A 138,093-nucleotide genomic window follows, 5' to 3' on the forward strand; every position below is an offset into this window, starting at 1 on the left:
CCAGTGTCCTTCCTTTCACTGGCCAGCCCGGCCTCAGACCCCCAGCACAGCCTGCCCGCCGTCCCCCCGGCACATCCCGCTCCGTCCTCGCTCCAAACCACCTCCGGAGTCCCTCCGGGGAGAGGGAAACCACCTCGCTAGTCAACCAAGGTTAAAAAAAAAAAATCAGTCAATCAATAAAAACGCGCTTTTTTGGAAAGCACAACTGCGCGAGCCCACCCCAACCCCAGGTCCCTTTTTGCCACCGCCGCGTGTTTTGGCATCGTCCAAAAAGGCTTCAAGAAATGGGGCGCCGGTGCTCCGACATCCCGGCGCTGAATTTTGCACATTCTCAGCCCGGCAGCAGACGGCTGCGGAAGCTTTTGGAGCTTGTGGCTCTCGGGCGATCTGCTGAAGGTCCTTGACTGTCCTCAAGTGACCAAGAGCCAGTGGTACCACCTGCCTCGTCCCTCGGGGGCTGGACACCGCAGGTTAAATGACTTTTTTTCTCTTTCTTCTCAAGAATACAAGCCCACATCTTTATGGGATCGCATCCGGGCCATCACCGGAGACTAAATTAAGGTGCAGAAGTAACACCGGCTGACAGGAGGGGACAAGTGTCCTTGGAGCGGAGCGTTGTGCCTTAGGGCCAGTTGTCCCTTACTGGGGGGGGGGTGAGGGTGAAGGACAGTGATTTAATTCCCCATATTTTAAGCTGCGTGGTGGGACAATTGAAGGCCCCGCTGCCTTCTGCCACCCTCCATCCCTCTGCCACCCCTTCCCCTGTCAGGCGGAGGTGCTGGATGGAGTAGGAATAGCAGTGACGGGTGCTTGATGCCACGCGCGTAGCAAAAAATAGATGCGGTTGGACTGCGATGATGCAAAGGGAGAAGAATCCTTTCTCCTCCGATTTCTTCGTCTTCGCTTTCAGCGCGGCTCCCGCCGGGCTGCCGGTTGGCGGCGGGGCCGGGGGCTCTTCCATCCCCAGCACCTTTTCGAGGTGCTTTTAGGCTGAAACGTGTTGCTAATGTCCTTTCAGAAAAAAAAAAAGCTTACCATCCTTCAGATCAGTACTTCATCCTCAGTGACGAGCTATTGACGGTAACGGGGCAGGGAGCTGCCGTTCCATCCCGTGGGGTCATCGCCACTGGGAAGCGGCAGGAGAAACTCCAGGTTTCTGGAGTAATTAGTGCCCACTGGTTGCAATGCTCATTTATGACTCGTCACTTGGTCTTCTGCATGGGCTGGAGGTAACGTAGGAAGTCTCCTGTGATTACCTTCATGATCTCATCCCTCCGGCCCCTGGTTTTTCGCTCTGGAGAAGGAGCTCAACAACCTCCTTGAGATGTTTTCCCAATCCTACAGAGCTGGCACTCTCTTTCCCAGAGTTTTGGTGGACCGGTCTTGGTCTGGACGAGACAGTCACAGGAATTACATGCTTTGGGGAGGGAGATGTAAGAGCACTGATACAAAAGAAGGTCCTCTTCTAAGGGCAGCCCTGCAGGTGGGATGTGCGGCGAGATCATTCCTCTCTGAAAAGAGATGCCGATATGGAACGAGTCCGGGAGGCAGCAGCGAGACTGATAAAAAAGAGCAAAACAATGTGAGAGCAAGGGAAGGCTGAAGGAGGGTTTGTTTAGTCTGGAGGAGGAGAAGATAACGGACCCCTGTGTGTGAAGGGCTGCTTGGAAAAGCCAGGGGAAATTAGGAAAAAAAAAAAACCCTGAGCGTTTGGTGGATCAGACAGGGGAACAGGAGGAGGTGGGGCCATTCCTTGGCTGGGGGTTTTGGGAGGAGGCAGGACAGACACCTGGGGCCACCACATCCAGCCCGTGCCGGCCCAAGGCATTCCTGAATCCCCTCCAAGCTGGGGATAAGCGGTTTGGCCCACAACTCTGCTTTATCCCAAGCCTTTGGTAAGCCTGTCCCGCAGCAGGCAGGTCGGGATCAATCAGGTTTCATCACCCGTTTCTGATGGACTGGTCTTACTGGGACCTGCGCTCAGGGCACCGGTTGGGCTCCTGTTAACGGATGTTTTGGGGGATCCCTGTGGTGATCCCTCCTTGGATACCACAGCCAAAGTATCCATCCCCAGAGGGTGTTGGGGATGGGATAAAGGTGGGTCCTGCCTCAAACCAGCAGGAAGGAAACAGTGAAACCACCACATTTCCATCAGTAGAGGGGCTCCAGAAGTTGTGGTGTGCTTGGCAGGGCTAGCAGCAAGCTGGACTTGGGGATGATCCCAAGGTAGATGTCCTCCAGGAGCCATCTCCCACGGCCACCAGGCATCAGGGAAGCGCAGGCATCCCCCAGTGGCTGGAGGGGATGTGAAAGCATCGGTGGCGAAACGTAACATCTGCATGTGGTTCTGCCAGTGGCCAAGAAAACCCTGCGCCCGCTCTTGCAGCCCAACACGGCAGCGTTACAGCGTGCTCCCAGGGGTGGATAGAGGGACTCGATGATCTTAAAGGTCTTTTCCGACCAAAACCGATGCTATAAACGGGCTACGTGGTGGGAGGAAAATCGGCTGGACCACCTACTCGCCCAGCTCCCCAGGGACTGGCTGAGAAGATACGCTGAGAGAGTTGGGGGGCGTTCAGCCTGCAGAAGAGAAGGCTCCGGGGAGAACTTCAACCCCCTTCCAATATCTGAAGAGGGCCTACGAAAAAGCTGGAGAGGGACTTTTTACAAGGGCATGTAGTGATAGGACACAGGGGAACGGTTTTCCACTGGAAGAGGGGAGATTTAGATGAGATGTGAGGAAGCAATTCTTTGCTGTGAGGGTGGTGGGACGCTGGCCCAGGTTGCCCGGAGAAGCTGTGGCTGCCCCATCCCTGGAGGGGTTCAAGGCCAGGTTGGACGGGGCTGGGAGCAGCCTGGGCTGGTGGGAGGTGTCCCTGCCCAGGGCAGGGGGTGGCACTGGGTGGGCTTTAAGGTCCCTTCCAACTCTAACTGTTCTGTGTTTCTACGACTGTCCTAATCCAGTGGAAAAAGCGCAGCTATCCGGCTCAGGAGGAACCTGCCCCTCCACCCTGCCCCTTTTCCCTTAATCCCTAAGGCTATTTTTCATTCATTCATCACGCAGGAGAAATCTCAGCAGAGCTTCCTCCCATCCTTGCCCCGTGGGTTTCTGGGGCAAGGTGGGATGCAGCCACTCATCACTCTGTGTGGGGAGACATTACAGGAGGGGCAGTGGCAGAAAAAAAGCCCCAAATAAACCTTCCCCTACAAATTAACTCGTTTCCTTTACAAAAGGATGGATTTTTTTTCTTCAAAGCAAGTTGCAGAGGTGACTCTGCGTGCCACAATGGTCCGCAGGGAGGGACCAGCGTGTGCTGGTGGAGCAGCTCTCACCTGCCAGGGATGAGGCACCATGAGACTAGAGCAGCCGCAAAATTTAGCTCCGATAAAGCGTCGATGAACTTTCTTCAAATCATCTTTCGGTTTTTAGAAACCTCCCAGGCAAGGAAAGGGAGCAGCTGCTCTGGAGATGAGGAAAGAGCATCCCAGAACCGGCTGCAGCCAGCAGCACCGAGAGCTAAGGCAGCCCCCGGGGTAGGGCGAGATTATCCACCACCAACAGCGCAGTGGAGAAAACGAATTCAGAATTTGGTGGAAAGAACCACTTCTACACTTTTCAAGCCATGGGGGAATCGTTTTGCTCACCATTTGCTAGGACACGAGTGAAAAATCTACAAACCACGAACGGAATTGCAGAAGCTTTCAGGTCATCAACCCTTAAAACTTGGGAATGGGGAGATGCAAGGTAACAAGCATGGCTGGGCAGTTGAATTAATGACTGGGTCTCCATTAATTACACCTGTACGGGGCTGAGCATGACTGAAAAAATAACTCTTAAAAGTTCTTAACGATGGGAACGATGCACAGAGACTGTCAGTCCCGATGTCCCAACAGTGTCTTCCCAACTGGCTCAACGTTTTGCTGGCTCTCCTAAGGTGATCTTGCAGGTAGGGATGTCTGCGACCAAGGGACGGGCAGAGATGGCCACCCGAGTGAGCCCTACGGAGCCATACCCGTCATCTCTAAGCAGGGAAAGAAAAAAAAATAGAAGGATCAGCTTCTCTTGGCTCGGAAAGCAGCTCTGTTGGGGCGGGAGTCCCTGCCATTCGTGCGATTGATTCGCTGCAACTGAAACACAAACCACAAAACGAAGTTGCTTGAACCCAAATTAAGGGGTTGCTGGGGGGAGGGGGGGGGAGAAAAAAATAAAAAACATAATCGGATTTTTAGGAACTGGTGAGGTTCAGCTGAGAGCTGCTGCACTGCTTGTGCAAGGGGTGTCAGGAGAGTCAGTCCCGTGCCCTCCATTCCATCCCTCCCTCCCTCCCTGCCATCTTAGAGACATTCTTAAGAGCCAATTTCAAGTTAATTTCTGTTTGTAAGCCACCTTTCATGTTTTTGTGAATATATCAAAACCATGCCTACCCCCGACAGTACCAGCCCTTGCCCAGCAGCTCCCTCCAGCTATGCCACCCCTCAGGGACCCTCCTTGTGCCCAGCGTGGGGTGCTGGTGGGGGGGATGGGGGAGATGCTGCGGGATTATGCAGGGACCAGAGCATTTCTCATGCCAAGGGAGGCACAAACTGACCTGGAGGAAACTCCACCTGCACATGGTGGGGAGAGGGCACAAACATCACCCGGTTTCCTTTTCCCCTGCCACATGTTTTTAAAGATTTTTTTATATTTGTCCCACTCTTGCCGGGAAAGTGGGTCAGCAAAGGGCACGGCCTTTCACAGATGTTGCTCTGGCAGCCGCAGTGGCAGAGGATGCTCCCCTGGTGGGATTTCTGCCGACATCCAGGGTACCAAAACCCCTCCCCTGCGACGAATTTCTGCGTTCCACGCTGGCAGAGCGTCAGGACATCCAGCAGTGATTCAGATCATCACATACCACAGCAATCCGTCATCCCTGCGGAGCAGGGCAGAATGACACACGCTGGGGAGCATCTGACCAGGGGCTCTTTCTGGACCGACAAGCAGTTGGGAGTGATTCAGCAGCAGGAAACACCCAGACAAAAGGCTCTCCCCACTACAGCGCCAGAGCCAACGCTTTCCCAGACCCAAGATACAGCTTTAAAATGGAGTTTAGGGTGCAGCTTGACACACCATCTCCCACTGACACCGCAGCCCCCTTTCCTTTTGTGCCCTTCGGGGAGGAAAAGGTCATTTTCATCCGGAGCAGAGCACGGAGTACCGCAAGTACCAGGTACCACAGCGCGGGGCAGGGGTGGGAGGATGCTCTTCTGGCAGCAAGCAGCCATCAGATGAACTCAGCTGCCAGGAACTGCACCACCAGTTGCGAAATCCCAATTTTACTAAAACATAGAGACGCTTACCGAAGGACGCACGTTCTTGACTCCGCGTTTGTCAGCCCCTGCTGAGTGATTCAAAGGAAGCCCAAGACCGTGACTAAGAAAACACGGTCAAAAGAACGAAGAGACCGCCTGCTCTGCGATGGAGAAAGGTCAGCTCCACTGTCCTCGGGAACACCTCTGCAGATGTCCTCAAGGGAAACGGTGGCCCCATGGCCCCAGAACGCTGACACTGGGCAGGGACCTGGCGTGGGGATTGGGGATGCTCCCAGCACAGGGGACATGTAAATGGGACGGGACATTGCTGCTGCTAGTTAAAAATAACCACCTCTGAAGTCCTGTTGTCCATTCTGGACCATAAAAACAGCTACGGATGCAAAAATATATCCAGATATTTGTAAATACCTTCCTAAACTACCTGGAGTACTGCTGTCAGCCTCCTTCCCCTGCAGGGCTTACTCCTTCTGTCTCTTGCTTCGTGCAATCGCACAGAATTTGCCGAACTGCCTCCGAGAGCAAAAGGGAAAAGCATTTTCTTCCCTGCATCAGTAGAGAACAGAATTTTTTGAGTCCAGAAATGAGTGTACCACTATTTCTATACAAAAAAAAAAAATGTTCTCACTGTAAACCAACATGGAAAGCTCAACGCATCTTCTCCAACCGAAGATTAAAAAAATAATTAGATCATAGATCTAACTGCAGAGATTTACTAGGGGTATGACAGATACACCATGCAGTGTTTGCCCAAGAACTTTTAAACTGGGTACATAACTCAACAGCTAAAAACCAAAATGAGTGATTCAGTGACAGTTTTAAAAATGAGGAACGGGCTTCAGAAGCGCTTAATGAAGAACCTTAAGCGCCATTTTAGCCTCCACAGGCCAGCAAATGACCCGTTGTTCCTAGCAGAAATGGGATGTAGCTCAGAGTACACGAGCGCTCGCCCTGAGATTACCTCTGGTTTCATTAGGCTGACAGGACTATTACAGCAGTTCCCACTGAATTAAAATTTGGGGGTAGAACAGGCTTACCACTTAAATCCCAGCCTGTGGTGACACTTCTCTTTATAGCCAAGTGCCTGCACAGCAGCTCACACAGCCATGTTTTAAATTCTCTAACAAAAGGAAGGCTGTAGGAGATGGTTCCTCATCATTCATCCTCTGCTGCAAGCTCCTGGAAATTGCTGTAGGAAAACCTTCAGCTCAGTAGAACTTCAGAGAACCAAACCAGGAGAAGCGTGAGATGGTGCTCAGGAAGAAATCAGCATTACGGTACCACATAAACCCACGGCTCCCCAACCTGTGGAACGCTGCGTGCCATCCTGCTCCGTCCTTCCACCTCACTCCAAATAAACACACAGCAGAATCAGAAATCATTCAAGAGTAAAGTTACTGAGAACTTCCCTACAAAGATCTACCTGGACCTGAAAACCCCAGTAAGACAAGAGATAGTGGAGGCCGCTGATGAGAAATGGCACAGAAGTGCACGAGAGCAGCTGTCTGCCCCATTCCCATACAGGGTCACCGCTGGAGCTATGGCATAAGGCTGAGGGAAGATCTAGTCTGACAAAAATACTTTCAAATGCAGCATTTTCCTGTAAGTATATGAAGTTCACGGATCTTGAGTAGGTGAAACTATAACTGGTAGGAAAGCATCATCTGGAGTTATACTGCATTTTAGCCACATATGCAGATAAAGATACTGCTCTTTAAAAGAGTGACAATCATCAGTGAAGAAATAAGAACAATCAAAGGGATCTAAATGTTATTTCATTGCCCTCTCTAAGTGTATGTTTCCCTACATCCACTGAAGCCCTCTCCTTATTTAAAGGTTGATAACCTGCCAACAGCTCACCCATCTCCAAGTTCGACAGCATTACCAAGAGTTTATTGCAAGTCTTGCTCCACACGTAGGCTGCTGCTGAACAAGGTGCCTCACTCCTACAGTCCGCACACGAGGATCCTCCACGCCCTGGGTTTACACACCTGAAGGTATTACATTGAGAGAACAACCACCCAGCAACACAGAATTAGGGTAAACTTTACTTCTGGGCTTTAACCATTATTCCACAATACACAAGTGTTGTAGTCTCTTTTCAACCTGCAACTTGGCAAAAGTAAGTAGGAAAAGAAAAACCAAACTTCTTTTTATTTTATTTTTTTTTTTTTTTACTTTTTGAAAGCATTTTACACAGGTTTTGATCTTCAGAATACCTTGGAATCAGTAGAAAAAACTAACTGAACAGTTTGTCTTTACAATAGAAACCTTTCAGGAGTCAAAATTGAGACTAAAAAAATACATGCAAAACATACTCCCTTCAAAACACAACTTGAAACAAAGCACCAAACTACACAAATATGCAGAATGAAACAGCATTGAACATCACAGAAGTAGTCTTCATAAAAGGTGTAAAAGTCACCTATTCACTAGGCACTGTTCACTTGTTTAAACAGAAGAGACAATAAAAATATTGTCCACAAACTTGCAATTTCAACTCAAAGGCTGTAGCTAGGAATTCCTCTATGTGTCATGCTTTAATAGCGACCTGAAAGAAAAAAAAAAAATATATATGCTGTTAGGCTTCCAAGGATTGCCATATTTTAAAGAATTTTGTCTAAAATTTGCTGCCACCCCTCAACTCTGTATGGAATTCAAGAGCCATATGGCTTGTCCATGACCACGTCCAGCTGGTACATTCCTTTGGGTAGAAAAAAACCCCAATTCCCGTCATGCCCAGGGCTGACATTTCCATGCACAAGGAAAATCCAGACTGCAATTTTTCCCCACCTACCAGCAACAGGAGTTACGCTTGTTTTCATTTGGACACAACATGAGAACACAACCTATTCACTCACTCCGTATCCCTCACATTGGGGAATACGCTGAGAATGCTATTGTGTTTTATTAACCTTCTGCCATCAAAACGCAGCTTTATCTTCCATGCAAATAGGCAAGTCAGAAAAAAAAAAAAAAGAGAGCACTATTTGGACCTCAGATGAAGTTAACCTCCTCTTTAGCAAATTATGGTGGGAAATTTAGTTTCAGTGTTAGAAGGTGCGAGGCTTGGGAATTCAGCCCTGCTGTCCTAGAGGTAACCAAACTGTCGGCATACTACAAACTCCTGTTTTGACAGGGTTTCGGAGAAAGAAATGGTACCTCAAGCTGTATTACCTAGTTTATTTTTTTTGCAAGCTAAATATTTGCTCTGTCCTCAAGGTTACCAGTTGCTCAATGGTACATTAAAGGGCACTGTAGTTAAAAAAAAAAAATAACCACCACACTGAAGTCGAACAGTCTTTATGGACACAAAACCTCAGAAGAAGTTCAGGCAAAGCAGAAATTTGCTTTTGATACGCGAGCTCTATGGTTACTTACGAGGTGAATAGGATCGGGATCTGGATCGAGATCTGTAGCCCCCTCGGCTGTAGTATGGAGATGGTGATCTCCTCCTGTGGAAGAGGGCAACAGAAACAACCCCTTTGTTAAAGCCTGCGGCACTGGAGCGGCAGCAGTTTTATGCTGATACCTCTGAACCTATCCTGGTATCAAGAGTGTACTTAGGAAAGCTAACGAGCACACAACTAACTCATCGATATCTCTACTAGATAACAAAGCAAAAATTTGAATTTTCTTAATACTCTTTTTGTTACCGGGTCAGAGTAATGTTACTTTGGACTAATAAAAGAAATATAAGCTCTCTTGCATTCACGAGCTGACTACCTACGACCTTAGTGTTTCAAGCCGAGAGCATCCCAAACAAGCAGCGTAAGCCAAATCACACCTTAACGTCGAATCTAAGTTATTTTTTCCGAAGAGGAAGCGTTGATTTGCGTAGCAGTCACTGCTACCACCAACCCCACCCCAAGCCCCTCCAATCCAGGCACACACAAGTTTTGCATTTCCTTGCCTAATTCCACTGATCTCCTAATAAATAAAAAAATATATCCCCATACATTCAGGACATTAATTTCTTGGCATATATACAAGTATTTCCTATGCAAAGCTGCACTAACCCATCCCTATACTAACCTCACCCCTTTACATGGCATTGAGGGAGCCTTTGAAATGAACTGCGCTGCCCACTGAGGAGCTGCAGGTGCTCAGCGTCCACCCTGTTTCTGTCAGTGTGTTTAAAGATACCCTAGGCATGATTCATAGAATACTCAAAACAAGATCTTCTGTAAGAGTATTTCCACTGTTGACCGGCCACTGAAAGCTTTCCTGTCATACCTGTAAAACTGATCCCTGTCTTGAACAGCTCTCCATCCTCCTCCTCCGCCGCCGCCACCTCCTCTGCAAATACAAAAGCAGAACGGCTTTTGAAAATTTTAAAACTAAACAAAAAGTTAACTGTGTAAGTAAAATGCATCATCAAGTACAGGAAAATGACGTGAAAACAAAGACACATTGGTTCCTACACTGGATAATGCTCAATTACTTCATGACCATCATTTTTATGTATTCCTGGAATGAGCTGGCTAAACTTGGTGTTAAGGAGCAGTTAAAGAGGACTCACGTTCCAGCTGACTAATATTGTATTTTACAATGTCATACTCTCCAACAAGCAGCATTTTAAGATCGTTACATAGCCTCTGCTTCTGAGACCTTATCTGTTCTCAGATGCTTACCCACTTGAGGCAAGCAACTTTTTTTTTTTTTAAACATAGCAAGATCAATTCACTGTCCTGAAGAAAAAATTGATTCCGAGGTGGAGGCAGGGAGAAAACCCCACACACTCACATTTTAACACTTCACAATCACAATCATGTTTAAAGGACATTTAAGAACTGAGGTATTTCTCCTTATACAGACGCCGTGTAGACCAACAATATGTTATAATATTTAACAATATTAAGTGGTTGGGCTGGTACTTCTACAGATTTAGATACAGTAAAGCATTACCAGGAGGAGACTATATCAAGTTTGGATTATGGAACAGTCGCTGCCACAGATGCCTCACAGCAGCCCAAAAAGGCTGTAAATCGTATGAAGGACAAAGAACCCCCAAACACTACACCACACTTTGAATCAGCAGGCCTCCTCCTTTATTTATTTTTTTAAAAATAAAAGTCTCAATTTGGTAGATAGCCACTGTGCAAATGGAGTTTTTTTTAATGTTATTCTCCAGTTTACAGATACTTTTCCAGCCAAGAGTATGCATCCCACAGCAATGAAGAGAAATTAAAGTTTTAACATTACAATCCCATCAGAAATCGCATTTCTCTTATGGCTTCACTGCACAGAAGGCAAGGAAGGCAAAGTAATTGTTACCAATTGATTTGCTAGGGTGGAGTACTAGTATGCAATGCTCTACTGCATCTTTAACAATTCTAACTTTCCCTTCCTCAAGGAAGCACTCCCACCATACGCAACGCTATTCTCTCTCCCTCCAACGACCAATATACCACGATACTTTTAAAAGTAGCCACACACAAACCATTTGTGGCTTTACTTTCACGCTCTCAATATCTGCCATGAAGACATTATAAAGGTTCTGCAGTGAGCTTTAAAACATCGGGGTGTGGGGTTTTGGGAGTTGTGTCGTCCGTGTCCCCCCCCCCCCCTTTTTTTTTTTTTTAAGATAGCAAACGTAAATCAGCCATGCTGAGTGGTCAATATTCAAGTATTTCCACCCTAAAGCCATAGTTCACAACAGCCACAGGATGGGAGAGCACGCAGGAAGGTCAGAACATCTCCCAGCACATGACTGCCTCACAGAGCTGGCCCAAAGCATGGCCAGGAATTCCGATATATTACACTCAGACTAGTACACTGCCTAAAGCAGTCAGGCTCACACCTCCTACTAGTCACTATCCTACAACTATTCTCACTGACACACTCCTAGAACTGACGTAATTACAGCTTCTGATAACATTTTACAAACATCTGAGCCACTGTTCACTATCAGGTAAGAAAGAGGTAACATTTCAAGCAGTAAAGACTTAAGGTCATACCATAATCTAAACAAGGACTAAATTACATTTTAAGAACACACACGCAACAAACAACAGATTTCAAAGACCACCAGTACACCCTGACCGACCCTTTGCGAAAGAATAAGGGAACCTGTACTATGAAGAAGTGCAAGAAAGACCAATGGTGTAGAACCCTCACCAAACACTGCATTAGCCCCACATCTTTTGCTGGTACTTAGGTGCCTTTGCCATTTTGTTTACATCAGAACCCCGTACAAAGAAACAGAAATTGGGAGAAACAAGCCAGAAGCACCACTAACAGACTGCTTAGCAGGCTATGTTCAAAGTCTTTTCTGTTCCCCAACACTTCGGCAAGCTGCTTCAGATAATTTACCCACTAGACTTTGGTTAATTACTTTCAGTACATTAAGCAAGATGAAGCTATGTTAACTATCCCAAGCAGGGTTTTATACCTTGTACCTGAAACAAACTGGAAGTTTGGTCAAAGAGCCATCTACAAGTGCTGGCAAAGTGAAACCTGACACGTCCTGGTTCTTGTATGCCCAGTATCAACTTCAGATTTTAGCTGCTACAGTTCTCCAGAACATTCAAAGCCACTGATGTTTCAAGAAAATGGACCGCTGGAGGCAGAGAACTACCCTAATGACTGTTTCCCAGAAATGTGAGTGGAACGCTTCTAAACATGCGTTCACTGTGATGGCATGGAGCGCCTCGATCCTCTCTCTGTCCACAGCAGCATTTAAGCACTGTGGAAGCAAGGCACCCGATTTAAGTGACAACCACAAGGCAGGGAGGGGAGAAACAGACTGGAAGCAACCCCAACAGGCTGGGACAGAATAAAGAGTGGCTGAAAGTAGTAGGAGGGGACAGGAGGAGACAGCTGCCCTCAGTCACTGCCAATGACCATACAGTTACCAATGTCAGTGTAAAGATTGTATTTTCTTCTATACCTAGAAAGCAACAGAAGAGTACACTGAAAGCTAAGATCACAGAATTTATTTCCTTTGTCTTTGAGCTGTAATGTGATAATGCAATTTGAATTAATCTATTTCCATGAATACATGGTTGCCATCAGGGAACAATCATAAATCCACCCACTGCTGATGCATTTAAGCTTTGCAAACCACTTAGGAAGAACTACTATAGAATCCAGCAACTGCAGGAACTTTTTGCTAATTGCAGACAGAAAAAATGAACTCTTATCTTTGTGCGCAAGTTAAGTGTCCCCTGTGCAATCCTCACAATTTCTGGGACAAGTCTTGTTGTCAGTCTTAATGGAAAATGCCAAAGACAAACTTGCTCTATCTCCAAAACCAATTACATATCAACCATGTTTGACAGATTTTCTATCAACTTTACTAGCCCTCTGACAACGTATATTGACACCTGAATATTCACCTCTTTCAGCTAACTACTATGCTGGCGAACACACAAGTTTAGACTGAAGACAGTTGGAAATAGGAGGTGTGAGTCCTTCAAGTAAAACACACACATCCAACCTGACAAAGTATGTTAAAAAAAGCTTTTTTTACACAAATGTCCAATACAGAAAAGGTAACGTTCCAACCCCCGATTCCTTATTTTTTGCAACATTTGAGATGCCATAATTATTAGTAGGGGATACTGGCGACCACTGAAATTTCACACTTTTTGTCTACTACACTGCACTCAAAATCTAAGTTGGCACTGTAATACCAACTCATATATTAGATCTGCACCCGTACTCCCACCATTTCAATGCTAATAGATGAACCAACAAAAGACTCTTTTAAAATAAGAGTATGGAGAACAGACTTCGTTTTTCAAAACTTAATGCACATTTAAAAAAAAAAACCCACCAACATTATGGACTAACTCATGCCACAGGTTAAACACCACAAAGCGTTTCTCAGTCTGACCAATCTGATTTGTACCGAGCGGTCAGTTTGGTAATGATTTCACAGTAATTTTCCAGAATGACAGTGAGTGCAAAACTATTTTGGCATACCGATGTAGGATGAACTGCTTAACACTTATACAAGAAGTAAAAACGTAGATGAGAAAGCACAGTTTAAAAAGCAGTAGAGTTATTACAAATATTGCCTCACCTGTATGATCTGCTGTAATAGTCACGATCATCATACCCTCTGTCATACCCTCTGTCATAGTAATCTCGTCGTCGTGAGCTGCCACTACAAATAGTGAAAGAGAATTAAATTTAATAAAATATAAAGCATTCACATTGTTTGCAGTGCTTTTCAGTAGGCACACAATCAGTCAAGTATATACCATTTTAACTGGGTTATATTATTACCTCACATCCTCACAGTTGAAGTGATTGTGAGCACTCCTACTTTCCCATCAGTGCAGATGGGAACAGAACTACTTAAATAATTGCTTTTTAAAACGCTTGAACTTTAAGACAGCTACTTTTCTCCTTGGTCTGAAACCTCTTAACCTTTTGATATCACATGCACATGAGAAATTCCATTCTGTGACAACTTTTAACTCTCAGGAAGCTCCTTTTGGAAGAACTTTCCCATTAAAAAAAAATAACCTGCAGTCTCAACACAACATCAACTGCATAACCACCAGTACCTTAGCTCAAAGTCTCGGGAGAACAATTTACACTCTTGTCAACTTTAAGTGTACTCTGCGGATAGGGCAAACTGCGCCACACAGCTGCCCAAGCAGTATTTGTTAATTCACACTTGAAAACCCAAGCTTGCAAAAGACATTAATATTTGAATGTACATAGGACAACAACCTAAAATAATTTAGAAGCTGTCAAAAAAAATCTTACTGTAGGCTCATTTAAGTGTTTAGATAGCTCATGTCTGGGCTGTATAACTAAGGAACCCAGGTTTCTGCTCACTGTAATCCAGGCTGATCCTAGATCAGTCACTGACAAGTGCTGTATAAATTAACTCCTCCTATCCAAAGGGCTGGAAAGGCTAGGTATTATTACTGGTGGCTGTCCACATGTAGTCTTTTTTTTTTTTTTAAACTTCTTAAGAGCCTCCTTTATCAGTTGAGTTTTTTAGTTTTCAGAAGCCTTGCCAGATAAACACATCAGTGTTAGCACAGCTCTCAATAAAGAGAGGAAAAAAACCACAGAGAATCAGGTCTCTTAGAAGAGATATAGAACAGTTTTTAACGAAACATAATATAATTAATCCTATCCCATACTGGTTTGGAAAAAAAAACCCACACAGGTAACTTACTAAGTGGGTCTTCCCATATAGATTCCAGGGGTAGGTGTGTGAGGTCTTTTGGTTATGGAGAAGTCTACCCGGATCCTTCTTCCATCCAGCTCCATTCCGTTGGCACGTTCCTTTGCCTGAACAGAGTGATAAAAATACAGTTAGCTGTAAATGTGAAATTTATTACCGACACAAGTGTCTAACCACTGCTTCAAGTATTAAGAGAAGTCCTAAAATGGCTCAGTTAGGATGCACGTCTAAATTTCACTTATGCCTTATACATAACACCAAAAATAAACTGTAAGACATTCTAGACCAGCTGGATATGAGCTTCAGTAACCACTTAAAATGTGACTTACATTGCATAAAAAGCCTGAAAGGATCATAATTTAACAATTGCTTCGGTACCTCTATTACAAGCACTTTCAAAGGTTCGTCTTAATCATGTTAATGTAGGGACATGTAACTACTCCAGCATACAACACAAAGCAAAGTATTTAAACGTTAACAGAAGAACACTGTTGTTTTTCCTCCAATACATTCTCAAACCTACCATAACCTTGAATATAATAATATCCGAGTCATAACTAAATCTGAAGTAAAAACCCAAAACCATTGGGATTTTTCTGCCAAGTAGCAGGACCAACATCCAAAGCTCCAATCTACCCTGGAATCCTTCATGCCAAATTTGGGAAAGACGACACTGGAGACTTTAAGTAATGGAATGTATACAGAATATAAGCCTAATTACAGCCCACATGCACAAAGCTCTCCAAGGGCTGGCCTGAGTGTAGAATTCTATACAAGTATAGAATTCCCTTGTTCATTCTGTAGCACTTTGTAAGCAAAAGATCTCGTAATTTGTTATATGGTATTGACACCGCTTCAATTTACTGAGTCCCTGAGGGTTTCCCATAGACATGCGCAGGCACCAAGAAGCCACGTACAGCCTGGCTTTTTGTTTTCGGAAAAGATTCCCCTGGCCCCTTTCAGACTGAAGCACTAGAAGTCAGCAGAATGCATGTTAGCGCTCTTACAGAGAGCTCAGAAATGGCCATCTGTTTCACACTGAACAGGCCTGTTATTAAATACAAGATCGCATGTGCAGTTAGGAAGGAACGCTCACCTCTCAATTACAACAGAGCCCATGCTTCTATTTTCTTTTCCTTGCTGGTATAGTTTCCATTATGGCTAGCCCGAAGTTTGCTTTTGTGAAATTACAACAGCTCAGCCTGCACAGGGAGCAGTATTCATGGACCTCTAGTACACAGTAACTGTCGTCTGAACTAAGACACTGACATTTATTATAAGATGCCAAGCATTATCTTAGCCCCTGAGGAGGCAGGGAAGAGAAGATCCTGTGAACTAGTTTGCATTATGGTTATTTCATATAGTCACAAGGAATTAAATTTAAAGGTTCCTATAGCACTTTAAAGGTCAATCAGTGAGCTTTCTCAGGCTATATCCCGTTACAGCATATATATCCCAGCAACTGCAAACACACCATACATTCTGTAACCCAACCTACTTCCTTAGCATCCTCAACGTTCTCGAAGTACACAAATGCGAATCCTCTTGAACGCCGAGACTGCTGATCATATACAATGGAAACATCAGCAATTGGGCCATACTTGGAGAAAACTTCTCTCAGGTCTCTTTCTGTGGTATACAGACTCAATCCAAACACGCCAAGACAACAATTTGGGTCAGGATTTGCCTGCAGGATGGGACAAAGAGATAAGATATTAGAATAAAATTGCTTGTATTTGCAGTTATTTCACAAGCTGTGACTGTCAGAGCTTCAAGACAAAACAACAAAAATATACTACTGAGGTTCAGGCTGGGTTAACTTGCTAAGACTCTATTACAATCAACCCTACAGATACACGAGCCTCCTTTCACAAAAATTCTTTGCATTTCTCAGGGTACTGTACAAACTACAGTTACAGCACATAACAGGTACCATATACAGTTGAATGTGGAGTGATATACACACACACAGAGGCCTGGATCATGTCTTCATGTATGCTAGTTACCACTTTTCCCCCCCTACTTTAACACGAACCAAATTGCGCTCAGCCACCTAAGCCTGTAAAGCGGTTAAAAGCAAGCTGGTTTGCAGGCTCATTTAATAAAAAGACACCAGCAAAACAGCTTTTAATTAAATATTTTAGTTTTCCAGGCTTTCTAATAAAAAAAATAAAAGATGTTTCTCTCTCCTAATTCTACCCCCATCCTTCACTGCATACATTCGGTCATTTAATATAGCAGGTATGCTGACAACAGCCTGCACTGCCAGCACTTCTAAAGGCATCTGTTAAAAAAACAGACAAACAAACAAGACACCCCACCCCAAATCCTAAGCAAACTTATGGAGATCTACAGCTTATCAAAAGCCAAGTGACAATTAACCTCAACTATATCTTTTAAATAGACTTGAGCAGGAAGGAGAATGTTTTTCTGGAAAACCCCAATGAATCGATTCAGTGATTTTAGGATGTATTCAGGATTACGTATGAGTCATCCTCTTTTCTAACAGACATACCCTGTTTCCAATATGACGTCTCCGAGTAGACATGGGTGAATGGCTGTGACTATGTCGTCGCCGATAATCCCGACTGTAAGACCTACTTCTGGATCTCCTATGAGAGCGGGAACGAGAACGTGATCTTGTGTAGTGTCTACGGGAACTCCTCCTTGATCTAGATCTGAGGAAGAAAAAAAAAAAAAAAAAAGAAAAAGGTACAGTGTTTGCTTTGTTTTTTTTAACCCTTCAAAAATACATCAGAGATTCACAAACAAAAAGCCCAAATAACCATCTTCTTAAAACCTGCAGTACCATATGATTCAGCTATAATCAATTTAGTCACTATTCTCAAGGACTGTGTACTAAATCTTTACGTTCAGATTACTGCACTTGCTCCCAGAGCATTCCTACTGCAGAACAGGCACCTCAACTTCCCTTTCAGTTAGCTTTTAACTCATAGAATCACAGAACGTGTTGGGTTGGAAGGGACCTCTAAAGGCCATCTAGTCCAACCCCCCTGCAGTCAGCAGGGACATCTTCAACTAGATCAGGTTGCTCAGAGCCTCATCAAGCCTGGCCTTGAATGTCTCCAGGGATGGGGCCTCCACCACCTCTCTGGGCAACCTGGGCCAGTGTCTCACCACCCTCAGTGTAAAGAACTTGCTCCTAATTCCCCAATAGCTTTCAAGTTTCTCTAACAAGGCTATCTTGGTTTGACACAGTATATGCTTAGAATATTCAAAGCATTACAGTAAAAATAGCTGGGGTGGTAAGAGAACAGGAGTAAATTTGAATTAACATAAAGCATGCACGATTGCAGAGGTGCACGCTTCTGCTTATTCTAGCACTCAGAACAGCACTGCTTTCAGTGCTACCGAAAAGCAAATACGCTTTTTACACAGTGCATAATTACAAGCACAGAAGTCTGGCAAATGCCTCTGAAACAGAGCTGAACACAACTGAAGAAATCAAGTTGTTCGCCTTCCAGTATTTCAACAGTTATTTAACATTAGCTGTTCACAAATGTTTACACGTTCACACTTCAAGTGTATTTAGGCAAAGGTGTAACTGCTCACAAATTTCAGCCCAGTTCCAAAAATGTTTTCTGACAGCACTAAGTCTGTGAAGGTGAGGTCCTGAAACACTTCAATTCCTTCTACTAAACCCTCAGCCCTCCCAACACAGACAATCTTAGTTGTAAAGCTGGGCAGGCACTTAAACTGCAATATTACACCTGAGCCTGGCCTGTTGCTGGCAGTCACTGAGTAATCTGCATTCTGCACAACTACAAAGAAAATTGCTGCAAGGCTAAGAAGTGCCTTGAACAGTTTAATATTCAAAGGCTCTTAGTCATAAATTGTTAATCTTCAGGGTCTTGTTTGTGTCTTAAAAATCCTTCCTCTAGCCTGTGGAAGCCCAGTAGCGAGTACTGACCGAGACCATACGCTACCATCATTGCACAACCGTGTTTCACGTTGACACCACCACTACGCTGGTATGAATGAAGCTCTTAACCAGAACATGCTTTTACTCCTGAGCATTTAACAGCTTCTTCCACAGTTGGGATTTCTCACTAAGTGACACCAGACAGCCAAACTGCACAATATACACTCTGTACATTACAGGCCTCCTTAAAAAAATGCCTTCAACCTCATCAGAAGTGAGCCAGCTAAGTTCTGTCTTCCTCAACTTGAAGCACATATACATGTCCAGGAGAAATGACTTCAGCATGTCCCATTACACCACTTCTGACTATGTATTTATAAAGAATAAATTATTTTTGGCAACAGAAAGTAAAAAAAAAAAGAAAAGAGAAATTCCCTGAGGCAGGGAAGACAGTAAATAAATAAATAAAAATAATAATAATTAAAAAAAGAAGTTCAACACATGCATACAGCTACGTTTCAACCACTGACATAGGAAAAAAAAACAAACTTAAGGCAAACATAGAACTGATGTTCCAGGCTACAGAATGCACCCATTACACTGAACAAAAGATGGACACTTCTAAACCAGGCAATCTATTATGTGAAAGAACAAGGCTTATTTTAAATAGGCACTGCTTATATTGCTGCCTTAAATGTCATACTGCCATTATTCTTTTTTGCTGCAAAGCCATCACAGCTGAAAATCCTATTCCTTCGTTAAGAACTGTTTAGACTTCACAGAGTCAGCCAAAGATGGCTTGCTGTGCTGCTGCTGAAAACATCAATAAAAGGAGATTCAATCAAGTATATCCACACCCCAACTGATAAATACACCAGGCCACAGATTTGTTCCCAAATCAAAGTTTAATTTATAAAGCTGGTAATTCAAAAATACATTTGCAAGAGAAACTATCAAGAAATATGAAAGTTCTCACAAGGTTATTTCTCTGGTGAGAGACAGAGTTAGAAGACCTGCTTGTAATCACATCCAAACATGTGACGGCACTGAAAACAGACATAAGTAATGTTGCTTCTAAGTGCGCCTTGACACAATTCTGCCCAAATCTGCTAATGAACACACTCCAACTCTGCAATACACTTCCAGTATTTCCAGTCTCAGGCATTTTCAAGACAGCTGTTAAATGCTCAGGAAGCCATGGTAGTCATAATCTACTTTTGTTCCTCAAAAAGTAAAAGGTCAGTTGCCAGGGTATTATTTAAAGGGTGATTTCTTGTAAAAGTAAATGATTTGCCAGGTTTCTCGTAAATTCTAGATCTTGTATTTGCTGCTTTCAGCATCTTACACAATTTTTGATGGCATAACACTACGGTTTTCCAGCAAGTGAGAAACGTGTGCCTTAAAAGTATGAAACCCCTCGAGGTTATGGACAAGGTGCAGCAGGACATGCTGGGATGGGTCCTGACTCGCTGGTTATTTTAAAATTAAAAGGTTTCCCAAAAGTGTGTGCAGTCTCCATCCTCTAAGATTTTTAAAACACAACTGGATAAAGCCCTGAGAACATGGTCTGAGCCCAGAGCTGACTCTGCTTTAAGCAGGGTTTTGGACTGGACCCTTCCTGAGTTATCCTATGCATCCCTTACTGCTAGCAATTCTGGAGGTCACTCCAATCTCAGAACTCTGTAGGGCGATATTACTCTATGAAGAAATATTTATTCATTTAATTTGACATATTGTTCTTGCACTACAGGGACTGACAAGTCCATGATTTGAGACTTATGCCTGTAGTCCACAGAAAAAACAAGCGCAATCCTCTGCTGTCAAAATTTCCCAAGTATTTTCCTTCTCACAAAAAGCCTTTCAAACAGATCACCTTGATCTGGCAAGGAGACCTAAACACAGTATTTGATAGCTTTTTCCAACATGGGCAATTGCTAACAGCGCAATGTCTTCCAGAGTTGTCATCCCTCCCTCCAGCCTAATTCCTTGCTTATACACATAAAAAGTATACTGCGAACAGCTCAACTGGAAGCTCCACTGCTGAAAGCCACTTTTTTTTAACCCGAGTGTTTAAAAACGGGTAAAGGAACTATCAACATATTTATTTCTGTAGTCAGCACTCAATTATCTAAACTCTCAAGAAAATGACATAACTTACAGGTTTTGTTCCCTCTCTATTCATTCTTTATTAAAAATGTACCTCTTACATGACACACCTGGTAAAGCCAATGTAACGTGACCACCAGTGACGCTTATTGTCTTATTTTTAGACTAGCAGCATTATTTTATGCCTCAGCTTGTTTAGCAGATGGGCATAAGGATAGGCAATACAGTGGAAAGGGCATTTTCATAGTGTACACTTGCGTTGCCACGTAACAAATACAAAATAAGCAAGCTGCTTTCTCCACAGCTTTTTTTGAGAGCTTGGAAAGCTTTCTAATTTTCAAAGCCTTCCAGCCCGTTAATTTTCAAATCGAATTAATATATATTTAAAAAGTCAGACAGATGTCGTGAAATTCATATTTATCCCTATTGTTTCTTTTTCATTGAGTTTACCGTTAACTAATCCAGTAACATCACTGCTTCCATTAATGTGACCTAAAATGGAAAATCTGCTGATGCACATATTTCTTTGCACAGAAAAACTAAGATTTAGAATTCCTAATGCTTCACGCTCAGAAACTAGCCATTATTTTAAGACTTAAAAGGCAGGCCACTTCCAAGCTGTGTCAAGACACAAGCCTACATAGCCAAATACCTCTTAGAAAAAGCTGCAACAAGATTTGAGTTGATAGTTTAGCTTTTCAAATCCTGGAACCACGCATGCCCCTTTGTGTTCACGGTGCACAGATCACCAGTTACCTCTGGAAACAACTGGGATAAACTGGACTTTCCATTTCCCTCTGACATAACCATCTGACTTGCAAAGAGGAGGAAGAGGTAAAAGAAGTAAACTCACCTGGATTCAGACCTGGATCTAGATTTTGACCTGGAACGCCTGGAATCCTCCTTAGATCGAGATCTTGCAGGGGTGTGCCTCCCCGACTTGCCAGACCCATGAGCACTTCCGCTTCTGGAAGCAGAACGGGATTCCTGCACGCAGATATTGAAAGCCTAATTTGTACACAATTTCTTGTTTACCTAAGGTCTGTAAACAAGCTCCAGTGAAATAAATGGTAAAAATTCATATCTATGTGTCCGGGCAGTTGGCATTAGAACTGCCTAGATTTTTAAGAAGGTTTTTTTTTTTTTTTTCCCTGGTAGACACTTCTTTACCCTGCATATACTTTTGCTATTAAACAGATAATGCATGCATGTTTAGCAAAATATACAGGGACACATAAACAGACTAGTAATTACTTAGCGTAGTGCTTTCAGATTCCAGATTACTTCTTATCTTAACTTCATTTTTATTCCTTTTCTTCATTCTTCCGTTTCAAATTCTGACTTCTTTCATCTTCCCCACTTCACACAAATTGCTCAATATTCTACAAGTGGGACTTCTGGTCTGATAATTAGCATGCATTCACTTTCTTTTTTTTCAAATTTCAGCTTCACTTATTCCTGAGCTTCAAATAATTCTCATTTATAAAACTTGTCAAATGGCGACTTCCGCATTTTCCTTCTTCAACATTAACCTTAATAGAAAAAGAACAGGATGAAGAATATTTAAAAACTCCAGGATAAAATCTAGTGCCAAAACTGAAACTAGAAAAAAAAATGTTTTGTGGACTTTTACTATATATGCAGTTCAAGAATTGAATCTACCAAATGCCCTACTATTCTATAAACAGATTCAGTCCATTCAGTTTAACTTAGTACTAAGTAACTGAATTCGCTATTTATGCCTGTATTTAATAGCAAATGCACAGTGGATCAACTGAATATCTACTAATGAATTCTAGCATTAGGAAACTCAAAATACTTTGCACCATCAGCCACATACTTAGACAAAAATCAACAAAAAGTGACTTAAGCAAGGTCCCTACTGCGCCAGAGACAACTAACTGATGCGCCTTTTGAATGCAGAAAGCACAGCGTGGTTGGTCTTTCAACGACTTAAAATTATGTTACTTTGGGGGAAGTTTCTTTCCGTTTAGAAGGTCTAGTTTGAAGGTTTATGAGCACACTCCCACCTACTCTGCCTGCACAAGCGTCCTTACAAGTGCAGGCTTCACACTTCCAAACAAATCACCATTTTCCACCGACCGAAAATGCAATTCTGTGTAACACGCTCAAACACTGCTCTAAAATAATACCCCCTCTACTCTATTATTTACTTGTAATCTTTATTGGTAATGACAGAACCTAATTAGCATTTTAGACTTTGTTTTTAATCAGTGTAAAGCTTAACTTCAGTCACATGGCTTAAACGCTTGGTTTGAACACACCAGAAGGTTTTCTTTCTTTCAAGATATTAAAGAACATTTAAAATTCAGCAGTAGAATTCTATTTGTTCCTAAAAACCAACAGTTGTAAATTTTGTGTCAATTCTGATCAAGAATGCTCACCCATGACACCGGAGTACCAGATTTTTTTCAAAAATCACCTGGTTTATCTTTGTAGCATCTCTTAAACCTGAATATTCACCCTAACAGGCATTCTATACTAAGCATTCAGAAAATAATTTGCTAAACCAAAATTTAATCATGCTTAAACCACTTCCAAACAACCTCAAGTTGAACTATTTACAATTGCCTCCCATCCAACACTGTGGGGACGGGGTGGGACACAACTTCCAGGATAAAGCAGATTTTCACTTAATACCAAGAGCAAGAGAATCAAGGCCATATTCTTCTCCGTCAAAATATTTAAGGAGGTGTTCTAAACTGTGGCCACCTCACATATTAACCCTGCAAAGGGCAGTGCAAATCCTGAGAACTAATTTAGGTTACAAATAACAAATTTAACCTCAACGCATTATTACCTTCAAAAGAAAACAATCCATGGAGATGAGATCTGAGTTACTGTATTAATAACGCTGTAAGCAGCCTTCAACTCTTTGTAAAAGAGTTAGACAACGCCAGATTAAAGAAGGGCCAAAACCCCAAACTAAGGCTGTTCTTCCTTTGGGGAAAAATCCTTCTGTTCGTAAAACTTAACCCTCTTGGCAGAATCAGACAAGACAGAAGGAACCACGTCGAAAGGCAGGTGGTCTGACACTGAGAAGGACACAAGAAATGCACAACTGGACGGAAGCAGCAGGGAGAATCTTGCCCACAAACATACCCCGTACCCCTTTCTAGTGTTTAGAAGTTAATAAGCTTTGAAGAAATCAGTAGAGAAATCATATTAGCGTAAGCAAATGACTGAAGTCTTCATCCCTTTGACATATTTTTACAACAACCTTTGCTACATTACGTTAAGATGGATGTGGAAGCGGGACACCTGTGATCTGAGAGGAAACAGATGTGTATCTAAACCAGAAAATTAAACAGCTGGCTTAGATCCATTCCGCTCTTTTGGATTTTACAACATTTTCCAGTTTTTAAACATCCACGTTTTTGTTTCCAGATCACCATTCGTTGAAACGTCTCTCTTCAATCTCCCCCATTTTACAGGATTATGCCACTTCTTTAGTACTTCCAGCCTCCAAGGAACTCCTGGCACCTCACCTGCTCCAGATATTCCTGAGACTGGCAATAACCCCTAAAATGTCAAAGCTCTTACCCGCCCCCCAAGCCCCAGGAAATGCTCCCTGGCTAAAATGTCAAACACCAGGAGCCTGCATCACTCCAAAAGCAGTTTATGCCCCAGCATCCTGACACATACTGAGGGTTCCTACAAGCCACTCCCACAGCTCACTGAAATCGCAGAGTTTCTACTACCTCCTTTGGTTGCTCTTCAGACATTTTCTCTGCCTGATTTTTGCTCTTTTGCCAAACTAGGCTCCTGTAAGGAATATGCAATAACAAAAGAAGAAAAAACAGACTTCTTTACCCTCCCTATATTCAAACTCTGCTGGTAAGCAGATCAAGACTGGTGTTTGCTATTAAATAACCATTTTATTCTAAACTTCAATTTGTGACATGTACATTTCCAAAATCACCAGATGCCTTGATCGTTACCAACAGTTCTTCCCCTTCATTGGCCATTGCTGGAATTGAGATGGAAGCCCTGAAGTCCAGGCTTGTGTGTTTCCAAATCATTCTCTCCATACTTGAAGCATATTGAAAACAACGGGTAATGCTGTAGGGATGACATTTCTGAGCACATTCCTAAAGATGTGTTACAGTCATCTACTCCACAGGCAGGGAATGCCAGGGCAGCAGCATTATTTTGGGGGCAGTGGACACAAAAGGTTTCCATGGACTGAAGCAGCTGTAAGGTATGGAAGTGAGGACCGCGTGTTCTTTGTACTTCTGAGATCCAGGTTTTCCTCACGGGGATCCAAGTTACAGGTTTCCGATACTTAATGGAAGACACCGGCAAATAAAGTGATTAGTATTTTTTAAATCCTAAATTCCTATACAATTACATAGTTCCACTTGTTTTCTTAAGGAAAGCTGCAGCCCCACATTACACATCATCAAATCTACAATAAGATTTCCTCAACGTGTCACTGCGCTCACTTCACACTCCTTCCACCTCCCTGCTACTCAATTTAGCAATCGATCCAACAGAGAAGGAACAGCTTTTGCCTCTCTCCCCCTGAAGCACACCAGCACCAGACCAGATCACTGCTGGGGGGGCTGGGAATCCACTGGGAGGGAAAGCAGAGCAGCCCCTTCCCATGACAGTTCCCACACTCCACCAAAAAGAAACAAAAAAAAAAAACACAAAAAAAAGACAAAAAGAGACAATAATGTGTTTCGAAAAATCAAACTAACAGACAAGAAACACAGAAGCCCAGCTTCCTCCCACCACCTCTGCCGCTTGCACTGGCCCTGGAGCTCACTCCGTGCCACCAAGCCGGCAGGAGACTAATCCAGCAGCAAAAAGCAAAGGATTTTCTGACAGCTTCGGGTACCGACCAGCCCAACAAAAAGTCAGATCAAGGGCAGCTGACGAAGGAGGAACACAAAGAACGACCTGTCCTTTTGGTGGCATCAAGCTATCAGATTGTTTCTAACCTTCTCAAACTGCTTCCTTACTTCTTCTGCCACAACTTACTAATAAAAATCAGCATTTTTAAAAATAGATGCCTTAAGTATCTTGTAAGTACATCTATACCTTGAGCATTTCTACTGTTCGAGTTACTCTGATTAAAAAAAAAAACCAACCAACAAACCTGACTACCATATTAAGCAATTGCTGACCAGGCACGTACCAAGTAATCACCACCACCATTAACTAATTCACACAACGAGACTCACTACTTTTCCCTTTAACTAGTCTTCTTCCCAGCCCTCCCATGCCTGAATCACATGCACTCCAGTGAGCACAAGTTCAATGAAGGAAAACACAATAAAAGCGACTTGGAAAAACGTGGCAGTTATTGCGGCATACCGATGGTATCTCAAGTGTGTTCCAGTATTCGAAGTATTAGTAGCACCTAATAACTTAGGGCCTCTTCAGTTAAAAAGAGCTCCCGGAGTTTAATCCCACTGTGGACTATAAACTCTGAGAGAGAATTTGAGCCGGGATTTTCTTTCCCTTCTTTTTTTCACACCCCGCCCCCCTTTTTTAAACTGTGACATAAACCAGTTTCAGTTTGCTTTGCTGCTGAACTAGCAAGTCCCATTACTTGCGAAAGCACCTGGTATTTCTTCTCCATCCCCAATGCTGACATTAGGACTCGTGGCTCCACAATCCAGTCAAGCCTGCAAAGCAATGCAGCTGGAAACGGAATCAGGGAAAAAAAAAAAATCAGCTAATTCCCAGATCCGACTGACTGTACAAACACTAGTATAAGGGAGAAAGCAGAACACGTTTTCAGGAGCACAATTCTTGTTGGCAGCATGGACTTGGAACAGCTTCACAGACAACTGTAAAGTCATATCCTAGATTCTTTATCCAAACACTGCTTCTGCTCTGCAGAGACTTGAGCGCTTCCAGCTTCAAAAAGTAGAAAAGCCATTGACTCAGTAAAATATAAGCCTTAAGTAAGCCAAAAATGTCATAAATAACACTAGCAAGAGCATTAGAAAAGCCGCTCCCTCATCTAGTCTGAAATAGCAGGCTTGTAGCTCTGTGCTCTTCTCTCTTAATTTTACAAATGCCTACATTGCGTACAACTTGCCTATTTATGACTCACAAAAGTTCAGACATCACTCATTTTAAGCATTGCTGAAGACTGCCCGCACGTGATTTTATTATTTTTTTAAAAATGAAAGTATAGAAAAGGGAAGATCAGGGAAGCAGGAAGAATGGGAAAGTACAGACTAGGAAGTAGGGGGGATAGCAATTGCTGTCCTATCACACCCTGCACAGTTACCTTTCCAAAAGACTTTGCTCGAAAGGTCTTCGTGTTTCCACTCCTTCTGATTGGAAATACAGCGCAGGTTATCCTGCCAAACTTTTACTAAAGGTCGGCTGCCGTCTTGAACTGCTTTTCAGTGGACTTGCACAACAGCAATTCAATCAACCTTTTATAAAAAAAACTAACCCACAGAAATCCACCTTGAGCAAGTCAGAACTAAGAGTTCCTCCCCAACAACACAACAGTTGGAAGAACGACGTGAAGACACCAACGGAGAGGGAAGACCGGGGGCGGCACGAGCCTATTCTCTAATCCCTGTCTTTCAGCATTCATTCCCATGCAGCATTTTTAACCTCCCGCAGACCAAGTTTTCCTAACCTCAGCTCCACGGAAGGACAAACACTTGCACTATTAAAGCTTCTTACAGGGCATCTGAAAGAGAAAAGGCCCTACCCAAAGCAAGACACTCCAATTTCCTGCTCAGAATTGTTACGTTCTCTTCAAAATGGATTTTTTGCCACCTCCAGTGAAGGCTAAAACTTCAAACTACTCATCACCTCCACAACTCCTGCTGAGGCTGCGAGAAGTTCAAAAAGTACAGGCTGATGAGGGAAAAATGCACCCAAACCACAGCCCTGACCCCGGCACTGCACTTCTCCGTAAAAAATAAAGACCTCGAAGGAAAACAAGGCTCATTTCCCAAAGAAAAACCAACTATAGGTAATCTGTACTGCAGATGTACATTACAAACGTGAAGCTTAGCAAGTCACCTACTGTGGTGTTATTAAAATTCCATCCAAACAGCAACATCTTGCAGTAACTATGCAGTTTAAGAGAACACCTACTGCAGGCTGCACAAAGCAAGGATCTCGCCCTAGCACAGCTTGAGGTTTAATCCTTGGACTACCGCAATGGCATTTAGAGACCCAGCCACCTGGATGCAAGGCTGCAACCGCATCAAGAAGCAGGGTTAATATTTTACAAGCAAGCGCGAGGAGCGGCAAATCGGAACTCAATTTAGGAAGTAAATCACCGAAAGCGGGTTCTAGTGCAGCTTTAGAGAGAGCAGAACAAAGGCTGAGACTACCCCCGGCTGGGGATTCTCCTTCCCAGCCCAGACGTTACCCAGCACGGGCAGGGGGACGGAGGCCGAGGCACCACGGCACCAGCCGAGCCACTGCAGCGGGAGGCACGGGGGAGCGGAGCCGGCCACCCCCCGCGTCCCCTCGGGGCAGGGAGAGGGTAGCCCCGGCAGCGGGGTCGCAGCGGCAGGGCCCGGGACAGGCAGCCCCGCCGCCCTCGGCCATTTTGTCCCTCTCCGGCGCGCCCGGTCACCAGCCCAAGATGGCGCCGGGCAGACTCACCACGGAGCGCGCCGGCGGGCGGGCGGATAGAGCGGCCCCGCCGCGTGCTCCCTCCGCCTCCCCGGCCGCCATCTTCCACCCCGAGCCCGCCGCTTATCCCCCGCCTCCGCCGAGGCCACGGCGGGCCCTTCCCGCGGCGGCTCCTCCACTCGGGCCGCGGCGCCGCCCGGAGAGGGGCGGCGGAGGGAGGGATGGAGGGGAGCGCGGGCTGTCCCGGCCGGGCAGCGCACTCAGGCTCCGTGTATTACCCGCTCGCCGTAGTTCTGCTCCCCGCTGTCGCTCATCGTCCCGCCGCTCCCCGCCACCGGCACCGCCGACCCGACCGTCCCCGGCGCCAGCGCCCTCCGCAGAGGAAGTGACGCCGCCCCGCCGGCGCGCGGGCCCCCGCGCCAGGCCCCGCCTCCCCCGCCGCCGGCCCTGAGGGGAGGCCCCGCCCCGCGGCGGCCCTGGCGGGAGGCCGTGGCGGGTGGCGGCTGGCGGCGGGCGCCGGGGGTGGCCCCCTCCTGCCCGGGCTCGGGAGCTGCTGGGGGCCGGGGGGGCGGAACCCGACGAGCGGCCCCTTCAGAGACAGCTCCGGTGCCCGGTGGAGCTGGTCCTGCCCGCCCGAGCGGGGCCAAGGCCAGGATCCTGTCTTTCATGGAAGCAGAGAAGGGGTTGGCTTGGAAGGGACCTTCAAGCCCACCCAGTGCCACCCCCTGCCCTGGGCCGGGACACCTCCCACCAGCCCAGGCTGCTCCCAGCCCCGTCCAACCTGGCCTTGAACCCCTCCAGGGATGGGGCAGCCACAGCTTCTCTGGGCAGCCTGGGCCAGCGTCCCACCACCCTCACAGCAAAGAATTGCTTCCTCAGATCTAAATCTCCCTTCTTCCAGTTTAAAACTGTCCCCCCTCGTCCCATGGCTCCCCTGCCCAATCCAGAGTCCCTCCCCAGCTCTCCTGGAGCCCCTTTAGGGACCAGAAGGGACTGGAAGGTCTCCCCGGAGCTTTCTCTTCTCCAGGCTGAACCCCCCCAGCTCTCTCAGCCTGGCCTCCCAGCAGAGGGGCTCCAGCCCTCCCAGCATCTCCGGGGCCTCCTCTGGCCCCGCTCCAACAGCTCCGTGTCCTTCTGCTGTTGGTGCCCCAGAGCTGGAGGCAGCACTGCAGGGGGGGTCTCCCCCGAGCGGAGCAGAGGGGCAGAATCCCCCCCCTCGCCCTGCTGCCCACGCTGCTGGGGATGCAGCCCAAGATGTGGGGGGTTTCTGGGCTGCCAGCACACGTTGCTGTGTCATGTTGAGCTTCTCACTCACCAACACCCCCAAGTCCTTCTGCTCACGGCTGCTCTCAGTGTGTTCCCCACTCAGCCTCACCTTCCACAGGCCTCTCAGGCTGTGGAAACGGTTTTAAAAAATCACTGTGATTGCAAGATCTTTCTTGGAGGAGATGCCCAAGAGTTTTAAAGCATTAGTTCAGTGCAGGTTGGATTTGAAGAGGGGGATATTTCTAAAATACCCACGTGAGGGCAGCATGGCGTCACCGAACAGCCATTTTTGCAGAGTCCTTGAATTGTTTCTTCATAAATCACGTACCACTGCGTCTGCAAGGAGTTACACAAACACCTTTTTCTCCATCACAGGCACTCCGGCTGTCACTGACTGTTGTCACGTTTGTTTTATTTCACCCTGGCAAGACAAGCAGCACGAGTAAAGCACCATCCTCCCCGAAGGGTCAACGCGGCTCCGTCTGTGCAGGTGTTAAACAAGGACACCCAAATGGAGTGGATCGCCATGACCTAAAATACTCCCCTTCAGTTTAAGCAAAATACTGACTGATTCAGTGCTCTTGAGGGCTCAGCCTCTGTGTGAGGGTTGAAGTCTGGAGGCAGAAGGAGTCGTCACACCCAATCATCATATCCCAGAGCACCGGTTACCCCGCACGCTGCTGCTGAAGGATGTGATCCCACTCCATGACTGCTCCCATAATCACCTGACACACCAGCAGCAATTATTTTTCCTCACTTAACTGCGATTTCTGTATAGCGGGAGTTGGGATGATGCCCTGCACGCCCCTGCATTTGTGCTGTTAGTGGAGCAGCAAGGCAGAGAGCTGAACAGCTCAGTACCTCTTTTAATTGTGGATATTTTGCTGCCGAGGTTATTCCCAGCGCCATTTGCCACACAGATTAAAGAGGCGGCAGCAACATGCTCAAGCAGTAGCATGGAAAATGCCAGGCAGCAGGCTGTCAGCAAACTGTAAAGTGAAAAACAGCAATTTGACTGATGGCTTTAAACCTCGGTGAGCCACCTGTGCGGCCAGCAGCTCCGGCACTGCAGATTGCCAGGCGATGGCTCCTGAAACGCCCAGGGGGGACTCCAGCTCTGTTTCTTGAGCTTTGACACTCATGAGAAGAGACAAGCCGGAGGCAGCTTGGCTGCCTTCCTTCTCCCTCCCAGCCCCAGAACACAAACATGAATTTATCAGCCAAAGAGGAAGGTGGGCAGTATTTTCGTGGCTTTTGCTGATTTAAAGATACCGCAGCTTTTTTTAATGACACTTTTCAATGGTTTCATCTCAATGCTTTGCTCTAGCACAGTTAGTGATACACTGCACTGTACAAAGTCCTAAGCGGGGCTGGAAGGATGTAGGCACGTAAAGCACCACCATGTTTATTGAATCACCGAGAACTCAAGCTCAGAAAAATCCATTTGCCCTCTGTGCTGCTTGTAACAGAAGGGGCGGAGAGAGACATCTGACACGAGCTGTCGAAGCTGGCTAATCTTCATGAGCATGGCGTCAAAGTTCTGGGTTGTCTTTAGAAACCATAACACTCACTCAAAATGTGCGGCAGAGACTTTTGACCGAAAGCACCTGCACTCAAGAGGGAATCTCCTTTGGTTCGCTTTTGTTGCAGAAATTTTACTGGCCATTTGTTTTCCAGCTCTGGGTCTGTGTCTATAAAGCTAGGCAGTCCTCAAGCCTCACAGAGGCTCCTGTGGCTTGTGAAAGCCAAATCTCTGCCCGCTATGCTTGCTGCAGGACCAGGCATTGTCCTGCAGGGTCTGCCCCGTCCTTGAGTTCTTCCCCCTCACCAGCAGAACCAAGGAGGGATAAACCCACACCATGGGGGATCAATCAGCTGGAGTTTGCTAGGGGAGAGGGCTTCTTGCAGCTCCACGCTTTCAGGGCTGGCAGGCACCCTGACACTCCCAAAAATGTTCCCAGCAGGAGAACAGGGCGCAAAGGAGAAGGGACAGCCCATGGGAGAGTGCTCTGCTCCTTTCTATTCACATTTAAACTTAGTCAACAAAGAGCTACCAGAGCAGAGCTACCAGAGCAAAGCTACCTTTGGGCGAACATCTGAGCCCACTGTTCTGGGTCTCTGCCACAGTGACACAGGTGTGGGATGATCCCAAGGAGACCATCTCCCTGCTCACAGAGGCACCTGGAGATGCACCCGTTCCTCTCCCTTTGCCTGGGGAGCACAACTGGATTTAAGAGACCTTTTCTGGTTTGCTTGGGCCATTTCCAGCTTGCATTTCTACCAGGGGAATATGCATTCATGGGACTCCTGACCATGTTCCCCACAGCCATATTCCTGTCAGATTTTATAAAAACCTTTTTTGTGCAGTTAAAGTAGCAGCCTCACACATGCTACATCATGTTCAGGTGCAACTCATTCCTTAGATCCTTCAAAATCTACAAACAGCTCAGGTTGTGTGCTCTGGTTTCAGAGTGTGCTTAGGCCTGTACCAGGAATAGTGTAGCCAGCAAGACTGGGGCAGTGGTCATCCCCCTCTACTCGGCACTGGTGAGGCTGCATCTCAAATAGTGTGTCCTGTTTAGGGCCCTTCACAACAAGAAAGACATTGAGGGCCTGGAGCGTGTCCAGAGAAGGGCAACAGAGCTGGTGAGGGGTCTGGAGCACAAGTCTTGTGAGGAGCATCTGAGGGAGCTGGGGGTGTTCAGCCTGGAGAAGAGGAGGCTGAGGGGAGACCTTCTCTCTCTCCACAACTCCCTGAAAGGAGGGTGTAGCCAGGGGGGGTCGGTCTCTTCTCCCAAGAGAACGGGTGATAGGACAAGAGGAAATGGCCTCAAGTTGCACCAGGGGAGGTTTAGACTGGATATTAGGACAAATTTCTACACTGAAAGGGTTATCAAACACGGGAACAGGCTGCCCAGGGCAGTAGTTGAGTCACCATCCCTGGAGGTATTTAAAAGCTGGGCAGATGTGGTGCTGAGGGACATGGGTTAGTGGTGGTTTGGTCAGTGTTAGGTTGTTTGTTGGACTTGATGATCTGAAAAGTCCCTTCCAACCTAGGCAATTCTATGATTCTATTAGGAGAAATTTCTTCACTGAAAGGGTTATCAAACATTGGAACGGGCTGCCCAGGGAAGCGGTGGAAGATGTAAAGACATGTAGACATGTAAAGACACGTAAAGACATAAAGATGCGTAAAAGACGGGCAGACGTGGTGCTGAGGGACATGGGTTAGTGGTGGTTTGGTCAGTGTCAGGTTGATGGTTGGACTCGATGATCTGAAAAGTCCCTTCCAATGTAGATGATTCTATGATTCTGGTTCAAGCAATGACTGTCCTCTCTGTGCTCATTTCTGTCTGCTCTTTCAGCAGGAAGGTGAGCTGGTGCTCAGGGAAAAAGGAAAAATCCTTAGCAGGATCGGTTCTCTGATCCCTTTTCAGCGAAGAGCTGCACAAATGCTTGGTCTGGCACAGCTCTGGGTAGCACACAGACAGGAAGAAGGGCTACAGTGTGATGGTGGTGGGAGCTTGCACCCGCGCTGCCACTGAAAAAAGCTGTTTGAGAAACTGGACGGTCACCCTTGGCACCCTAATGCCAGTTCACTAATTATTCTCGAGCTGGCTCGCTCGCTAACGGGGTTTCGGAGTGCTCCAGTGAGTGGCTGCGGAGGGTGGTGCGGGGGCAAGAAGAGGCGGAGGGGGAGCAGGGAGCTCTCGGGTTGGCTCTGCAGCTGCAGACATGTTGGAATTGGAGCGCGCTGCTGAAGAAAACCCATCTTTGCATAACTTTCAGAAGTGCGGATTTTTTCATAGGCTGCAATTCAGTAAGCAAATGCCAAGGAATTAGCAACCCCCGAGTGAGCATCGCTACTTGCCTTTTACATCACGAGGATCTATTTGTCAAAATAATAATTTTTCCTCATCTTGCATTACTCACGGGAGAGGATTTTGCCTTTACTCAATTACATATGGTAGCTGTTAGTCATTCGAAGCTGATCGTAGCCGGTTCATCGTTCTCGCTCAGCAACCTTAAACAGCACAGGATAAAAACCTTTCATTTTTCAGCATGTTTTACAAGAGCTATTGCATTTGCACTGTGCCCAGCGTGTACAAATTCCACTGGCATGTAATTCGCTAATTTGGCACGACAGCTGATCAGGAACAGGAAAATACTGATAGAAATGTATCAGGTGACTTTCATTCCATCAATCCCGAAAAGAAACTATGCTGGTGGAGTTCTTAAAATAGATTCAAATGCACTTGAAATCAGGAATTTAAGGAACTTCCACCTTTTCATTTTTTTCCTTTGCTCTATTATCTGTTGAAAAAAGCACCCTGGAAAATTAACACCAAAAGATCAATCTCTATTAGAACATAATGTCTAATGCAGACAGTGGCAGACCAAGCACCGCTGAGTCTGCCTTCCTGCAGCCGCGGCGGGAGCTATGGATAGAGTTTAGTACTTTGCCCCGGTGGGGAACAGCTGGAGGGTTACCCCCTGGGATCTTAATCTGTAATCTTCACTAAAAATGTTCTTCCTCTTCATTTAATCTTTGTTCTTCCATGACACTGACCTCCTAACAGCAGATGTGAGGAAGGAGTGGGACTGAAAGGTAAAATGACTGGGCTGCAAGGGACATTTTCCCTGTGAAGTGGTGTTGTCCTTGACAGAGCTGTGTGAGAAGACAGTGCTGGTTAAACTCCCTGTACCTCCTTGTACCTCCTTGTGCTCTTCTCCAGATCCTTTAAAAAATGTAACTAAAAACCCTACTGGATTTGCTACTTGGTTGTGACTTCAAAATCTAGAGTATTACGTGCTGGTGGTGCTGGTGCTGTGATCCACCTGTGTCTGCAATGATCGATAAACCCTTTTGAAGGATTTCTCTGCTTTTTTTCCCGTTTCTGTCTTCCCCAGTACCTGTTATTTTATTCACCCCCCTTGCAGTAAGTTGATCGCAGTCAGTTCCCTGCAGCTCCTGCTGTGTTTTGGCTCCCTTCGCTCTGCTTCACTAATTCTGTGGGGTTTTTTCTTCAGAAAGGAGGAAAGCAAAAGGGACCTTTCTGACCCAGCTGGAGTCTGATGTTCTGCCCTTTTTGCGTGTTTTTTGGTCTCTTTATAAGGGAGGGACATACCACCCTGATCCCTTCAGGCTCCTTCCTGTCAATCTCATGCTCTGCATAAAGAAGCGTAATATCTTACTTTGGTTATCCGCAAATCAGCAGGACCCCAGTTCCCATGTAAATGTGTTAACAGGATGTGTTATTGGCAAAATAATGCTCTCTACTGAGCACTGGGAGCAGTGGGAATTGCTCCTTACTTTGGCATTCCAGCTGTAACCAGTGACTACCTCTGTCGGCATGGCAAAGCACTGAGATCCGGCCTGCAACAGCACAGCGACGCTGCTGGGCCATTTCTGTCTTGGCGTAATGACAGCGTATAACGCCTGCACAGGAGGGAAGAGGAGTCTGAAGAAAGAAGTCTTCCACCTATCTGGTGGCCTTTGCCTCTTCACTCATAATTTTGTAGTCCGCAGGGTCAATGGAATACTTGTTCCACCCAATTGGCTGCGAGGACAGGAAGCCGCTCTGATGAGATTAGCTTTTAATAATGTAGCAATTTGCTATACAAATAACTTGCAAGTTCTCGATTTAATGCTTTCTATGTTTTAGCTTAACAGGATAGGGATGTAATTTTAACCTATTATTTATTGAAGTGGCCCGGTTTGATTTCCTTTTACTGGGGATGGCTGTCTTAAGAATTCGCATTTGTCGGGTTAGACGAGCCTTTGCTGTCGCGAAACCCCTCGTGCTGGCCAGGCCACTGGAGCTATGTGGTGTGCCAAGGTGGCTTCAGGAGCACTTGCCGTGGTGTCCATACAGCTTTCCAGTGAAACGGTGCTAGTGGTGGTGTGATCATAGGGGAAAATCCCTGCTGCTCCTCCCCCCTGTTGGTAACAGGAGCTCTCCTGGAAGTCCAAAGCTCTTTCCCAGAATTTCTGCAGAAGCTGCTCCCTCAGCTCGGCACAAACATTGCCCCAGGAGTGCACATCTCCTTCACTGGCTCCAGCAGTGTCTGGTAAACACTGGTATTCCCCTTGGTTGACTCTTCAGAGGGGATGACTGGCATGGGTCCCAAAGAGAGCAACCGAGCCTCTGGCAGAGCCTGCGTAGGCCTATGGTGACATGCCTGTCTCCATGATGACAAGATTTTTTTTATTAGCTCTTACCAAACCACGGCATTTCCTGCCAACATCTAAACAGTGATCCCATCCAGCGCTGCTGAGCCTGGAGCAGTGACGCTTGCACAGAGGGAATGTCCTGTGGGTGGAAGAGCAGCTGGAGGGCTGCCATGAGCAGAGCATCCTCTCAACCACAACGTGGTCCAGCTTGCCGTGACGCTAAGTGTCCTGGTTTGAGCGACACAGGACTCATTTCTCTTCTAATGCTTGGGAAAACTGCACTTTTAGAAAACTCTGGTGTCTGAATTTGTGAAAATATTTATATCCAGCTCTGGTAGGTGGGTTTCAAGATCTGTGTGTTTTCAAGCTCACCAGGTCTGGGGATGAGGAGGATTGAGACCCAGGCACTTGACGCAAGCTACCGACAGGATTATTTCATACCATGAACATCACGTTCAGTATAAATGAGAAAGTTTGCTGCGAAGTTCTCTCTCCCTTGCTGGCTGCCATCCTGAGCACTCCTTGCCCCGGTGCCGGAGCCCTGAGCCCTTCCCTTCCACCGGACGCCGCAGCACTCGCAGGGTCCCACATTGTCTGTCCCTGCTGGGAGAGCACGGCTTCTGCTGATGGGATGGGCTGGGAATAGTCCTTGTGCATTTTCTATTGGTATCGGGATCAATACTGGTTCTTTATGTTCTTAATGTTAATTGTCTAGTCTTATTCTATTAAACCTGTTTGAATTTCAGTCCTCGGCTTTCCTCGTTTTTTCCCAGTTCTCCTTCCTGGGTGGGGAGGGGTCATCGGGTGAGAGAATAACCGCCTAAATGACAATAAATTGTTGTGGGTTTCTCAGAGCAGAAGAGGGAGTTACGTTGGAGCAGTTACAGGAAGAAGTTGCCACCCGCAGCCGACTGCTGAGCCGTTCCCAAACAAGCGGGGCTTTCCCAGGAAGCCCCTGTGGCCGCCCTGAAGGCGCTCGCCCTTCCCTGCCAGGTACCACGCAGCAGGGGAGGGAGCAGAGCCCATCTCCAGGAGTGCTGGGCACCTCTCTGGTGACACCGGGAGGACAGAGCAGGGTCTCCGCACGCCTCCCCCAAAGCCATCCTGCCCCTTCTGCCCCAGTTAACAGCACTGCCTAACCGGGGTGGTGCTTGGTAGGGTTCATCTTCTGGGCTACATATAACTGCTGCTGCCGTTGCAAGGGGGTGGCAGCAACAGAGGTGTCTCTGGTTGCCCTCCCAGCTGCAGCAGTGAGGCCAAGACTCAAGAGGAGGGTGTCCATTCAGGCCCTGCCATCTGCACGGGGATGTTAGCGAGTGCCGCTGTGGCCAACGGAGGAAGTATCTGCTGATAACTGTGATGGCAGACACCCCATTGGTGATGGTGGTGACAAGCATGAAGGTGCCGATCCTGGCAGCAACGGTGATACTTGCGATTACTACCAGCAGCACCTCGTGTCATCATCACCAGTGGCAGCTCCCAGCTCCTTCTAATTCCCTTTGCTGTGGCTCACACACCACCGGCAATCCCATAGCACGTCCAGAGAAGGTTCAGTTTAGCAGCCAGGACACTCGGGGGTTCAAACACATCTTTCTGGAGATGTTGTGGGCATGATGAGTGAGCTGTGGGACCCTGCGTGGAGGAATCACTGATCTCAGAAATGACAGCTTTTCTGAAATGGGAAAATATATATATAAGGATTATGTGAAAGAAGTGGCTTTCCTGGTCCCTCCACACAGCAATTAAACAAGCCGCAATGGGTTCATTATATAAAACACTGTTCTAGACCTGGAAAGAGAACACGTGGCCAAGTTCTCTCTCTCAACACACCACACCAGTTTGGCAGTGCAGCCCAAACTGAAGATACCCTAGATATGAGCCCAAGTGTACGAAGAGCTTTTCGCTCTCTTGCTCAGGTGGAGATGAGAAGCACAACCCACCACCGGGCATTAGCAGGGGAGTGGGAGCTCATCATGAGAGGAGCTGAGAGCCTGGGAAGCTCGCGGTGGGGAGAGTCAATCCCTGCACCGGAGCCTTGGAAGGTCTGTTAGGTGGCACCGCAAGGCTGCAAGAAGGAGGTGGATGTGCCAGGGACTGTAGGTGATCCTATGCGGCCTTAGGAGGCCCTGTGCTCCCAGACCTCAGTGGTTCTCTTGTTCTTCTCTCCAGGCAGCTACTTTAACGCACTTTACAAGTCTATATGCATTATTGAAGCTCCCTCCTTTTTAAAAGACCGGAGAGGAGGTTTGCCTGAGGTTCTTATTGATACTACTTGCAATATTAAACTGGGGATTAAAATCTATTTTATTTACTTCACCTGAACAAAACAATCTTTTGTGCATGTTCCAGTTGTGGGAGAGGAGAGCTGTCAGAGCAGGCAGAGGAGGATGTGTGTGTTTAAACTGACTGAACTCTATTTTTGTCAGCAAGATGAGGACCAAAATCTCTCTGTGGCACCTCGAGATGAGACCTTAATCTTTTTAGCGCGTCTCAGGGACAGGCTTCCCTGCCGACAGTGCAGCAAAACATGGCTGGAGCTGGGATTGCGCAGCTGGGCAATTGAAAGCATGCTTGGGTATTTCCGTATTCCGCTGGAAGTGAAAGCACCCCAGGATTCGGAGAACGAAAGTACAGCACAGCCATGTACGTTGCTGTTCCTTCCGCGACACCGATCCTGCAGCTGCCTTCTCTGACACATGGCCCAAGTGGCCAAATCCCGCGTCTCAGCAGCCACCTCGCACCAGCTGGCCCGCAAAGAGCCGCCCACAGCACAGCCAACAACTCCAAAAATTGCTTCAGCTGCCTCCAAGTGCTTGTGTATCCACCTCTAAAAGCTTCAGAGCAACACCAGCACTCCGGCCTCCCTGCCCCAGGTCCCAGCTAGCTGTCCATGGCCGCGAGGGCAGCCCAGTGCCAAGAGACGGACAGAAGAAAATGCAGAGGCATGATCTGCCTCACCCACTCATCCCACATTTTTGCTGAAAAGCACACACCCATCGATCCCAATATATGCATTTGTCGGCCCTTTGCTTACCCCAAAAACACCAGCATAAACAACGAAACAGCCACCGGCCCCCATCCTGCAGTTGTTTCTGTTGCTGAATAAGGCAGAAACATGCAGAAAAACATCAGGAAACTCTGCATTAACCCCTTATTTTGGACTGCAAGCCTTTGCTAACCACACCGCTTCTCCCTGCCGTTTCATTTCTGCTATCCCTGTTCAAGCACCGAAGCCGTGCATCGAGCCCCCAGAGATATAAATTGAGGCACATCACCGCTATTTTACCCCAAAACGTGGTGGAGGAGGACTGGCCTTGGGGCTCCTGGTGCCGGTGCAGTCAGCAGCGCTACCTATATTTCTATATATTAATATATAAGGTGGTGTAGAAATATGTATAAATACATACTTTATTTATGCACACTATATATATATATATATATATATATTGATATAGGGGTTGTCGTGGTTTTGGCCAGATTGGCTAATCAGAATGACAGATGGCCCTCCCCCCACTCTCTCCTCAGAGAGGAGAGGAAGAGATAAGGAGATTTATGAGTTTAGAAAAAAGAACTAAACTACTTTAGTGAAAATAATAATAAATAAGAAAATAGTAAATAATAATAGAATAATAAAAATTAAAGTAAAAAAGTATACGATATATACAAAACCGTATCCAGCTCCCAGGATGACGATCGCATCACCAGCAGACACAGGGAGTCAGCGACGGACAGGAGCTGAATTCTGGAACTAGAGTCAGGAATGCTCGGGTTGGGATCAAAGGCAGACGAACAGACAGGGTCCTCCTCAGACGTGGGCCATTGAAGAACGAGCGAGCCAGAGCAGCCTCGCCCCTTTGATCCCTCAGCTTTTATACTGAGTGTGATGCATATGGGATGGAATACCTTGTTGGTCAGTTTTGGGTCACCTGTCCCATCCGCTCCTCCCTGCAGGTGGGACCCCGCTATGCGTCTCCGCTTCCGACCCTCTAACGGGGCAAGCAGCGAAGTTAGCTGACTTTGGTCATTATAGCAATAAGTCTAAGCAAGAGCCTCTGTGCATACCATTCCTTGGTATGATCGGGTCTTATCACTCTGAGAGTGGACAGTTTCTGAACAATATGCTGTTAATTTCAGATTTTAGTCAGTTGGAAGAGGCCCAGCTAAAAAGTAAAATTACAAATCAGAAAATTGGTTCTGTTTTACCTCAAACCAGAATGGGAGTATATATACTCACATGTAAAACTAGATATATCATAGAATCAGAGAATGGTTTGGGTTGGAAGGGACCTTAAAGATCATCTTAAAGATCCCTTGGGCAGGGACACCTCCCACCAGCCCAGGTTGCTCCAAGCCCCGTCCAACCTGGCCTTGAACCCCTCCAGGGATGGGGCAGCCACAGCTTCTCTGGGCAGCCTGGGCCAGCGTCCCACCACCCTCACAGCAAAGAATTGCTTCCTCAGATCTCATCTAAATCTCCCCTCTTTCAGTTTAAAACCGTTCCCCCTCGTCCCATGGCTCCCCTCCCTGATCCAGAGTCCCTCCCCAGCTCTCCTGGAGCCCTTTTAGGGACTGGAAGGGGCTCTAAGGTCTCCCCGGAGCCTTCTCTTCTCCAGGCTGAACCCCCCCAGCTCTCTCAGCCTGTCCTCCCAGCAGAGGGGCTCCAGCCCTCCCAGCATCTCCGGGGCCTCCTCTGGCCCCGCTCCAACAGCTCCGTGTCCTTCTGCTGTTGGTGCCCCAGAGCTGGAGGCAGCACTGCAGGGGGGTCTCCCCCGAGCGGAGCAGAGGGGCAGAATCCCCCCCCTCGCCCTGCTGCCCACGCTGCTGGGGATGCAGCCTCCGGCCGCGAGCCGGGGACCGGCGGCAGCCACCCGCCCCATCCCGGGCCTCCCGCTGGGGCTTTGCCCTACCCCGGCGGGGGACGCCGGTCCCGGGCAACCGGAGCACCGGGCCCGGCCCTCCTCGGCCGGGAGGAGCCTGCGCGGGGCGGCGGGTCCCTCCCCCGGCGACGGCGGCGGCGGCGCCGCGGCCCGGCCCGGCCCGGCCATGAGGCTGACGCGGGCGGCCGTGCTGGCTCGGGCCAAGGCCGCCGCACTCGATGGCGTCCGCCGCCTCAACTGCTGGTGGGGGAACCGTCCCCGGGCGGGTGGCCGGGCGGGAAGGGGGCGGGCGGGCCTGAGGGGATGCGCGGGCCTGGGCGGCGGGGACAGGCCCTGCCGCGCTCCCCGCTGACCCCCCCCTCTCCTCCCCGCAGGGGCAGCCACCTGACGGATGTAAGTAGGGGCGCCGCCCGCTGCCGGACCGCCAGGACAGCGAGCAGGGGTCCCGCGGACGCCATCGTGGAGCTCCTGCCCCCCTCCCCCTCCGCTCCGACCCCGCCGGAGGGGAGGCCTCGGCCGGGGCCGGCAGGGAGAGGCGGGAGGGGAGAGGGATGGCGGGGTGCTGAGGGAGGTGCAGGCCTGGGCGGGGGGTGGCCGGGTGCCAGCGAGCTTGTCAGGGTTGATTAGTGTCTCCTATTAAAAAAAGAAAATAAAAAAAAAGGAGTGGCGGGGGGATTTGCCGTTATTTTCAGAGAGCGCCTGGGAAATTCCTCTCTGAGTCCCTCCCCGGAGAGCGGGACCCTGCCCCATCTCTTTGGGACTTTGGGAGAGGTGCTCTGGTTTGGAGAGGGCTGTCATTTGGAGAGGTGAGAGGGGGTCCTTTCTGGGGTGAGAGAGAGGGGTCCTTGATTTTGTGTGGTGGCATCTGGGGTGAAAGAGGGCTCCTTTCTTGTCTGTGGTGGTGTCTGGGGTGAGGGAGAGGGTCCTTTCTTCTGTGCGGTGGCTGGAAACCAGCGCGGAGATGGCAGAGTTGCTGGAGCAGAAGAGCAACGTGATGCTGGCTGGTGTCTCTGGGGCGGAGGAGCTGCTGACTCCGCAGTGACTGTGGCAGCACGTCTCTCCAGTGGTGTTAAGCTTGGGTTAAACTGAAGCAAATCTCAGTTGCGGTTCTTGCTTTTATCTTGCTTGTTTGTGATTTAAATTGCCTTCTTTTTTATTTCCCTGGGAGTGCCAACCTGCTCTTTCTGTCTCTTCCTGTGCAGATATCGATATGCCGGGATTTGCCCAACATCGAGGTGATCACGTTCAGGTGACTGCCATGGAGAGGGCAGGGGAAATCACCTTTCTTTGGCTTGGCCCTTGGTTTCTTATTACCTTTCTGTGGTTGTATCTCTGTGCTGCCTGGCTCCCCTTGCCTGATTTCTCAATCGGCAGAGATGCAGAAATGATTAGTCTTCTGCTAGCTCCTCTGCACCTTTGCTACTCAAGAAAATAATCCCTGTTTCGAGACGTGTTAAAACATTTTAGGATTGTTGCTCCCTAAGTTGTATTCCATAGTTTAGATGAGGTCTTCTGAGCCTCTGTGTGGGGCCGGTTTGCAGAATGCTTGTTGAAATTCTTCTTGGATCTCGCAGAGCTTTTCATTTCCATAAGGCTCCCCCCAAAACACCCACCTATCCTGGAGATCTCACAGAGCCAATACTGCCTGCAAATTTGAGCTTTTTAGCTTGAAAAATCTTCTATGGGTTCTCCCTCAGTGAGTCTGAGGAACTGCTATGGGAAAGGGTGCAAGTGTGATGGGTGTTTGGGGGAAGAAAAGGCTGTTTGTCACCTTCAGCAGAGAGGAGAGCCTGCTTTTTTAATTCTTTCCTCTGTTCAGGAAGATGAAACATTATCTTATGTTCTGTGCAAAGCCATAGGCCCCTGAACCCCCCTTGCTGTTCTGTGCCAGGGTGAAGCTGTTGCAGGAAAGGGGACTGGAGAGCTGCTGTGCTGCAGGGGCTGCCGTGCTCCCCCGTGAACAGTACAGCGAGGGAGGGATGGGCTCGCAGGTCGCTGATCCTGCCTTCCCTCTTCAGCATGAATGGCATCTCAGACCTCGAGCCGCTGAATCAGTGCCAGAACCTGAGTGAACTCTATCTGAGGAAGAACAACATTGCAAGCCTAAATGAGCTCTTCTACCTCAAAAACCTGCCCCGGCTGAGAGTCCTGTGGCTGTCTGAAAATCCCTGTTGTGGGTCGGACCCCCACCGCTACCGAATGACAGTGCTGCGTAACCTGCCCGGCCTGCAGAAGCTTGATAACCAAGGTGAGTGTTTGCAGGTAAACGAACAGCCCCGAGCCATGGGCAGGGTGAACTGGAAACCGGTGACGTGTTGGTTCCTCTTGTTAAGGCGTCCTTCGACTCTTCCTTGAGTCGGGATCTGTTAGAGGTTGAGCGCCCCCTCTGCATGATCCACCGCTTCTAAGCTGTTTTCTTCCCCCCCTTCCCTGCAGTGCCAGTTAACACTAGCTGAGAGTGCCTCATTGTAGCTGAGACAGTACTACTAATTAGTGTTTTTTTAGAGCTCTTTCCTTTGCTGTGGCAAAACAAAGATTCTGTAATTTGATCTGCTGTCGTTAAAAAAAAAAAAAAAAAAAAGAAAAAAAAAAAGCTTTTCTGCCTAGTAGCAGTAATTTGGTGGCTTTTGGAGCCTTCTCCAGAGACAAGAAATGGCAAAGCACGTTTGCCTCCCTCCCTGATATCTTTCCCACTTTGAGAGACTGGTGACGGCTGCTGTCATTCTCCTGCACGGCTTTTACTGCGGGAGGAGGATGAAAGCAAAAGGCCAGTACAAAGGACAATTTTTGGAGCAAACCCCTGCAGTATGGCTCTGCAGCAGCAGTGCATGCCCTGTTACACATGCTGTCTTCTTGGGCTGCTGGAGTTCATTGCAGCAGGGTTTTGTTTTGGCTTTTGCAGCTGTGACAGAGGAAGAACTGTCCCAGGCCCTGGTGGATGGTGAGGAGATCATGGCCCCACCAGCCAGGAGGAACATAGAGAATGGCTGCCTCGAGTCCACCGAATCCAGTGCTGCTGAATCCACAACGGAGACCGAGAGTGAACTGCTGAACTTCAGTCTGGAGGAGACAAAGTGAGGGCTTGCTCGTGAGCTGTTAGGATTTCTGGGCCGAACTCGTGTGTAGCATGAAAGGACCCTGCCAGCCAACCCTGATATTCCATAGGCCAGGCCTGCAGCTGGTACAAATTCCCGTTGTTCCAGTTACCGTGGTGGAGCTGTGCTGGTTTAACAGCACTTGTGGGTCTGGTTCTGTATCCGCAAAACGGGCTCTTCTGTAGGTGGGTACTTACTCTCAAGCGTGTCGGCTGCATGTGCAGAGGGAGATGGATCCTCTCTGAAGTGTGAGCTCCGGCCCATTCCCGCTTAGCTCTGCTTCTGTGACAGGCTTTGGTGCTTGTCGGCGCTGTGGCACGTGTTGTTCAAGTGCAGCGTTGACACGGTGAGTCTGCAGCCCCAGCTAACGTCAGGCATGGGAACCTGCCCTCCCAGGTGGGGGCTGCGAGCAGACACCTTGTAGCAGCGTGCTGGTTTACGTTTTATAGCTGTGAGGCTCTTGCTGCAGGTGGGAGTTTTACTTGGGGCGTTGTGGTCTGTAGGCCATCATGGTATGTGAATAGATGTACCTTCAGTCCTTCAGCCAGGTATTTCTTGCATGGTTGCCCCATGATTGGAAAGGATTGGTCTGGCAGAGGAAGGTTCTGCCGGCTGGTCGTATTAACATTTGCCGTTCCTCCCCTTCTTTAGCAAAATTCGAGAGGAGCTTGGTATGAAGCCTGTTCCCAGGGATAAATTTTCCTCCTTTTCACCTCGAGACACAGACTGCAACCGAAAAAAGAGAGTGAGTATCTTTTAAAGACCAAATTGGCATTCATCGTGTGCAGCTCTGGGCCTCACCATTCCACAAGGATGTGAAGGTCCCTGAATGTCTCCAGAGAAGGGCAACAAAGCTGGTGACAGGACTGGAGGGCATGTCCTGTGAGGAGCGGCTGAGGACTTTGGGTTTGTCTAGCTTGGAGAAAAGGAGCCTGAGGGTTGACCTCATTGATCTCTACAGCTTCTTGAGGAGGGGACGTAGAGAGAGAGGTCCTGAGCTCATCTCCCTGGGATCCAATGATAGGACATGTGGGAATGGTTGCAAGCTGATTTGGACTTGACGTTAGGAAGCATTTTTTTACCGAGAGAGTGGTCAGACACTGGAACAGTCTTCCTAGAGAAGTGGTCCATGCCCCAAGCCTGTCAGTGTTTAAGAGGCATTTGGATAATGCCCTTAACAATATGCTTTAACTTCTGGTCAGCCCTGGAGTGGGCAGGCAGTTGGACTAAATGACTGTTGTAGGTTCCTTCCCACTGAAATATCCTGTCCTGTCCTGTCCTGTCCTATCCTATCCTATCCTTAAGATGTCATGCAATGTAAAGAAAGCCCAATGGATTTAGTCCTCTTGATCTGTCTGCACATGAGCTCATGTGTGTCCCTTCGCTGGGGTTGTGCTAAGAACACGTGGCAGTTGGGCGGTGGCTGTTGGCCTGGCGGACAGGAGACCGCTGAATTGAAAGCTTAGGTCGTTCCTCAGACCCGTCCATGGTGTAGGCTCAGGTGAACCTCATGGATCTTGGCTGCTCAGCTGGGAATTGCTGTCTGCTGGGCGCAGTGCCATCACTTCAATCGGCAGGGTGAGATCTAGACCATGTTCTGCCTCATTTTTATATTAGTTGCCTGCGATCTCTTTCGTTCAGATTTTAAATGTGCTTTAGTGTATTGCTTTGCCGCTCCCTGAGTGCTACTGCAGGCTCTGGCCTTTAGGAAAAGAAAATATTAAACAAGGGGAGGTTCAGGTTAGACATTAGGAAAAAGGTTTTCCCTAGAAGGACAGTTATTTAGAGAGGCTGCGGAATCTCTCCCTGGAGTTTTTCAAGACATGGTTTGGCAGAGCCGTGGTCTGGTGTTGGCAGTAGTCCTGCCTCAGGGGGAGGTTGGGCTGGGGACCTTCAAGGGTTGATTCCAGCTCGTGCTTTCACGATTCTACCAGTTCTTCTTATTCCTTGGACTGTAGGGTTCCTGTCCTTTCCCATCCTACACGCGGTCACACTGGAGAGAGAGGGTGGCCGTTCTTGAATGCGCCTTTCCTCACAGGAGCCAGAGGCGCGTGGGCAGTCTATGCGGGACTGGGCGGACGGGTTTGTCCTGCATTCCAGTGAGCCTTGTCACATGCAGTCTCTGCCCATATTTGCCCCGAAGGCTTGGTTGATCTGTCCCTGTAGCTGCAGGTGGCTGTTGCAAACCCGTGTTGGTGGTGACAGAGTTCCTAGAAAGAGCAGCTCTTTGAAAATCAGCTGTCCTTTTCTGGGATGACGTTAACATGCTTGTAATAAAGCAGTGTCTGTCTCCTTCCGACAGAACAATGTCCTGAATGCCATCCTGCTTCTTATGAAGGAACTGGACACAGAGGGTCTGGAGATCGTCCAGCAGACGGTGGGGAGGAGGCTCCAGGTCCTTCGGAAGAAGGAGCTGCAGGAGGAGTGATGGTGCCCATTACAAACATCCCTGGACCACCAGCCGGCCCCAGACCCTCAGCACCGTTCTTCCCACACGTGCCTGACTGCTGCCAAAGCCTCGGCGTTTCCCGCTGCGCGTCCCTTGCGGAGGGGCTGGGATGGGGTGCTGCTGGCTGCCCCCGTAGCTCCTGACGTGGTCCCTGGCTGTGCATGTCCTGCTGGGACTGGCAGCACCCGGTCTGGCTCTCAGGAGCTTTCCCGCTTGCGTAGCAGGCTCTGTTAATGTTTGTGTCTGGTGTCGCTGGGGCTGTTTGATGTGAGCTGCAGGGGAATCAGCAGAGCAGGGCTGCAGTGAGAGCTGCTGCTGTGCTGTGCGATCGAAGGGGGATGGCAAAGCCTGCTGGCGGCTGGAAAGGTCACTGCTTGTCGGTGGCTCCCTGTCAGACTAACCCTCGGCCAGCCTCTCTGTGCGTGTAGCAGACTCTGAAGGCAGTTTCTACCACAAAGATGTGTTTTTTGTGATGTCTGTCGGGGAGACGCTGCCTGAAATGATCACTAAGAACTCTCTGGTGCAGATTGTGAAGGTCAATGTCAAGTTCTTAATTTATCTTCGAACTCCTGACTTCTGGTCCTCATTGGCGCATGCAGCATCTGACTTGGCGATCAGGCGGCCCAAAGAAAAGCTCGGTGCAGCCTAGGTGAAACAAATGACTGTCTCCCAGCTCCTGAATGCTCAGCTGTACTCTCACCCCCACATGCCCCTGCAGGCATTAGAGCAGCTTAAGGAAACAACGTCAGAATAAAAAAGCCCTTGTGCGTTTTGCAGTTAGGAGAAAAGAAGCCAAGCATTACTGTCCCGCTTGCACAGGCATCAGGGGTGGCGTTTCTCTTTAACCGAAAAAGCTGCATTTACTAAGATTTTATAGCGCGGTTAAATACAAACTAAAACGTTGTGACATACCAAATAAAACCAATTATCCCTCTAGGACGTGTAAGTAGTGGCTGGGGTTCGGCAAACATAGTGAGAACAACTGACTCTGGGCATTGCTCCATTACGTCTGGTTCACAGCTCGCATTGTGGAGCAGGAGGAGGAGGGCTGTGGGCCCCCGCGCCCTCCCGCTTCACTGGGCCGGTGAAATGGCTCACCCGCCTCTGGTGCTGGTTGATACCGCGCCGAGCTGCTGCGGGGGCTGCTTTTCAAAGGCGCTGTCCTAGTTGGGAACTTTCTTGCAGCCACGAGTCCACACAGAGCGCAGGAAGCAAAAGAGACGGTGAGCAAAGCTCGCTTGCTCGTGCGGAGGGGGACAGCCTGCCCCGGCAGCACGAGGGTCCCTGAGACAGGACACGAGCCCTCGGTGCCGCTCGGCTTCGGACCCTTTAGCTCCTCAAATGACCTAGTTCTTGCCTCCTGCGCTAACCCCAGCTGCATTTAAATGGCCAGTGCGATTTATAATATACGAGACTTCCCTTGACAGCCAGGGCCCGAGAGACTTATCCATCATCTTGTTTGCATCTTGCCCTTGTGCTGAGGGCAAGTCCTCTCCCAGGCTGTCTCCACAGCCAGCTTGGTGGCAAAAGTCGCGCCTGTTCGCGTTGGGGAACAGGGGAGCTTGCCGTTTGGGTGTGCCGGACACCCCCCGGCTTTGCTGGGAGGAGAATGATCAAAGCGAGCGTCATCATTTGTCATCGGGGCTGGTTTGTGGTGAGGGCAGCTAATGGAGCAATCGCCACAGCCCGAGGCTGCTCTGGCACAGTTCCTCTCTTAATCCTCGACGCACGACTGTCCCTGAGCAGAGCTCGCTGCCTACGTGCCGCGCTTGTCATCCTTGGCTGCTGCCGATCCTCCCGCTGCCAGGCCAGCTGCCCTCAGTGCTCCCGACCACTCCTTGCAGGATGATCCCGCAGCATCCCCTCGCTCTCGGCACAGCCCCCGGGGGGCATGCTGGCCCCTTCGGCTCATGCCTCTTTACTCCGGGGACCTGGCAGCCCGCCTTTCGCTGCAAGATGCTCATGGCTTTGTGCTCTGCCTTCTCATTGGGGATGGGCTGGATGTGCCGGGGAGCCTGGGTGCACAATCACCGCGTTCCCCTCCTGCTCGTCCTGGCAGGGCACGGGGTGGTTGCCCCCAGTGGGGACTGTGCCTGCCTGTTTCCCCCAGGAATTTAGCACTCCAGGCATCTTTTTTTTGGGTGGAAACGGGGCGTTAGGGCTGCAGTGATGCCTGTCCCCAAGCGCCTCCAAATGTGCAGCTGGTCTGAGTGTGGGGACACTTCTGCCCAGGGAAGTGGTGGAGTTGCCACCCCTGGGGGTATAAAAGCCGGGCAGACGTGGTGCTGAGGGACATGGGTTAGTGGCGGTTTGGGCAGCGTTACATTGGTAGTTGGACTTGATGGTCTTAAAGGTCTCCCAACCATAACAATCCTGTGATCCTGTGACACCCCTTGCCCCTTCACACCCTAGCCCTGGCTGCTGGAGGGCTGTGGTGCCGTGTCAGCCCCTCCAGTGCCATGCCAGCCCCTCCGGTGCCCTGTGTGCTGCCGAGAGTGCCAGGCTGGAGAACACACGCGCTGGAGAGGAGCCGAACGCCCAGGGCTGCCAGCTGCGCTCGGGCACGAGGCTCCACCTGGGCGATGGTACAACTGTGGGGCTTTTCGGCGTGCCCTGCTTTCGCCCTGACCTGCCTCAGTGGGGGATGTCGAGCAGCGAGGGCAGACCTTTCCCGGGCATGGAAAACGCCGGCGGCTGTCTGCCTGCAGGCGTGGATCCAGCACAACTTGTGTTCAAAGCATCTTTGGGGACTCTTGGAGTCCGATGGTGAGTCAGGCGTGCGGGACCACCATGATGTGGGGGTCTGTGGCTGATAGGGGGTCCCGCTTGGGAGCTGGATGTGCCTTGAAAGTGGCACACGGGCTGGTGGGAGAACCCATTTCCCACCTGCCGCCTTCTCCGCGTTGGGAGGGGCAGCCAGGTCTCTGCCCAGGGTCCCCAGAGCAGGTACTTGCCCGGGAAGCGCAGCAACGCTGCCTCCATCTGCTATTTCTCTGCGTGTCTAGCTCTGGCAAGGCAGATACAATAATTATTATCTTCCTCCAGAGCCTCTAACAAGCAACGTGGCCAGCTAGGGGAAAAGCACTAAAATCGGGGCGGGGGACGACTTGTCACTTGGGGAAAACTCTGCGGGGAGGAAAAAAATAACTGTGTTTGACCCAAAAGAGCGTGATGCGTCCTGGTCCTGGTGATGTCCCAGAGGCTGGAGCCGTCAGCCGAAAGCCCCGGGAGGAAAGCAGCCTGGGAAAGGGGCTACGCCGCGGCCGTCTGGCATGGGCCAAGCGCGGCGGAGCTCAGCCAAGCCCCAGCGCCGCACGCAGGAGCCAGCGCGCTTGGCAGCCGCCCTGAGAAACTGCCTCAACACACACGCACATGGCCCTGATAAATCGCTTCTGCGCTTGCTTTGAAGGTGGGAACCAAAACAAGGGAGAAGCGATATTTCCCCGGGATTGCGAAGTCTGCCCGCAGAGGGATGCTGACCTTGCACCCGCCGCGGCCCAGCCAGGGAGAGACCGCCTGCAGTCCCGCTCTCCCAGGGTTTGAGGACGCATGAAGCAGGGAAACATCCTGGACCGGCATTAATCCGGCTCCGGCAAACCGTCTGGTTTTGCTCATCCCCATCCTAACCCCGGGTCTGCCCCCCATTCCTCCCCGCGGGCACTCGGCGCCCAATGACCACTCTCCGGTGAGGGGGGTTTGGCTCCAGCGGGTTTTATCTCTAGAGGAGGAGAGCAGCGCCGCAAACGGTACAAGATTTGGGGGTGGGGGTCACAGAGCAGCGGTGAGATGACGAGCACGGCCCCGTTGGCAGCACCCGAGGCCGTGCGGTGACGGTCACAGCCAAGCGTCATGCAAGGTGGCCGGGGAAGAGGGGCTTGCCAGGACCCGTGCTCTGCGCTGAGCCCTCGAGACACCCCACTGGGCAAACGCCACGGGAGGACGGGGCTTCACCGAGGCTCCCGGGGCAGCCAAAAGCCCCAGGTACCAGCCCCTATCCGCTCCGGGACGGCACCTCCGCTCCCCTCCCACACGCAGGGCGGGCGACTAAAAGCAGCAGTTGGCTCAGGCGGTCAAGCCGCTAAATACCCCATCATTAAATAATAAGAATAAACCATTAAGGGAAGATTAAGGGTCTGGGCTGTGCAGCGGGGCTCTAGCAACACCTCTTTGCTGCATCTGCACAGGGACCAGACCCTGGACCAGCGATTTGGGGCGGGATTGTGCAGTTTTGGGAGCCGGGACCAGGCTCTGCCTGCTTTAAGGGATCGGTGGCAAAGCTACAGGGCTACTGAGAACAGGGGGGACCCGGTGCTCGCGGAGCAGCAGGTGGGGATGGAGGGGACGCGGAGGGGGGCTATGGCTCAGGCTGGCGGGACTAGAAGCCCTTCTCGATGCTGAGGGTGCGGCGGGTGACGTGCTCCATCTTGCCCGAGATGTACTCGGTCAGGCTGATCTGGTAGTTGGCGAGCATCTTCAGCATCAGCCGCAGGTTCAGCCACCACTGCTCCTGGGGCAGCCTGTGCCTGCAAAGCGGGGGACATGGCTCTCAAGTGACCCTGGGGACAACCCAGGAAGGTCCCCCAGGACCTGGTGAACCGCTGGGTCATGGGGACGGTGACTTACTCGAAATCAGTGACTTTCTTGAGCTCCGTCACGGGGCTGAAGGCCACCACCTTCTTCCTGAGCCCGATCACGCAGGCAGAGTCGCCCGAGTTGGCAAACACGCGTCCTGGGAGGGGGACACAGCCGACCATGGCCACCTCGCTGGCAGCCGAGTGGCCAAGCCCGGCGCAGCAGGGGCTGCCCAGTGCCACCAGACCCCCACCCCACCCCCTGGGACCCCCGGCCCTCGGCTCACCCTTGCGGTAGACCTCCTGCAGCTTCTCCGACATCCACAGCACCGCCTTCACTCCCAGCTTGGTCCCGTAGTTGCGGTCAAAGGGGGTCGGGGCTCCCCCCTGGGGACAAAGAAAGGGTGATGTCGAGCCTGCCTGGCTTTTGGGGACAGTGGTGGCCCATGTTGCCCTGTCCCCCGTACCTGCTGGAGGTGGCCCAGGACGTTAATCCTGCAGTCAAAGATGCCTTTGCCCTCGGAGGAGTAAAGGTTGTAGAGGAACTCGGTGGTGTAGTGCTCGTGGCACTTCTCATTGCTGGGGGAGCGGAGGGAAGGGGTTGGGAGGCTGCTCCTTAATTTGGTGTCCCCAGAGGGTCCCTCCACGCTCCCCTAACCCCCTTTGTTTTTTGCTGTTTTGTTCTCCCTGAGGCCCAGAGCCCCAGCCCGTCTCCCCAGCAGGACTCTGGAGCTGGGGTGGGGATGGCAGCGGAGACATCCAGCGCAGGACTGTCCTCCTGGCCAAGTGTGGCATCCTCGGGCAGGACGCCGCGCACCCACCCTGCCAAACCTCACTGCGCCCAGGGACCCTCTGTGGCCGCGGGACGGGCTCAGCGCTGGCCTTGCTCCCTGCCACCGGGCTGGGGTTTTCAGCTAGTGTCCCCAGGGGTCCCCAACTCACCGCAGCACCAGCCCTCTCTGGATATCCGTCTTCATTTTGTCGGTCAAGTGCTCCACATTGGCCTGCAAGAGGAACACCAGGATGCCAGCGGTGTCCCATGTCCTCTGCAGCCATCCCAGGTCCTCTAATTTCGACTTGAGAGCCGCTAATGACACCCGGCGGCTTCACGGGGCTGGGCTGGAGCCCTCTCTTTCCTGCTTTTCCATCTTATTTTACCCAAACGATGCTGCCAGAAAGCAGCCCCTCGCCCTGCGCACCTTCAGATCGTGGATGGTGAAGGGATCTTCGTAGACATAGGCGGCATCAGCGCCCACCGCGATGCCAGTGACGGTCGACAGGTACCCGCAGTAGCCCCCCATCGTCTCCACGATGAAGACGCGGCGCTTGGTGCCCGAGGCTGACTGCTTGATGCGGTCACAGCTCTACGTTGGGAAAAAGGCGGGAGTGGGGGTCACACCAGGAAAACCCATCTTTGCTGCCCGGGATGGGAGGCTGGTTCCTTCCTGCATGTCATCCCAAAACATGATGGGACCTGGCAGAGCAGCACGGCCCCATGAGCCCTGTCCCTCACCTCCATGGCTGCGTTGACGGCCGTGTCCGAGCCCAGGCTGAAGTCGGTCCCGGGCACATTGTTGCTGATGGTGGCGGGGATGACGCACATGATGATGCAGAGCTCCTCGTACTGCCCGCGGGCCTCCACCAGCTGCAGAACCCCCTCGTACGCCTGCAGACAGCCGAGAGCTGGGGAGATGCCAGCCCCGGGGCCGGATCCGCACCCCAGAAGGGGTGGCCCAGGGTGCCCACACCGGCTGGGGTGCCAACAGCCCACCCTGGCCCTCACCCAGCCAGGGTTGAGGGTTCCCCCCGCACCTCGAACCCCCCGATGACCAGCAACGCCTGGATGTTGAATTTCCGCACGTTCTCCACGATCTTTTCCATGCAGGTCTTGGGCAGGGTCCTGCGGTGGGGAAAGGGAGGAGAGACCGCGGGGTGAGGACGAGGGGGGGGGTCCCCGCAATCCCCGGGGACAGCTGTGTCCCCTCCCCTACCTCCCCCGTGGCCCCCCTGGGGCTGTGCTTACCGCTTAGTGCCCAGCATGGACCCTCCACGCCCCAGCCATCCAGCCACGTCGTGCCAGCCCACCTCGCGGATCTGCAAGTAGCAGCGCTCAGTTTTGGGGTGGGGGAGCACCCCAGCACCCCTCCTCCAAGCCCAAACCCACCCCCCACCCCGGGAAACCCGCCGCCCCCCCAGGCTCACCGTCCCCCTTACCTGCCCTTTGGACAAGCCCTCGAAGCCGTCGCTCACCACGTAGATGGTGTGTCCCTGGCAGATGCCGATCCGCACGGCCGACCTGACGGCAGCGTTCATGCCGGCGGCGGGGGCACCCACATTCAGGATAGCCATGCTGAAGGGGCTCTGCGGGGAGGGGGACAGCACGTCGCTGCGTGTCCCCAAGGTGGGGAAGGTGTCCCCTGCTCCCCATCCTTCCTCACCTTCTCCTGCGCCGGCTTCTGGTGCGCCAACAGCTTGTAGATGTTCCAGTTGTTCTCAAAGCTCCTGCAAGGACAAGGTGGCGTGGTCCTGAGGTGCACCCGGACCCCAGGGCGTGGGGGGGCGACCCTCCCCGGCTGCCAGAGCCACTGGTTCCTCCCCGGGGAGCAGCCCCCGCCCCAGCACATCCTTTTGGCCACCCTGTAGGGATGTCACCCACCAGTGCCAGTCCCCGCTCCTCACCTCCCACGGAGCTGGATGGCCTCCTCAAACCTCTTCTCATCCATGGCCTTCTGCACATCCTTCGTCTTGGGGTGGGGAGAGATGCAGCACCGTGACACCCATGCTCGCAGGGAGGGGAGCAGGAGCCCCACGTGGGGGGCTGGCGTGCCAAATCCACCCCCCCCCCCCACCCCGGTACTCACCACCTGGACGCACTCCATGAGCGGCAGCCGCACGGACTGGTTCCCCGAGAGGCTCACCACGCAGGCGGGGGTGTCCGGCGTGGCCTCCAGCAGCGCCATCACCGCCTCCATCCCCATCTTGCTGCTCTGTGAAGGCAAAGGGCCACCCGCCGCTGCCGGCCACCCATGCCAGCCGGGCAGGACGCTGCCCCGGGCTCATATGGGGACACCCCCACCGGCAACCACCACTAAAGACCTACCAGCACCCGGTCAAAGGCTGACGGGGTCCCTCCGCGCTGCACGTGGCCGAGGACAGTGACCCGTGTGTCGAAGCCCAGGCGCTGCACCACCAGCTGGGGAGAAGAGAGGACATCATGCTGGGGACCCACCGGTCACTGGAGTGGGGGCCGGAGTGGGGGCGGCAGCGGGAGCTTACATCCTTCACGTAGTTGGAGGAGATGGGTTTGCCGCTGCGGTCGATGGCGCCCTCGGCGATGATGATGATGTTGAGCCGTGACCCTCTGCTGCGTGTCTGGTGCAAGAGGAGGGAAACAGCCGCCGCGGCTCAGCCAAAACTCACAGGCGGCCGAGCACGAGCATCCTTTGTCCCCACCGGCCATAGCCCCGGGGAGGGGCGGCTCAGGTTCTGGGCGGCCAAGCCCCCGGGCCAGCGCAGCCCCTGGCACCCGAGGGCTGGATTTGTGCTCAGCTGAGTGGCCCGTTTCACAGGGACAATGGCAAGAGCTCCCGAAGCTTCGCAGGGGCCGGGCGCCGTCCGCGGGGCTCAGCCCGCGTCCCTCTGGGGACTTTCCGGGGACAAAAGGGGGATGGGACTGTCGGAACCCCTCCGCTCACCTCCCCGAGCCTTTCGCACATGAGGTCTTCCCAGCCGTCCTCCGGAGGGGATTCGGGGATGAAGAGCCAGTCGGCACCCGAGGCCAAGCCGGACACCAGTGCTAGGTACCTGGTGGGACACGGTGGTGGCAGTACCATCCCCAGGAATGTCCCCAAAACATGGCATCCCATCCCTGCTGACGGCCTTCCCCACTGGCTGGTGCTTACCCGCAGTGGCGGCCCATCACCTCCAGCACGAACGTCCGCTGGTGGCTGCAAAGACACGGGTGGGAGGAGAAGGAAGGTGGGTGCGATGCCTGGGGTGGCCCAGCCCCCCAGTGCCCAGCCCCGCTCACCTCTGCGCCGTGGTGGTGATGGCGTCGATCACCTCCATGATGCGGTGCAGCGCCGAGTCGGTGCCGATGGTCATGTCAGTGCCGCAGAAGTCGTTGTCGATGGAGCCCACCAGCCCCACAATGTTCAGGTGGCAGTTCTCCCGTGCCACCTCCTCACTGATCTGCCCTGTGGGGGGGGACACGGCCGCGCAACCCGTCATTTTAGGGTGCTCCTGTCCCCCTCCAGCATCACACCGGATCCTGCAGAGCAGCGGAGGAGCCCAGCCCTCCCTGGGGGTCACAGCGATGGGGTGGACCTCTGGACCTCAACATCTCCTCAATGCTTTCAGCTCTACCCACCCAGGGCTTTTGGGAGAGGGGTTCACCCACCGTCTTGGACCAGTTCCTCCAGCAGCCCGCCCCACTCGGAGCGGAAGATGTCAGCGCCCGTCAGGCTGCCGTCCCCGCCAATGACGCAGAGGTTGGTGATGCCGTGCTCCACCAGGTTACGGGCGGCCCGCAGCCGGCCCGCCCGGGTGGTGAAAGCTTTGCAGCGGGCGCTGCCGATCACTGTCCCACCCTGGAGAGACAAAGGTGGGGGGGACACGGCTCGTCACGCAGATTTAGGATGGGAGGTGGGATTCGGAGGTCTCATGGCCCCAGGGGTGATCCTCACCAGCTGGATGATGTTGGAGACGCTGAGCCAGTTGGCTTGCTTGATGTTGTCTCCCCCCTCCACCAGCCCCTCGTAGCCCTGCGGAGAAGTGGGGGGCGGAGGTGAGGGGTGACCCGTCTCAGGGGGGGTGGTTTCCCCCCCACCTGTGGCGGGGAGCAGGGGGGCACCCCAACCTCGTAGATGAGGAAGACCTTGGCTCCCACGTATATCCCCATGCGGGTGACGGCGCGGACGGCGGCATTCATCCCTGGGAAAGCGAGACGTGAGCCGGGGCGGTGCCCAGGGACCCCCTGCCCCATAGGGGGCCGGATCCTATAGATGACCTCGAAGTGTCCCCTCGAGGGGGGTGTGTGTGTGTGTGTGCGCCACGCAGGCAGAGACTGGGGGAACTCGGTGCTCGGGTGGGAGCTGCAGATGACCAACCGCCCCAGAGCCAGACGTGTTAGAAACAGCAGCTTGTCCCCGGGTGGGGGGGGGGGCCCACCGTGGGGGCTCCACCGTGGGGCCCGTGACCTCCCACGGAGGGCGCTCCGGGGGCGGCGGGGACACGGCCGGGGGGGCGCAGCGACCCTTCCCCGGTGGGGGGGACAGGGGATGGCGGGGTGTCGTGTCCCCCCCCCCCCCACCCCGCCGCTCCCCGGGGAGGAGCGTGGGCCGCGTCCCCGCTGCGCGCCCCGAGGCCCCGCGGACTCTGTCCCCGCCGCGCCCGCGGGGCCGGGGGACGCGGACACGCGGGGCGGGACCGCGGCGTGTCCCCCCGCTCCGCTCCGCTCCGCTCCGTCCCGTCCCGCCCGGCCCCACCTTGCGCATCCCCGCCGCTGGTGAGGACGGCGATGGCCATGCCGGCCCCCGCCATCCGCAGCCGCTCCAGCTCCGCCGCCGCCGCCATCGCTGCGCTCCCGGCACCGGCGCCGCCGGACACGCCCCCGCGGGGACACGCCCCGGACACGCCCCGCACGGCGAGGACACGCCCCGCCCCGCCGCTCTGGCGCGACACACCGCGACACACCGCGACACAGCGCGACACAGCGCGACGCTGCGCGCCGTGTCCTCCCATACTGTCCCATTCCAAGCCATACCGTCCCGTCCCGTCCTGTTCTGCGCCATACTGCCCCATACCACGCCATACGGTCCCATACTGGTCATGCCATGCCATACTGCCCCATACCACGCCATACGGTCCCATACTGGTCATGCCATGCCATACTGCCCCATACCACGCCATACCGTCCCATACTGGTCATGCCATGCCATACTGCCCCATACCACGCCATACCGTCCCATACTGGTCATGCCATGCCATACTGCCCCATACCACGCCATACGGTCCCATACTGGTCATGCCATGCCATACTGCCCCATACCACGCCATACCGTGCCGTACTGGTCATACCATGCCATACTGCCCCATACCACGCCATACCGTGCCGTACTGGTCATACCATGCCATACTGCCCCATACCACGCCATACCGTGCCGTACTGGTCATACCATGCCATACTGCCCCATACCACGCCATACCGTCCCATACTGGTCATGCCATGCCATACTGCCCCATACCACGCCATACCGTGCCATACTGGTCATACCATGCCATACTGCCCCATACCACGCCATACCGTGCCATACTGGTCATGCCATGCCATACTGCCCCATACCATGCCATACCGTGCCGTACTGGTCATACCATGCCATACTGCCCCATACCACGCCATACTGTGCCATACTGGTCATACCATGCCATACTTCCCCATACCACGCCATACCGTCCCATACTGGTCATACCATGCCATACTGCCCCATACCACGCCATACCGTGCCATACTGGTCATACCATGCCATACTGCCCCATACCACACCATACCGTCCCATACTGGTCATACCATGCCATACTGCCCCATACCACGCCATACCGTGCCATACTGGTCATACCGTGCCATACTGTCCCATACCACACCATACCGTCCCATACCAGGCGATTCTATGATTCTGTACTGTCCCATGCTGCGCCATACCCTCCCAATACTGTTCCACACCATCCCGTACCGTCCCATACCACGCCATGCCCTCCCATACTGTCTCATACCGTCCCAGTCCATGCCATATCATCCCATACCATCCTGTACCGTGCCGTACTGTCCCATACTATCCCATATTGTCCCATACCATGCCATACCATCCCATACTACGCCATACTGTCCCATACTGTCTCATACTGTCCCAGTCCATGCCACACCGACCCATACCATCCTGTACCATGACACGCTCTCCCGTACCATCCCATACCGTCCCATACCGTCCCATACCATCCTGTACCGTCCCATACTGTCCCATACTGCACCATACCATGCCATGCTGTCCCGTTGTCCCATTCCATGCCATAGCGTCCCATACTGACCAATACCATCCCATACTGTCCCATACTGCACCATACCATGCCGTGCTGTCCCATTGTCCCATTCCATGCCATACTGTCCCATACCATCCTGTACTGTCCCACACTGCACCATACCATGCCATGCTGTCCCATACTGTCCCATTGCATGCCATACTGTCCCATACCATCCCGTAACGTCCCATACTGTCCCATACCACACCATACCATCCCATACCATGCCATGCTGCGTCATACCATGCCATACTGTCCCATACCGCGCCATACCATCCCATACCACCCCATACCGCACCATCCCATGCCATACCGTCCCGTACTGTGCCATACTGTGCTGCACCATGCCTTGTTGTACCATCCCATGCCATACCGTCCCGTACCACACCACGCTGTCCCATACTGCTCCCTACCATCCCATACTGTGCCATACCATGTCATACCATGCCATACTGTGCCGTACTGTGCCGTACCATGCCATACCTTCCTGTACTGTCCCATCCTGTTCCATACCACTCCATACTTTGCCATACCACCCTATACTGTACCGTGGCAGGCAGTATGGTGTGGGTACATGCCACCCCAGGTGGCGCCACGCTGTGCCAGCTGGTCGAGCTGGATATTTTAATATAAATTTTATATTTTAATATAAATTTTACATTTTCTTCAATTTTAATCTAATTATTTCAGCTATAATTAAGGAAAGAACACACAGAGCGAGGCCAGCCAGAGGTTTCCCTGTCCCACCCCCCTCCCCCCAGCCCATCGCGGGGGCTGTGAGGATGCCACATCCCAAGGGTCGCATCCCTACAGGGATGGGGGTCCCGTCGCTCCAGAGCTTGCCAGGACCACCAGCGCTGGGTGTCTGGGTGCAGTGTGGCGCTGCGAGGCCGCTCCCCTCCGTCCCTCCCTTCTCCTCCCGGAGCGGTCCCCCGCTGCTGTCCCCCCGCTGGCCTCACCCTGGGGGAGCGGGGACGGGGCCTCATCCCAGCCAAGGGATGGGGAAACTGAGGCAGGCGCTGGCTGCTCCCTCCCCCGCTGGCTGGAGCTCTGCCGTACGGTCCCGCAGGCGCCGGGGTGAGCTCAGAGCCTCATCCCCCATCACCATCCCCAGGCGCTGCAAGGGCAAGGCCGGTCACCGCCAGCGTGTCCGGCAGGGAAGGGGTGCGGGTGGCTCGGGCTAAGGAAATGGGAGAGACCTGGCCAGACTCCCACTCTCCTCCTCCTGCAGCCCCACCTCCCCGCTCCCGCTTAACTCCCCGCCAGGCCAGCCGTGGGGCCACCATTCCTGTCCCCATCCCTGTCCCCACGCTTAACTCCCTGCCAGGCAAGCCGTGGGGCCACCATCCCCTTCCCCATCCCTGTCCCGATGATGCTCCGGCTGCTGCTGCTCTGCGGAGCCCTGGGCTGCGGGGCAGACCAGGCGGGTAAGGCGAGGACACGGTGGCGGTGGGGTTGGAGAGACTCGGGGTTGGCATGGGGGACACCCGCGGCTTACGGGAAGGGGACGGGGTGGTGAGTGATGTCCGGCGTCTCTTGCAGCCCCGCTCACCTTCACCATGCTGCAATGGACCCGCGTCTACAAAGGCAACTCCATCTTCTGGGGGAACGCCAGCCTGGACGGGCGGCTCAGCCACCTCCTGGAGGGGCTTAATGTCACCCAGGTGCTGCCGCTGGAGCCCCCGGAGACCTGGGCCAGGCGGCGGCAGGATGTGAACACCTACCTGCTCTACTTCAGGCAGCTGGTGCAGCTCTTCAGCAAGGAGAGGCCCATCAACTGTGAGTGGTACCCGGGGGGGAGACACGCGGACACATGGCCCGGTGCGGGGACTGGTCCTACTGGGGAAAGGGGAGCCCCCCCCGGCACTGCCTGGGTAAGGGGATGGCTCCTTGGGGACAGCTGGGCAAAGGGACAGGGACACGGCCACATGCAAAACCTTGCGCTGGGAAAAAGGAGCCCTTCTGCGGAGCTGGGAATTTCTTACCCCGAGCTCACCCCGGGAACAGGGTGATGCTCAAACCTCCAGAAAAGGGCTGGGGGCTGCAGCCCAGGGGGACGGTGAGGTGTAGGGACCCTGCCTGTGCCCTGCCTGCATCCCACCTGCATCTCATCCGCATTCTGCCTGAACCCCACCTGCACCCTGCCTGCACCCTGCCTGCACCCTGCCCACATCCCACCTGCAACTCACCTGCATCCCGCAGCCTTTCCGGGAGGCGTGGGACGCTGACGGCAGTGGTTTCATGCCCGCACTGCTCCGCCAGCCCCCGTTACCCCCAGTGCTCCTGTGCAGGGTGTGTTTTACCTTCATTTTCTTTGTTACCCCCAAACCAGTTTTGTCCCAGCTCTGCTTTTCTTTACCCGTCCCTCGGGGAGCACTTTCTCCCCTCGGGGTCTCGGTGGTGAGCCCCTCGCCTCCTCTCGCCCAGTGTCCCCACACTCCCTGTGCCGCATCCTTCCGCGAGAGCGATGAGTATCTCGCTCTGCGCCGAAAAACCTCCCGTCCCTATAAAACCGAAGCTGCGCTGTACGCAGATAAGGAAGGGGAAAATAAGCGCAGCTGCCCGGCCCTCGGAAAAGCCGCGGCCGCAGTGGAACCGAGCAAAGGCAAAGCTGTGTGTGGGCTGGGCAGCGCAAGGCTGAGGCTTTGCAAACTCAGTGCACAGGTTGATGCTGGTGATGGCAACGGGCTGCTGCGGGTGGGAGCGTGCGGACCCTGACCCCCTCCCTGCGTCCCCGCAGACACCCAGAGCCTGTGCTGCCGCCTGGGCTGCCAGCTCTTCCCCAATGGCACAGCCCACAGCTTCTACGAGGTGACCCTCAACGGGACGGCTTTCCTCAGCTTCCACGTCCCCAACGCCACCTGGGAGCGGCGCTGGCCCGGCGGCGATGCCGTGGCTGCCTACGCTGAGGGGGAGCTGATGAAGTGGCCCAAGACCACCCAGGACCTCCAGCATTTCCTCAACACCACCTGCGTGGACATCCTACGGGCTCAGAGCGCCGGGACGGGTCCGTGCTGGGGCTGGGAGCCGGGGGGGATGGGACACCGTGGCATGGTGGGGGTGACCCCAGTCGTCACCTCCACCCCTCTCGCCTCTTGCAGGAAAACAGAGCAGCCGGTCGCACGCCCCGCTGGTGCTGGGCCTGATCCTGGGCACCGTCGCCTTGCTGGGCATGGCCGTGGGCATCTTCTTGTGCACAGGAGGGAGATGCTAGCGGAGCCGGCAGCCGTCCCATGTCACCGCGTGGAGGCCGGGGACGGACCCATCGTCACCCTGTGGAGGCCGGGGATGGACCCATCGTCACCCCGGGGAGGCAGGGACCCAGCCCATGCCCCGCAAGGGACATACCTCCTCGGCGCCACAGGCTTTGCTCCCAAAGGACACCGCACCGGTGGCTTCCCTGCCCGGTCCCCGCTGGGTTGACCCCCCCAAGCAGCGGCACCCTGCCCCAGGGACGGTCCCCACGCCGGGCTGGCACGGAGCGCTGAGACTTAATGCTTGGCACAGACAGAAAAAAATGGGGAAGAAGGGTGGTGGTGGGGGCAATTGGCAGGAGAAAGAACCACGAAAGAGTTAAAAGGATGGCACTGAAACGCTGTTTTCTCCCTGTTGCAGTGGGGAGAAATGCCCGGGAGGGAGGATGTCACATCTTTGTGGCACTGCTTGGAGATGGCCTGTAATAAAACCACCCGTCAGTTCTCCTACCCCACTCGGATGCTCTCATTTCCCACCAGCAGCGCCCCTGTGGGGCTGCAGATCCATCATGGGACTGCAGATCTACCATGGGGCTACAGATCCACTGCAGGGCTGCAGATCTACGATGGGGCTGCAGATCCACCGTGGGGCTGTAGATCCACTGTGGGGCTACAGATCCATCGTGGGGCTGCAGATCTACCATGGGGCTACAGATCCATCGTGGGGCTGCAGATCTACCATGGTGCTGCAGATCCATCACGGGGCTGCAGATCCACCATGGTGCTGCAGATCCATCACGGGGCTGCAGATCCACCATGGGGCTACAGATCCACCACGGGGCTGCAGATCTACCATGGGGCTACAGATCTACCATGGGGCTACAGACCCATCACAGGGCTGCAGATCCACCATGGGACTGCAGATCTACCGTGGGGCTACAGATCCACCATGGGGCTGCAGATCCACCATGGGGGCAGGCACATGGGAGTGGGGCTCGTCGGCGTTACCAGCCCTGTGTCGGACCTCCAGCCATGCACCGAGTTTGCAAGGCCTCCGGAGAGAGTCTGGGGAGGGGGTTTGCTCCTCCCAAGCTCATTTCAACCCACCTGCAGCTTTGGTTTGACTCAATTAAGTGATTTTTCCAATGAGCAAGTGGCGACCCTGCGTTTCTTTCTCATTTCCTCATCTCTGTATGAGCCCCCGATGTCGAGACAGCCGGACGGGGACAGTTTTTCTGAGCAGATCAAGGCGTTCACCCCTCTCCCGTAAGGATGTGCATCCCAGAGGGATACGGGAGCGTGGGGACGTCGGGCGCGGGGCAGGGCAGGCGAGAAACCGCTCCCCGAGGCCCAGCTGAGGAAAGGCAGAGCTGCGCTACCAGCACCGCACACCAGCATTCATGGCTTTATTTTCCTTTTCTGTGACCTAGATCTCAGCCAAAAACTGCCCTTTGACAGTTTGGACTTCGTTTATATTAATAATAAACTCTTGGCTGTGTTTCCCTTTCGCTCATAGCAAGGTTTTGAGCCCAACACTCCCCTCGTGCTCGTCTGCGCTGCCCCGAGGGCAGGAAGGGCTGGGGGCGAGCCAGGAGCTGGCTTGGGCCACCGAAAGAGGGGGACAGCAGAGGAGCAAAGAGGTTTCCTGGATGAACTTCCAGCTCCTTCCTTTCTAAATACCCACCCCGGCGGCTCAAAGCCGGGGAAGATGGGAAAAGAGCTGCAGGAGAGAAAGGGGATGGGGAGATGACATAGGGGTTGTCCGCAAGGAGGGATGGAGGAGGAGGAGGAGGTCTCCAAAGACCACATCTCATCACCCTGGCCGCCGGCCATCCCCTGAGCAGCCCCCGCCTCCCCCAGGCTCCTGGGGCAGGGGCCGGGGCGCTCCCCACCCTTCAGCGGGCTCCTCCGCGACAGGGAAATGGCAGCCAAGAGGCCGGAGGATCCAAAACAAAGGGGCTGAGGCACGTCAACGTCACGGCTCGGCCTCTGAAGAAGCGCCCTTGGCGGAGCCCTGACACGGGACCGAGCACTGCATGTCCCCGCCGCGGGCATCAGGGGACATGAGGCTGATGGTGAGGGTCAAACGCCGTAGGTTTGCTCCTCACGAAGGGCTTCTCCAGCTGGGAGAAACCGCTGTGTTCACAGCTCCGCTCTGGTTTTTGGAATTGGGGTGTCCCTATGGCCCGCAGGCAGGGGCTGGTGTTCCACCATGGTCCCGAGACCCCGCGTGATTCTCATGCCAAATCCCCCCGCGGCGCCATGGGTCCCTGCTCCAGCTGGGAGAGGAGAGTGTGGATCCCACGGAAAAGCGATGTCCCAAGGCCTGGAAGGTGCTGGCGGACACGGGCCAGCAGCAGGGCCGGCACCCAGGAGAGACCCAGAAACTGGGGAGGTCTGGACCAACAGGGCTTGTTTTGCCTTTTTTTTTTCCTGAATAACATCATCTTTTGGACAGATGAGGAAGTCTCTGCTTTAAACAGCTCTGGAAAAGCCTTTTTCCTGCCCCCGGGTCCCCCATGCATGTGGGTCGCAGCAGGAGAACGCTCCAGAACGGAGCCGATGTTGCTGCTGGCTTCTGGAGGGTCTGCCAGCCATCACACGGGGACGGGGCAGCACCCAGACGCAGGGACCCCCCTCCCCCCAAAACTGCAGGATCCCAAAAAACCAGCCTCATCCCAAAGCGTGCCCATGGGCACTGCACCCAAAGGTGCCACCCCTCTGTCGCAGGGCCACCTCCCTGGTGGTGACCAGCACCTGATGTGGGCACGGTGGCCGAGAGCCGAGGGGTTATGGCAATAGCATCCACACCCTGCCCCAAAATTTCTCTTCCTCATCCCCAAACCACCTCACAGCAGGGCCACCAACGCTTGTCCTGGAGCAGGAGGCTGGGGACAGGCGGCCCCAGCTGCCCCAGTCTGGGAGCTGGGCTCCCTCCCCCACTGCCACCCCGACACGCATCATCTCCCCAGCAGCTGGCAGCCACATCCATGGCCGGTGCCTTCCCAAATCTGGCTCTTCTTCCGCCTTCCCTCCCTGCTTGGGACAGGTGCCAACGCTTAACCCCGTATCCTGTCAACCGAGGGGTGGTTTTAATTTCCTCCTCGGGTTTTTTTTTGCTTTCTGCCAGAGGGTGAACAAAGCCTGGGGGCTTTAACCATCCCCCCGCCACCGGCAGCATCTCCCCCAGAGCAAACCATCCCGGTTTTCCACACCCATCGCCGCGTGAGGCTTCGCTTTCCCCCGCGTGGTTTCGATTGCTCAGCTCTGCTACCACCGGCTTGAGATAAGGGTCGAGATAAGATGCCCAGCCTTGAACGTTGTCCCAGTGAGCAAGAGGATGCCCAACGGCCGGGAAGCGCCTTTCCCCTTTGCCCACGGCCGGCAAAAAAAACCCACGCAGGGAGCCTCCCGAAAACGCAGTGAGGGGCTCCCGCGCCTGCTGGGCTGGGGACGGGCAAGGCAGCAGCTGGGAAAATCAGCTGGGCTGAGGGTATCGGCGTTTCTCCCGAAAATGGGGAGCACCAGATTTTAGCCTCTGGGGACAGGAAGAAGGGATTAGCCTGATAAACACCCCTCATGCACTCGGTGCCTGCGCTGGTGGCGTCATCGCTTTTCTGGACTAAACAAACCCTCTCCATCAGAATTCCCCGGCAGCCACCTTTGTCGCAGCCCCAGCTGTCCTCATTTCTGGCACGGCCAGTTTTCGAACATCCTTTGTAGCCCCGGGGGGCTGCACTGGGGCGAGGGGAGTCGCAGCCTGTGGGCAGCCCTCCCTTGAGCGAGGGACGCATTTTTGGGGGGCGACGTCGTTTTGGGGGTGGAGGCCGGTGGGTATTTGCTTTCTCTCAGCCTCCTGCCCCCACCCAAGGGGCAGGTCCCTGGAAATGTTGAATGGCAGAGGAAAGGGCTGTGCTGGTGAGTCCTCGTAGGGCGTACGGGTGCCCGGGACCCACGGCTGCCCTCTTCCCTTTCCTCTCACCTCCCAGGTCAGCGTGCCTGACCCAGCCAGAGGAAACGGGAGGAGAAAGCTGGCCGCTGGCCACAGTCAACAGGGCGACGTGGCAGTGGGGATGAAGGGAGGCTGCCGGGCAGCAGGATGCCACCAGTCCCACCACACCTCCCACCCGGCCTGGCCGCTCCCGAGCCATCCCGTGTAAGATGCTCCAACCGCTGCTCATCAGCCCCATGGGACGGCAGCAGAGATGGGGGCTGCCATCGCAAATTCCAGCGAGGAATCATCGCACCACCTGCCCTTCCCAGCCAGAGGCAGGCCACCACAGCCTTCAGCCATTTGAGATGTCCCCGGGAACATCACAAATCCCTGTCTCCAGAGTAATTTTCTCCTGGCACCAGTCACTTCTCCCTTCCTATTTCCACAGAAAAGTTTAGATATAGATAAGTACTTTAAAATAACAAGCTTTTCGGAAAAAAAATCCCCAAGCATGCCTGTATTGCACTCGCAGAGGAGTTTCCATGGAAAAGAAACCACAGTTTGGGAACACTGCCAGCCCCTGCCTGGACTCGGGGAGGAGGCGATGCTCTGTGCCAGGGACCTTCCGTGGGGCTGAAGCCACCAGGAACAAGCCACCCGCTTGGGCCAGACTGCTCCCACGTAACCTGAAGCTCCCGTGCACAGCCCTGAAACTTCAATATCTGGTCTGGGATGGGCGACCCGGCTCTAGCTGCAGCAAGCCCAGGCTGCGGAGGGACAAGAGGTGCGGATGAGGCTGCCAGGGCACGATGCTTTCGGGAAAAGCAGATCTGAAGCCCGTTTTCACTCCCATTATCTACCCGCCATGGAGTCCTCACGCCACCTACGCCTCCACCACTCCTGGGGTGGGAGGCACTGAGCCACGGGGCGGTAACACCACGCTGATGGAGGTGATGGCATCTTAAATGGAGCCTTTGGCAAGGCCCTGGAGGAACACACACAGCTCCTTGGAGGTGATCAAAACCACTCAGAGAGAAATCAGGATCCCATTTCAGCCAGGCAAGGACCGCGGGCTTGTTTAAACATCCCCCTTCTCAAAACAGCAAGAAATATAGTCAAGGACAAGGGTTTTGCCTCTATCTAGACCCTCAACAATCCTTGACTTGTGCAAGAGTTTAGGGTGAAAGGGGACCAAGAAATGAGGTATTTGGTTTTTTTCCCATTTGATCCAATTTGGGAACAAGGGTATCGTGTAGAAGGGGCTGGAAATGAAGACTCTGTGTGACAGGATTCCCAGCTCAGGGGTGGGCACCTTCGGGACCCTTGCTTGGTCCCAAACCAAGAAGCAGCAGCGATGTGAACACCTAGGCCTCCTAAGAAGCATTTATATGAGATACAGGAGGCCATGCGCGGTACAACTCACTCGCATCAGTGATGTGTTGCTGGAAACAGGGGACACAGGATGTCGCAGCCACCCAAGAACTTCCATGTCCCCCTGGAGGACAAACACCTCCCCACGGCCCTAGAAGCAGCACACCTTTCCTCGGGTAAGCGTACCAAAACCCATGGAAACGTTTGAACCAGACCCCGGCACACACTAGCACGCGCTCCTGCCTGTGGAGGAAGCATGAAAACCCTGGGAGCTTTGCCTGAAGGTGGGAAAGGTGGAGGGGCCCAGCTCCGCACACGCCCGCAGCAGCGGGGAGAGGAAGACGGAAGGAAGCAGGGCTGCGTGGTACGATTTGGGGCTTGCTTTTCTGTTTTAATTCTCACCCTGGTGAAAGCCGGGGCTTTGCAGCTATTGTAGCTGTTCTACTGGCTTCTCAGAGGAGTCCAGAGCCACAATGAAAAGGGAAAAAAAAACAACCCAAACCACAGGAAGGAAAAGAATTAGCGGGGAAAGGAAAAAGCAGCAGCAGGAATAAATACTCATGCCTGAAATAAATGCAGTGCCTGCTGCCAAGCGTGCAGGTAGGGAAAGGTTACACCACCTTCTCCCGAGGAGAAGTCGAGACTTTGGTGTGAAGTCCCAGCTTTTTGGTTTTATTGCTACAGGCGAGCGCCGGCAGCGTGGTTTGTGCGCCAGGGGAACAGGAAGGCAGAAAGGCAACCATCAAACAGACCCTCGAGGGGCTGAGGGAACAGAAACCAGCCCCACGCACAGGGATAGCGGAAGGAGTTTCTTTGAAATCTGAGGTTTCTTCGAAATCTAAGCTAAGGGGGGGAAGTGGGGGCAGAGCTTCCTACAAACACCTGGAAAGAGCTGGTCATCGAGTGGGCAGAGGCTCGGGCAGCAGCCTCACCCGGGATTAACGGCTTACACTTATGGATTTCGAGGAGGATGAGCACTGAGACCAAGAGGTTGGCATCCTGGGTTTGTCTCGCCCCCCTCTCTCAGCTGTTCCCGAAGCCCCTGCGCCTTTGCTCTGCCAAAGCAAATGTACAAAGGATCCAACAGGAAACCTTCCCGGTGCTGCTGCTTCCGCTGCGTCAGCTCACACTGGATCCAAAGGGTTGGGTGGGACATGGCCAGACCCAGGGCAGCAGCACATAAGGGCTGGCCCAGAGCTGCCCTCCACCTCTCCGGGCTCAGATCTGAGCTACTTAAAATAAAACAAACAAACAAAAAAAACCAACTACCTTGAGGCTCCTGCTGCTGCTGCTCCCCAGCAAATATTTCCAGGTAGAGAAACCAGATGCCATCTGTTTCCCAGGCAGGGGACGAGCTGTGAGGATCCCACTTTATAGCCCCTAAGAGCCCAGAGGGAAGGAGCAGAATGTCCTACACGAACAACTGCCTCATTTCCCTTGTTGCCTACACCCCTGTCGCAGTGAAGCACGAGCCTGACACAGACACCTCTGAGAAACTCTTTAGCTGCTGCTCCTGAAGGACACGTGGAGATGAGAGTCCCTGACAGGGATGCTTAAAGCAGCAGGGTCTTCATGACAGAGCAGAGGCCCTCGGTTCAGCTGGAGCAGCTACAGAACTTCTGCCGGTATTAGCAGCCGTGGTTTCACCCTTTCCAGAAGCTCACAGCTCGGATCACCGAAGGGACGGTTCCTTGTTCGTCCGACGACTTGCAGCCGTCCCAGGGTGAGGGCTGCTGAAATACAGAACCAGGGAGTTTTTTGCCATTCCAACTCAAACACCTTTATTTCTGTGCTGTTAGCGTCACCCGTCCTCACAGAGGACAGAGCGCAGGAGGTAAAGTGAACTTTTCCAGACAAGCTGTTGGTTACATTTGGGGACAACGAGGAAGAACCAAGGCCACAAGGAGCCATTCCCGTGATTTTCTAAAAAAATCCCACCGTGGAAGTCTGAGGAGTCTTTGCTAAGCTGTCGTGACTTCAAATTTAAAAATCAAACTTTAATTTTTGGGACACGAGGACTAGTTGGTAGTTAAGAGAGTCCACAGGAGCTTGAAGAGACTCTTTTCCACCGCTTTCCCAACCATCTGTGGGGCCTAACACAGCCCGCAAAGGCTCTCCTGCCAGTCCACTCCCAACAGCACCCAAACTCCTGCCCCAGGAACACAGACTCGGAAGCAACACCACACTCTGGACTCAGAGGAGAAGGGCGGGAAGGACTGGGATTAAAAAAAAAACCGACAACAAAACAACAGAAACTCGGAAGAGACTGACACAAAGGACATAAAAAGCAGGAGAAGCTGTGAAAATATGTTGAGATGGTGAAGAAAAGTCACATCAAAATGTATTTAAAAACCAGAAATTCCAATCTGTGTGGAATTTAAAACTCCTTTCCCCAATTTTTTTTTTTTTTTTCTGCTCAAGGAGTCTCTTTGTTGTTCCAGGACGTGGAACGTGATAGGCAGCACCAGGTATGTCCTGAAAAGGGTAGTATTTCCCCCAGCTCATCTGAGCACTTCCACAATTTACAAAGGAAAAAAAAATAATTATATATACCTCAACAATTGCCCCACCCTCCCTCTTTGCCATTCTACAGTGGGCAGGAGAAAAGACTGCAAACAAATCGGACTTTGCATTTTCCGTTAAGTCCGATTTTTCCGCACATCAATATCCCTGCAAGCCATTGTACACCTTCTGCACCGATCCTTGTTTTAACAGCTGTTTGAGACCTGCAAGAGAAAGGGAAGCGTCACTGTGGGGCACAAACAGGAGGAGGACTCCGCGTTTTGATGTTCCCGCTGCATTTACACGTCTGGCTCGTAGGCCCCGTGGCACCAGCCTTTCAACGCTGAGCCCACGTATCTGAATAATATACGTGCTATAATCATAGGGTTGGAAGGGACCTCTGGAGATCATCTCCTCCAACACCCTGCCAGAGCAGGGTCACCCAGAGCAGGTTGCACAGGAACGCGTCCAGGCGGGTTTGGAATGTCTCCAGAGACGGAGACTCCACCACCTCTCTGGGCAGCCTGTGCCAGGGCTCTGCCACCCTCACAGCAAAGAAGTTCCTCCTCACGTTTAGGTGGAACTTCCTATGGTCAAGTTTGTGCCCGTTATCCCTTGTCCTGTCACTGGGCACCACTGAAAAGAGCCTGGCCCCATCCTCCTGACACCCACCCTTTAAGTATTTATAAGCATTGATAAGATCCCCCCTCAGTCGTCTTTTTTCCAGACTGAAGAGACCCAAATCCCTCAGCCTTTCTTCTTAAGAAGGAAGTATTATACTGGTATAAATTATAGCAAATACTGGTACTCTAAGAGCATCATTAAAAAAAAAAAAAAAAAAAAGAGAGAGAGAGAGAGAAGGAAAAATCCCCCCAAACCCAGTGCTGCAACAGCTTTACTCCTACCCCTTCAGCATTCCCACAAGGAGAAGCAGAACCAAGGTTAGTGATGCCACAGCAGTGCTTTCAGGCACTCTCAGGAATGCACAAGGCCAGGGGATCCAGGGAGAAGATCCCTCCTCTGCTACAAACTCAAAGCCCAAAGCACCACCTTGAGACCCTCACAGGGATAAAGCTGTCTCCCAGAGCTGCTTTGCTATGGAAGTGCAGAACAATTTTATCATCTTAAGTAAAGCTGCATCAACAAACAGCTTTCTGAGTATTTTCAGAGTCTATCTCATTTCGCTCATCTCCCCAGGCTCCCTCTACAGGCCAAGACAAATCTGCTAGAAGATCGGGAAGGCTGCGTTTGAGTCCTTCTGGTCGTGCCAGCTACAGAAACCCACAGGAGTAATTAGAAAGCAGAGGTTTTCACACCGGTAAGCGGTGCCTGGGGACACTACTGTCCATTAGAAGTAGACCCTGAAGGCAAGTAAGAGAAGCAAACTTGTTATCGCGGTCTTAAATATCCTACCGAAGGTCAGAAAATCTTGAGGCTTTTTGAAACGCACTGTTTCGAAAAGGAGTCTTAGGTGACTTTACAAATACCATTCATAAAAAAAATTCAAAGAATGACTGCTCTGAGGTCCTGGTGGTATCAAATTCTTGCCAGAGCAGAGCAAGAGAAGAGTGAGTCAGCCCTTAAAACCGTAATGGCTCATCTACTGGGGTCAGCACATTCAGGGAAAGACCGGCAGGTCTTCGCTCTACTTAAAGGGCAAGTCCGAACAAAGCAGAGGAAGCAGGCTGGCAAGAATGGACGTGTCACACTGTTTTTCCAGAGATAATCGGAGGGGACTCCCTTTTTAAAGTCAGCCTGGTGACACACCGCCAGGACTCCCAGTGCCCTGGCCATGGCAGCATCTCTGCTCTGACCAGCACCAGAAACCATTGAGCCTGAGCAGGGGCTGTCAGGACCCAAAACAGAGACCCAAGCCACAGGCAGCTTTCAAATAATAAAAAAGTTAAGCCAAACTGCTATAATTCTGCTGTTGGATGTCCCCAGGACAGCATCAGTCTTGCAACAAAGCATGAAGGCAGCTGCCTCTCACCAAAACATGACAGAAGATGGGATCGTGGTCCTGCCTGGCAGCAGCTTGCTCTGCTGCTCCACCGAAGCCAGAGTCACGGTGAAGGGGGGGCCGGACGCTTTCCGTGTTTGTACAAAAGGTCAGATTAGGCTGCCTAGAAAATCCTGCAGTATCCGTTAGCTTCAAGTGAGGTACATAGGCAGGGAGAGGGAGGATCAGTAATTAAATCAGCCAATTTACTTGTACAGAAAAAAAAAACCAAACCCCAAGTCCTTCTTCAGGACTAATCCAGCTAAAAGAGAGTATGTCTCCCTACAAACCTCGTCCCAGTTGCCTACCCTTCAATCACTCTGCCTACAAATACTCCTGTCCTTTAAGACAGGTGATTTGATGCGCAAGGGTCACTGTAGCTGTGTTAAAATACTGGAAAACTGTCCTGGAAGAAATAATTGGAAGCAAGACAGCTCTCTGCCAGGCAAGAACTATCCATGCCTCTTGTTGGCTGCCCAGAGAATCCTGAACTTTTTCTACATTCAGAAACACCCTCAACAGCAGGGCAAAGCCAGCCCCGCTACAGGAGCTGCTGATCATTGAGGATGGCTCGTTCTACAGGGGAGTACGAGACAAGTTCACTTCCCCTCCAGAGCCAAAGGAGGCTCAAAGGCAGCTTCCTGGCTGACGGGTAAGAGGATGTGCCTCCTGGATGTGTAGTTCTTCAAAAGGAAGGACATTGCTGGAGAAAGGTGTGCTCCAGTAACCCTGAAAAAAGCAGGATTAGCACCATTCCCATACCTCGTTTCCTGCTAGCTAGTACCAGGCAGCTGCCTGCTGGCCTGAAGGATACCCTCATTAGCACACAGGATATTTCAACACGTATCTGATGTTCAATCAGGAATTCCAGCCAGGAATCCTGACACTTGGTGCTGCTGCATCTCAGGCTTTTTTTTTTTTTTTTTATTTTTTTTTTAATAGAGCTGACTTCGATATTTTTCTGACACCGCCAACAGGTGACAGGTTACAACAAAACCTGGGCGCTTTGCTGCCTGCCGTTGCTCTCTGAGCACTCCAGAGTTGAAGCATGGGATCCAAAGCTCCAAAAAAACCAAACAAAAAGAGACAATAAACAAGTGTCAGCAGAGATGTATGAAAGATATGTCAAAGAGAAAGTCACCTCTTATCAACGGGCAATAAATTCCCTGATGTCACGCTGGCAGGAAAGCAAGCATGTTATTTCTCTGACTCTAAAGCTTACACTGACCAGAGTGGTGCTCTTGGAGTCAGAGTACCTTCTGACTACCCCAGGAGCTGTACATATGGTTATGAGATAAGAAATTAGGACCGCCGCCAACAATAAGAAAAAAAAGGGATGTTTTGAATTCTGAAGCCTACAGTCTTCCTTTGAATGTGTACACTGAACTGCTGCCACACAAGATGAATAGACCTATTCCCTCAAAAACCTCATTAAATCACTGGATGTTTGGAGATGTTTGCACACAGAAATGCATCTGACCGTCCACCCAGTCACCTTCCCCTGGGAAGCATGGAACTGCTTTAGGAGGGAGTGAAACATCCAAAGGCCTCGTGCCTGAACACACTCGTGCCAGTACCATCACCTCTCTGTTCCCGGGATATCCATAAAGATGTGTGAGCTATTTTAACAAACACACAGGCTTCTACCACTGCTCTTTGGACAGTCCCTTCACAAACTGCCAAGAGCAACAGCTGGAAAAGCCTCACGTCTGTTCGAGAGGTGTCGCCTTATGAAGCTTCAAGAGCGGCAGCAGAGCCTGGAATGAGACTTACCACTGATGTAGACACTGTGCTCCACAGCCCTCACTGGGCTCACAATGTACTTGCAATAAACAGGAAAGCAAAGGGGTCAAAACACAACCCAGGTTCACCCAAAGCACAGCCCTTGCAGCCCAAACAGCTGCAGGAAGAGGCACAGAAGATCAGTCAGCCCTGGAGCTGCAGCCAGCAGCTGGGCTCCAAGTGGTAGCCAGCACAGCGTCATCAACGCAGCAGTAAGTGCTGCAGGGCTGGGAAAAGCCCACCCAGGGCTTGGCTTCCCTCTACAAGCTTGAGGAGTCCAGGAAAGCTGTGCGTTTGCCCCATTCTACCAGGAGAGCTGCCAGAATGCACCAAAAGGGCCCCTTCAGAAGAAGGAAGTATGATAGCCCGACAAGCAGGAAGAAGTTCTGGGGATGGGAATTTTCTAAAGAGCTCCACTGGTACGTGCCAGGAACTTCTTTGCCCTGTAACAGAGGACCCTTGACGCCTGCGCTGATGCCTTGCGCAGAGCAGCAGAACCTACCCCAGAGGCTGCTGAAGCAAAGAGGAATTTCCAGTTAGAAGCATAGTATTTGCTCTGCTGTCAATTTTAGGATTTCTACATGGTTTATCAAGCTTCCATTTAAGCACTGAAGCTGAAAAGCAGAGCTCTCCTACCAGACGTCTGCATTGCACCCTTCTTCCCTATACAGTCACAAAGCACTTGGGGTGGAAGGAGATGTAGAGACCTGATGCTTCATGAGACTCTTTACCCCTTGACAGTAGGGGCATTTTCATAAGTCTTGCCTCCAAGAAAGAGGAAACAGGGGCTGGAAAACGGCTTGTGATTCCATTCCAGCGAAGGCAAAGCAGACAGAGGCTAAGCCCGGTAAGTCTTTCAGCTCAGACAGATGGCCAGCTACGAAACAAAGCACCCGCAAACTTGCCAAGTGCTACATCCCAGCAGTGGCACATCCCAACCTAATCTGGTTCCCTACAGCTGCAGCAGCCAACCTTGCTTGCTTCACAGGGAAATGGAAGTTAATCACAGGGCATCGGCCAACTGTGTTATGTTGTACACAACATAGGGGCACAGGGAAAAGAGACCCCCTCCTGACCGCTACAGGCCACTGGTGTGGTTGGGCCAAGTTCTTATCAGCTTTGGTGAGAGGTCTGTGCAGCCTCTGCCATGACAAGAGCTTTAAAACACGCACCTTCCCGCTGTTCGTTTGTCAGTTGCTCTTTGGGGAACTCCACATCAAATGTTATTATTAGTGAGCCTTTGATATTATTGTTATCAAAATTTGGAAGACCTTCTCCTTTCTTCCACAGTTTGGCCCCGGGTTTCGTAATTTTATCCCGAGCAACATGAACCTAGAGACAAGATAAATTTCAGAGTGTTATTAGTGTTCTCTGTATATGCACCAATACCCTTTCCGACCCACTGAAAAGCTTCCAACTGATATTGATTCCTTGCTAAAGTCAGTGATATTCAAGGGGTCCAAGCAGCACTACTGCCAGGACACACACCAGAACCACCACCACCCAAGACAGCACACGCAGTAACTGCTGTGACAGCCTGGAACCCAGACCCACACTGTGCACGCCTTGTACAGACCCTGTTTTGGCCACAGGAATTAATCTGGAAGCCTCCAGCAGAGGGGGTGCCGTATACAACCAGCAGCTGCACAGAGTCTGAGCAAGCTAACCCTCAGCACAGGAGACTTACAGTTAAATTTTGTTTACACGCAGCAAGAAAGCAAACTGTTGCCTCACCTTGTGCCCATCCAAGTGAGCGATATCCATTTCAAAGCCTGTAAGTGCCTCGACCAGCGAGATTGTCACATTTGTATACAAGTCATCTCCTCTTCTTTCAAAGACTGGGTGCCTGCAGAAATAAGAGACATGGGAACTTTTCTCCTTCCCCACAGCAGAAATAGGTTCCTTAGCTTCTTCCTCTTTGTTTTCGAGTTTGGAGAAGTCACAAATCAGAGAGGAAGTGAAGAATGAATGAAATTTAGCTTCGTTTTCCTGTGCGAGATATGTACTGCTAATAACCTTTCTATTTCTAGGGCAATGAATGGTGAGGCGTGTCAAGAAGTTGTGACTCATGCAACGATTTTCTTAGTAGTGCATTTCCTTACAATAGGGAGATAGTATGCGTATGGAAAAAAGGAGATATTTCATGTGATTCACACAGGAGCTACTAAAGCATGCCAGAATTCAAGCCAAACAAAATAAAAGCGGAATTATCACAGCATCTTAACAGTGGTGAATCCAGTTACTCTAGCATCATCATGGTTGAACATCCTACACAGCCCGATCCCTGGCTGCACCAACTCTGCTGAAGGGTAAGCTACACGCTAGCCGAGCTGGCAACACTGGCCAGGAAGCTGCCTGCAAGCTTTTTTTAGATGAACCAGAAAGAGCGGTCTAACTAGGCCAGTTACTTACTTAAGAACTTTTATTCGGAAGCGCAAATCACCTGGCTCCCCATCCACGTGGGGTTCACCTGTGAAAAAGACAGAGAAGCTCTGTTTAAAAGAGCTAGTTAACAACTGAAGAAACAAGCAGCATATTAAACAATAGAGATTCGCAGCTCACATGTTAAAGGAAAAAAAAACCTAAACAACTAGTTGATCTTTACATGTCTAAAAACCCTGCTTAAACATATCATAGAATCACAGAATGGTTTGGGTTAGAAGGGACCTTAAATATAATCTAGTTCCAACCCCCTGCCCTGGGCAGGGACACCTCCCATCAGCCCAGGCTGCTCCCAGCCCCGTCCAACCTGGCCTTGAACCCCTCCAGGGATGGGGCAGCCACAGCTTCTCTGGGCAACCTGGGCCAGGGGCTCACCACCCTCACAGCAAAGAATTGCTTCCTCAGATCTCATCTAAATCTCCCCTCTTCCAGTTTGAAACCGTTACCCCTCACCCTATCACTACACTCCCTGATAAAGAGTCCCTCTCCCCAGCTTTCCTGTGGGCCCTCTTTAGGTACCGGAAGGCTGCTATACAGTCTCCTCGGAGCCTTCTATTCTCCAGTCTGAACAACCCCAAAGAACAACTGCACTGGCTGGGAACATCTGTTATTAAAGAGCTTAGGACTTTCTGATTGTTGCCTCAATGAGTTCCTACCTCTCCGCTGTTCTGAAAGACTTGCCTGCATGCTAATAAGGTATCTCCTTGGGCAGAGGGGATTCCCTCACGTACTCAAGCCTGGAACAGATGCTCCTACTCAAAAGTTATCTGAAATATCAGATTTAGAGCTGTTTTTTGTGCATGCCCCCAGTACCAGCAAAGGGAGCAGGAACTCGAGAGCGTTATCCAGACTTAGCAAAGAGCAGGCTCCTGGATTTTAGCAGCATGCAGGGGACACAACACTTAAAACCACACATGCTGAGCAGTTACCAAAGCAGGGCCTGGACACTTTCACCATGAGGAAGACCAGTCTTGCATCATGGAAAAGGAGCGAGTCAACCAAAGCTGAGCAGCAGGGAATATACGTACCTTCACCAATGAAGGGATACTCCATACCATCCCTCACGCCTGGCTCTATCTCCACTTCTAGCGTTCGCTCCTCGTTCACAAGCCTGCAAAGGGGAAAAGCAAGCAAGCGCTAAGTTTTCAACAGTAGGTGGTAGCACCTACTTCTATTAATGGGGTAACGAGAAGACCCCCACAAGTTTACACATACTCTCTCCTTGCTCACATCTAAAACTGGAGGACGAGTGCTGCCACTCATCTAGTAGAGAAGGCAAAGTTAAGCTCCCAAAATTCACAGTCAGCATCTGGATGTGCAACTACACCACAGTATTCTATGTCCAACTCTTCCCAGCTGGAAACCATGGGCTTCCCTGACTTTGGTTATTCAGATTTAGCTGTGGAAGTTCCATTTGGAATGAGTATGACCGATTATTCAAGGAATAAGAGGCTGAAAGAGCAAACTGGGGAGCCCTACATCTAATAGAGCTGTTCATCTCTAGTGCAAGAATAAAGACTGGCTCCTTGAAGTGAGAAACCTGTGTTAAATTTTTCCAAATTCCCCAGGTCTTGCTGGTAGTACAGGCCCTTTTCTCCATCTAGTGGCAGGTTTTGAATAAACATCCATAATAGCAGCAAAGAGCTTAAAACTCACTTGACGTTGGGACATTCATCACAAACAACCTCTTGAGTCATCTGGAAACGTCCAGGCCCCAACTGGGTGGTCCTCATCTCCTGCCGGCAATTGCATTTCCGTTTGCCAGGTGCCTGTCTTGCCACCGGCTTGTTCCTGACAACCTGCATGAGAGAGGAAGAGGGTGACACCAGCACACAGGCCAGCACTCCTGGGTCTCCACGAGGGTCTGGATTTCTCAAACAGCCTGAACATAGTTTGGGTTTTTCTTTTTAATGCACTCTCTGCTGCCTCCACAGTAGCTCCACATGGTCTTGGCAAAAGACGCCTGATAAGTTTTCACCTTACACCTCTTGCTGACCAAACATTAAACATCAAAATATCAGAAAAAAAACCGTCTGACACCACTATTACCCATTTTCTTTCTTTTTCTGGCACACCTTTCTAAATAGGAAAGGTAAACACCAGGATGAAACACCTGACACCTTTGGTTACAACAGCTTCCTCATTCCACACAACGGACAAAATTATTTGGAGTTCCCCATTTACCCAGACACTCACAACACAAACTCAATCACCGCAAAATTCTAACATGCAGAATACCAGGGACTGTCAGCACCAGAAATGTAGGTTGCTTAAAAAAAACCAAACAACAAAACAATAATAAAAAAAAAATTAAAAGGCCACCATACATTTGCCAAGTATGTAATCAGAAGTTTGCAGTGACATGTTTGGCTGTATAAAGAGGCTATGAAAAATCCTCAACACTGTTTTGCAAGAATTGCAAAATGAATTTGAGGCTTTTGAATGGGCCCTCAAATATCACTAAATTCTAGAGAGACCACTTACGCCTTTTCCATCTGGGCTACTGCAATAGAAAAGCTACAGCTAGTCACTGACAGCCAATATCCACAAGAAGCACCCCCTTATACAGAAATTGCCAGATAGCAAAGATGAATAAATGTATTGTTTCTTCAGTTAACTACAAGCAAATAGCATCACAACATCCCCCACTGTCAGTGCCAGACACTGAGCAAACGAGCGTCTGTTTCAGTTCTATTCTTTGGGAGAAGATATCATTCTGAGCAGCGATCATACCAGGGTTCTCAAACCTGAGAAGACCTGGAGAGACCGACAGGCAAGCAGTCAAACTTACTTCTACAAAGTTTCCTGAATACACCTCTTCCAGCGTAACCTCCAGGTCCACGATGATGTCACTTCCTCGGGGAATGTTCCTGTCTTGTTGGCGAGGGTTACCTCCAAACATGAATCCGAAGTCCCCAAAGAAGCTGGAGTAAAGCACATCAATCAGTTCAGGAAGGAATTCTGATCGAACGAGGCTTTGATGAAGAGAGCCACTCAAGGCAACACCAACGTGCAGCTTGGCAAATGCTTCTAGCCCCCTAGAGAGCAGCCTCCTCACAGTACAAGAGCACCATAGTAAATCCAGATACCTCTTTTTTGCTCCTCCAGGACACAAGCTACCGCCTTCAAACAAAGCGGTCACTTTGGAAGAGTCTTCTGTACTAAAGAAAACAAGTTTTGGAGCAGGAGTTGAATGCCAACACCTCAAAATCTGACCACTGCCTAAGGGAAGTCCTCTCCATACTGCGCTGCTGCTCAGCTACCATCACCACAAGGTGCAATCTCTGAGCAGTGCTTCATCTCTGGCACTGCAAGTCAGTGCCAGCAAGTTGGTTTTCAGTAGTTCGAGAACAAGAGGGATGAGGAAAAAAAATCAACTTCCTCGCAAGTCTGCATATTTTTCCTCAAAACAGACCAGCAGATGGTTTGAGTTCTCACCCAAAAGTATTACATGAGATGAGCAACTTCAGGAATAGTTTTAGTAAATATGTGCATAGCAAACCAAAGGGGGCTTAAACAAAGAGAAAATCAGGTTCTGCCTGAGCAATGTGCAGGTGCCTTCAGATTTTAATGATCCAAATTCTACAGTTGCTCTGAAATGCAGTGTAAGTCACTACAGCGTTACTTAGCAAAAGAAAAAGTGACCCCGAAAGCACACACGTGATCTGTGCCAACAGGTTAAATATCAATCACGTACCAGATAACACAAGAAAGTTCCTATGTGTTTAACGCAGCTGCAGCACCTTACAAACCACCCACACTTGGCCACGCAGCTTGCCAAGTGTGCAAGAGCTGCCCATGTGGGAAGACACCACTGGGTGCTACTCACTGCTCTTGAAGCGAGGACTGATACAAGACAGACAACCGAAAGCTGCACGTGGGATACCCACTCTAAATTTATTTCTTCAAATTCTCAATTGTCGCTTCAGATCAGTGCTTCCTGACTGGGTAAGAGACCTTAACATAGGATTTGCCCACGTCAGACACGTGCATGAACACCACTAAATTAGAGCTCCAACTACAGAATAGCCTCAAGTTGCAAAATCTCCTTACTGTGAGAAGATGTCTCCATGGGAGCTCTGGTGCCCATCCTTCAATCCCTCCTCACCGTACGCATCGTATTGCTTCCTCTTCTCCTCATCCGACAGCACCTGGCAAAGGGATGCGAGCAGACAAGACGTTCACCCCCATCTGAACCGGGTTATTTAAACACAGCTCTGAGAGGAAGCTCACCAGTACTCCTTACTGGGGGACAAGCAGCAGTGCTTTACATTACAAAAGCACCGGCTAGAACTTGCTGGCTGCACCGGACTAGAAAAGTTAAACATTTATCAGTTAACCTCATGAAAAGAAAAGCTTATTAAAACAGCAGAAGCAACATGGAAAATATAAACCATACTGAGTTTAACTTAAGGATTAAAAAAGAATCCGAAGGAATAACTGAAATCAGTTCCTACAAAGCAGGACCCACTGAAAAGTCACAGAGTACCACCCCTGTTTCCCAGTTTGGTCTTCAAGCACACAAAATGCCTATTTCTCCAGCTACTGTTTCGTAACAATTAGCTATGATGGCAACTTTGCCTAACAAGCTGAAACCTGCCAAATACGGTCACACCGCACCAGTTTGAACGCTGGCCCTCATTCCTAAAGGCAGCAAAAGTTAGAAGTAACTTTGGCGCTGAGGCAGAATAACACATCCCAACACACATGACTTTCAAAACTGCGAAGCTCCAATTTTAGTTCCTAAATATTGATCTTTGCTCTTTTGTCCCCCAGAGATCCGGAAGTTTCCAGTCACATTTAGTCTTCCCTCCCCTGTTGATCCTATTTGGGAAGGTTAAAATGGCCTCGTTAGCTTTCAGAAGGCTAGAGAGGAGTGGAAACAGGTGGAGAAGGAATTAAACAAGTGGAGAAGCTGGCTAAACCATGAAAACCGGCCTGAAATTGTAACCAATGATAAAGGCTAGCAACCAGGAAAAAAACCCAACAGTGATTTTACTAGCTTCACCTAGTAGGTAAGAGTTTAATTCTTCCTTTGTCACTCCAGATTTTGCATTAAACTACACATTTCCTAAAGCTGGGATAAACTTTCTGTTCTGTGATGCGCTGGAGTCAGAGCAGAATTCTTCTGGTAGAGCACCGCGCAGTACTGACGATACCACAAGCAATAAGAAAGGAATTAAGAACACAAAATATTTGCCTTTCCATTCACTTTCCTTCTTTTCTGCAGGCTGCTGGAAAACAACTCCCAGAAGACAATTTCAAGTACTGCGAAGAGAGTTCTTGTTTGTTAGGTTGCCCTGAAAGCAAAGCAACTGCTGTGGGTAAGCTTGGAAAAAAAAACCCATGGAAACTCCGCCCCCAAACCATCCAGAGACTAATGACTACCATTGAGGAGTCTCAGTTCCTCACACGGGATCGCTTTCCTTTCTAATTGAAACAACCCTGTTCAGACCACACAGCTGCAGGGTGGAAATCACTTAGGCTGTCAAAATGAAGGAGACCAAGTAGTTTAATTAACCTACTTTCCCCACAATATTTTTTTGGGAAGACTCTGCTATAGAGAGTCAACTAGCCAAACCCCGAGCAGCGGTGCTACTAACAAAGGCTCTTGCTTTCTGGCGAAAAGCATCCTGGTTTAGGTTACAAGGGAAACATAACTCTAGCTCCCTTTCGCCCTAAACAATCAAATCCACACACTGCACCCCGTAGCTAGTTTAGCAGAAGGATTTTCAAGCTGTACTGGCTAAACAAAGAGACAGAGACCTTGCAGGACATCAAAATGCTACTTCTTCCAAACCTATTTTAAAAACTGTGTCCATCAATACGGGATTTCAATATTCTGACGCATCTCTCTTCAGCAACAAGCACCTGAACGAAGACTTTGAAGGGAGGGTTTCCAAGTTTAATTTTCACCGGCACCCACTGAGAGCTCATTGCATTTATACTGTCTGTGTTAGCACTGGAACTTCACACTTGATGTTGAACAACTCGGATGCTGTTGTGCTTCAATACTACTCTGGTTAGGAGGAGGCAGACCCAGCCACTCCTCACAAAAGCTAATATTCAGCTACTTCTGCCACCACATCCCCTGCTGATTTGATTTTACAACCATTTTCTGCCCAACGTTTTTAATAGAAAAAGTACACTCAAGTGTTACTATGGTAAAGACTTAAATAAGCTGGGACTCGGGGAAGAAGTAGAGAAACGCTTCCCATGCATAAAGTACTGTAAAATGTCACAAGATCCCAACTCACACAAACAACAAACAGCTTCAGAGTAAACCTTCATTTTATATTTGCGTATCTAAAGAGCAGAGGAGCAGCAGGGATGGAAACGGGAGCCACAGCTGCAAGCTGGGCAGCACCACTGGACTGCAGTGGGAACCCAAACCCTTTCCTTCTGAAGCTTGACGACTCGGAAGACACAAACCTCCCACCCAAACAACCCACCGGTGCAGGCAAGCTCCTGGTGAAACCGCTACTACGAATTCTGGCTGGTCAACACCATCTTTCTTGGGGGCCCCCTGCTTCTCAGGGGATGGCAGGAGCAGATGGAAACCCACAGTGACAGAAGGGAGACAAAAAGGACAGAGAACGTGGAAGAAACACATCCTATCACCTTGCCTAAACTGTGTTAACATTTGCGTAGGTGACAGAGAAAGTAGGCTTTGACTTAAAACATTCGGCTAATAAAATAATCTGTACATGATTTATATAATGCACTCTGCTACTAGTGTCAGGTATCATTTGTATGCTACTATATTATCATGGAAACAACACAAATCCTCATGCACGTGTGACCCACCATTATTTTTCCCCACCTTAATGTCTTCTAAAAGACAAGCCAACCACCTTTTATCTCCTGTCAGCTCGAACTTCCTCACAGCCAGGCCCTGTACATACACATGCTTGTTCCTGTGCCAACACTTATAACTGATACAACCCTATTTCTTCGTCAAAGAACTATTAATAAACACCAGATAACGTGAACTTGCTGCCTTCACTTTCTCCTGGCTAAGTGAGCCAGGAAGATCTTTTATTATCCCCTGACAGAAGGAGCTCTCTAATCAACCCGGCATCCTTTCTACCTTTGGTTTTTATGCAGTAGAATGTCTGAAATTCAATATAGCAAAGGGGGAAGATGGATTGCACTGTGTCCTATAGAAGGAAGGGCCTTTACATTCCCTAGAAGGCATCCTTTCTTGTTCCCCTGAGTGTTACAAGATGATGCCTACAGGCCTGGAGAAGAGAAGGCTCCGGGGAGAACTTAGAGCCCCTTCCAGTCCCTAAAGGGGCTCCAGGAGAGCTGGGGAAGGACTCTGGATCAGGGAGGGGAGCCATGGGACAAGGGGGAACGGATTTAAACTGGAAGAGGGGAGATTGAGATGAGATCTGAAGAAGAAATTCTTTGCTGTGAGGGTGGTGGGACGCTGGCCCAGGTTGCCCAGAGAAGCTGTGGCTGCCCCATCCCTGGAGGGGTTCAAGGCCAGGTTGGACGGGGCTTGGAGCAGCCTGGTCTGGTGGGAGGTGTCCCTGCCCAGGGGATCTCTAAGATGATCTTTAAGGTCCCTTCCAACTCTAACCATTCCATGATTCTAAGCCTCACGAGACTACTTGTTGGCCAAATTCAGCTTCATGCTCCCAGCATGTTTTACCATGAGCTCTGTCCACTCTTCACAGTCTGTGACTGGCTGGGAGGACTAAGGGTTCTCCAAGCTCCCTACAACAGGGCACACACCTTCACCCCTCTCCTTCCCCAGCAGCTACACCAGACCTCATACACCCTGTCCTACACCTCGGGGTCAGCAGCGCCCACGGACAGGCTCGGGGCAGTGGAGGAACCCCCAGCCTCACCTCATAGGCAGCCCCCAAGTCCTGGAACTTCTCCTGCGCCTTGGGGTCGTCGGGATTCCTGTCGGGATGGAGCTGCAGCGCCAGTTTCCGGTAGGCCTTCTTGATGTCCTTGATGGAGGCGCCGCGGGACACCCCCAGGATCTTGTAGAAGTCCCTCCTGCCGGTGGGGGGGGCGGGTTGGGAAGAGGGAGAGAGAGAGGTGGGGGGAAGCCTCGTCAGCGCCGAGCCCGAGGTGGGGAGGCGGCAGGCCCGGCACTGAGGCGGCGAAGGGGGTGCAGGCCCGGTGTGTGTGGGAGGTAGGCCCGGTCCGGTGCGGGGGGGGGGTAGGCCCGGTCCGGTGTGTGTGGGGGTGCAGGCCCGGCCCCATTTGTGTGGGGGTGCAGGCCCTAACGGGGCACTTACCCGGCGGCGGCCTCCCCGCAGAGGCAGAGCAGCAGAAGGCAGAGGCGGCCGAGCCAGCCAGGGGCCATGGCGGGGGGGCGGCGGTCTCCGGGAGGGTCCGCAGCGCCGCAGCCGCCCGCCCCGGCCCGGCCACCATTAGATGGTGTAAGTGGAGGAGCCCGGCGATGGGAGCGCCGGCCAATAGGAGCGCGGCGCAGCCCCGCGCGCCGCCCGCCGACAGCCTATCGGCTGCGCACACTTCACCGCCGCCGGCCAATCGCCGGGCAGGGCGTCGGCTCGCAGCCCGCCGGCCCAATGGCGGCTCAGCGCGTCGTGCCGCGCCCTGCCCTATCGCCGCACGGGACGGAGAGCTCTCTCCAATCAGAGGGTGCAGCGTTTATTCCCGCCTCCGCCCTGGCTACAGCAGCCAATCGCATCTTCGGGGAGGGGGCGGTCCTGCCCGGAGTCCTCCAGGGTGCGAGGGAAGGGCCGTCTCGTTGCTCCGCGCCGCCGCCGCTCTGTGCGGCACCGGAAGCGGGGTGCGGCGGCGGTCGCCATGGAGGCCCCGGTGCGGCTGTGGGTGAAGACGGAGCCGTTCCTGGTGGGGGCCCTCCCCGCCCCGCCGCCCGCCCGCCTCGGTCCCCACTACCTGCGGAAGATGGCGGCCTACGCCCGGGCTCGGGCGGCCGAGGGCTGCTTTCCGCGGCTGTCGTGGCCCCGCTGGCGGCACATCGCCTGCGGGAAGCTGCAGCTGGGCCGCGGCCTGGCCTGGCTCTACTTTGAGCTCTTCCACAGCCTCCTCCGGCCGGACCCGCCGCGCAGCCTTGAGTGGGCCGAGGCCGAAGCGGCCTGCGCCGGCCCCGACGAGCTGGAGCAGGAGCGGAGCAAGGCAGGAGCCCCATCCCGGGCCGGGCGGCATGGGGAGAGCCCAGCCCATCCTAATGCCTCTTTTTCTCCCCTCTTGGCTAGCTGTCAGTAGACACTCTGCAGTTCCTGCTCTTCCTGTACGTCCAGCAAGTGAACAAGGTCTCTCTGCGAAGGTCTCTGATTGGGGAGGAATGGCCCAGCCCCAGGACCAAGTCTCCCAGCCTGACTGGAAAATCCGCCAGTGAGAATAAGGTATTTGTGGCCATAGGATTCTCCTTGCGCGGCTGTGTGGGAAACTGCAAAGTCGTGCCTTGAGGTGGGTTGAAAAGTGGCAGGTTTGTTCCTGGGAGGGTATAACCCTGCCTGCGGTGAAGTTTAAGCTAGAGTCAAGTTGGAGATTGCTAAACAGTAAGTGAAATGAAGTTGGTGTATTCTCTACAGCAAAAGTTGTCTACGGGAATTTCCTTAGAATCAGACTATCTGTGGAAGTTCTCTGAGTGTTGTCAGTTCTCCTTTTGAGGAGCAAGGCCAACAGTATCTTGGCCTGTATCAGCAACAGCGTGGCCATCAGGACTAGGGAAGAGATCGTCCCTCTCTACTGGGCACTGGTGAGGCCTCATCTCAAAAACTGTGTCCAGTTTTGGGCCCTTCACGACAAGAAAGACACTGAGGTGCTGGAGCGTGTCCAGAGAAGGGCAACGGAGCTGGTGAGGGGTCTGGAGCACAAGTCTTGTGAGGAGCGGCTGAGGGAGCTGGGGGTGTTCAGCCTGGAGAAAAGGAGGCTGAGGGGAGACCTTCTCTCTCTCCACAACTCCCTGAAAGGAGGGGGTAGCCAGGGGGGGTCGGTCTCTTCTCCCAAGTAACAGGTGATAGGACAAGAGGAAACAGCCTCAAGTTGCACCAGGGGAGGTTTATGATAGATATTAGGAAAAATTTCTTCACCGAAAGAGTTGTCAAGCATTGGAACAGGCTGCCCAGGGCAGTGATGGAGTCACCATCCCTGGAGGTATTTAAAAGCCGGGCAGATGTGGTGCTTAGAGATATGATTTAGTGGTGGTTGGGGCAGTGTGAGGTTGATAGCTTTACGTAGTGATCTTAAAGGTCCCTTCCGGACTTGACGATTCTATGATTCTGACTGCCTCTTTGCTTTTTCTGTTAGCCAAACAGGAAGGAAGTTTTTTTTACGTTGGAGGCTGCTTTCCCCTAATTCGCTCCAGAGTATTAGGATCACAGGGTCTTTCCTGGCAAAATTACATTAAGCCGTATTTCAGAGAGGGGAGTGAGTTAGTCGGCTGTAGACCAACCACATGAAAATGTTGAAGTCCCTCTAAAGTATTTTGAAAGAAGATAAGTGAGCTGGGTGTATTCAGTGCAGCTTGTGGGCAGCTCTGTATTTGAGCGTGAATTACAGATTCACAGCATCGTTATGAAGGTGGGCTGTAAACCTCAGCAGATTTCTGTCGTGACTATGTGTTATGAACTAGTGAAATGTAATTTGGGACAAGCTAAAATGATTAAAATGATTAAAAATAGGGACTGGGTGACTCTATACTGAAAGGTTGAGCAAATGGGAAAAGAAATCATAGAATCATAGAATGGTTAGAGTCAGAAAGAACTTTGAAGATCATCCAGTCCCACCCCCCTGCCCTGGGCTCTCTCAGCCTGTCCTCCCAGCAGAGGGGCTCCAGCCCTCCCAGCATCTCCGGGGCCTCCTCTGGCCCCGCTCCAACAGCTCCGTGTCCTTCTGCTGTTGGTGCCCCAGAGCTGGAGGCAGCACTGCAGGGGGGTCTCCCCTGAGCGGAGCAGAGGGGCAGAATCCCCCCCCTCGCCCTGCTGCCCACGCTGCTGGGGATGCAGCCCAGGCTGCGGGGGGGTTTCTGGGCTGCCAGCGCACATTGCTGTGTCGTGTTGAGCTTCTCATCCACCAACACCCCCAAGTCCTCCTGAGATGAGAGGAACTGATACAGGACTGTGTGTTGGATGGCTGTGGAGCATCCAGTGTTATTTAAAAGTCGATGTTTTCTTTTAACTGCTACTCAGGTATAGCCATTACATAAAACTGTGGACAGGAAGGAGGTGCATCCTCCCAGAGGTTTTGGTCCCGATGAGATTGGGGCTCTCTCCACTGGTGTTTTCTCTGAGCGATGGGGTGAGATTCCCCCAGCTTCAGTGATGCCTGATGTGAACCGTGCCCCTTTTTGAAATGGTGTAGCAAGGCTCGTCCGGTGTGAGAGGGTCTCTTTCACAGTGCAGGGATCTCCAGCCGCAGGACAAGACACTCGCAGCTGCTGGTTACATCCTTTTGGCTACAGTCCTCATGGATGGTGAGGACAACGTGTAATCACAGCTGTGTGTTGCTTGTTCTGCAGTTGTCAGGCCAGCAAACGTTGTCTTTGTTAATGTCTGCCATCATTCTAGTCTCCTGCTTTTTTTTTGGGTCCGGAGCCCTTTAGAATTTGAACTAATGGTTCTTTCAGAGGTCGTTTGGTTTATTGGTCCGCTCTGTGGACCTCTGCTTTTTCTGAAATGACCCTCTGCTTTTTTTTTCCCCGCAGTGCCTCAGAAGGCGGCACTGAATCATATCTGAAGGTCTGAAACAGATGGAGTGATTTTCCAATAGTGCAGTTGCAAGACCTTGACTGTCAGTTATTGATTTGTTTCCTACCTTCAGTTGCCAGCAGTAGCTGGCTGAATTTGTGTGGGAAGGATTGTAGGAGAGTCTGTTACTGCTTTCTAGAATGAAATATTTGGTACTTGGAGTTTGAATAAAATGTTTTTTTCTTTTTGGGGGGAAATTGCTCTCTGTGTTTTGGAAAAGCAGAGCAGCACAAGCAGTGAGTAGGAGACAGCATCACATTTGACTTGCTTTCCCTCTTTTAGAATGAGTGTAAGTGAGGATGCATTATATAAAGTTGGTGTTGATGGAGCTCGTCAGCTCTGTGAGAACTCACCACCTTCTTGTGTGTTTTTCTGCCCGCTAAGAACTGGAGCGATCAGGACCACTGTGCCTTCGTGCAGAGCCACCTCTCGGATATGCTGGAACTGCTGCTGGAGCCGGAGCAGCTCACTGCCTCCTCCCATTCCACCCACAGTAGCTTGGTGTCCTATGAAGCTGTCCGTGCCCTCAGCTTTCTTATTGAAGGGGGTGTGAGCAAATCCAGGATGGTCCATCCTCTGCACGAGCTTGCCCTCTGGCAGCCCTGTCACGGGCAGAACGGCTACTCAAAGGTCTCCAGAGCTTTTTCTTTCCCGAAGCTGGAGAGCTGGCTGCGGTCTTGCCTGACGACAAACCCTTTTGGAATGACTGCCTGCCTCAAGTCCGGGAAGAAACTCGCGTGGGCGCAGCAAGGTAGCTACACGTCCTGCCTTTATTTTTAGAAATAACTTCCCAGCCTTGGCTTCTCTTGCTGTCCAGGCATCTGACAGTTGTGGGGGGGCTTGCCTCTTTTTCCCCCTACTGTCAGTGGAGATGGGGAAAGTGACAGCTTAGAGGCGAGTCTGGGGGACTAAAGGGTGCTGCGTGACATCTGTGGGTATTTTTCTGGTCCTTGGATAACATTTGTAAGCAAACATTAATGACTTTATTTTCAAAGGCTCCTCTAAGTGAGGCCAGCATCACTATCCTCGTTATCCAAGTACAGCTAGACACAGGGAATAGATGACGTGATGTGTGTGGGGCAAAGTTGGGAACTGGTCTAGGTTTCCTTGCCTTGAATTGCATTCCTTCACCTGTAAGGACACGGGAGCGGAGCTAAGGCACCTTTCAGCTTAGGAGAAAAAAAATTAGGTTAAACTGTTGTTTCCTCTGACTGCACAGTGGTAGGAGTGGCAGTGTGTTAGGTAGGACGGTGAGGTTACTCAACAGTTGTACTGTAGAGGGAGCATTTCACTGTCTTAAAACATGCAGTTCCTGCTTTCAACATAAAACTTACCCTATGGATCTTCCTGCCAAGCTGTCTTCTGTTCAGGAACAAACTTCTGGAAATGGAGGTGCCTAGGTCAGGGCTGTCTGTAGCTTATGGGAGGCTTTAGCTGCCCCTGAATAATCTTGAAGTGGTTTTGATCTTTCAATGTGCCCTGACTTCTGGAGCTTCTTTCTGCTACGTACTGCTGACCTGCCCAGTAGGCATGGGTGGATGGTATGACTGGTGCGTGAAGTGGTGCAGTTTGATGGTACCATCCTTGAGGTTTTGGGTTGATTATTTTTTTTGAGGGATTGCTGAGCGATGTGGGCAGTGAACCGTCATGTCTGTGTCTCTGTAAGAATCAGGTATATCCTTTACGTGCTTTTTTTAAAAAATTTTTAAATGTGTTGGTTAACTTTATTTTGCAGTTGAAGGAACAACCAGGAGAGCAAAGATTGCCTGCAATACTCGTGTGGTGCCTGAGGTGTTCCCCATGGTGATAATGAGCCAGGTGTACAAGCAGACGCTGGCCAAGAGCTCAGACACCCTGGTGGGGGCTCACGTAAGAATTCATCGCTGCAACGAGTCCTTCATTTATCTCCTCTCTCCTCTCCGGTGAGTTCTTGTTTTCCTGAGGCATAGATAGATGTTTTTTCAGCAAGTGTGTTCAAGCACTAAGTTCTTTTTAGTCCATCTAAAGCAGTGAAAAAATCCTGGTTTTGGTCTTTCCTGCTCACTGTGTTCTCACTCTTGTTCTTTTGCAGATCCGTGACCATTGAGAAGTGCCGGAATAGCACTTTTGTCCTTGGCCCTGTGCAGGCATCTGTTCACGTCCACAGCTGTGACAATGTCAAGGTCATTGTGGTTTGCCATCGTTTGTGCCTTTCTTCCACTTCCAGCTGTACTTTTTACATTCTCACGCCTACCCAGCCTCTCATCCTCTTGGGGAACGAAGCAGTCAGCTTTGCCCCTTTCCACACCCATTACCCCATGCTTGAAGACCACATGGCTCAGGTGGGCTTGGCCACTCTGCCAAACTACTGGGACAGCCCCATGCTGGTGTGCAAGGAGAGCGGCGATACGAGTGTCTTCCGCCTCCTGCCGCCCTCGGACTTCTACACCTTTGTGATCCCTTTTGAGATGGAAGGAGACACCACGGAGACTCCGGGGGGGCTTCCCCATGCGTATCAGAAGGCGCTGAGTCAGCGAGAGCAGAAGGTACAGATCTGGCAGAAAACTGTGAAGGAGGCAGGCCTGACCAAGTGAGTGCTGCATCCGAACAGGCACGGGTGAGCTGCGTTGCAGCTCCGCTCGGCCATACAAACAGGAGATTCATTTGATGTGGTTCAACAAAAATGCTTTAATAATGGGTTGGTTTGTGTGAGCCTTGTCTTACACGCCATTTATGGAGTCTTAGTAATTAGCAATCTTGGGATCCTGGTCTTTGCTATTAATATACATTCACAATCGTAACTCTGAGGGAGGTGCTTTGTCGTGATTGCATTTTCCTAGCTTGCGAACATCAAGGAAAAGCATGCCTCGGTACTGCTGAGGGCCGAGGTGAGGGCTCCACCCTGGCAGTAAGAGTTTACAGCCTACCTTGCGCTGGCTACTGTCTCTTTGCTGTCTCTCCTCCGCTTCCAGTGTCGCGTGCTGCCGTGGGTGAGATCTGGGTGCGTACCCTGAACAATAGCTCGACTAATTACTGGCCTGCAGCTGATTGGTGGTCACTCTTAGCCCAAGCTTTACACTGAGATTGAAGCTTTAAAATACTGTCCCATCTGTTGTTGAGATGAGCTAAGGACGTGCACGTGAACCATTCCAGCAGGTCTCCTCAGGGACAGTAGCTTTTAAAGTCGTCTTTATCAGATTGCATGGAATTCTCTGCCCAACTTTTCCTGTGCTAGCTAGGCCCGCCCTAGCCCATCTCATGTGCTGATGGGCGTCTGTTTGCTTTCTCAGCACCTATTGCTGAGTTCTGAAAAAGTTCACTTTGCTTCCTTTGTCAGCGTGCTTTCTTCTGCAGCCAGCCAGATCGGGCAAGGGTACAAATCTCTGCCGACTTTAGTTTAGCTGCTTTTATGTTTTTGTGAACCTTTTTGATGTGGCAACTTCCTCTGGGGAGCACAGAATATGAAAACCTCCTCTTGGGTCAAACTGTCAACACTTCTCATCATACCAAGCTGAGGAGTTCTAGTCCGTTTGATCATCTGTTGTTTTGGAGGAGCTCCCTCTGCTTCCTGTGTTCCTTTCTGAAACCCAGGTGCGTCTGTGCCAGGCAAGGAGGAGCCTGCAGCTTGAAAGAGCTCTAGACTGGGAGAGAGGAAGGATTCTGGGGCAGGGTTTGGCTACAGGTGGGAGGGTGGCTGAGCAGTAGTGACCCAGTAGTGGTGACTAAAATATAAAAACCTTCAAAATTCTCAGTCCTTGAGTCTTGAAGGGCAGCAGAGAGGAAAGCGGTAACTTCAGCCCTTGTGCTAGTGTCATCTGTTGTGTCTATCAACCTCATCTAAGGTGCTTCTTCCCCCTGCAGCCGTTGTCCTCCCAAGGCTGCTGCTTCTCACCCCAGGGCTTTGCGAAGGTGTTTCCCCTCTCAAAATTTTACTGTTAAAAAATGTGAGGTGATACAGATGATGTGCTTAGATTTAACATCCTCTACAGCAGTCACAGGAGGCAAGAGCTCGGTATTGGAGTGACTTATTTCATAAAAGGGGAAAAACTGTGCCAGGTTTAGAAGCTTGCTGAAAGGAGACTGGGCAGCTGACAGTGTACAATGTCTCCTGCAGGCAGGGAAACAACTAGGGAGACAAGTAGGAAGCTTAGAGCAAACAGGATATCAGACTTGTAGAAAGAAAAAAGCTGCCATGCTTGAACTGGGAGGTGAAAGAGACCGTGAGAAATAAGAAAACGTCTTTCAAGAAGTTGAAGTTGTCTGAATGAGGAAAGTGGGGCAAAAAAAGAATGTAAATCCTGCCAGGCTGAAAGCAAAAACCCTGTAAGACAGGAACAGTAAGACAGCATGAGGAACAACTTGCAAAAGCATAAAATCCTGTTTCTTCTTTTTTGGAGCATATCAGACACAAAGTCTTTCAGGGTCAGTAGCAGATCAAGGTATATAAAAAGCACTCAGAGAAGATAAAACCATAAGGGAAGAAAGAAGTGGCTGCCTTTGTGTTCACATTCACTGGGGAGGAATTTAGGTTAGTTTCTGTCCTAGAACCCTGCTTTCTGGGGAATGTCTCAAATGGAAGCGATAGTACAAAGGAGAGCCTTTAACTTGAAAAAAGGCCTGGGTACACCAAGCCTCTCTGAACTGGAGTGGCACGAAACTGCATAGGTCTGCTTTCCTGCTTTTCCCAGTACAGGATGGGATCAGCCCATCAAATTAGGAATGGGTTCAAAGCAAAAAACAGGTAAACTGTCCACAGGGTATTGAAAATGTTCATGTTTTACGTGGGTTCTGAAAGGAATTGCATAAGCTCAGAGGAAAAAAAGTGCAGCAGGAGTTAATACTCGTGCCACCGTTGGCTTAAGAAATTGTGGAGCTGAGGTGATGCCAGGTGTCTGGGATGCTATTCTGGAGAAATATTGCCGTGAGCCTGCACTGCTCTTGGACATCCACCAGTGGCAGAGGCAGAGCCTGAGCGAATTATATACCCCGTTATTGCTGGTCTTATAAAAAACATCCCAGAAGTTATTTGCCAGTAATGGGAATTATTTGAGGAGTGTTGTTTAGATGCACATTTTTTTCCTGATCTCCATCCTCTCTCTTTCAGACACTGTCAGAAGACAATTTTGTGTCTTCAGTGCTTAAATGCTGGTTACTAATCTTCTTTTTCTCCCTTTTCAGACAAGTTTAATCTGTGCCCTGAAAAATAAAGCAGAGGCAGCCCTGTGGGGCAGGGTTGCTGTACTGGTGGGATGAGGGAGTTTGCATGACTTCCCTAACTCCACCAAGTTCTGCCTTTGGGGTTCATTGTATCAATATTCACTTGGTAAAAACCTTCTCTGGCCGGTACGGGCAGCTCATGAGCCAAGCCCAGCTCTTAGCTGATACATATGGAGGCTTGTTTTGGTAGTGAAGGTGAGGTTTAGAAGTGGAATACTATAAATAAATGTGACCTTTGCACACTTCCCTGCTGATTGTCTTTTGGTTTCAGGGATCAGCGGAAACAATTCCAGATGTTGGTAGAAAACAAATTCTACGAATGGCTGGTTCAGACAGGGAACCGTCAGCAGCTGGATAGCCTTGTTCCTCCTGCGGTAGGCTCCAAGCAGGCAGCAGGATAGCATCGTGTTCCTGTGCAGCGAAAGGAAGGGTGAGTGGAGGGCGTGTTTCTCTTGATTCTTCTCTGTCTAGAAGAATTGTCCCATGTTTCTGTGCACAGCCTGGGCAGAGGTAGAAGGCGTAGAAGACTGTTCAGTGAACATTCTCCCGAGAGCCTTGCGTTTGCTTTTCGTTCTTATCTTGCAGGCAAAACCGCTTTTCAATTTGAACCTATTCCCTGTGTACTCAGCACCCGCCTTGTTCTCTGCAGTTGTTCTGTTTGATTGGTCGGGCACATCTGTGTGCGTCTGGAAAGGCAGATAGGCATGTTGTACGTAATCTGATGTAAAAACTTGTTTGAACAGCTGCTCTTTCAAGGAGGCTGTGTGCCTTGTCTGTACTTACCTGTCTCATTTTTTGCTTAAGAGAATCAAGACTTCAAATAATTCTTACTTTCTTTCTCTCCCTAAGTAGAAGTAGTTTAGGAGCTAGCAACAAGCCCTTGTTGTGTTTTTCTGCCATTGCATGTTTCAAACCATTAGAAAGTTGTGGCTTTTTTTTTTTTTCCTTTTTTTCAGTCTTTGAGTTGCTTTTTGAAGAACTGTTGGGAGTGAAATTTACTCTTCTTATTTTGTTACAGAGTTCTGGGAACAGGCAGCCATACGCTGAAAACAGTTCTCACTAAGACTTTGCTGCCATCCTGCCTGAACACACTCGACGTGGACGCGACGCCCAGCCTCGGCGTGGGTGGGACTGTCTGGTTGCTTTAGGAATTTTAATCACTGCCGCTTTCTCAGGAGTGTGCTGTAACTAGTCTGCTGATAACTGAGAAAGCGCATGTCACTAGAGGAAGATGAAGTACGCCTCGTTGCAGACCCTTTAGAGGGGAGGCTGTCATCGTGGTTAGCGTCTCCGTGGTGTGCAAGTATCCAGCAGCGCAGCACTTCCCAGTGCAGAGGTGGACGCGGCGCCCTGGGCATCGCGTGCATCTTTATGGTACGAGCTCGCCGCGCTGTTTTTATAAATGTGTAAAAGAAATGTTTGATTTTTTTATGAATGAAATTCAGTGGATTTTTATTTTTTTTTTTTTTATATGAAGGTGGCACTTAAGCAGTGTGATGATACGGCATTAACTTCCTTATATGTTTGCATTGTTTTGACAAATGTCAATAAAACAAGAGTTCTCGGATGAGCCTGGTGCGTGTCCTAGGGAAGGGGTTTTAACTGTACGGTGGGTGTTAGAGGGACACAACCTCTTTGCTGCTAAGTGATGTCAGCTCGTCAGCTGAGAGAAAAGTGCTAATTTATTCACAGCCATGGTATTAAAGGTTTTGAAGGCTGCCCTGGCACAGCGTTTTAATACAAACACTCTTTCCGACCTTTAATATTTCTTGTAAAGAGTATCAACTCGGCTGAGTCCTGTTCTCGTGTGCTAGTGAAACCTGTCTTGGGGAGATGTGCTCGTAGCTGAACACCTAAACGAGCTGGGCAACACAGGCTAAGGCGTTGCGTGGAAGACCAAACGCAGCAGCTCTGTGCGCCTTCTGGAGAGCTATCCAGAGAGCGAGGGGAAGGCAAGGGCGTTTAGTGCTCTGCTGTGCACGGCTCTTCTGATGCCAGAATTATTCTGAAGGTCTCTCTTGGCTCCTTTTCTTGATGAAATATTTCGTGATGAAATACAAGGTGAGTTTATTCCAGTTAACCAACTTTTAAAGGGGGGGATGTTCAAAGCGACAGCTTTGCGATGTCCTAGTGAACCTCCTGAGTTGCCTTTCGATAGGTCGTGGATTGTGGCTGGGCTCTGATCTTCATAATACAGCATTTGGATAAAAAAATATCTGTTAAGTGGCCTTACAGCTTTCCAGCAGCAAGAGCTGTAAGCAGCAGCACTGGGCGATCCAAGACACCTGAAATGGGAAGAAGGCGAGACGCTGGTGAGCACGTCTGTCTCAGACTGTCATATCTGCCTGCATTTAGCGGAGCGGTGGCAGTGTACATGGGGTGGCATGCAGAGCTGCTGCTGCGAGACTGCTTGTCCTGACAGATTTGAAAATAGGGTCTGTGCGTTTCAGGCGCTGCTGTGCCAAATTCGTTTCCCTTTGTCTCGCTAAGCCTTTCGGGCTGGTGCAGTGAATAGCTGCAGAGGTGTTTTTTCATCATGCGCTGGCGGGGGGGTGTGGGTGTACATAAGCCAGCAATCCTTGCCCTCCCTGCTCGCTGGGCCAGAGCGTGGCTAAAAGAAATACTTTTGCTCAAACCGCAGATGGCGGTTTAAGAGTTTTGAGTTGAATTTGTGACGCTGGCAGATTTTGTCAGAAATTTGGGCACTGTTCTCTACTATCGGATGTGTGAAATCGCTCGCTTTGGGGGTGTGCGGCCACGCGTTCTTCTCTGTCGGGCCCCATTTGGAGCAATACTAGCTCAAGCTGAGGGTGTGCTATAAAAATATGCAGCCTCTGCTGCGCAGGTGTTTCCATTGGGAGCTTTTGGAGTGGAGCCTCTACGCGGAGGCTGTTCTTTGCAAGCCTGCGGTGCCTGCCCTGGGTGCGTGTTCCCCGTTTCCCGGCTGCATCCTTTGCTGCATGGGAACGTTCTCCGATAAGTATCAGTTCTCTTCCTCGCGCATGAGGACGGGCCTTTTAGAGCCGCCGAGGATGCCGTCTTGTTTAACATGCTTGGAAGGGAAAGAGCAGCCAAATCGCCCCCCGTCCTCCAGGACTTGGCAGGGGGCTGCGTGTTTTGAGTGCGTTTGGCAGAGTTTTGGTGTTCTGAGTCAGCAAATGGTAACAAAGGGAGGATGGCGAAGCCTTCCTTTATTCCATAATCCTGTTTGCTTTTCTGGAAACCGTCTATAGCCTCAGAATCACTGACTCAATTTTTGGATCCTATTCTCATGACGAAGCGGCTGTCTGGTTTAAAACGAGCCCATTATAAAAAGGGTGCCTCGGATCCTGGCTGTTTGTAACAGCTTCTGACGTTCCTCCAGCACCGGGGAGCTTGGCTGGAACAGAAAATGTCCAGAGCTGGAACCAAGGTAAGTTTATTTGCAGCCTACACATGATTGTGGCTAGGAGTACAGAATTTATCAAGGGTAAGTTGTGGAGAAACTGTGGTATCTTTGTTCTGTCGACAGCTTTCCCCTCTGTCAGTCTGTCGGCAAGAGGAGGTGCCTGAAATCCCTCCCCAAATGGAGGGAAGCTGGAGCTGAGCCCTCCCTAGTCTTTTCCCAGATCTTGGCTGTTTCCTCTAGGTGTGGCTCTGCGAGAGGACGGAGTCGAACACAGTGACTGACTGGTGAGGGGGTATTTTAAAATACACCGGGACCTGATGTCTTGTAAATTGACGGTGGCTGTGCCAGCAGCGAACGTGACGAGCCGCATTTGCAGAGCGGAGTCTCGTGGAAGGCTGCCTTGGGAGGAGCTGAGCCGCAACGCCAGCGGCAGCCGCCACATCCCCCTTCCATGGTGGAACAAAGGGTGTGCTGCAAGAGAAGGACGCCTGGATGATGACCATAGCACCGAAGGCAATAGCATTCCCTGAGAGATTCACCGTCCTCGTGATTTGGTGGAATCGGCAGAGATGAATTTAAACCGGAGAAGGAGGTAGATCAGAACAGCTAGAGTGACGTGCATCAGATGGGGATCTAGCTCTAAAGCCTTCAGTCTTGAAGTTAGCCGAGCTGAGCTGGCTGGTCACGCAGACCATGTTGCAAGGTTGGGACTGGGCAGGGATAAACAGCTGGGAAAGGAAGGTGAGAACTTTGGGCTAGTGGCCAGTGTCCCCTGTGAAGTGTTAGACAACTGTTAAGAGGCTGCGGACAGACCTACATCTTTCCGTGGTATTAGTTTTGCTTTTGGGTTACATTCCTTTTAACCTGTGGAGGCTGTAAGACCCCAGGGGGCAGAGAGTTTGGAAGCAGAGTGGTTTTGTAGGCAACTGGCTGGCGCTGTGGGAGACCTGGATTCAGTCTCTGCTTCTCCCCACCTTTTGTCTGTGATCTTGGCTCAAAGTCGTTTGGCTATTTCTGAGCAGTCTTTAGGAACCGAGGAGGGTGTGCCGCTTCCTTCCAACCTGGTGGCCATCAGACTGCGGTCTATGTACCCGTGCGTAAAGAAGGTGCTGGGGGAGATGTGACTGATTCACGCTCAAGTCTCCTTAAGTCTCTTAAAGAGACTTAAACACATGCTGCCTTTACCCCTGCTGAAAGCCGTGTCCCCTGTGAGCGTGCGGCAGGGAATTTGTTGATTGTGCGCTGCCGTGGTGCCGCAAAAGTGTCCGAGAGGAGTTAAGTCAGTGATAGAAAAGATGACATCTGCACTCTCTGTGCCATGCTCTTGCCTAGCACCTTCCAGGGAGAAGAAAAGGGCAAAGGAGAGAATGAAACGCTATTTCTCGCAACCTAAGCAAGCCGTCTGCCCTAGAAAGGGGTTGCTGCCCCGATGCTGCTTGCTTAGAAGGCAGTGGGCACTACTGGTTATTGCTTACAGTTATTGTTTATGAGTTTCCTTCTAACAGAGCTGCTGTTGGGAAGAAATATGATACCTGCTATGAGGTGGCCAAGGGAGAAAGAGTGTTACAGTCCCGTAAGGAAGCTCTGCTATGGCAAATTGTTATCTGGCAGGTAAAGCCCCAAAAAAGCAAAGTTTGGGCAGTGAGCGGTTACCAGGTTCGTGCTGCGAGCAGAGCAACTGGGATGGCTCTACTGAAGGAAGGCGATTTGCATCAGAGTAAGTGCAGCTGAAACAAACTGACGAATCTGGAACTGAAATCTGTAATTCGCCTGTCATTATGCGGCAGGTGAAAAGCATCAGTCTGGTCTGTTTGTGCCTGAATCATTAGAGGAGAGCTGAGAAGCGCCGAGTGTGAAGGTCTGAAATGACTTGAGGGTGTCTGCAAAGAGCTGTGGTGGAGAATGGGTGGGCAGGAGCCCTGTCCTTAAGTCTTTACCTATAAACGGTCTCAGAATAGAGCAGCGAACGCTTTTGGTCACTGTTCTGTGGGAATGGTCGTACCCTCAATGTGCTCTCGGATTCCTTTGGCTTTGTGGCTTTATATAAGTACAGGGAAAACACCCTCGCGGGAACACCAGGTGGCTTTGCCAAATTGAAGTTCAGCTGTGTTAGGCTGGGTGGGGAAGGAACATCAAATGAGCTTTTTCTTTTCTGTTACAAGACTAAAGGCCAGCTTACCCAACGTCACGCACAGGTGCTGTGATAGGGCATCGCAAGAGAAGCTGGTTCTGCTGGATGCCAGCCGCGAAACCCGGGCAGCTCGTGCGGAGCCAGGACCAGAAGTGAGGGAGACCTGTTCCTTTCCCTCTGCCAGCCGCCCTCGGTGAGGCGGGAGGAGGCATCCCTCAGCCTGGGCCAGGTGCTGCCTGCACGGAGACCAGACCTGTGGTCTTACAGACGTTGGGCAGAGCTCCTCATCGAGCGTGCTGGGTGCTCACTGTGCGGACAGGAGCAGGACTGCCAGAGCCGAAGGGGCTGCAGAGCTCTGGGAGTGGGGTTGAAGAAGGGGAGAGCTCATCAGCTGTCCAAGCGAAGGGTAAGAGTGGAGCTGCGAAGATGCATCCCTGTGGACCAACCTGGGGAAGGTATTACTGGTGTGCTGTGGCTTCCTTGACCTCTGGCTTCAAAAAGAGGACTACTGGTGGTGAGTGATTGCCAAACCTCAGTGGGCAGGACTTTCAGCGTTGCCTCTGGGCTCGTGCTGGCAGGTTTTTCAGGTGATACCTCTAGGGACAAAGATCCAGAAGCAGGATCTGTAAAACAATGGCAGGGTTGTGGCTGGCAAGGGCAGACCAGTACGGTGAAATACCCAACAGCAGCAGTGTGGGAAAATACGAACGGGACATTTTAGTGCTTTTACAACTTTTATTCGCTTGCTGGAAAGATGGTGGTGATCTCCCAGCTCTCCATTGCGCTGAAGATGGGAAGAGCTTGTTCAGGAGGGAGAGAGGTGGGGCCAGGTTGCTTTGTGTGCGCCAACTGCTTTGCAGTGGGAGATCAGTCCCTTGAAAGTAAGAGGAAAATGTGAGGGAAATAACATTATCCTTACGAAGGTCTATTAACAGTCCGCAAGACCAAGGACATAAATCCTCTGGCATGATTAGTCCAACTCCCCATATGCCTGGTCAGGCTGGTGGGATGCACTGACCAACCAGCTCTAGGAAAACTGTGGCCAACTTATTTTTTAACGCAAAGTGAATGGAAAAAAAAAAAAAAGTAGGCGGGTTGTCCTAGATTTGAATCTATCTCCTGGGTTGAAACTGTCCCAGTGAACAGTATTTTTAATGGCAGCGATGTTAGATCAATCCCAGTAGCCAAAGCACCACAGGTGAAGTACAGCCAGCTTAGGAGGAAAAGGTGGGGAAAAACTATGGGGGGAAAATGGATTACAGAGATGTTAGATGTTTAAATCATTGTGGCCAGAAAAATTCTTTACAGAGCATGTGGGGGAATTGTCTGAGGCAATCTCAGATGCTACCAAATAACCCGGCAGCGTGATGCCATACTGGAAGTCTGGAAAAGGTGAAATGTTGTCCTGAGTATGCACTGCATTGGATCAACCAACTTGCACGTCGACTGATTCAATGCAAGGCTCTAAAAGACCCTGCAGTAAGTCATCGAACTCCTGTTAAGGTGGAAGATGGGCTGAAACGGGTCTGCTGAGACCAATTCATGTCAAACTCGTGTAATTTTTGGCATGGTCTGACTTCCTATTACTGTAAGCAAGAAAGGGATACAGTCAAAGTAGAGGTGGTAGTTCGGGAACCCTTATTGCAAAGAGCAGCTCTTAATGAATAATCGTCATCTAGAAGGATCTAAAAATGGGGCTGTACAAAGGACTGGTCTGGATGTAGGGCTTGGCAATATTTCCACGAAGGGCTTTTTGAAGAAAGCACGCGTCGCCTCTCCGGGCCTGGCTGGGTCGGTGATACCTCGGGCAAGAGGAATGGGATTTGCTCACCAGCTCTCGAGATAATTTTGAAACAGGTTGTGATCAAGTAGGGGAAAAAGTGTCCCCGAGCAAAGTGCTTTGCAGTCAGCTGCCCTGGCTGCTCTTGGGAAAGAAGTGTGGTGATGGATCGGAAATTCGTTAGCTGTATCACAAACTTGGAGCAACCAAAGCAGAAGAAGCCAACTGCAAATGCAATCCTCGGCTGTCCGAAGAACTGTGCTATCCGCCACGTAGGTGGAGCTCTCCTTTAGTTTTTCTTGGCACCGATAAAGCTCATGTGTTGTCCAGCTTTTGGTGTTGACTTTTGCGAAAGCAAATTGTGGACCTGTTAGAGTGGGGGCAAGGAGAACGATCACAGGGCTAGAAGACATGACCCAGGAGATGAGAGACCTCACCACCCCGTTATCAGTAAAGGTCTAACTGCAAACGCTCCGTAACCAGGTATAAATGAAGTGCTGCTTAGAACAGTCCGTTGACTACATATGGCTCCCTTGGCCATAATTGAGTAACTACTGATCTAGAGAAGGTGGAAGGGAAATGCATTAATAGTGTTTTGCTGCAAAGAGGACAGGGACTTCACCAAGGGAACTTTGGGTTGGATTGGGACAGAACTAGATACTGGGAAGGGCAAGACATGGGTGGCAGCTGGAGGTGTTGGGGCCAGACTGGTGAATCACCTGCCAGGGTTAGTTGGGATGCAGTCGATCCTGCTCAAGGGCTGGACTGGATGACTTTTTGACATCTCGAGGGCTCTTTTTTCAGGTATTTCACACTGTGATGTGGCTAGAATACAGACGTACGCATGTGCTGGGGGACAAGGAACCTCCCTGCTTTCCTTCCTCTGCTTGTGTTTCAGGTCACCTTCTATGAAGACAAGAATTTCCTAGGCCGTTGCTATGAATGCAACAGCGACTGCCCTGATTTTCACAACTACCTGAGCCGCTGCAACTCCATTCGTGTGGATGGAGGCACCTGGGTGGCCTACGAGAGGCCCAACTTTTCTGGGAACATGTACGTTCTGACGCATGGCGAGTATCCCGACTACCACCACTGGATGGGCCTCAATGACCGCCTCGGCTCCTGCAAAGCCGTCCAGATAGTAAGTGCAATCTTCTTCCCGAGGGACACTTTAATTTAGACGCCTATCATTAAAGGATTTCAGCATGCTTGTGGGTGACTCCCATCTTCCAGGGGACCCATGGGAGCTCCCTTGGAGAGGACGGCTAAAGGGGGTTTGCTCCTGCAGTCGTGCTCTGGGAACGGCAAGGTGTTTGGTGAGTGGAGAAGGTAAATCTCTTCCACCCTTGACTGCAATGGGAAAAAGCAGATCCCTTTGAGTGCTTTGTAGGTGAGTTTCCATATCTGCGTATTCCTCCAAGGACTTCATTGTCTGGGCATGTTGCTCCGAGGTTTGTCTCTTGCCTTCCCCCATCATGTGCTGCCAACTGATCCAAATCTGACAATGGACACAAGGCTTGTAACAGTGGGATGTAGATTTTGCAGGAGCACCTAGAGCCTCTTTAGCAAGCCAGGGCTCCCTTCTGATAGTGGGAACCGAATCTCAGTGTCACCAAGCCCCTCTGGGCATGGGGAGAACAGCCTCAGGAGCAGACCTGGAGTGACCAGGAGTGGGAAGGGGATGCCTGAAGCCCTCCTTGGGCATGCTTGGAGCAGCCCGGTGTCTCCTGGTGTTAGGAGAGCACAGGGCAACGCGTCTCCCCACTGCAGCACGCGAACTGTGCTCATCCCCTCCTAACTGATGGTGGGGGGAGATGCTTCTCCAGCCTCTGCAGCACTTGTCCTTCCACCAGCCGGAGATGGGATAAATGTAGGTTGATGGGGAGCTGCGTTTACACCCCGTGGAAGTGCTGGATGGGAGAAAGGAATAGAGGGAATGATCCCTTTGTGAAGCTTATGGGGAGCAGCACCCTTTAAAAGTGGCCAGGATGGGCGCGTGGGTGGAGTGTGGGTTGGGGTTGAGTCACTATATGCTGCTGCTGTGTCTTTGCCGTTTGGTGGGGATCTGTGCATCGCTGACTCCAGTAGCACAGCCATGGTCTCCCACTGCATGGAGCAGGTCTACGCAGCCCTGAAGGGGTTTTGCTTTTATGTCTGGAGGTCTAACGCCCCTTTGAGGCTGTTGTGGGTTTGAGCTAGATCTTTCTATAGGGCAGGGAGAGTTTCCAGCCCGTTCAGGGCACTGATCTGGCATAAGGGATGGAGCCAAAACATGTGGGAGGTATAGCAGGAACATAGCTTCCTCCATGAGGGTGAAATGCGGAGGCTTTATCCTGCATATCCACCTGGTGCCTCTCTTCCCCTCCTGTGCTCGGGGGGGTCACATGGGGACCTGTGACACAGGCGTTGGGTCAGAGTGCCCCGGAGAAGCGGCAGTAGCAGCGCACAGATCCAAGAGACCCAGCTGGGGCTGGCAACGAGAGCGGGCTCGGGGAGGCGGGGGAGGACGGTGTCCGGGCAGCTGCAGATTAAAACCGCCGCAAGTGCCTTCAGGCAACGCGGCGCTTCAAATCGCAGTGGAAAATACCCGCGCTGTGTTTGCCTGTAATACAACCCAGCTGGGGTCACCAGCTCATTAAACTCCTCGTTGCCCGGAGGAGCGGGGAGTGGAGGGGGGTCCGTCTCTCCTCCTGGTGCTCGTGTGGGGTGGCTGAAGGGTTCAAGGCGGTAGCGGGACGGGCAGGCTGCCTGGGAGAGAGCGCCCAGCACCGGCTGAACGGGCCTCATCCCTCCCTGCAAAACTGGGGCTGCGGTGGGGGATTGGGCTGAAAGCGTTCTCTGCTCCAGCTCGGTGCTTTTGCACATGATGTTTAGTCAAGAGCTACCCCAAGCGGTGCTTTTGGGGGCTGACGTTGAACCATTCAGCCCCGTCCTGGGGTGCTGGGTGGGTGGTTTGTACCTGATCCGAGTCTGACTGTGCCTCAGTGCTGCTCCCACCTGCTGGTGACCACCAGAGCCAGGGTTGTGTTGGTGCCTCCTTCCAGCCCTCTCCTATTTTCTCTCTCCCCCCCTTTTTTTTTTTTTCTAGCCAAGTGGAGGCCGGGGCCACATCCAGGTATTTGAGAAGGGAGATTTCGGCGGGCAGATGTTCGAAGCCACCGAAGACTGCCCTTCCGTCATGGATGAGTGGCACATGCGCGAGGTCCATGCCTGCAGAGTGCTGGAGGGCACCTGGGTTTTCTACGAGCATCCCAACTACCGAGGCAGGCAGTACCTGCTGCCTAAGGGGGAGTACCGCAAACCCGTGGAGTGGGGAGCGGCCAGCCCCGCCGTCCAGTCCTTCCGCAGCATCTCCCAGTGAGGCAGCCCAGTGACTGGGGTGCCGGAGGCCCTCAATAAAGCAACCGAGTCGCTCAGCTCAGCCTGTCCTTGCTTATTCCTGGGGTCTGCGTGCGAGTTATCCTGCCCTGGCAGAGCTGGTGTGGAGCCAAGCCTCCTCCGAGCAAAACGCCCTCCTCCAGCCCCAGCTGCCTCCATCTCTGCGCTCTCCTTCCTCCCGGCTGGCCCCATCCCCTCCCTTCCATCCCACTGCTCCTCTCTGGGAAAAAGCCATCCCCAAGCCGGAGCTTGTGCTTGGCCAGTGGGGCAGCGGCACCACCCACCGCTGGGACTCCAGTTCTTGGTGCTGTCTGTGGGTGGTCGTGACCCTGGGGAGTCCCTGCTTGCTGAGTCTCCAGCTGCGCTGGAGAAGGGGCTGCTGGTGGCTGGGGAGAAGGGATGAGGTCTGCATCCGTGCCACGTGCATCGAGACCCCCGCCCTGGGGAGCCTGGGCAGGCAGCAGACGGCCTGTTGCTGGAGGAGCATGTCCCTCTCGTGATGCATGTGGTAACAGACCGGGGGGGAAAGTGGGGATGAGAGGTAGAGATCTCAGAGCAGGCAGGAGGGAGGTGGCCGCCAACTCCATGGGGGACGCTGGGGACCAGTGTGTCAGGTACAGGATGGCGCTTGTAGGTGTGAGACAAGGGGTCCGGCTGCTTTAAACGGGGCTAAGCGCCATGTCCAGCTGGGCAGCTGGAAGGGGAAGAAGAGGCTGGATGTGGACAGAGGCGGTGAGTGCCTCTGAAAGCCACCCTGGGATGGGAGGTTGCTGCTGAAGGATCTTGAAGGGCGGGAAGAGGTGCAGGGAGCGGCGGGGACCCTGGGGCTCCCAGTCAGCCCAGTTTACCACCAGCTGGAGCACCCCATTTTGTCCGGTGCCGCTAGATGTCAGGCTGGACCTGCGCCGTGGCTGCACTCCCGCGCTCAGGAATAACTGATGTCGGCTGCGTGGGGCACTGTGCTCCCGGGCACCCTGGGGACCCCCAGCCCGTTTGCATATCGAGCCAAGGGGCCTTGGGATAATGACGCTGGATGTAGAAGCAGAGCCCTTCTAGCCATGCTGCGCGGTCTCTTCCCGCTTGATGTATGAGGTTATTACGGAGCAGGGAGGCAGGTTAAGTGATGCTTGTCAAGCCGCGGTGCCGCAGTCCCCCGGGAACACAGCTGCCGGTGGGGAGTGGGAAGGGGCTACCGAGAGGGGCAGCTCCAGCCCCACGGGCTTCCCCCGGCACAAAGGTGGGCTGAAGAGAATCGTCTTCCTCCTCCTCCCGTGACCCTGCAGTTCACCCCCCCCAACCTTAGCCCCCTGCCCTGTTTCAGTCCTTTGCTGCAAAGGGTGAGGCATCTTCTAGGACAACTTTGGTCCTTTCTCCTCCATCACGGGTCAGCAGGATGCAGACATTTTGGTCTTACGGTTGGGTCTTGGTGCATTTTTGTCCCCCAAAATATTTCTCCAGGACCAACCAACCCTCCCAGCTCCCGTTTTCCCCCTGGCTCCCATCAAAGCTCTCCAAGGGCTGCCGGCTCCTGCCCATGGAAGGCACCAGCTCCAGCACGGCCTGGCCCCCAATTTTTGCAGGGAGCCTGTTGCCGTCCCCATTTTGGAAGGAAAACCTCCTGCAGGTAGGTGTACTCTGGCCAGTGCGTTTCCAAGCATCTCCTGCCCTGATTTTGGGCGATGTCTGCCTGGGCAGCGTGCTTGTCCGTCCTTCATCCTCCGCGGTGGGATTTGTCCCGCTCAGCAGCAGATGCTGGAGCCGCAGCGGGCAGATTTGGTGTACATCCACCCCGGGGCGTGGGAGGGCTGGTTCTGGTTACCTTTCCTCCCCTCGTCCTTCCCTTCTGCCACCTGATCCACCCAGGAAAACGCAATTATCCCAACTCTTTTCCACCCTCCCCGGCTCCTCTGGCTGGATTTTGCGTTGTGCCCCTGAACGTTGGCAACGGCCGCGCCTAATGATAAAATATGCTAGTTGGGTGTTTTTTTCATTCTATCTATTTATTTATTTATTTATTTGTTTGTTCTTTATTTTGTTACTATTTGAGATTACTTCTTCCATCGGGGGCTCCCTCGCCGGGGCTGCTGGCGGAGCAGAGCGCGTATGGATATGAGCGAGCTGGAGCTGGGGGGGGCGCAGGCAATCCAAACACAGCCCCGCCGCCTTTTTCCGCTTGACAGCTAATTTCCATTTTTCAGTATCAGGGGGTCTGCTCCGGTAATTGGCATGCAGATTGTGTCTGATGGGCCTGTTAGACACGAGAAAAGACTCTGCTAGTTAGAATAAGCCAACCCCGGGCTGATGGATGGGGCGTAAGGAGGTCATTGCGAGAGAGAAAATACCGATGCCCGCGCACACGCACCCACGAAATTTCACATTTCATGCCCTCCCCCCCCCCCCTTCCCCCCCCCTCCCAGCTCCTACTTTCTTTATCCGGCAAACTGTAATCTATCATATTTCATTGAGACAAATCCTGCTCCATTTCTCTCTCTTTCCTTTTTTTTCCCTTTAAGGGAAATGTGATGGAACTTACTCCTGGATTTAATAAGAAGATGGTGCAGCGTAGCAGGAATTAAAGCGGTGCCATGCTTCATTAGCAGCTGGGGATCACATGGAGCTGGCCCAGATGTTAATTACACTTTGGGAATTAATTGGTATAAGGCGTTCCTCTCCTCCACCATCTGTAATCCGGCAGCTTTGCAAGGACTTATGGAAGCAGAGACCACTGGGTGGGCGCCTGTGTCCCCTCCTCGCCCTGTGACAGAGGGGCACAGAGGGGTTTTGAAATCCTGAAGCCACCTTCATTTCTCTCCCCGGGGTGCCCAAAGACCCGCTGCTGTTTTTCCCCTCGTTTCCTCCCTGTGCCGCCGTCCTCCAAACTTTTTCTCTAGCTCTTGGGGAGAAGCAGGTCCAGGTGGGACTGGGGAACCGTGGGAGAAGGCACCGCTTAGAAGGAGGAAAGACCATCCCCCACGAAGCTGGCCATCCCCAGGCGACCCCAGGACACCCTCTGAGAGGGCTGGTGGCTTCCCTTTCTCCATCCTTGCTGCCCCATCCCTTCCCTCCGGCTCCGGATGCAGACCCGCGCTGCTCCTCACGCCGCACAGGAGAGCCTCACCCTGCCGAAACTCCCCCAGTTCTCCAAGGAAACTGGTCCCCAGTTTCTTCCCTCCCCCTTTCCACCTTGGATTCAACCCAATGAAATGCAAAAGCTGCTACAAAGCTGGGTGTGGGGGGGGGAGGGCTGGGGGGGGCTGCTTTTTGCCAGAGGACAGAAATGATACGCTTAGAAATGAAGAATATTCCTCTGAATGCTGCCAATTTGTTCCTTTTCTGAGCTGGCTGGTGGTGGCCCAGCGTGGGGCACGGTTATCTCTGCGCCGGAGCATCATATCTTCGGGTTTCTGCCTGGGCTGGCAGAGATTGCTGCGCAGCCCCGGTGGGATGCTGGCACTCAGCTTTGCTCCCCCCCCCTGCCTCCCCGCCCCCCAAAATTGCTCCCAGGCCCTGATGGTGCAAGCTTGGCATGGCAGCCGCAGCAAGGGCTTGGCCGGAGCTGTTACCGTGGCGGCTGTGACACAATCGGCTCATGCTCCTGTGTTTGCCCTCCTCTTTGGGGCTTGCCGGCGGCCATGCTCCCAGTTTGCAGCGGAAAATCCTCCTTGCTGCTTGCTGTGGGCATGGCCTGAGCTTTTGTGCTGCCCACAGCGGTCCTCAGGGTTTTGTGGGTCTCCTCTTGGTGTCGTTGATGCTCTTCGGTTTTGAGGCATCAGCCACCTTGATGCAGGCCCCTTTCCCCCACCACCACAGGTCGTTAATGTCACGTTAGTGCAACACTTCATTGCCATTTGCAACACGTTCAGTGCCAACACATCCCCCTCTATCTGCCCTGGTGAGGCCACATCTGGAGCACCGTGTCCAGTTCTGGGCTCCCTGGTTCAAGAAGGACAGGGAACTGCTGGAGAGGGGACAGCAAAGGGCTACCAAGATGATGAGGGGACTGGAACATCTCTCTTAAGAAGAAAGGCTGAGGGACTTGGGTCTCTTCAGTCTGGAAAAAAGACGACTGAGGGGGGATCTTACCAATGCTTATAAATACTTAAAGGGTGGGTGTCAGGAGGACGGGGCCAGGCTCTTTTCAGTGGTGCCTGGGGACAGGACAAGAGGTAACGGGCACAAACTTGACCATAGGAAGTTCCATCTCAACGTGAGGAGGAACTTCTTTACTCTGACAGTGGCAGAGCCCTGGCACAGGCTGCCCAGAAGCTGTGGAGTGTCCTTCTCTGGAGATATTCCAAACTCACCTGGACGCGTTCCTGTGTAACCTGCTCTGGGTGACCTTGCTTTGGCAGGGGGTTGGACTAGAGGGCCTCCAAAGGTGCCTTCCAACCCCAACCATTCTGTGATTCTGTGATTTCGTTCCCTTGGAGCCCTTCTCACTGAAACCAAAGACCCTGTAGGTTCATCAGGTTCCTTGGACTCTACCTGGGCAGTCTCTGTAGGTCCTCACTGGGCATGACGGCACATGCTCTGGATTTGCCAGTGCAGCCCTTCCAGACATCCTCCTTTCTTGTTTTATGTGTGAACCACCCTGCGCATCCCCTGTTGACACGGGCTGAAATGCAAAGGTTACTTGGAGCAAAGAGTTTTCAGGAGGAGATGGTCAAGACTGGCTCTGTCCATCCTGGTTTGAGCTTGTGGATAAAGTCAGTCCCAGCTCCAGGCGCACAGAGCTTTCGAGCTGTGCACAAGTAGATGCGATAGCAGAGCCGAGCTGCTTAGTATCTTGCATGAGATACCCCCACATACACCCTGGGGACCCCTCCGCTGTCTGCTCGTGGTCACACGTGTCCTCTCAGCCAGATGTGGTGGCCACATGCTGGGTTGGCCGTGCCCACGAGTAGGTGTGCGGCGTCATGGGCGAGAGCTGCTTCTCTGGGACACACAAGGGGTGACGGGGGATTGCTGCTGCGGGGGGACGTTGGCACCCCGACCTGGGACACTGCGGCTGCTCTGAAATCGCAGAGGGAGACAGAAAGGAGAAGGCAGTGCTCGGAGGACCATCCGTCCCTTTGACGGTCCCCAGCAGAGGGCAATAGAAGCAAATGGAAGAGACCTTGCGAGCGATGTGCCGGAGGAGGAGCAGATTCCCAACTAGAGCGATGTGCGACCGGGAGCGATGCCGTGTTTGAGGTGTTTGAGGCGGGCTGGAGAAGGAGGTCAAAGCAAACCAGAGCAATTCAAGGGTATTTTGGTAGGGGTTAAAGCAAAACAGGGTTTTCGTAAGTCCCAAATTAATTGCTTTGTGTTTGGATGGAGAAGGAAGGGGGGATATTTAACCCTTTTGTTTAAACTTTCTTGATTTTAGGTCAGTTTTTAAGTGAAAAGTGCTGCTGTGCTGGGCATGGCTGAACACCTCCAGCGAAGGGTGCTGGAAGGAAAGGCTCCGAGAGTTCCCAGCGTCGATTATATTCCACCCAGTCAATTCACGTGACTGAGCCGAGCTCAGTTTCTGGGTCTCTTTCTGGATGCTCTGGTCTCTTGGAAATCAAATTCTATCGACGTGCCTGGACACATCGGCTGCTGACCTCCTCCCTGGCCAGAGGGATGTGCTGGGCTTGGGGCTGCTGCCGCCCAAAGGCTCCCTTCTGCCCTGCAAAGCGGGAACCACCGTGGGCTTTGGGGGGAAACAGCAGGGAAGAGGCGGGCAGAGCATCCCTTCTGCCTCCCCGCGGCTGGACCAGCTGGGGCAAGAGCCTCTGTCCCGCTGCATCCCCACACGCTCCTGCCTGGCTTGGCGGGTATTGACATCCCGCTTGCCAGGATTCTTATATATGGTTTTCAGCTTTTTTTTGGGGGGGTGTCCCAAATTGTTTGGAATTATAAAGGGATAAAGAAGGGACACAGGAAGGGATACAGGAAAACTTTCCATGGCAGGATCGTAATCCTGCAGATTCCCTCTCAGCCAGGACAAGACACCTGCACAAGGCACAAGGACGAGGCACTTTTTTGCAAGGAAAGTCTTTCCTGGCAGTATTCCCGTCTGGATGCAGAGCTGAGGAGACCTGGTCTTTTTTTGGGGGGGGGGGGAAACTCAATTATTTGAAAAGGGAGGGGAAAAATCCATGTGCTGGGGAGCTGCGGGTGCTGGGGAGCAGCACCCTGCCTGGATGCGGGGTGCCCAGGATGGCCGGCCACCCCAGCAAGCAGCCCGGGAGGTTATTTGGGCAGAGACCCACACCCTGGTGCGGCCGCTGTGGTGCGGGGCCGGGGCCAAAGCCTTGGGGGAAAGGACGTTTTTTGGGGAGGCTGGGATAGGCCTTTTGTTGAGATGCTGCTGCTCGGAGAGGGTGCAACCGGACTCCAGCACTAAAGGAGAACGAAGGGGCTCCACCACCTTTGCTTCCCCCCTCCTTCCTGAGACGAGCGAGATGCAATCTCCCCATCTCAGCATTATCTCCCCATCTGCCTCCTCTCCCTGCCAGCCTTCCAGATGCTCCTTATCTCCTCTCACCTTCCCCAGGATCCCTACGCATTCCTCCTGCTCCCCCCGAGGCTGGAGGCAGAGCCGGCTGCCCGCGCCGAGGCTCCCTTACCTGTGATCTCCCCCGGCTCTTATCTGCCGCCGGGAGTTTTGATTCAAAAAGTCTCAAAGTCAAACGGATTTCTTGGCAGGGCGAGAGCGGTGAAGGTCGGCGGCGGGGATGCCGGCAGGGACCCAGCTCTCCCCCTCCGCCCCGCTCCAGCCAATTCTCCAGGTAGTGCCTATCCCCATTTATTCTCCCGCATTATCAATTACATTTGGATTATTATTACTCATTCAAGCCAAAGTGAGTCGCAGACAGCTATTTCCTAATGGGGAAATGTTACAGGCAACTTATTAACGAACAATGCATCATTAAGGGGGGAGAGCTTCAAAGGCTCATAAATGCATTTCAAAGGACACAATGCGAGCGGAGCCTGCAATCACATATCTGCGGGACATGGGCAAAATTTGTAACAAGGAATATACTGGGCCCAATGTAATTAACTAATTCTCGATCAAAGGGGTTTTAGAACTGAATGGTCAGGGAATTCAATTATGGGTTTCCTAATGAACCACTGTGTGCCAAGGCAGGGGGATGTTTTCTCCTGGAAAGGCAGGGCTGAGGATCAGGACTGGTATTTCCAGGGAGGTTTGGGGAGAGAAGCACCAGAAAAGCTCATCCCGGGCGGATTTGGCGTGGAGGGGACAGAGCGATGCTGCGCGGAGGGAGGCACCGTCCAGCTCCTCTGTGACAACTGTCTGTCCTGGGGATGGCTCACATGGTGGGACATGTTCACCCAGGCTGGTGGAAGGGGCTGGGGGACGCAGGTCCCCGGCCCCCAGGAGGGCAGGACGGGGGCTGGAACCACCCGATCCCCTCCCTGGAAAACCTGGGCAAGGGAAATTTCCTCCTCTGCCGTCTGAATCCAGCCTCCGGTAAAAATAACATCCTTTTCCATTTATGAAAGGAGCATCTTCTCATCCTCCGCTAGTTTCTCTTATTACAGAAAGTTGGTTTGCTCACTTTACAAAGGGAAATGTATTATGAATTTTCCCTTCATTCCCCTCCTTTTTTTTTCTCCACGTTTAACAACCGATTTGTGTGTTGCATGAAAGTTACACAGTTCTTTAGATGCATTTGCTATTTTATTTTCTTTCATTCAAAAATATGTCAGTAATCTTTTTGTTAACATGAAAGATAAAGGATTAGTAATGCAAGATGCAGTTTTCTTGTAACCTTCTTGAAAGCAGACTATAGTTTCTTATCTGGCTCTAACATTCATTTTCCTGGGAAAAAAAAAAAAAGAAAGACTTCTTAAAATGAAATAAACTATATTCGATTCAGACGAGCAGCGCTAGCAAAGAAATTTATTGCAGCTGGCAGAATGGAGCGGCTGCACAGAAGCCCCTCTGCCACAGCAGTGAGTTCCCTTCCAAGAAAAGAGCATCCACACGCGGATGCTGTATGTGGATGGTCTGCATGGAAAATGCTGCTGCCAAGAGGAAGCACCATCGCCCGGCCTGGCGTTGAGATGACAAAATATCCCTGGATGTGCCCATCCCAGTTGACTCCAGCATCTGTGGCGCTTGACTCGGGGACATCCAGGAGCAGGACCCTACTGGCACGTCCCAAACTGGAGATGGGCCACCCCTTTACTGGGCTCACTGGCCGTTGCAGACGCGCAGCATCTTGCCCGCCGTGCGCTGCATGTGCCACCGCATCCCTTCTGGGTTTGTCAACCGGGGTGTCTTTTGGGGCTACAACAGCGCTGGGTGTCCTGCAAGCCCTGGAGACCACAGATGCCGAGGAGGAGGAAAGTGGTGGGTTTTTTTATATGCTGATGGCCCCTTGAGGAAGGTTTCTAGGGGAGTCATACATTTGAACGAAGGCTTTCTCTGCCAGTGGTTCACAAGCCCAGGAGGTCACTGTGGTGGTGACAAGCATAGCCCCAAACCATCCGATGGGCTGTGGAGCATGGCAGGGTGAGACATGTGTGGGCAGTGCCCACCGCAGCCTCTTCTTGCAAGCAGAGCTGTGGCATAAAGTCGCCCTTTGGCCTCTTCTGGGCTGTCTCTGCCATCCCAGCAATGCCCATCTCAGCATCTTCTGCTCATGGCTCATGAGCAAACAGGGTTGTGCAGCACTGCCGGCTCCTGGTTACTTATTTGAGGGCTGTTGGGTCTCCCAGGAGGTCCCACCTTGAGATACCCCACCTGCCTTGGCTGAGAGCTCCTCTCCTCCCCACTGGCCGGGGACAGGAGCTCCTGCCTTGGGCTTGGCAAGCTGGTGGTGGCAGTAGGGAGAAAAGGACACATGAAAACACCAGGGAGGGGAAAAGAGAGACGGGGACAGGAGGAGGAGGAGGTGTGGGAGCAGCCAAGGATGGTGTGAGGGGCTACCAAGGACCAGCAGGTCTTCGAGCGTCACCTGCTAAAGCAAAGAATTAAAATTTGATGGGGTCGATTTCTTTGCGGGCTCAGCAAATGGAAGCAAACGCAGGGGCTGGTTTTCACAGCGCCAAAATCCTTCGGTCAAAAACCAACCCCACTGCCTTCTTCCACCAGCCTGACAGCTCTGCAAGGGTTAAATCATTATATAAAATGCCAGACTTCTATGGCAATCAGCTAATGGGTCCTCAGCAGGTAAAACAAAGTACTTTTCCCCCGTCAGGTGGATTTGGTTAATATTGAGTTAGCATAATAAGGAGCCGGTGTTTACAACTTTGTTTATAACCTCATTTGCAGGGAATACTTTGTTTTGCTCCAGAGAAACTTGATATTTTCTATTGCTGACGGAAATAACGATTTCTGTCGCACACAACGTGGATTGCATTCTGCTCCCCTTGCAGGGCTTAACAATTTAAAAAAAAAAAAAAAAAAAAAAAAAAAAGAGTGTCCTCTCTTTTGGGGTGAAACCTTCGCCTTTAGAGTTTAATGGGTCTCTTGTCCTGTGCTAACAGATCCGTGGTTTCATTTGAGAAAAAGTGCGTTTTCATATCAAAGGACCGCCCCCCCCCCTCCCCCCCCCCCGCCACTGACCCAGCCTTCCCTTCCCCCCTCTCTGCCCCGGCACACACGCTATTTTAATATTTCATATATTTCATAAGCTTTTATGCCTCTAAAAGAGAAGTGAATTTGTGGAGAGTTGAGCTCTCCAGAGCTGTACTTCAGAGCTGGGAAGTAATTCAGGGTGAAGCCTGTATTAATCTCAGGTGAGAGAGATATTTAAATTCAGGCTACCAGTGTGAATATAAAATGGGGATCTCTTTACAAAAATTTCAAATTGTAATATGCAAAGCTTAAAGAAAAGAAACCCCAAGGGAACAGCTTTCTTCTAGAACATTTTGTTCCAACCATCATCTCTTTACCTTTACTTTTTTTTATTTAAAAACCCTCCCTTTGCCATTTTGTATTTTTAAATTAAATCTTTCAGTTTTTAAAATGAAATTCTTTATTGCTGGGAGACGGTGGGGGAGGTGGGCAACGTTAAGTGCCTGGCTGGGGAAAAAATGGTGCACGGCCCCCCAAATTTGAGCCGGAGCAGAAGGAATAGCCACCCGCGGGGAAACAAAGCCCTGCCTGGGCAGACCCATGTGTCCCCAGGGAGGTGGGGCCACCCGCCACCTCCCCACTTGGGGGGTGCTGCCCTCACCCCACTTTTGGGGCAGCTGCCAGGCAGGAGGGGAGCTGAAATTCCTGCTCAGAGGAAAGGGAGAGGCAGCCATCCATGATCCAGATGTCCAGGCTGTCCTCCACCGGCGGCCCTGGGGTAGCGCTGGGCTGAGCTGGTCCTTCGCCATCAGCGCCTGGGCGCACGTTCAGCCTCCTCCTGTGAAGCAGATAAAATTTTAAGATCGATTTATGATCCTAGGCAGCGGACAGTTTATTTGCGGGCGTTTTGGGTAGGGGTAGAGGGATGAGCTTGTGGCCGGCGCGTTGAGCGGCGCGAGGCAAACCCCGCGGTACCGCTCCTGGGAGAGCCCTGCGTTTGCGTCCCTGGCGAAATCCTCAGGCTGCAACCAGCTCCCAGGTCAGGAGAAATGGTGACAGATGACATGCTATTATCAGCTCTGTCAATTAATTAAATTATACATTATGCTTATGAGGGTGATATACTGAGCCACTCTAGATTAAGTGTCTCAATTAAGTCTTTAATTTAGATTTAATAAGTAAGTTATTATATGTTAATAAAAGATCAATTAGTTGTTAAAAGAGCATTGATCCAGGTACAATAAGTGTGTCGGGGAGACATCAAGCTGACATTGAAGAGACTGGGAGATCGCGTGCACAACATATGTACAATTAGTTTTTTAATATAGTCAGACTGGAGTGGACGCAGAGGCATCCAGCCGGTGTTCAACCGGGGGTTTGGGATATTGCACTGTGCTGTGACACTGGGCTCTCCCCGGGCTGTAAGGGCGCAGACCCAATGCTTCCGTCTCACAGAGAACAAGCATTTCTCCTCCAAAGGGTGACACCAAGGAAGGCTCCAGGCAGACCTTCGAGCCCCTTCCAGTCCCCAAAGGGGCTCCAGGAGAGCTGGGGAGGAACTCTGGATCGGGGAGGGGAGCCATGGGATGAGGGGGAACAGTTTTTCACTGGAAGAGGGGAGATTTAGATGAGATGTGAGGAAGCAATTCTTTGCTGTGAGGGTGGTGGGACGCTGGCCCAGGTTGCCCAGGGCGGCTGTGGCTGCCCCATCCCTGGAGGGGTTCAAGGCCAGGTTGGATGGGGCTGGGAGCAGCCTGGGCTGGTGAGAGGTGTCCCTGCCCAGGGCAGGGGGTGGCACTGGGTGGTCTTCAAGGTCCCTTCCAACCCAAACCATTCTGTGATTCTGATATAATTCTATAAGGACCTTCCACCAGCTTCACAGAATCATAGGATTGTCTAGGTTGGAAGGGACCTTTAAGATCATTGAGTCCAACCATCAACCTCACACTGCCCAACCCAGAAAAGAGAGGTCTCCAAAAGAGCCAGTTTTACTGCTTGCTCCTACATAAACTGCGCATCGCGGTGCCATGCCACGAGCCCGATGCAGGACCTCCTTCCTCCCCGATCCCCAGCCGAGCCTGATCATTCCCACTGGGAAATTTGGGGTGAGCATGGACGGGTTGGGCGCCGGTGGCTGGGCTTCCAGGGGGAGGGGAGGGGAGGGAAGCGCTGGGCTCCAGCAGAGCTGAGATTTCAGCTGAATATGGATGACATCATTATACGGGTGATCCTTTCAGCAACAGCGAGCCGGGTTTTAAAGTAGCGACCTACAGCATACAAATGATGGGTTTAAAGGAAATAAAAAAAGAGATGATTTGAATAGCATACATTTATAGAAGAAAAGCCTACCCCCCCCGCTTCCATTTCTAATATCTTTCTACGGGGCAGGCGCTGTGCCTTCGAAAAGAAATTAAAACACTCCTCCTAAATACACTCCAGGCAGTAACAATGGCAAAGTTAAGAAGGTTACGAGACTTAGTTGTCCCAGCAACATGTCATCAAGTTGAAATAAGCAGGAAACATAGATAACGTAAGAAAGAGGAGGGGGGAGGAGAAGAATAAAACCGCAGGAGGAAAAATGCCAAGAGACTGAGAAAGAAAAGGGAAAACCCTTTTTATTTGCTGTTTCATTAGGATGAATCTGATTTTATAGTCTCTAAAAGAGGCTAAAATATAATCTCCTTTTGTGTAATGCGCGTGTTAGGAAAATGTGTCATCAGCAATTCTTCTGTACACTACAGCAATACTCAAAAAATTAGCAGGGATATTCAAGTCGAGCTACAAAGAAAAACAAACAGAAGACTCACATTTCAAGCCCGGGCTGTCATTTAAGAACGTTTTCAACTTTTTATTAACCTTTTCGATTGTCCCTTACGGTTTCTCTCCGCTGCCGCAGAAGAGCCCTGAGTTTCAGACAGAAGACAAAGCCCAGGAGAGAAAGAGGTTTGAGACGCAGCTCGCTCTGCCTGCCGAGACCGCGGCTCTCCCGGCTCTCCCAGCATGGCAGGTTTCCACGCTTGGTGCTGTACGCGGGCACGGGGAGACGGCACGCTTGCCTTGTGCCACGGCAGAGGGCAGAGAAATGGCGAACAAAGAGAAACGAGGGGCTCATCTGAGCCATAAACCCAGACCTGCCTGGTCAGAGACAGGCTAGTTATCCTTATTCAAGGCACCAGACCAGTGCTAAGGCTGTAAGGAACATCAAAACTGGTTTGCTTCCATTTTACGGGGGCAAACTTGAGTGTCAGGGGGGTCTGCAGCTTTTGGTGGACATCAAGAGAGACAGGGAACTACTGGAAAGAGTCCAGTGTAGGGCAGCAAAGATGATTGAGGGATAGGAGCACCTCCCTTATGAGGAAAGGCAGAGAGAGCTGGGACTCTTTAGCCTGGAGAAGAGAAGGCTGAGGGGAGACCTTATTAATGTTTACAAGTATCTAAAGGGTGGGTTTAAGGAGGATGGAGCCAGACTCTTTTCAGTGGTTCCCAGTAACAGGATGAGGGGTAACGGGCACAAGCTGAAACATAGGAAGTTCTGATCAAATATGAGAAAAAACTTTACAGCGAGGGTGACAGAGCGCTGGAACAGGCTGCCCAGGGAGGTTGTGGAGTCCCCTTCTCTGGAGACTTTCCAGACCCACCTGGATGCAGCCCTGAGGGATGTGCTCTGGGCAATCCTGCTCTAGCAGGGGAGTTGGACTAGATGATCTCTAGAAGTCCCTTCCAACTCTGAAATTCCGAGATTCCGTGATCTCTCCAAAGCCTTGGGGCTTTGTATGGTGCTCATCAGCGCCCACCGCTCCTGTGTCCTTCCCAGGTATGTTGGTTTTGGGCTGCCCCAGGACATGTGTCGGCTTCGTGTTGGCATCCCCCCTGCTGTTGGGGTTTGATCACTGGCTAGAGTTGCTAGGCAAAACCTTAATCAAACCAGTAATTAATCAATCAGTCAAGCGCTCATAGCCTCATCGGGGGTTGCGGCAGAAGGCTTGGGGCTGCTGAGAAGCAGGCTGCCTGCTTTGCTCCCCAGGCAGAGACACGGGAGCGGTTGGCAGCCAGTTCGGTTACAAGGGGATATGGATACTGGAAGAAATGGGGCTGAACTGGGAGAACAGAGAAGTCAGTAACCAGTTTCAGGAGAGCTCACCGAGCACGGCACCCTTCAGCCCGAACCCTTCCTGGAGAGGAGCAAGTTTTATGCTGAAATCATAAATGATGAAGAGGATTAAACACCAGCATTGTCCGTGCTGTGGGGAAATGGACTTCATGGTCCCAGAGAGCTTTTCTACTTATATGTCCTTAAAAGCAGACGAAGGAACCCAATTTTATGCACTACTTTTAAAAATCTTGATCCAGGCATTTTTTTGTGTGCATGTACCTCCAAACTCATGACACCCCTCCAGCCCCTCAGCTGCATTTTGAAGCCTCAGCAGTGTGTCTCAGCGTGCTCCTTCCCGAGATATTTCTGGTGCTCCTATGTTACACACAACCACCCGAAATTATTCTGCTCTCTGATAAAAATCTCTCCTCTCTCCTTCCCACTCTTTTCTTCCACAAAAATATTTATTTGTTGTACTTTTTTTTTTTTCCTAATTGTCTCTTGCTGTGGCTTCTTGTTGTGGATTATGTTTTGAAGCAAGGATTGATTTAGTTAATTGATGGAGAGCTTTGCCTGTGAGGACTTCATAATCCTTGCTATTTTATCTTTGCAATAATTGCTGTGTTTGTGATTATTTCAAAGGGCTAAGAGAAAGCAGACAACAAGAAAACAAGCTCACCCACTCCTATTTTGCAGCTTCTCCAGGCACCTGGGTGGGCTCCTCCTCCGCAAGATGTTCTTTGTGCAGCAGCTCGGGGAAGACAACCAGGCAATGCATGGGGTGAGATGCTGGGGAAGGGTGAGGACCTGAGGACCCGAGGACCCGGGGCAGGCAAAGCTCTGTCATGAAGATCCCTTAGGGCCTCGGTGACACGGTGACACTGAGGACTAAAGGCCATCCTTCTGGGGGAGAATGGGGAATAGCCAACAAGGAGACCCCAGGATGCTGCAGCCATATGTATAGCTACACTTGGCCAAGGACAGTGCCATTGTGTAACTGCACCAGGGTGGAGGGCAGGGAAGGAGAAGGCCTTCACACCCCCTTGCTGCTGGGATGACACTGTCACAACAGCACAAGTCCATGCGACAAGGGCAAGGGCCCGCCCCATGCATTTGTACCATTGCTGGACAGAAAGGGGAAAGGCTTCTTCCCCACTCATGCCTGTCGAAAAGCTGCCTTTTGGGTAAAAAGGGGATCATTTGTGTCCTTCTGGCTTTGGGACAACTGCGAATCCCTGTGGGTTTAGAGCTGATGGAGGGAGTGATGGTGCCATGCCCCATGAGGATGCAGGATGCAAAGCCGTGTTTGTGTTTGTGGTGGGACACTGGATGTCAGGCCGTGTTGGTATTCGCCATGGGATGTCCAACGCGAGGCCACACTGGTGTTCACCACGGGATGTTGGACGTGAGGCCACATTGATATTCGCCATGGTATGTTGGGTGTGAGGCCAAACTGAAGATCACCGTGGGACATCGAACATGAGACCATGCTGTATTTGCTGTGGGACGTTGGACATAAGACCACACAGGTTGTTGGACATGAGGCCACATTGATGTTTGCCATGGGATGCCGGGTGTGAGGCCAAACTGGAGATCACCGTGGGACATCGAACATGGAACCACTCTGGTGTTTGCTGTGAGACGTGGGACATGAGGCCAACCGTGGGACGCTTGTTGCGCAGCCATGCTGGTGTTGTTTGCCAGCTGGCCGCTGGAGGCTGCTGCTGTCTTTGCAGTCACCGGCAGCTGCCTGCAATCCCTGAGCACCCAGTGGGAGCTCTGCCCAACCAGCACAGCCGAGACAGGAGGTCCAGGTGGCCTCCTCCAGCAGCCCAGGGCTGAGCGGGGCTGGGGAACATCCTCCCTTGCCTTTCTCTCCTTCATGGGAAAGAAGGTGACAGGCTGTGGAGGGGTCCTAGGATGGGAGTGGGGTGTCTTTGCCACAGTTTGAAGAAGCAGGACAGTCTTCTAATTTATCAGTGCCCGGGTGAGGTGTGTTTTTGTAAGAAATATAGACTTTTCAATGTTCTCTGTATATTTTCTTAGATTTAGAAGCTACTAAAAATGGGTCACGGCCCTGGCATTACATATATCCTTGGTGTAATGCCAGGGCCCCGAGTGCACTAATAGGTCTTAATTGCCCTAAGCAGGCTCACCTGGGACCCTGGCCCACCCACCCTGCTGCCCACAGGCTCAGGAGCTCCATTTAAGCCCAGACCCGTGCAGTTGCTCCTGGCCTGAGGTATGCTGTAGGTGTGCTTGTCTCCAGTCTTACCTTTCCTCTTGGGTAGGTCTTGAATCTTCATTATATTTGGCTTGTTTCTGCCCTATCTTCTGATGGGACCCCACAGATGGACCTTGAACCTGGTCCATCCCCTCATTTTGTCAGGGGCTGTTGAGGGATCCTCTTGCCAGTACTTGGCTCTGTGGTGCTGAGGGGCTGTGCCTTGGTGGGTGAGGGCACCACCTGCGGCGGGGTCACCCCTTGCTCCCAGCTCATCCCACCTTGCACAGCAGTACTGCTACCTGCTGCATACTACTAAACACAGCCTGATGGCAGCAACTCCGCTGTATGCAGCTCACTGCTGAGGAACCTGGGTTTCCTTCAACCTAAGAAGCTCCCGCTGCTTTGGAGTTCATGGTTGAGGAAGATAATCTAGATAGGGCACACTCTGAAAGCTACCAGACTTAAAGCCTGGGTGTGAAGGAAACTCCAAGTTGGACATCCAACGTGGAGAGACCTGACTTCTCCTGTGGACATGGATTCACTCATGCTTCCGTGTTCCGGCTGCTTTTTATGCATGCATCATGCAAAAACTGATGCTTCTGGTGACATCCTGCTAGCCTCCTGCCTTAAACCTGCTCAGTCTGTGAGAGGTCAAAGCGCATTCTAAGGGGTTGTCTTAAAAATTTGACAGCGACCAAAGGTATTCTGAGACTTGTTCAATGTCGTGGCCAATAGTTATTGCACTGTAACTAGAAAAAGGTGGTGCCCGTGAGAAACCCAGGTTATTTGAGTTCCCTGAAGTTGTCTGGAGAAGAAAGAAGGGAACCAACTTTCAGGTTTCTGCAGACATGGTGACTGCAGAGCAGGCTTTTTTTGCCTGCTATAATTTGATTAAATCCTTGGAATACATGGGGAAAACTTAAATTACACAGGTCTCACACTAAAATGCCTTCAGAGTATGGAGCCTGCCAAGCTTTCAGCAATTGCAGGTGGTGTTTCTCACCTTCTCCTGAGTGCCCTGGTAGTCTTTTTGATTTCAGCCTCCCTGCATCATCTTCGTCTGGTTTGTACCCAGCTCCTTCAGGTGTCACCACCTTGTCTGCCCTGGTGTGGTGGGTGTACGGGTGTTGGATGTATGCTCCGTGGCAGCAGGGAAGCAAGGGAGGGGGGAGCAGTGGGATTTGGGGGTCTCTCCCAGCCCCTCCGCAAGGCAGAACCGTGCAGAGATTGAGAGCTCAGGACACAGGAGGGGGCCTTCATCGCTCTGAGTAGACTGGATTATCTCCTAGCAATACTTACTGGGTCAGCCCCCTCCTGCTACTGCTTCATATACATGTTCCTGGTGCTAAATCCAGGGAAGGAAAGTCTGGTGACGTGATTGCAGGAACAGAGCTCAGCTTGATTGGCTCCTAAGCCCAGTTGCTGAAGTCCTATGTTTTTCCAAAACCTGTAAGTGTTGGAATTGCTCAAGATGCTCCTGAGTTTAAGACCGGCCTACCGCCTCGCCAGCTGTGCATTAAAATCAACTGCTGTACCTGGAAGAAAGCAATTATGAGGCTTATCTTTGGGCCCTAATTCATAGGATCGCCTCCCTCAATGAAAGTAATGTTTGCGCCAGGGAAAGAGGTTGAGTCAACTCTTGGCACAGACCCTACAGCTCTGCGGGAGGTGGGACTAACACACGTGGCGCTGGCAAGGAAAACTGGGCTTTGCTTGATGTGCTAGGTTGCCTCAGCCTAGAGTTTTGTCAACATGCTTCAGGAAAAAAACCTCAAAACAGCAGGCTTTTGGGTAGCGAAGGTAAGAGTCAAAACAGGTGCTGTATTGTAGAGGCTAAGTTTGGGAGAAAAGGAGATGTTTTTTCTAATGCAGAGGGCTGGTATTTGCAGAGAGAGGGACACCTCGGGGTGTAAATTCACACGGCAAGTGGGAGAACAGCCAGTGAGAAACCTGAGGGTCTGATGCCACGCTCTTGACACAGGTCACAGCTAGGGATGGGTGGATATTTCCTCTTCAGCTACTCAACTAGTAGGTCCCACTCAACGGGCGGAGGTCTCCAAGGTCATTGATTCCGGTCCTTCCCACCCAATTGCAGACGGATCACAGAGGCATTCAGTCCACCATGGCCTCCCTCATGTCCCTCGTGTTTCCAATACCTGCAGCAAATAGAGGGTGTCCTCAGATCTCTGTGCACTGATGGTGACCTCCTGAACTTCTGGCTTTGCTCCCAGAGCTGATCCTGACTTGGAAGTGCCCAGGGAGGGATTTTATGAATAAAAATGAAATAGGCTGCTGCAATCTGTGCTGAGAAAGACTGATCGTGACAGAGAGGTAGTGGAGGCTCCTGCGGTAGCTCTGCCAACGTCACGAGAGACTCACTCCTTCCAGCATCTCTCTGGCAATATACCATAACAGAACCACTCCCAGTAAGAAAAACCTGGCATTTGAGGCAGCTTCTCTTCTGGCAGAGCGGAGGTGTGGTGTTTTTTTGTTTTTTTTTTTTTTTTTTTTTTTTTTTTTTTAGCTCAGTGGGAGAAATTTATATGCAAAATGCTGGATACAATTGACTCCCTGCCTTTAGGCATCTAGGGTGAGAGCTAAAAGAGATGGAGAACACAGAAGGCGGCAAGCGTGGAGGGCCGTGGTGGGCTGAGGTGAGACGCACCACTGCAGAAGCAGATTTACAACAAGAGGTCGGGGAGTCTGGGGTCGCTTCCAATACAAGCGACTCCAGGAAGGAAACAGACTCACAATGGACAGAAGGGCGTGTTTTTTTGCACACAGTGTATATTTAAGTTGCTGGCTCTGTTAGTGCTGGAGGATCATCCCATGGGTGCATCAGGTCTTCTGGATAAACTCCTGGGCTACCTTTGTAAGCTGCTGCCCTGTTTGTCCCAAATGCCAAGCAGGAATGGCATGGCATGGCATGAGTGGATGCTCCCTACTTACTATTTTGAATGTCCCAGAGCTGCAAATACCTTTTGTCTTGGAACATAAAGGGGAAAAATGCAATGCATTCCCTGGAAGTGCCTTGCTGTGCTCAGGGTTAGTCTCTGACCCCACTCTTTGTATGCAGAACTTGCTGCTTGGAGTCCTTAATGTTTGTGCTGCTTCATCTTCCCAGGGTTTGCAATCTGGCACTTACGGCGTGAGCCATTTCCTCAGAGCCTCGAGCATTTGGGCAGCTGGTTACGGCACGTTTCCATCTACTGCCTGCCAGCTTATTCCTCCTTCACGGGTAAGCAGTAGGAGCACTCTACAAATGATGGAGACGGGAATGCTAGGGTTTGGAAGCGGCAGCGCCGGGGGAGGAAGCTGTCCTTCCTTTCATCCGCAGAGGCAGCCCCCCGATCACCTCCTGTTTTTCATGTGCTGGGGAAGGAGGGGAGCAGGGAGGGAAATCTCATTAAAGACCTTCGCTATTGGGAATGGCTGGGTGTCTCATTAGAGTGGGCAAAATGACTCGTTTCCTCTCTGCAGGCTTTTTTTTTTTTTTTTTTTCCCCCTCAGGAACTCCGTGGAGGGAAGGAGTTCATTTAAAAACAAATATACGTGCCTGCAGGACACACTGTTTGAGCACGGGGCTTCTCTCCCAGCACCCAGGGAAGAGCTCAGCGGCCCCTTCTGCAAGGGAAATCGCATAGTTGTAGGTGTTTGGCCGTTGCTTCATTTGCCCTGTCTCAAACCGTGTGAGCCCTGAACGGGGACGGATGGGTCTCCTCCGCTGGAAATCAGGCGCTATGGGAAGAAAGAGGGGAGAAAGAGCTGAAGTTGGGAGCGGGGGGCTGAAATTCCTTTCCCACCGCCCCACCTGCACACCCGGCGTGCCCAGTCGCACACGCAATCACTGCAAGCCGCACTCCGCTCCTGCCAACGGGAACTTAGCGAGGCTGGAGGGGGGAGAGGGGGGGGGAAGAGACCGCGAGAGACAGCAAGCATACTTATCAAGTGGCTTGGACCGTAGCCGATTTGAAATATTACTAACCTTGCATTTTCAAATTTGATGCACAACAACCAAGATGCTAATACTTTCCTTAGTTTAGAAAAAAAAATCCTTTCACCCATCTCTTCTAGCCGAAGATTAGGAGAGAAGCTTTAAGAAGATTTAAAAAAAAAAAAAATCAACTTCTGAGCAGCGGAAAAAATGGTTTGTGATTCAGGGGCTCCGGGCAATTCATCATGGAAATTGGGTTTCTTAGCCGACATCATGTGAATCCTTTCGGCCCTGTCAACTTTTTAATACATTACATTGAGAATGTAAATCGTGTTGGTGAGGGGGAAAGAAGAGGGGGGAAAAAAAAAAAAAGAGCAAAAAGAGATCTTCTTCATTTTGGGTTTAGAGGGGAGGCAGCTTGAGGCCTGTAATTCATATTAACTAAATAATAATACTAAAAAAAACAACCCCTCTCTAAATATACAGATATGTATATACACCTAGGGAGGGAAGGGGGAGGGAAGTGAACGAGACAGACCAAAATTGAAATCATTTTATCCTTTTGAAGGGTGAGTATTTGGAAGGGGTTTGTTATGGATTTATTTTTATTTTCTTTTTTTTTTTTTTATTTGGGTTTATTTTATCCCTTTCTCTGCTTGAGCTAGTTCTTCCATCAAAGAGAAGAGCAAAATGAATGTTTCGGAGGTGGAGGAAGATGGAGGAAACAGAAAAGGGAAAAACTGCAGTGACAGTCTGGGATCTTTTCTGAGTTTGGCTGCTTTCTTTGCCAAAAGCCTGCAGTATTCTGGCGCTCTAGATTAGATTAACCCTTTAGCGGACAGTGACAGATAATGCTAATTCGCGTGTCAACGTAGCACAGGGCACGAAAGTCAAGCACTGGATGGAGAACCTGCAGGTAGTGCTGTCAGATTTCGGCAACCAGGCTGCCTGAACTTCGAAGCATGAACCTTGCAGCGCCTTTCCTCTCTGAAGGTGTCCTTCCCGAGGTTCAGCCCAAGCTATATGCAGCACAAAGGCTCTGCGTAAAACCCTGGATAGGGCTTAGCCACTGGACGGGCTCATGGCTAGCTGGGCAGCGGGGAATCCGCACCAGGCATGTCCTCCTTATAGCTGGTTGCTTCCCCTGTGCCTTAAAATACTCTCAGCATTCGAAAGGTGGGACCTTTCTAGATGACCTCTAGATGGATCATCATGTTGGAAGAGGCAGGGAAAACACAGTGCACCTGGCCATACAGGGGGGCCGCCTTTATTTTTCCTCGTTGGATGATACAACACGGTGATTGTGAGACATATTTTATACCCGTCATAAAATAATTCCGGTTGGAAGGGACTTGGGCAGGTCTCTACACTGATGTCCTGCTCGGAGCTCGCCAAGCTTCTGCATCCAAAACCTCTCTGCGCGAGGGCAGCTCTGTAAGAAAGCAGTGAAGCAAAGGTGTGAAAGCAGTCATGTCAAGAGGGTAATCGCAAACAGGACAAAGAATTGATGGGTTTCAACACAAGTTATGAGACTCTAGAATGCTCCTTCTGTACCCTCAGAGAGGGGAAAATGGCTGGAAGCGGGAACTGTAGCTGGAGCACATCTAGAAAGATCAGGAAAACAAGCTTATTAGCTTTGCTAAAGACTTCATGGGAAGCGTCTGAAAAGATTAAACCACTCTCAGAAAAGCCACAGCGATGCTCCCCGTCTGATACGCACTTGTCAGTTTGGCTGCCTGCCACAGGCACAAGACGGTGGGAAATTAAAATCATAGAATCGCCTAGCTTGGAAGGGACCTTTCAGATCATCAAGTCCAACCATCAGCCCAACGCTGACAAAAGCACCACTGAACCATGTCCCTCAGCACCACGTCTTACTCGTCTTTTAAATACCTCCAGGGATGGCAACTCCACCACTGCCCTGGGCAGCCTGTTCCAATGCTTGATAGGCCTTTTGATGAAGAAATTCCGAGACAGCTCATAAAAAGAGTTGCTGGGGAAAACGACGCAGCTGGGTGGAGTGTCTGGGTCTGCTTTCCTTTAAGAGGAGGGAAATAAGAAAGGTGTCCAGATGATACAGATAAGGGAGATCTGGAGCACAAGGGACAAAGGCATTGGCTGGTGGGTCTGATAGCGGCTTTGAGCTGATAACACAATGTGTTTTTTGTCAGCAGTGTCTGCTCTGCCAAGCAACACACAAGTGGAGCATTTGACAGTGCCACCGTGTACTGGTGGCGCTGGGCTTGGCTGCGTGCTGTCATGTTTGCAGGCAGATGTGGCATCCCAGTAACGCATAAATAACAAAGTGCTGCCTGGGGACGCAGCGCCTTTAAAAGGGCCTGTTAGCAACTGGTTAGGACAGGATTGTGTTTTAAACAGCTAAGTTCAACTTTTTCCAGCTAAATGGCACCTAATAGTTCATCTCCCTCCCTTTGCATTTCAGCTATAAGAGGAAGACGAGAGCGCGCTCTCCTCCTCTCCCGTGTGAGAACCCTCCTTGCTCAGTGTCTGCGTACGTCCTGAAATACTGACATAAAGCTGAACGCATCACCTTTACCGAGAAATGTGATTTGTAAAATGCCATTTAACTCTATTTAAATAGTGCCCTAAAAACAAATACGTATTCTGAACGCTTCCTTTAGGGTTAAGAACCCTCAGCTTGATTCCCCTTTTCGCACTGCTAGAATCGGGTGCTACTCCTCGCTCCACGCTCGTAGCTGAGATTTGCGACATGATAACTGACAGCAAAGAGCGATCCTCCCATTTTCCTAGAGATGTTTGCAGGTAAATTTGTGGATACACACATGTAGACTATGCACTTATGCAAGTCTGGGGGGGGTGGGATTTGATATTAATAACGCACAAGGAAGAGGTTGGGGGAAGGTGCTTCACACAGTTGTTATTTTTATGCATAAGAATATTCCTGAGTACTGCAAGTGATTTTACAGAATACTAGACTATAGTCAAGCAGCTGATATCATCAAGGTATTATTTAGCTGGTGTCTGAAGTTGAGTACAACATTTCCAGAGGGATTTTCTGGGCCTGGTGTCCTCCTGAAATAATTCATTTCCTTTTTTTTTTTTTCTGCTCCCAGACCTGTATTTCTCCACAGCTGCAGTTCTGCTCGTGGAAAACAGCCCTTCTCCCATCTCACTGCCATTTGGGCACTGCACCCAGGCCCAGAACCTAATCCTCGATGTTTCTAACTCCTCCAAGAACCTGGTCAACCCCACCTTTAAAAGGTTCCAGAAGGGTGAACTCAACCCTCTGTGGGACTAGACTCAAAAATGCTGGAGGACATGGAATGTCTGTTGATGGGATCACCTCCGAGAGTCTGGAGAAATGATTTGCAGCCTTTCCCTGTGTGGGTTGGAAGGGACAAATGTCAGGAAATGAGAAGCTCCTTGGCAGATTGAGGTTTGACCTGCAAGCAGTGAAGGTTGTGTGTGACTCCCCTGTTCAAACTCAGGAACATCTTCGCCTCCTCCTGCTGAACCCAGCTGCCTGCCTCCAGCCTGAACATCCCCAGGGATGGGTCCATCTTCCAAGGATCCACCTTTAAGGGAGCTTTCCAGACCTTTCTCATCCTCACCGAGGAAGGCACTTGTTCCCAGGTCAGTTCTAGGAGAGCTTTAGGAAGATTGCTTGTTTTTTCCTCCCAGTTCTTCAGTCCTTAATCACCACCTGCTCAGATCTTGGAAATGAATTGTTGAGGCTGTCAAGACTTTACAGCACATAATAAAGTGCACACTCATACACATATACATATATATGTGGGCCGGTTTATGTTGTGATGCCGTAATACAGCTTAATTAGGACATCATTTAGACATCTGAGCCGATGCCTAAGCTGAAGATTTTTCTTTTCTTTATTTAATTTTTTTTTTTGGTTTTCTCATTTAGGTTTTATTCAGATTCCCAAGTGAAATAAACAAAAGGCTAATTGCTTTTGGATTTTAATTACCACTGCAATACCTGGGTTTATTGTATGAATTGTGTTTTATGGGTGGCTAAAGGACACCACTAGCAAATGACAGATTCTCGGCTGACAAGAGCAGTGTCTAAACCCAAGTAATTCTTTGCAGTGGGATCCAAAGGACAGTGCGTGCATTCACTTGCTAAACTCCTAATTTTTTGTTATAGAATGTAACTTCAAGACTTGGCTGAATTTTAAACATGATGTAATTAAGCATGCCTGAAAATATTTTTTTTTTTTTCAAAAGACAAAAGTAGAAGTACTTTGTAATCCAGAGTGTTAAGTCTCTTCAAAATTCCTTAAATAGTTACATTTCTGCTTTAGTTCAGGGGTGGCACAGCACACTCCTGATGTGTAATCCCCAAGTGACTCTTCACACACAATGACTCACGCAATTACTACAGCTGTTTGGTTCCTATCTAGTTATCTTTAATGCCTTGATCCATATATGCTTCTGTATGGTGGTTATTCCACTGATTTTTAAGGGTATAAAACGCTAGGCAAATCCTCATTCTACATCCACTTATTAATCCTAAAAATATTTGACATTCTTTCTCCATCCAGCTATATTTTCTTGTTTGTGGTGTCCTGATTGAACAACTGCAGGAGAAAAACTCCTTTCTTAAAATATTCCTAAACTTTCTTTTCGACAAGTTAGAAACTCGAGATTTCTGTTTCCATTGGTGGCCAAAGGAAGTCGGAGAAGACGGGTATTTTTGAGAAAGCCAGATATTGTATTCTAAGTGTATTTGTTACAAATATCTCAATTTGGAAGTAACGTTGAGTCTTAAATAACTTTTCATGTGGTGAGCCTTGCAAACCTGTAAGGTGAGGAAAAGAAGGAGCCTTAGCCGGAGGACTTTGAGGTGTGTACTTCTGACTGCAGAGAAATGAACTCAGAGTTACATGAGCCATCAAATTCTTACAACCCTTGGGCAGAAGTGGAGTGCGGATTTGATAGGATTTCTGATGTTTTGAACGTATAGGCAGGAGGTTTGTGGATGGACAAAGCATCTTCTGGGTTGAGACCTTCTCGGAGTTACTCCCACAGGTAAGCTAGTTATGATTTTTTAAACGGTTTTAAGTTCATCTGTAGGGAATTCAGGAAAAAAAAGGGTCTTACAAATTTGAAGTATGGTGGTTGCTTTCAGCAGAGACCTAAAAGAAAGTCTTTTAGACCACTTATTCTTAGAAATTGCAGTATGTAGTACTCAAAACTGAACTACGTGTCTCTTTGGAGATCCCGTGCTGAGAGTGTGTGCCTGGAACAAGTTAAATGATTCATCACCTGGTTTTATTTCAAGACTGGCAATGAGGGTACACTTCAGCACCTTCAAATAAGTGCATTTGTTCACACCATCATGCAGCTCGATGATTTATGTCCAGCTGGTGCTGTGCTCCTTCAGCTGATGACTTTGGCTCTTTGATGGAGTCCACAGAAACCTTCCTCCTCTTTGTTGCCTTTTATGTGGTTGTCTCAGAAAAGGGGACAAACTTTTGGTGGTCCCAGCCTTCTGGTTTTGGGCCAGGAGGACCATGCCTGACTCCAGCCTTTCTGCTAACTCAAGCAATATATGCATTTAAGGACGGAGAACAAGATGAGTGGGATGGCTTCCGGTCTTTCTTCGCCACTGGAGTCAGGGTGGTTGCTCCTGGAGCTACCTTCATAGTAGCTAGGCAGCAGTGGCCTCCTACCTCAGGGCATCAGGTTGCCCTGGGGCTTGCGGGCACCGTGGGCCTCCCCTCAGCTGTGTGCTGGCCACATCTTCTCTCACCTATATGGCCAAGATATCTGCTGGCAACCTGTGACTGTTGCAGGCTCCTTGTGTCCCACCATGGGGTGAGTCCTGCCACCATCAACCAGACATGGTGGGGAACCGTGCTCCGCAAAGGTGTGGACAGTTGTGTCCTGCTGGTTTTATTTTTCTGCTGAAACTCGCTGTATACCAGCCCCCACGATGACAATGTTGGCTCCGAGGGAGGGGGGGGTTTGCATTTTTCTGGGATTATTAAGGTTGGGTGGGATTTATTGTTGCTGCTTCAATTTTGTGTTGTGGACATGATCCAAAGGCCATGATTGAGCTTGACTCTGACGCGCTGTCCCTGGGCAACTCCTTTACCAAAATGCGGGCACTGATCAGCCAACAGGCAACACTGGTCATGATTAATCTTTACCCAGCTGTGGTCAGGCAGTCCTGTGCCTCGTGAGTGCCCTGGGGGAAGGACCAGAGCCCTACAAGCCACCAGGGTCTTCCATTTGGCTTTTAGCTTCCACTGGGTCATGTTTTCACCCAGCTGGTTTTAGTAGCAAAAATTTGTCTTTAAAATGTCTCTCTCCATCTCTTCTTCCCCTGTAGCTGTCCCTGAGGGCATCCCTCATCTCTCCTAGTGCTCATCAGCGATGGTGTCATGACCCACCACATCCTGTCACGAAGCCCGGCATGGGACGGCATAACTCACAAATTACTAGACGGATGGCATAATTAATGCATGGTGGGGTTTATTCCTATCGGAAAACGGCTCCTTTTATAACCTCAGTTTCTGGATTTGCTCTGAACAAGGGAAATGTGAGAGCTGGCCCAATTTGTGTCAAGTGGATGAACTCTGAGACTAAAACGCTTGATGACCCTTGAAATGAAGAGTCTTTGATAAGCAGGTATGATTGAGTGGGCTGTTCTGGAGCTACGCACTAAACTGAGGGAAAAAACCCAACACTGAGCTTTCTGGTCATGGAAAAATTATATGACTATGTTACTGCTTCTCAATGAAATTGCATGAAAACAGAAGGCAGAATTTCAAGGTTTAAAGGCAAATTGAAACAACAACTATTTTTAATATATTAGGAAAAAACGTTGAGAAGCTGTTTTTCTTTGAGGCTTTAACTCAACAAGGGTGGAGCGTGTTCTGAGGCAGAATTAGAACAAATTTTGAAATGTTGAAAACTTCACTGAACTGAGTTTTTCAGCTTTCAGCAGAGTTTGAATGGAGCTAAAAGGGTATGAGTTTTATTTGACAAGACAAAGATAAACTTGTTGCTAACAATAGAGATGTAATACATGTACAGTGTTCTTCTACTTGCAACAGTCAGGCTGGTAGGAGACAGTGAGATCTTTTGCTTGTCCAATCATCTCTCTTGGTCTAATAAAGATTCTACCTCAAAGCTTTTCTTATGGAATAGTAGGAATTTTAATAAAAAGGAAATATTGCTGTGGGGGGAAAAAAAAGGTCTTCCCTAAAAACTGTTCAGTGAAATCACAACTTTCTGTTAAGAAAAAGAAAAAAAAAATCTTTCAACGGGAATGCTGGAACCTGCTCAGTTACTGCTACAGACTTTCCAGTTGGAGAGAAAAGAGGATTTTATGAAATTAATCTACGCCATATGAACTGATAAAACGCACGGATGTTTCCAAAATGGTAAGTAGCAATGTGCGATGACTACTTATTGTATAAGTGCAGTATGTTTGCATCGTGGTCTTTGAATTTATTATTATTTTTTTTAATTCACAGAGTGGAAAAAAATTAGTTTTTTGTAGACAAGGGGGATTGACGGTATGACAAATAGGGGTGCCCTGATACAGCTATCTGGATCTGGTAAGCTGACACAAGTCAAACAATGCCACCGAATGCAAGGTCAAACATTTAGAAACAAAAGATGTAGGAAGCACTGATGGGCTATAGGAGGCTCTAATTTAGATATATCCTGGGAAGCAGTGAATTTTGAAGAGATTGTTGTGTTATTGTAAATAAGCAGCTGAATGGGTCCTTCCTTTTGTTGTCCTGAGGCATGGAGGGTTTTGTGACGTCTGACATACTGATTTGGAGCAAATAAGTGATGGAGCTCCATCTGATGGAGCCGGGAAGATCATTATGGAAAGGCAGCGTTCAGTTTTGGTCTTTGCACTGTAAGCAGGGGGGCACAAGTGGATCGAAAACCTGGAGGTTCAACAAACACCTACAGAGAGAGAGAGCAATCAGTGTAGTCAGGCTACCAAAAGAAAGCTTTAGAGGGTTATTTGACTGGTATCTCAATGTCAACACCTGCAGTTGGTACTAAGGGAATCTTTGCTCTAATAGACCCATCACTTCTCACCAAACTCTTGTAACAGAGTGCTCATAAGATGAGCACTTGATTGGACTTAAGTGTGATAAATTCCCAAGGAAAATAAGATGCTGACAGTGAGAGCAATTAACTGCTGGAACAGCCTCTCACGAGGAGCAGTGAATCCCTCATGACTGCTTGCCTCTTAATTCACAACTAAATGGCTTTCTGAAAGGTTCACTCCAGTTCAACCACTGCTGTGGAACGGGCTTCTGGGTGTCTTAAGAAGGTGGAACTCCTTCTGTTTCCGTAGCTGGGAGGTGAAACCTCCGCGACCCTCATGGCCAGGGAAGTCTTCTCCAGCCTTGACTCCTACTCGTTTTGGTGTCAGGTATTCAGACACAAACCTGCGCTCCTCTCCACAAACACCTTCAGCGGAGCCGCCTCCCTGAAACCAGTAAGCGCGATCTCATGAAGATGCTGAGATTAATGCGAAGCTATTTGCCAGATCCCAGCCCCACCACGAATTCCTGGGCGAAAGGTGCCCCCGTAGCATTTTAAAATGTATATGACACAAGTGGGCTGTAACCTTTGCCTGGCCCTGAGAGTACGAACACCAAGAACCCTTGCTTCCTTATCTGGATGTAAAACTTGGTGTCCAGCCAGGAGAAGGTAAGACATCCAGCCAGGGGAAGTCAAACTCTTCCAATGCCAGTTTTATACTCGTTGTGCCTCAGCCTGGCATGCTGGCTTTGAGACAAGCATTTTCAGTTCTTTTTATACAATTGGAGGGGTTTCCTTCATTTGGGATGGATCCCGCTTAAGCTAATAAAAGCAGATTTCCCTTTCTGAACTTGATCAATAGGTCTCTTCCTGGCAGCCAGGGCAGATTGTATCCTCAAGCTGCCGTGAGGGACTCTTGGCTGTGATAAAATAAGCACCAGTGCAACAACACATGAAAGGTGGTAAGACCGCGGCGTCTATATACAATAACAACTTGTTAGTACTTTTTTTTACAATTCTTTCATTCCCATTTTCCCCTCACTTGTCTCCTCTTTTACACTTATTTCGCTTTTCCTCTTCCTGTTCTCTCTTCCATTCTTGTCTTCCCCTCTATCTATTCTGCCGTGCATGTATCAGCCTTCCTTGCCACAAATCAAACCTATTAGGAGCTCCAAAGGGATTCTTGCCAATGGCCTCCCTTTGTGAACTCTCTGCCTTTTTTTTTTTTAATCTGCAGTGTTCCGCATTATATTGCCATTGATTTAATAGACCACCATGAATTTTACTACCTGTCAAACAGCACAATTATTTTGAATTCTATTGTGGGAGAGCTTGACACCCAGCCCTGGATCACTTTACACTTTTCACCCTTGCTAGTGTGCGCTTGACAATCCAGGGCAGTATTTTGTGTGACTGTAGGATGGTATTTCGTGTCATTGTTTTAATTTGGTATTTTGGGGATTGAATGAATTGGCAGTCCATGGATAAAGACTCCCACTTACTTGAACCTGGAAATGATATGTAGAATGTCAAACCTATTACAGGGTGTTAAAACCCAAATAAATTTCCTTCTTCCCTCTCGTTGCTCCCAGCTCTGAAAAAATAGGATGGGAAGGATGGGAAGAACACTCATCTTTGCTGTTGGTTCATTATTCACGGGCTGATCCGGAAAGCTTCCCAAGCAGGATGCTGAGTCCTCTCTTGCTGGGCTCTAATGGGGTGCTCCATACCAACCAGCAAAGAGGCCAGATGCATGTGCCTGGGGACGGATTCCTCATGGACAGGTAAAAATTGTAATGTACTTTGTGAGAGCTGAGGTTGGCACTCACCAGTGTGCAGCAGATTTCTTCCATGGAACAATGAGTGGATTACATCTGCATTAAAATAAAGAAAAGATTGGTTAATTTGGGATGAATCAGCCCTTTGTATGCCTTTTTAAAGAGCTCTTTCTATCATCTCGCATGACCAGGATGAATTGTTGTTCAGATGACAGGAATAACAGATTGAGTCCACATTGCTCTAGGGGCTGTACACATGCAGAAAAAGACACCCCATGAATGTACTTCAAGATAGCAACAAGTTCCTTCGTGGAAGCTGTGGACACAGGAGAATTAAATGACTCGTCCAAAGTCACAGAGTGAGTCTGGGTTGGGCTTGGGACATGTCCTCTAGTGTCTTAGAGTTTTATTTTAAGCATTTTCCTGAAGAGTTTTTTCTTCCCCTGCTGAACATGGTGCTTCCCTTAATGAAGTGTTCTCCCTGGGGTCTGAAGCAGATGGGTTTGGGTTGTGAGTGAATACAGAAAGCTATTTTGGTAACCATGATTGGTTATGGGAATAGTAACAGCATGGCTTTTCTTCTTGTGCAGCGTTCTCTTTTCCAAGAGAGCTCCTGGTTGAGTTTGGCAACCAAGGTACAACGTCAGGGTGTGAGGACGCTCACCCTTCCCCATCTCTGAGTTAGGGAGTCTGGGAGAGGTTTGTTCCATCTGTCCTCTGCAGAGTGAGAGCTGCTACACACCCATGTAATTCACCCATAAAAGAGCTGAGGGCCCTTGGCCATGAGTTGAGACCTGCCTTGGGCCCACCAAGAGCCAGCGGCCATGCTGGGCTCCTCAAGCCTTCCAGGTTCAAGCCAACCTGCTCTTACTTTGGGCTGAGAGAGAAGGCTAACCCCCTACAACAGGTAATATAATGATCCATATAGATGAGCAAAGAGAGAGTATATGCTTCTACATCTCCTTGGCCTTGCAGTAGAGAAGGGTTATTGTCCCCTTTCAGGAAGCTGGTGGCATGGTATAGACATCTCATATACGGGGTACAAATCTGTCCCGCTGGGGAAGATTTTTGTACTCGGGGTGGGGAAATTCATGGACTACACGAACCTCCCAGGGAAGTTAGGTAGATGCAGGATGTGGTGGCTCTGCGGTGTGTATGCTGAGGCCCTGGCAGACCCAGGCTGAAGTAGGTCTGTGCGTTGTGCTGTGGGCAGAAGTGGGATTGGGCCAAAGCCCCTCTGCCTCCCTTGCAAACACAGAGCGATGATAAAGTTTAAAAAGGCTGGGTCCTCCTCCCCCAGCAGTGCGACCAATACCTGTTGTGCTCTGTTTGGGAGATCCCAGTCAGACAGAATAATTAGGTGGCAAGGCAATTTATTGCCTGCAACCCTAAAAAGCTCAGGAAGCACTCTTTCAGCCCTCAGCTGGTATTTAATCAATGCATCATAACTTTTATTAAGCCTAAATGCAATGCTTCTGAGATACTAAATTTAAAGTGTGCCTGGAAACCAGGGCCATTTTCTGTTTGATTTACATATCACAGCATCATGCGAACTGGGAAGAGGATGACAAGGAGCCTGGATTAGCCTTCTCCCTGCAGATGCTTCCGAGATTGTTGTCCTGCTGTGAGACCTCTGGTACATCACCAGGTACCAGAATGGCAGGAGGTGGGTTGGAGCCTTTGAGGTCCCAGCTGCTGTCACAGATTAAGAAGGGGTGGGTAAGAAAGGGTGGGTGAGTCCCAGTGCCCGAGATAGGTTCAGTGCAAACGCCATGTGTCGTGACAGTGGATTCAGCTGCATATCAAGGAGCACCTCTGCGTCCTTGCAGAGGTGTCTTCTGCAGCACAGGTCCACAGGCAGGGAAAAATGCTTACACCCTTACACAGGAAGTAAATTCCTGCCTCTGAAGTGCTGTATCAATACACTTGAGCTCTCCTGGGCATCCCATGACACCTCTCTGGGAGCATTTGGACGCCTCTTTTGGCCTTCCCCATACTGGTCCCATCTCCCCAGTGCTTCTAGAAGAGGATTCCTTCCTTACGTCCTTTGGAAGGCAAGCCCTGCTCACATCTCCTTTATCCCCTTGCTGAACTGCCTTTGCCAACGGGCTGAGGTGGGCAACTGGAAAGAAACTCCAGTGGCCTCCAGGCGCCACATTCCCCGAACGGGTTGTTGCAGCCCTGCTTAGCCAATTTGTGCCCAAAACACACCAATTTCTGCATTGACCGAACAAAGCTCTGTGACCAGCATCACAGCTGCCTGGGATGAAGGATGGGACACCCATTTCCAGTAGCGATGGATGGGGAGAGTGAGGGAGTGAGAATCTCATCCTGGTTTCTGAGTCTACAAGAGTCCCAGGCCAGCCTGCCAGCACGGCCTTGGATTTGACAGAAGCTCAAAAACTTTGCCAAATGTTGGAGACTGGCTTAAAATGCTAAAGACAGTCTTTAAAACCCATGGAAATTCTAAAACAAGGATGTTATTAAAGGGGAATTAAGGACAAAAGAGTTGCTAATATCTTCAAGAAAAGGGAGAATAAGAACATTTTGGGTTTTAAATAGTATTAGAATATTAGCTGAAATCTGTAAATAAGGTTTATCTGTGGAGCATTGTATCTGAGACGGCTTCAATTCACGGATGAGCTACTAACTTGATTTCAGGCATCTCGTAGCCCTTTCTCTTGTGCTGGGACTGCCCCAGAGCTGGGCAGGCAGGGAGGTGTGCGCGATGTAGGTTGTCACAGCAGATAGGCTTCTAACTTGTTCTCCACCTTTGGCATGTGTGACCAGGTGCTTGTGAAACGCGCTTTGCTCCAGGACCCCAGTACTGGAACAATTGTTTGGGAACACGTAACCGGTGGCCACTTGTCTGAAATGCCATCCCCACCATCTGCTCAGAGTGACACGGTAGTGGGTGTCCATCAGTCAGGAATTGTCCATTAATATGAAAGATAAGAACCACAGAAACTGCAAGATCCAGGATTAAAACCCAACATAAATAACTTTTGGAAAGAGCATGAATCCTCTCGCTTCAAGGATGAATCCTTGTGCTTCAAAGAAAAGACCAGTTTCTGAATATTAGGGGTTGGGAGGATAATGTCCTCTGGACAGGTGTGGGTTTCTATGGGAAACACTAACTTGCCTGACACGTTTGGTTTGACTTTGTAATTTTTGTCCTCCACGGTGGTCCTGGGTCGATTGTTTTAGAGATGGGTAAAACTCTGGAACCAACAAAATATTCTCAGAAAGAAAGGGTTTTGCCCAAAAACTGATTTCTCCTTTTTTCATGGAAAATGCTATCTGCAGGGACACCTTTGTGGGCAGGTGTCATTACACTAAGCTGGGTCTGGAAGTGTGGAGGGTGGGAAAGAAGTGGAAGAAAGCAGAAAAGATGAAGAAAATGACTCATTGAAAGTCTGAAAAAAAATATTTTCCGCCAAATCCAAGTGAAGATGGGAAACTTCCAAAAGGACAGATGCTCTGTTTTCAATAGTGACTTGCTAACCACTGTTAAACTTTGTTATTGCCTGGCTGGTTTCTAAACCATAGGTGTGGAAGGCAGAAAGAAACTATGGGTTTTTTTCCCCTCTTATATTATAGTCATTTTTAAAACACTGGTTTTCCTACTTCGTGATACTTTCTGAATGTGTTATGAATGTTTCTGCAGTTATCAAAGACTTTCTCTCTCTTTTTTTTTTCTTTTTTTCCTTTCCTTTTTTTTTTTAGTGATAAAATTAGGGACTGTAGCAGGATAGAGTTGCCTTCTAGGCTTGCACAGGGGCCAATTGCTTGACTTACAGGTCCGGTTCTTGGTTATAATTGTGTTTATAAGGCACAGTGGAGGGTGGCTGTTGGTCCCAGCATGTTACCATGGCCAGCAGGTCAAGGGAAGGGGATATCCCTTGTATTATCAACTCTGGTTCCAGCACAAGTCCAAACCATAGCCCCATGTTAGCTGCTGTGAAGAAAACTAACCCTACCACAGCCAAAACTAGCACACGTGTACAGATAGTAGCGTAGTTTTTGATGGGGCTGTTGAAATTGGTGTATGTGCGGGTAATTTTTTGCGCCTGAAGTGCCCCTGTTGTAAAGGTGCCTGGCTCCTCTGCGGAGCCGTCTGAGACTGTCTTGTTTGTCCTTTCTGTATTCATTGCAGACTATTTAAAGAGGCAAAAGACCCACTGGCTGGTGGTCACAGGGGACTAAAGTATCATCTTACATGTAAGACCAAGATACAGCTCTCCCTCTGCTGGGGGGAGGCTCGAGATGGAAGGAAACCAAAGCAGCCCCGAGGCTCATCTAAAACAGTCGATGAAGTGGCTCACCTCTGGCCCAGGCAGAAGAAGATCCGTACCTGGAGGCAAGCAGACAATGTAAGGTCATCTCTTCATCTCATGGCTGTGTCGCCCAGCCGGTTGGAAGTCCTTCCCGGTGAATGTCACTGGCAAATGCTCTTGTCATTAAATATATTTGTTAGCACATGGATGATTCCAAAACTAAGCTATAATTATTGGTGGAGCTGGCAGTGGTGCCTATAATTAAGGTTGCCAGACATTTCCCATTAAAAGATTCTGTTTTCCAATGCTATGTCCTTGCCAACGCGTAACTGTTCAGGCTGAAATTTTCAGTTGCAGGCCATTGGCTCGGGCTGGTTTTTGTGTATATGAATATGTGTGTGTGTGTCAGAAAGCAGGAGTAAAACATAGTTTAACCAGATCCAAGAGTGTGATACAGGGAAAGGGCATTGTTTTGGATTTAAGGGGAAAAAATTCTGACACCTACATTGTTGAGAAGGTCTGGCACTTTCATGCTTTATTTTTATTTTTGTAGGGATTTGAGATTTGTCTTTGTGACAGATCTGGGCTTTTTTCTTTTTTCTTCAGACACTCCTTCCTGGTTTTGGCCAGGTTGGATGGCTCTGAAGATCTGCTGTCAACATGAGGTTTGCCCTGAAGTTTGTCTGGAGCTTGTGCAGCCTGGAGTTTCAAGAGAGAAGCAGGTTTCCTCCTTCCCAGAGCAGGTTAGCAGCCTGTTATGTTTGGATTATGGAGCTTGGATTTCCTAATCCCTACGTGTTTCTCCAGCTGGCTCACACAGTAGGAAGGCAACCACACGTGCACTGATTGTGTGGGGATAAGGGCTTTCTGCCATGATGGGTGGAGGTAGGCGTGGAATACAGAACAGATCATACAAGGAAGATGGATGGGGAAAGGGTGGCCGTCTATACAGTGCGGTGGGTAAATCCTCGGCAGGTCTCTCAGCTTCTCATCCAGACTGGAGAGGCTGTGGGACCAGGCCACAGCACTGTGTGCCCACATGTCCTCCTCCCCTGAGGTCAGAAGTCAGTTGCGGTGAGAGTCCCGAGATTAAGAACTACTTTGGGCAACCGTCATTAGAAGCATCATTTTTAGCCTGGCTCCAAGGCTTCCAGCTAAAGCTGGGGAAATCTTCTCTCTGAGTCTTTTATTTCCCAAAGAACATCAAGTCAGGCCAAATTTGCTGAGTTGTTCGGGCTGTAATGTCAAAAATTGTTTCCAGCTAGAATACTTTGTTTAGGTGTTTTGATTTTGTTGAGCTCTGAGAACACAGAACCCCTCACTGGAAGTAATTGTTTTTGTAGTCGGTGCAGGGCTTGAAGGCTGTGCCGGCGGAGAGGCCTGGGGCCACTCGTGACACAGCTAAAGCTCAGAAGAATATTGAATTGCTGCTAATTGAGGGACCACAGTTGCGTGCACTGGGTGAGGCAAGGACCGTCCGGAAAACACAATTTGGATCAGGGACATCAGGTATACAAAGAGGTGAGTTGAAATAAAGTTTTATGAGCACTTCTAATACTTTAGAGCATTAATTTGTCCGGTCTTCACGTCGTTTACTTGTGTAATCCCACCTACACCACTGTCTATCCATATGGAGATTTATGCTGGTAGGTAGTTGCAGGATGTTGGAAAGTTTCCTGATCACTGGAATGGTAGAATACAGGGAAAACCTTCAAAGCATGTGGGCTCGTAGCTTTTTTGACTTCAGTGAAGTTACTCTAATTTATATCAAATTAAGATCTGGCTAAATTGGCTTGTTTCAAACAGCCCTGTTTAAAGTTCCTGTCCCCAGTTCCTACCTGAGATATTTCAAAGAGGAGTTAATGAATGAAAACGGTGGTGTACATTTGGTTACAATAGGCTA

General features: G+C 50.6%; 7 protein-coding genes across 11 annotated transcripts; 4 read left to right on the forward strand and 3 right to left on the reverse strand.

Annotated features, from left to right (window-relative positions):
- Positions 1–7,333: 7,333 nt before the first annotated feature.
- TRA2B (transformer 2 beta homolog) lies at positions 7,334–28,446 on the reverse strand. Of its 2 annotated transcripts, XM_063338269.1 has the most exons (9): positions 28,319–28,446; positions 21,304–21,437; positions 16,977–17,139; positions 15,960–16,148; positions 14,453–14,568; positions 13,337–13,420; positions 9,544–9,606; positions 8,689–8,762; positions 7,334–7,858 (listed from the first exon to the last, which is right to left on the reverse strand). In XM_063338269.1, exons 1-9 carry the CDS (start codon positions 28,352–28,354, stop codon positions 7,848–7,850), a joined length of 870 nt encoding a protein of 289 aa, XP_063194339.1. In that variant the 5' UTR covers positions 28,355–28,446; the 3' UTR covers positions 7,334–7,847. The 2 variants fall into 2 exon arrangements, with proteins under 2 accessions (XP_063194339.1, XP_063194340.1); XM_063338270.1 differs by lacking the exon at positions 7,334–7,858 and having other exon boundaries at positions 8,681–8,762.
- An 11,881-nt stretch (positions 28,447–40,327) lies between these two features.
- On the forward strand, positions 40,328–46,841 carry CFAP410 (cilia and flagella associated protein 410). Of its 2 annotated transcripts, XM_063339563.1 has the most exons (7): positions 40,328–40,601; positions 40,733–40,751; positions 41,561–41,607; positions 42,377–42,606; positions 43,261–43,432; positions 44,105–44,198; positions 45,756–46,841. In XM_063339563.1, exons 1-7 carry the CDS (start codon positions 40,525–40,527, stop codon positions 45,879–45,881), a joined length of 765 nt encoding a protein of 254 aa, XP_063195633.1. In that variant the 5' UTR covers positions 40,328–40,524; the 3' UTR covers positions 45,882–46,841. The 2 variants fall into 2 exon arrangements, with proteins under 2 accessions (XP_063195633.1, XP_063195634.1); XM_063339564.1 differs by lacking the exons at positions 40,328–40,601; positions 40,733–40,751 and adding an exon at positions 40,777–41,164.
- Positions 46,842–49,604: 2,763 nt separating this feature from the next.
- On the reverse strand, positions 49,605–56,121 carry PFKL (phosphofructokinase, liver type). The gene is made up of 22 exons (XM_063339258.1): positions 55,960–56,121; positions 55,332–55,405; positions 55,159–55,236; positions 54,873–55,062; positions 54,504–54,669; positions 54,376–54,420; positions 54,169–54,277; positions 53,750–53,845; positions 53,574–53,666; positions 53,335–53,460; positions 53,153–53,217; positions 52,912–52,975; positions 52,688–52,834; positions 52,497–52,567; positions 52,286–52,373; positions 51,987–52,139; positions 51,673–51,837; positions 51,416–51,477; positions 50,941–51,052; positions 50,761–50,860; positions 50,526–50,631; positions 49,605–50,425 (listed from the first exon to the last, which is right to left on the reverse strand). Exons 1-22 carry the CDS (start codon positions 56,045–56,047, stop codon positions 50,278–50,280), a joined length of 2,346 nt encoding a protein of 781 aa, XP_063195328.1. The 5' UTR covers positions 56,048–56,121; the 3' UTR covers positions 49,605–50,277.
- Positions 56,122–58,387: 2,266 nt separating this feature from the next.
- On the forward strand, positions 58,388–61,481 carry PROCR (protein C receptor). The gene is made up of 4 exons (XM_063338699.1): positions 58,388–58,974; positions 59,090–59,326; positions 60,288–60,554; positions 60,649–61,481. The coding sequence occupies exons 1-4, from the start codon at positions 58,917–58,919 to the stop codon at positions 60,759–60,761; spliced, it is 675 nt and encodes a 224-aa protein (XP_063194769.1). The 5' UTR covers positions 58,388–58,916; the 3' UTR covers positions 60,762–61,481.
- Positions 61,482–68,356: 6,875 nt separating this feature from the next.
- DNAJB11 (DnaJ heat shock protein family (Hsp40) member B11) lies at positions 68,357–83,201 on the reverse strand. The gene is made up of 10 exons (XM_063338970.1): positions 83,030–83,201; positions 82,628–82,784; positions 78,825–78,922; positions 77,563–77,695; positions 76,428–76,570; positions 75,800–75,882; positions 74,742–74,799; positions 74,064–74,175; positions 73,502–73,661; positions 68,357–68,772 (listed from the first exon to the last, which is right to left on the reverse strand). Exons 1-10 carry the CDS (start codon positions 83,095–83,097, stop codon positions 68,708–68,710), a joined length of 1,077 nt encoding a protein of 358 aa, XP_063195040.1. The 5' UTR covers positions 83,098–83,201; the 3' UTR covers positions 68,357–68,707.
- A 255-nt stretch (positions 83,202–83,456) lies between these two features.
- TBCCD1 (TBCC domain containing 1) lies at positions 83,457–93,236 on the forward strand. Of its 2 annotated transcripts, none has more exons than XR_010071698.1 (7): positions 83,457–83,897; positions 83,978–84,127; positions 86,858–87,224; positions 88,209–88,395; positions 88,545–88,998; positions 91,941–92,099; positions 92,688–93,236. XR_010071698.1 is itself a non-coding variant. In XM_063339371.1 (7 exons), exons 1-6 carry the CDS (start codon positions 83,565–83,567, stop codon positions 92,068–92,070), a joined length of 1,665 nt encoding a protein of 554 aa, XP_063195441.1. In that variant the 5' UTR covers positions 83,457–83,564; the 3' UTR covers positions 92,071–92,099; positions 92,688–93,236. The 2 variants fall into 2 exon arrangements, 1 of the variants encoding a protein (XP_063195441.1); XM_063339371.1 differs by having other exon boundaries at positions 88,545–89,042.
- A 1,662-nt stretch (positions 93,237–94,898) lies between these two features.
- CRYGS (crystallin gamma S) lies at positions 94,899–102,329 on the forward strand. 2 transcript variants are annotated; one of them, XM_063338522.1, is made up of 3 exons: positions 94,899–95,081; positions 99,867–100,109; positions 102,057–102,329. In XM_063338522.1, exons 1-3 carry the CDS (start codon positions 95,061–95,063, stop codon positions 102,327–102,329), a joined length of 537 nt encoding a protein of 178 aa, XP_063194592.1. In that variant the 5' UTR covers positions 94,899–95,060. The 2 variants fall into 2 exon arrangements, with proteins under 2 accessions (XP_063194592.1, XP_063194591.1); XM_063338521.1 differs by lacking the exon at positions 94,899–95,081 and having other exon boundaries at positions 98,710–100,109.
- The last annotated feature ends 35,764 nt before the right edge of the window (positions 102,330–138,093 follow it).

The sequence above is a fragment of the Chroicocephalus ridibundus genome, chromosome 6, assembly GCF_963924245.1.
Source record: "Chroicocephalus ridibundus chromosome 6, bChrRid1.1, whole genome shotgun sequence".
NCBI lineage: Eukaryota > Metazoa > Chordata > Aves > Charadriiformes > Laridae > Chroicocephalus > Chroicocephalus ridibundus.

Coding starts and splice junctions, on each gene's coding strand:
- TRA2B (XM_063338269.1), bottom strand. CDS start 28,354: ATGAGCGACAGCGGGGAGCAGAACTACGGCGAGCGG. Junction 16,149..16,976: donor GACGTCATATTGGAAACAGG/GTATGTCTGTTA, acceptor CCCATCCTGCAG/GCAAATCCTGACCCAAATTG. Junction 13,421..14,452: donor TATATGGGAAGACCCACTTA/GTAAGTTACCTG, acceptor CACTATTTGTAG/TGGCAGCTCACGACGACGAG.
- PROCR (XM_063338699.1), top strand. CDS start 58,917: ATGATGCTCCGGCTGCTGCTGCTCTGCGGAGCCCTGGGCTGCGGGGCA. Junction 58,975..59,089: donor CTGCGGGGCAGACCAGGCGG/GTAAGGCGAGGA, acceptor CGTCTCTTGCAG/CCCCGCTCACCTTCACCATG. Junction 59,327..60,287: donor CAAGGAGAGGCCCATCAACT/GTGAGTGGTACC, acceptor GCGTCCCCGCAG/ACACCCAGAGCCTGTGCTGC.
- TBCCD1 (XM_063339371.1), top strand. CDS start 83,565: ATGGAGGCCCCGGTGCGGCTGTGGGTGAAGACGGAGCCGTTCCTGGTG. Junction 83,898..83,977: donor TGGAGCAGGAGCGGAGCAAG/GCAGGAGCCCCA, acceptor CCTCTTGGCTAG/CTGTCAGTAGACACTCTGCA. Junction 84,128..86,857: donor AATCCGCCAGTGAGAATAAG/GTATTTGTGGCC, acceptor CTGCCCGCTAAG/AACTGGAGCGATCAGGACCA.
- CFAP410 (XM_063339563.1), top strand. CDS start 40,525: ATGAGGCTGACGCGGGCGGCCGTGCTGGCTCGGGCCAAGGCCGCCGCA. Junction 42,607..43,260: donor GCAGAAGCTTGATAACCAAG/GTGAGTGTTTGC, acceptor TGGCTTTTGCAG/CTGTGACAGAGGAAGAACTG. Junction 44,199..45,755: donor ACTGCAACCGAAAAAAGAGA/GTGAGTATCTTT, acceptor TCCTTCCGACAG/AACAATGTCCTGAATGCCAT.
- PFKL (XM_063339258.1), bottom strand. CDS start 56,047: ATGGCGGCGGCGGCGGAGCTGGAGCGGCTGCGGATGGCGGGGGCCGGC. Junction 52,568..52,687: donor AGGGCTTGTCCAAAGGGCAG/GTAAGGGGGACG, acceptor TGCTACTTGCAG/ATCCGCGAGGTGGGCTGGCA. Junction 51,838..51,986: donor CCGTCAACGCAGCCATGGAG/GTGAGGGACAGG, acceptor TTCCCAACGTAG/AGCTGTGACCGCATCAAGCA.
- CRYGS (XM_063338521.1), top strand. CDS start 99,813: ATGTGCTGGGGGACAAGGAACCTCCCTGCTTTCCTTCCTCTGCTTGTG. Junction 100,110..102,056: donor CCTGCAAAGCCGTCCAGATA/GTAAGTGCAATC, acceptor TTTTTTTTCTAG/CCAAGTGGAGGCCGGGGCCA.
- DNAJB11 (XM_063338970.1), bottom strand. CDS start 83,097: ATGGCCCCTGGCTGGCTCGGCCGCCTCTGCCTTCTGCTGCTCTGCCTC. Junction 78,923..82,627: donor ACTTGGGGGCTGCCTATGAG/GTGAGGCTGGGG, acceptor TCCCTTTGCCAG/GTGCTGTCGGATGAGGAGAA. Junction 74,176..74,741: donor TTCCGAATAAAAGTTCTTAA/GTAAGTAACTGG, acceptor TTATTTCTGCAG/GCACCCAGTCTTTGAAAGAA.